The 137,421-nt window shown below is 40.0% G+C and overlaps 21 protein-coding genes and 1 long non-coding RNA gene across 39 annotated transcripts, besides 1 other annotated feature; 11 read left to right on the plus strand and 11 right to left on the minus strand.

Moving 5' to 3' along the window:
* Positions 1–9,413: 9,413 nt before the first annotated feature.
* lncRNA:CR46212 (long non-coding RNA:CR46212) lies at positions 9,414–10,151 on the minus strand. The gene is made up of 2 exons (NR_133214.1): positions 9,851–10,151; positions 9,414–9,792 (listed from the first exon to the last, which is right to left on the minus strand). It is a non-coding gene; the product is annotated as a long non-coding RNA:CR46212 (long non-coding RNA).
* Positions 10,152–28,707: 18,556 nt separating this feature from the next.
* CG42521 (uncharacterized protein) lies at positions 28,708–29,218 on the minus strand. The gene is made up of 2 exons (NM_001169936.1): positions 29,151–29,218; positions 28,708–29,096 (listed from the first exon to the last, which is right to left on the minus strand). The coding sequence occupies exons 1-2, from the start codon at positions 29,203–29,205 to the stop codon at positions 28,780–28,782; spliced, it is 372 nt and encodes a 123-aa protein (NP_001163407.1). The 5' UTR covers positions 29,206–29,218; the 3' UTR covers positions 28,708–28,779.
* Positions 29,219–30,369: 1,151 nt separating this feature from the next.
* On the minus strand, positions 30,370–31,241 carry CG43127 (uncharacterized protein). Of its 2 annotated transcripts, none has more exons than NM_001104105.2 (4): positions 31,037–31,241; positions 30,859–30,977; positions 30,643–30,793; positions 30,370–30,581 (listed from the first exon to the last, which is right to left on the minus strand). In NM_001104105.2, the coding sequence occupies exons 1-4, from the start codon at positions 31,203–31,205 to the stop codon at positions 30,448–30,450; spliced, it is 573 nt and encodes a 190-aa protein (NP_001097575.2). In that variant the 5' UTR covers positions 31,206–31,241; the 3' UTR covers positions 30,370–30,447. The 2 variants fall into 2 exon arrangements, with proteins under 2 accessions (NP_001097575.2, NP_001163410.1); NM_001169939.1 differs by having other exon boundaries at positions 30,848–30,977.
* Positions 31,242–32,140: 899 nt separating this feature from the next.
* Positions 32,141–33,081, plus strand: CG34238 (uncharacterized protein). Its single transcript, NM_001104106.2, has 4 exons — positions 32,141–32,320; positions 32,388–32,471; positions 32,537–32,684; positions 32,740–33,081. The coding sequence occupies exons 1-4, from the start codon at positions 32,210–32,212 to the stop codon at positions 33,015–33,017; spliced, it is 621 nt and encodes a 206-aa protein (NP_001097576.1). The 5' UTR covers positions 32,141–32,209; the 3' UTR covers positions 33,018–33,081.
* Positions 33,082–33,321: 240 nt separating this feature from the next.
* On the minus strand, positions 33,322–34,126 carry CG14151 (uncharacterized protein). The gene is made up of 3 exons (NM_140142.2): positions 33,982–34,126; positions 33,690–33,921; positions 33,322–33,627 (listed from the first exon to the last, which is right to left on the minus strand). Exons 1-3 carry the CDS (start codon positions 34,093–34,095, stop codon positions 33,383–33,385), a joined length of 591 nt encoding a protein of 196 aa, NP_648399.2. The 5' UTR covers positions 34,096–34,126; the 3' UTR covers positions 33,322–33,382.
* Positions 34,127–34,724: 598 nt separating this feature from the next.
* Positions 34,725–35,711, minus strand: CG42536 (uncharacterized protein). Its single transcript, NM_001169940.2, has 5 exons — positions 35,507–35,711; positions 35,360–35,443; positions 35,154–35,301; positions 35,002–35,100; positions 34,725–34,951 (listed from the first exon to the last, which is right to left on the minus strand). The coding sequence occupies exons 1-5, from the start codon at positions 35,636–35,638 to the stop codon at positions 34,860–34,862; spliced, it is 555 nt and encodes a 184-aa protein (NP_001163411.1). The 5' UTR covers positions 35,639–35,711; the 3' UTR covers positions 34,725–34,859.
* CG42535 (uncharacterized protein) lies at positions 35,676–36,577 on the minus strand. Its single transcript, NM_001169941.2, has 5 exons — positions 36,345–36,577; positions 36,200–36,283; positions 35,995–36,142; positions 35,857–35,937; positions 35,676–35,803 (listed from the first exon to the last, which is right to left on the minus strand). The coding sequence occupies exons 1-5, from the start codon at positions 36,531–36,533 to the stop codon at positions 35,742–35,744; spliced, it is 564 nt and encodes a 187-aa protein (NP_001163412.1). The 5' UTR covers positions 36,534–36,577; the 3' UTR covers positions 35,676–35,741.
* Positions 36,578–36,720: 143 nt separating this feature from the next.
* On the plus strand, positions 36,721–39,611 carry hay (haywire). 2 transcript variants are annotated; one of them, NM_079296.4, is made up of 4 exons: positions 36,721–36,837; positions 37,008–37,101; positions 37,162–38,960; positions 39,018–39,611. In NM_079296.4, exons 2-4 carry the CDS (start codon positions 37,050–37,052, stop codon positions 39,561–39,563), a joined length of 2,397 nt encoding a protein of 798 aa, NP_524020.2. In that variant the 5' UTR covers positions 36,721–36,837; positions 37,008–37,049; the 3' UTR covers positions 39,564–39,611. The 2 variants fall into 2 exon arrangements, with proteins under 2 accessions (NP_524020.2, NP_001137931.1); NM_001144459.2 differs by lacking the exon at positions 36,721–36,837 and having other exon boundaries at positions 36,984–37,101.
* Positions 36,721–40,254, plus strand: CG34001 (uncharacterized protein). Of its 2 annotated transcripts, none has more exons than NM_001038910.3 (3): positions 36,721–36,837; positions 39,717–39,840; positions 39,909–40,254. In NM_001038910.3, the coding sequence occupies exons 1-3, from the start codon at positions 36,818–36,820 to the stop codon at positions 40,212–40,214; spliced, it is 450 nt and encodes a 149-aa protein (NP_001033999.2). In that variant the 5' UTR covers positions 36,721–36,817; the 3' UTR covers positions 40,215–40,254. The 2 variants fall into 2 exon arrangements, with proteins under 2 accessions (NP_001033999.2, NP_001261681.1); NM_001274752.1 differs by having other exon boundaries at positions 39,939–40,254.
* Positions 40,217–43,772, minus strand: E(z) (Enhancer of zeste). 3 transcript variants are annotated; one of them, NM_079297.3, is made up of 8 exons: positions 43,684–43,772; positions 43,282–43,618; positions 42,488–43,219; positions 42,266–42,426; positions 41,638–41,735; positions 41,390–41,579; positions 40,758–41,327; positions 40,217–40,689 (listed from the first exon to the last, which is right to left on the minus strand). In NM_079297.3, exons 2-8 carry the CDS (start codon positions 43,401–43,403, stop codon positions 40,280–40,282), a joined length of 2,283 nt encoding a protein of 760 aa, NP_524021.2. In that variant the 5' UTR covers positions 43,404–43,618; positions 43,684–43,772; the 3' UTR covers positions 40,217–40,279. The 3 variants fall into 3 exon arrangements, with proteins under 3 accessions (NP_524021.2, NP_001261682.1, NP_001137932.1); NM_001274753.1 differs by lacking the exon at positions 43,684–43,772 and adding an exon at positions 42,068–42,082 and having other exon boundaries at positions 43,282–43,521; NM_001144460.3 differs by lacking the exon at positions 43,684–43,772 and having other exon boundaries at positions 43,282–43,521.
* A 15-nt stretch (positions 43,773–43,787) lies between these two features.
* Cnep1r2 (CTD nuclear envelope phosphatase 1 regulatory subunit 2) lies at positions 43,788–45,320 on the plus strand. 2 transcript variants are annotated; one of them, NM_140143.3, is made up of 4 exons: positions 43,788–43,967; positions 44,065–44,136; positions 44,196–44,342; positions 44,857–45,320. In NM_140143.3, the coding sequence occupies exons 1-4, from the start codon at positions 43,946–43,948 to the stop codon at positions 45,009–45,011; spliced, it is 396 nt and encodes a 131-aa protein (NP_648400.1). In that variant the 5' UTR covers positions 43,788–43,945; the 3' UTR covers positions 45,012–45,320. The 2 variants fall into 2 exon arrangements, with proteins under 2 accessions (NP_648400.1, NP_729617.1); NM_168415.2 differs by having other exon boundaries at positions 44,208–44,342; positions 44,857–45,273.
* Positions 45,321–45,381: 61 nt separating this feature from the next.
* On the plus strand, positions 45,382–45,778 carry CG18628 (uncharacterized protein). The gene is made up of 2 exons (NM_140144.3): positions 45,382–45,498; positions 45,562–45,778. Exons 1-2 carry the CDS (start codon positions 45,441–45,443, stop codon positions 45,693–45,695), a joined length of 192 nt encoding a protein of 63 aa, NP_648401.1. The 5' UTR covers positions 45,382–45,440; the 3' UTR covers positions 45,696–45,778.
* A 149-nt stretch (positions 45,779–45,927) lies between these two features.
* Positions 45,928–66,655, minus strand: CG32066 (uncharacterized protein). 2 transcript variants are annotated; one of them, NM_168417.2, is made up of 5 exons: positions 66,425–66,655; positions 65,007–65,310; positions 52,505–52,768; positions 47,174–47,436; positions 46,058–47,107 (listed from the first exon to the last, which is right to left on the minus strand). In NM_168417.2, the coding sequence occupies exons 2-5, from the start codon at positions 65,187–65,189 to the stop codon at positions 46,843–46,845; spliced, it is 975 nt and encodes a 324-aa protein (NP_729620.1). In that variant the 5' UTR covers positions 65,190–65,310; positions 66,425–66,655; the 3' UTR covers positions 46,058–46,842. The 2 variants fall into 2 exon arrangements, with proteins under 2 accessions (NP_729619.1, NP_729620.1); NM_168416.2 differs by lacking the exon at positions 66,425–66,655 and having other exon boundaries at positions 45,928–47,107; positions 65,007–65,623.
* Positions 47,531–48,651, plus strand: CG14154 (uncharacterized protein). Of its 2 annotated transcripts, NM_140146.2 has the most exons (3): positions 47,531–47,623; positions 47,691–48,243; positions 48,346–48,651. In NM_140146.2, exons 1-3 carry the CDS (start codon positions 47,616–47,618, stop codon positions 48,517–48,519), a joined length of 735 nt encoding a protein of 244 aa, NP_648403.1. In that variant the 5' UTR covers positions 47,531–47,615; the 3' UTR covers positions 48,520–48,651. The 2 variants fall into 2 exon arrangements, with proteins under 2 accessions (NP_648403.1, NP_729622.1); NM_168418.2 differs by having other exon boundaries at positions 47,531–48,243.
* Positions 49,170–50,257, plus strand: CG14153 (uncharacterized protein). The gene is made up of 2 exons (NM_140147.3): positions 49,170–49,232; positions 49,299–50,257. Exons 1-2 carry the CDS (start codon positions 49,185–49,187, stop codon positions 49,962–49,964), a joined length of 714 nt encoding a protein of 237 aa, NP_648404.1. The 5' UTR covers positions 49,170–49,184; the 3' UTR covers positions 49,965–50,257.
* Positions 66,656–67,116: 461 nt separating the features above from the next.
* CG8003 (uncharacterized protein) lies at positions 67,117–68,799 on the plus strand. 2 transcript variants are annotated; one of them, NM_001274754.1, is made up of 3 exons: positions 67,117–67,423; positions 67,492–68,265; positions 68,326–68,799. In NM_001274754.1, exons 1-3 carry the CDS (start codon positions 67,217–67,219, stop codon positions 68,566–68,568), a joined length of 1,224 nt encoding a protein of 407 aa, NP_001261683.1. In that variant the 5' UTR covers positions 67,117–67,216; the 3' UTR covers positions 68,569–68,799. The 2 variants fall into 2 exon arrangements, with proteins under 2 accessions (NP_001261683.1, NP_648406.1); NM_140149.3 differs by having other exon boundaries at positions 68,326–68,612.
* A 218-nt stretch (positions 68,800–69,017) lies between these two features.
* Adi1 (Acireductone dioxygenase 1) lies at positions 69,018–70,077 on the plus strand. Its single transcript, NM_001104107.2, has 5 exons — positions 69,018–69,210; positions 69,292–69,369; positions 69,432–69,559; positions 69,717–69,810; positions 69,870–70,077. The coding sequence occupies exons 1-5, from the start codon at positions 69,088–69,090 to the stop codon at positions 70,005–70,007; spliced, it is 561 nt and encodes a 186-aa protein (NP_001097577.1). The 5' UTR covers positions 69,018–69,087; the 3' UTR covers positions 70,008–70,077.
* Positions 70,078–70,380: 303 nt separating this feature from the next.
* On the plus strand, positions 70,381–96,376 carry simj (simjang). Of its 5 annotated transcripts, NM_168421.2 has the most exons (10): positions 70,381–70,450; positions 70,692–71,012; positions 90,652–91,536; positions 91,606–91,903; positions 92,718–92,804; positions 92,880–92,981; positions 93,047–93,245; positions 93,307–94,239; positions 94,321–94,422; positions 94,568–94,945. In NM_168421.2, the coding sequence occupies exons 3-10, from the start codon at positions 90,692–90,694 to the stop codon at positions 94,750–94,752; spliced, it is 2,751 nt and encodes a 916-aa protein (NP_729625.1). In that variant the 5' UTR covers positions 70,381–70,450; positions 70,692–71,012; positions 90,652–90,691; the 3' UTR covers positions 94,753–94,945. The 5 variants fall into 5 exon arrangements, with proteins under 5 accessions (NP_729625.1, NP_001261685.1, NP_001261684.1 ...); NM_001274756.1 differs by having other exon boundaries at positions 70,381–71,012; positions 94,321–94,485; positions 94,568–96,376; NM_001274755.1 differs by having other exon boundaries at positions 70,381–71,012; positions 92,694–92,804.
* Positions 74,160–74,194: a mobile genetic element.
* A 289-nt stretch (positions 96,377–96,665) lies between the features above and the next one.
* CG11811 (uncharacterized protein) lies at positions 96,666–98,240 on the plus strand. The gene has a single exon (NM_140151.3). The coding sequence runs from the start codon at positions 96,818–96,820 to the stop codon at positions 97,517–97,519; it is 702 nt and encodes a 233-aa protein (NP_648408.1). The 5' UTR covers positions 96,666–96,817; the 3' UTR covers positions 97,520–98,240.
* On the minus strand, positions 98,172–98,809 carry CG33493 (uncharacterized protein). Of its 2 annotated transcripts, NM_001274757.1 has the most exons (2): positions 98,531–98,809; positions 98,172–98,450 (listed from the first exon to the last, which is right to left on the minus strand). In NM_001274757.1, the coding sequence occupies exons 1-2, from the start codon at positions 98,763–98,765 to the stop codon at positions 98,401–98,403; spliced, it is 285 nt and encodes a 94-aa protein (NP_001261686.1). In that variant the 5' UTR covers positions 98,766–98,809; the 3' UTR covers positions 98,172–98,400. The 2 variants fall into 2 exon arrangements, with proteins under 2 accessions (NP_001261686.1, NP_996038.1); NM_206316.2 differs by having other exon boundaries at positions 98,218–98,809.
* A 16-nt stretch (positions 98,810–98,825) lies between these two features.
* ND-13B (NADH dehydrogenase (ubiquinone) 13 kDa B subunit) lies at positions 98,826–99,750 on the minus strand. The gene is made up of 3 exons (NM_140152.2): positions 99,639–99,750; positions 99,348–99,509; positions 98,826–99,148 (listed from the first exon to the last, which is right to left on the minus strand). Exons 1-3 carry the CDS (start codon positions 99,657–99,659, stop codon positions 98,957–98,959), a joined length of 375 nt encoding a protein of 124 aa, NP_648409.1. The 5' UTR covers positions 99,660–99,750; the 3' UTR covers positions 98,826–98,956.
* Positions 99,751–100,001: 251 nt separating this feature from the next.
* On the minus strand, positions 100,002–102,519 carry NijA (Ninjurin A). Of its 4 annotated transcripts, none has more exons than NM_001274758.2 (4): positions 102,221–102,519; positions 101,271–101,346; positions 100,666–101,009; positions 100,002–100,368 (listed from the first exon to the last, which is right to left on the minus strand). In NM_001274758.2, exons 1-4 carry the CDS (start codon positions 102,284–102,286, stop codon positions 100,177–100,179), a joined length of 678 nt encoding a protein of 225 aa, NP_001261687.1. In that variant the 5' UTR covers positions 102,287–102,519; the 3' UTR covers positions 100,002–100,176. The 4 variants fall into 4 exon arrangements, with proteins under 4 accessions (NP_001261687.1, NP_648410.1, NP_996039.1 ...); NM_140153.5 differs by having other exon boundaries at positions 100,666–101,057; NM_206317.2 differs by having other exon boundaries at positions 102,209–102,519.
* Between the last annotated feature and the right edge of the window lie 34,902 nt (positions 102,520–137,421).

A 137,421-nucleotide genomic window follows, 5' to 3' on the forward strand; every position in this document is an offset into this window, starting at 1 on the left:
CAAAAGTCTGTGGCACTCGGGTCGTAATTAAAGTTGATGGGCGGCCATTTGCATGCAAGTTTATTACAATGCAACCGCAAACATTTAACACCTCAAAGCCCCACACACACACACACACACACATACATATATACATATAAATTTGTATATATAGAAGACCGCGACATGCAAAGGCTATTATCGTGATTAAATCAAATGGCTCCAACACTTGAGGCCAGCAGTCGGCCAGCCTGTAATTATACAAATTTGCGCATTTGATTGAAGAGCCCGACAACCGCCCATCAACATGACATTTTTAACGCAGAACAAACTGATGTATATGTTAGGTGCTGGAAAGAATAAATAAAGTATGTGGATTAACAAAAATAATATAATTTATCTATGGGTTCTTAAGCAGCTTGGTGTACTGCTATTTCTTTTTGTATTATTCATATTAAAATATTGAATATCAGTCTTGTTTCTAAAACATTTTCCATCACTGTATGTTAGAAACCATCAGATGCCGAGCTCTATTTTTAACTGTGCCTTGTCAAACCAGCAACCGCAGAAACTAAACGCCTCTTTGCCTCTGGTTTGATTTGGTCCTGCCGGCAGTTTTAGGTTTGTGGCCAATGCGGCCACTGTGTGACATAATAAATTATGCTGCATGCCAATGATTAATTTTAGATATATGCGACATGACAGTTGCCGGAGTGTGGGGCATCCGGCATCCGCAGCGCACCCAATCGAATGCATACAAAATTAACAGCAGTAACTGTTGGAATTAGCCATGGCCGCCCACACTCTACACTCAGGCAGCAGTAGGAAATCGCAGGACCAAATCTGTGGCAGGCTACCCATGGGCTATTTGCTTTCTTCTCCCTATCTATCTATCTATGCCCAAATTGGACCGGACCGATGGGACTCCCATGAATTATTACGTGCAATTATTTTCTAATTAATTATTTGACGGCCCAGCGAATGGCATACGGCCGAGCTGCGATGGCATGCTATGGTGCGATAATTTTTTTGTGCACAATTGGCCATCGATATGGCGCGTAATGGGCACCATTAAATTGGCCCAGTCTGCTGCTTTCCGATTCTCGCGCATTGGAATGCGGCCAAAAGAGGGACTTTTTGTTGCCAGCTTGATGTAAGAGTTACTTAAATATGTAGGCCACAAATGGAGCCCAGAGTGCCAAAGGAAGGCGGAATAATAGAGAAGTCCAGCGATTCGGGGAGATTTACATAAGTTAGTCCAGCGGCTGTTGGAATATGAGTTATGCCATAATTAGATTGGAATGAAATTAGTTTTGTGTGTTGAGCGCCAAAACATGACATCGTGCTACGGATTATATTGTAGAATCCTCTGAAATTTAAGTACTTGGTAAGTATAATCAAGTTGAAAATGATTTAGGCTACCTTTAATTCCTTAAATATTTTTCCTCTTTGAATACGGTACATTAAATCCCGTAATAAACTGAACAAAGTCAAAAGAAATGTTTAGATTTGATATTCGAATTCATAGCAAACTTTTTAGCACTCATCAAACGAAAAAGTTAAACGGGACGGGAGCGGCTTTAATTATCTGATTGCATACGACAACTACCATTGCAGAGGTGTCAAAACGACTCGCCATCTAATCAAAGCGGTTATCATTACCAAATTCTAATCGAAACAAACAGTTCCAAAACCCACCTTTCTGACAACTCCCATCCGCAAAACAAACTGCTAACGAGGCCCCAAAAACATCGGACAGCAAACTTGTTCGACCATCGCCATGGCCCCAGCAAAAACCCCAAGCCACATCAGCAATCCCCACTCCAGCGAATTGCATCCTGCTCCCGACCGCGGCACAAAAACTAATTACATTATTTCAACTTGATGCAATCAGAGAGTGCGTATGTGTGCCCCTACGACCCTTTTGCATCGGTTTACCCCGGTGACCATTCGCGTTTCGTTTCAATTGAATGCCAGGCAGGGACGCGAAACTAAAATACCAGAAAGCAAAACGAGCAACGTTCTCAACGGGAATATACCCACTACGTATATAAATATATAACATAAACCTGATGCTTAAAATATATTAAGGTTCCTAACTAACTAAATATCTTACATTATTTTTTTAAAAATAAATAAAGTAGCTTATCTTGTGCGGATCTGTTGCTTTAAAATGTAAAATTTTTTGCTCGGTTTTTTTAAATGTTCTTTGCCTGTAACAGCCTTTTGTGCTTTGTTAGTTCCTTTAATGAACATGAAAAATGTTAAACTAGCTTTCAGTGAAAATTAGTTTAAAAAAAAGAGCAAAAAACCTACTATAGCAACTGAAAGTACCATCCACTGAGCAAACAACCGAGATACCCCAAAAGCTCAACGATATGCGGCGCATAAAAACCGAAACAACGAGAAAAACCCCGCGGCCTGCGAGGTCGAAATCCTCGCAGGACATGCCGATGCACGCAAATCACTGCTTGCAACAAAAAAAATGCCCATTGGCCAGGAGCTGAAGCTGATGTCGAACCGTAGATGAAATCGGACTGGCAAGGGGTACCATTGTTGGGCACCATTGTGGGTCCGGTTTACGAGGCGCATCGGTTAGATGTGCCATGGCATGGCACATGGCACACGGAAGCGTCCTGGAAGAGAGCGTGTTGGATTAATGCCGGCAGCTGCGGCATGAACAACCGCCAATAATTCAACTGCAGGCCATCGCCGGGCATAAAAATCGCAGCATCTGCAAACCTGGCTGAATGGCTGGCTGGCAGTTATTTGTTGTTATATTTGTCTGTTAATTGCCGATGCAGCGCAATAAAAACTCCCACTCCTGCACACAAACCAGGGAAATTTATAATTAACAGTGTCGTTGGCGCCTTGTACGTGACTCGTAACGCGTTTCAATTAAATGTTTTTAAAGCCCCCCGGGTACAGATCTCATTTTCGATTATGCAAATTGAGCCCGCTTCGAGGTGGCACTGCTCTTCGTCGTTGTCTTCAATAAAAATTGATTTATTTTTTAAAGATAAAAGAAATTAAATATGTAGAAAACAATTATAATGACTCCCTTTAAGTGAGGTAAATTCCGTAAAATTTTAAGTATGATGCATAATCCACTTTCTTATTCACATTCATTCCTCATTTTCAACAAATTTCCATGCCCTATTACTATTGCATTCAAGCACTTAATCCGAATAAAGAGCGCAGTCCCGCCTTTAAGGTGTAAATATTTAATAGCCTTCAAAGCCGAAGCCAAATGTCTAATTAATCGAACAGCCAAACAACATTTGAGCAGCTTTCACCCTTTGACCTCATTTGCGCGTCTAATGAAAAATCCCCTTTGGCTTCCGGCATACGGATTCCGCCTTTGACTTTGCTTTTGGGCCACATCCAGCTGCCCCCTTAGGACTAACCATCGAAACCAACGGCACCACAAAATCGGGCAGCAACTGAAACGTAAACGAAATTCTCATGGCTGCAACATTGGCCAACACCGCAAAGGAAGCAATGGAAGATGGAAGGTCCATTCGAATTGAATCGATTGGGAAGCAAGCATCTTAACCACAAAATAAATAGCTTGCCTGCCGCAAATCTTGTTTGATTGTCTAAATATTTAGACAGCTAGTGGCGACACAGCAGCTCTTCACTTGTCCGAGGAGTTAACCCTTAACAATACGATCCTTAAGGTAAAGAGAAATAAAACGTGGCTTATTGACAAGGCACACATTCTAGCCTTGTTTATCTCTTGACTTGAATTGCGTGTGTTCACGGAAGAATTTATCGTTAAGCAAAGCAATTCAATTATTTTTTTCCGAAAAGAAAGAAATCCCACATCTTCTTTGACTCAGTATACTTTAAAAAATCAATGGCTCAGCTGACATTTAAAGTGCAAAAATACTTAACATTTAATTGAAATTCCCCTTGACTGCAATGGTGAAATATTATCTGAAGCACAAGTGGACAATGCATCATTTGCAGCCAACCTTTCTACCCACGAAGACAGCCAGGGCTAACCCAATTTTATGTGTAATCATTTTCCTATTTACAATCAATTGCCAGGCACTTGGCAGCCTCTCAGCCCGGATCACTCGCACATCCTTGGCCAACTGTTATTGCCGCATCATTGCACTTGAGTCGAGGCAAATCCTTGAACACCTCGACTTCGACTTCGAGTTCGACTGTCATTTGCCATGCATGGAACTGTCCAGGCTCAATTTTGCCACCCATCACCGACAGCTGCTGCCGGCGTGACCTTACACGACTGTCATAACTCAGCATGCACCTTGCAGTTTTCCCCCGATTTTCACCATTTTCCTTCGCTTGCCCGTGTGTATGCTTTTTCCACGCGTACAACTTTTTGCCACCCCTTGGAGCTGTCTGCACAGGAATTATGCAATGGCTGCTGGGCTGCCTGTGCGGCCATTTCTCAAAAATTCAATTGTATATTCAATTCAATTTTGTGATCAACAACGCCAACATTGATGGCCTCAGGAAAAATTGAGTTGTTGGTTTGAGAAAGATTATAAGTTGAACAAAATAAAAATTCTAATTCTAGAAAACTAAGATTTTTTCGTACAATTACAGTAATAATTATCACAGTTCAATAGATCTAGAAAATATTAAATGCATTATTCGTTTTCATATTCATTTTCTTAAAAAAATTATTACATTTCATTAGTTATTGTTAGGCATATAACATTTTTCTCAGTGAATAGAAAAAGGCAGCCGCGTCGAAAAATAACTTTGAAGTGACAAGCAATTGAGGGATGCGCGCCAGCAGGACGATACGATACCAAGTTCACTTCAGTCAAATTTGAGGGGCTTAAATCGAATCGCTTCTGCCAAATAAATGGCAGAAATAATTGCGTTAATTAAGCATGAGTTTAATAACACACTCAAATGAATAGGAGGACTGACAGGCGAACATCCCGGGACCTCGGGGCCATCAATCAAGGAGATGACAACGGAAATTTTGTTTGGCAAATAAATCATAAAAAAGAGAATAACAAACGAGGCGGTTCCTTGTGGTTGAGGCTGCGCCTAGTTTACTACTTTGTTTCGGCGTCTAATGTCCGTTTGGTGTATTTGTGTGGGTGTTGCTGCTGGTGAGTTAGTGTTGGTGTCTGTGTATGTGTATGTGTTGGCGGTTTTTGCGGTTTGCGTTTTGGCCCCCAGCTTTACCTGGACAAACACCGGAAGTGGGTGTGGCTGCTGGGCGGGAACTGCGCTCCACTACGTCTCCCCCGGTCGCCGTTTCTAGTCTCTTCTCTGTATATAGAACAGGGAAAAAAATAACTTTATAAACTATAAACCCTTTATATCTTTAAAATTATTTTCTTTGATGTCAAAGAAAGCTTTATTTAATAGAACTTTTTACCTTCAAACCAAAGATGGTAGCATTAGAAATAAAATAATAATATCACAATTCATTAATCAAAGATATTTTTCTCCGTGCATAAAGATGTGTATACGTAGGCGCAGGTGTAAGTGGGTGTGTGTTAGTGAGTGAGTGTGTCGTGTTTCATTATAAGCTCAACGGCACTTAGCACACATTTAAGCCGCTTTGGATTTGCTCTCTTTGTTCACACCACTGCTAACCGCTCTCTGAGACCTTTTTCTGTCCATTGGTCCTTTAGTCCCGTGTATCCTGCGAGTCCGCACCTTTTGTCCTACCACGGATCCGCCTTCCAGGCGTTAGTTGTCGACCCTTGGCTTGAATTATGCACACAAGAGTTTCGGAGGCATGCCTCATCCGTTTTGGCCACTTGCCCGAAACGATTTCTGCTGCCAGCCATACAGTCGGCCAGCTCGACTTTGTTGGCACACGCTTTCATTATGCAATTATTGCATTTTTAATTTTTGTGTCGAGTCATTTAAAATAATTGTGCGAACACTTTGTGACAACAGTAGTGGTGGTGGGGTTTGGCGAGTCTTTCTGGCTTTCAGAACCTTGGCGACTGCCAACGGCGAGGAGCAGGCAACAAGTGGCTTAGATTTTATCCTGAACAGTTATTATATCTGAGTGCAATTGGAAGTGGAAAATGTGCAATTTGTAATTCTATTGGACAATTACGAGTATATCTTCTTTGGATCTGTTGAGTTGCCCAAGCCACAATTAGTTTTTTTATACAAATTAAAAAACTACTAAAGCAGCTCATAGCTAAGCTTCTAACTACCTTTTGACTCCTCCACTAAATATCCGTTTCTAATAGATTTTAGACTAGAACATCCACAAATCAAATATGGTTTCCAAAAACTTAAGTCAATGTTCATCTTAAGTTTAAGCCACGAGCCATAAATTCAAAACCAAGTCACCGCTTAGATGTTTATCTTTTCGATTAGTCGATGGACACAAAGCAGTTGGTCAAGTGACTGGCAGCATTTGATTTGCGTGGACATGTTATCTGCCTAATTATATTAGTTGCCTGCCTCCGATTTCCCTGACATGTCGAGACATAAGCGCATTATAACGCTTCACAAACCGCTGAACCGCCAAGTCCGAATTATGCATTGCAATTACACGAAACCAAATGCAATGGTGCGATATCAATTGCAGTCGGACATCGCACATACACACACACATGCACGTACCAATACCAATGCCACAAACACTTTGCCATTTTGCCGCCCCCAAGGAAAATGGCTTAATTGTTGGGCACACAACCACTTTTTCACCCACCGCCCACTCAAACAGGCCAAACGACTGTGCGCCTCAACAAGTTTGCAAAGGTAACAAAAAATCAATAGGCCTCAAAACAGTAAAAAAAAAAGAGAAGAGAAAGTACGAAATTCGGAGTAGGGGAATATTAATTGGCCGTTTCAGCGTTACGCCAAAAATGCTGAAAATACTTTCACGCTCGTTTCAAGGCAGGCAAGGATACATGTGAGTAAATTCGTTGCCACGTGCCCAGGAATCGCAGCTCCCTTCCACGATGTCCTCGTTGCCGATATACTCGTCTAATGGCTGTGCTGCACGCAAGCCCACGTTCAAAGCCCCATCCAATCCGAGTCTCAAGTCGAGCTGGAGCCGGGTCGGAGTTGCTGGCAAAAGACAAGCATCTTGAGGTCCTTACTCGTCGGATTAGCCAATCACAAATTCATGTAATCAAGCATGAGCACTGCAGAAAAATTACAACCTTTTTGAACAATAAAACAAATGCAATAAAAATCAACCTTTTTTGAAAGTCGTAAAAAAAACCTCTATTAAGAAGGAAACTGCAGTTGTAGTTATAATTCAATTAAGTTAAAGCTAAGAATAAAAAAATGTATTTTTGAAAACATTTGAGAGCAAATAAATTAACGTTTAATAATAATAAATTTACTATTAAATACAGAAATCTTAATACAAGAATAAATATCAAATGAAAAGCATTTATTTAGCGTATCAATTAACCAATTCGAATAAATCTAGATTAAATAATTTAATTTAACTATTAAATAGATTAAGTGGCTATTTATTTAAGCATTGCATTGATTAAATGCAATTTGCTCGCTGTTTCCGCAGCACAATCGCCACTTTAGTTTGTATTTCTCCGAGTGCCACGACAAACGCCTTGTGTGTATATTTAACTTTTCAACTTGGAACTGTCCTGAGCCAGCTGGTGGCTTTGCAGTTGAATTTATGCCTGCTACAGATTTCCCGCCCTCTCGCACCGTCGTCCGTTGACTGTCGGTCAAGGCTGACAGACTAACGCACCTGGGGTCTCTGCCAAGAGTGGCGACTGCCTCTACGAGTTTCCCAAGTGCCCAGCGGAGCCTCTCAGAGAACCTATCCAAACCTTACCATACCAAACGATCCCATACCGGTGGCTGCTTGTAAATTTATGCCCATAAAAATGCACAAAAAGGAAGCGGAAAATGTGTTGTGTAAAAAGGACGACGGTGAAAATAAAATCAACAATAAATTTTGCATGCAGCCACATTACGAAACAATGGCCAACGGGAATCCCCTCACTTGTGCACATGGGCAACAGAGGCGTGGGCGTAGCGTGTGGGCGTGGCTGTGGGACGAACACGCTGCAATTGGTATTTTTATTGCGTGTTCAACACGGCGTATGCGTAATACAAGCGCATGCCTTTGCAAGACGCGTTTTTTTATGGCCGCTTTTGACTTATGCCACCCATAAAATGCCATAAAACGAAATTAAATACGCAAAAAGAGATATTTTCCAGAGGCCAGAAGATCCTCAAATTGATTGGCATTTCTATCAAAATTTTTGACATTTATGCCAAGTGGAAAGGCCTATATAGAGTGCACACGAAATGATTCATTGCTTTCGAGGCAAGATTTATGATCAACCCTTTTACTTGTAATCGATTCGAAAACAATGACCATTTCCTGGTACAATTTTTATTAGCGCTCGTATTCGCATTCGTTGGCCCCTTTATAAAATTGGCTACGCTGTCCTTTACAATTTTAAAGCTTGTCTCTTCGGAATTTTTATGCTTACGGCTGAAACAAGCTGCGGTGGTGGGCGGCGATGGGGGCGTAGCCTAGGCGGGTCGGTTACGTGAGGAACATCAAAGTAACCGAGAGCCGCGCCCACTTTTCGGGAGCTGCGAAATAACGTCAAACGCTGATGAGGTGAGGCCCAGAAATTGGGGTTGACATGGGACCGGGATGCTTCTATTCCGTATGCCCAATACCCCATCCCCAGTTTTTCCTCATCTGTCGCATCTGTTGATTAAGCTTTTGCCCAGTTTCCACGTTCCGCTCTGCTTTTCACGGAGCACCCACTTTTGTCATCATTAATCAACTGCCGACAAGGCGCATCGACAAAGCCAAAGGAATGTGAGCAAATTGCTGACTCTGACTAGGAATGGGTATACGACTAGGAATACGAATATAGGGATAGGAATACGTATAGAAATGACTGCCGTTCATCACTCGGATCTCTCTATTTGTGGAGGTTCGCCTCCTGAATTACAAATAACAAAGAGTCAACACATTGACACTTGATTTTGCAGTGCACTGCACATCTGAGTCTGATTAGAGCCCACACTTGGCACTCACTTTGAACTTGAAACTTTATGCCGTGTCTGAAACGGAAGCGGAAACAGAATCTAAAACAAAAACTGAGTTCCGAGCTGAAAACTTGTCAGTCGAGACGGCCTGGGGACAAGTTATCCGAAGATAACGCCTTCGTAAGCTGCCATAAGCCATTCCAAATCAAATGTTCGGTATGGAACAACAATTACATAAACTTAATAACTTGATAGCCCCAAAAGATAAGCACGACAAGGGCACGAGTGCACTGGAAAAAAAAATAGTTCTTAAATAGACTTAAAAAAAAGTGAGTAATAAGTAATACATTACACATATTTAATATCTGTTGAATTAATTATTTAAATATTTAACTGTCAATTTATTACTTTTTGTAGATTGAAATACGATTAAAACTCCATTTACTGCAAAATCGTTAATCAACGCCAGCGTTTTATGCATGAAAAAGTGAAATGAAAATTTCTGTAAGTGTATATAAAAAATGCAAATTAAACGAATTTTAAAAGTATACAATAATGTTTTAAGAGGATTGCCAAGCAAATTGAAGTCCGAAAGATTTAAAACAGCTAAAAGATTTTAACGTGTATCTTGGAGAGCAGAGCCAATCCGAAAGGAGCCAACAAAATGCCGAGCGGCTGAGGGCGATGTCTGTTCGAGCTCATTCCCAATTACAACTTCAGCCCGGGGGTCTTTTTCGGACCTTCGGTTGCACACAATTTTATGGCCGCAAACAATTTTCCAACGTTTCGTAAACTTTGTACCGTTGCACAGGTCCATGGAAACATAAAGAAGGGTGAGGGGCTTACGATGAGAAGCTTTTAAGGACGTGGTCTTGTTGTTGGGTAAATACACTTCACTTATTACAACACTTACAGCTGTAAACGAGCGAACGGCCCAAGGCTCGATTTGACTTTACCGGGAACTCGAGAGCTGCATGAATATTGCAGAACCAGGCCAGTAACTAAATGGAAGGCCACAAGCTGAGGGCATGCGGCCAGGTTTCTTTAAGGGAATTAAGCCGTAGCAGCTAGGAGATGACAGCCATCACAGGCCAACGAACTTCGATGCTCTGCAATTGGATGATAAGGTGAAAGTCGTGTTGAGATCCGATCAATCATCATGTGCGGCGGAGGGAATTCGTGGAATATACCACGAACTCGTAAAAAATGTATGTTTTTTAAAAGTGTGCAAACTGACAGCAAACTGCCAACTTTTCGAAAGCAATGTGTGTATGTGTGTTGTTATATGTGGGTGAGCGCTATGCAAATGAGCTGCAAAGTATGCAATGAAAGCTTGATTAGCATATTGCGTATACGCCACAGTGCGCAGCGTAAAAAAGAGAGAGGCAAATTGTAAATGCTTAAAGTGGGACAACCTTCGATAAATTGAAGAGGCATTCGTACTTGGTCGAACCACTCATCATTCATTTGCCCCACTCCAAAATCACCACGACGAAAGGTTTAAAATAATATTACGCATACGGGCATATGTTACATTGCGGGCGAGTAGCAATCCCTTTGCCGCAAAACATACGTCAAAAACATTTGCAAACTAATTTAGAAACTATTTCGAAATGTTCTACCCATTGCCAGGCCACAAAATGTGCCACTTCAACGCGATGAGCCGGCAGACGACGGCCCAAGATAATCATTTACAACAACAGCAGCAGACAAAGGCTGCTCCGAAACAAGAACACCATATGCGAGCCATTTCCCAGGGTAAAAGCAAAAAAAAAAAAAAAAAAAAGAAGAGGAAAAATACTCACATATAGAAAATAAGTGAGAGGAAAAATCCCCCAACAACTTTTTGCGTGCATGTAAGCCCTTGGTGGCCATAATTTATAGACTATCTGCCAAAATATTCCAGCTGAACCATAAAGATTCAATTTCACAAGCAATTTATATAACTGAAACCCCTTACCAGGCATCCCCCATTTTCACAATCTCCCATACAAATGAGCAACATTCTCGGACCACAAACGGTTATTTATGCCCTGAAAATCACGTGGTTTCCACTCCCGAAAATGTGCCATATCCAAATTAGTTTTGAAATGAAAGCTACTCTATTTGTGTTGGACCCGGCTGGATGTTGAGCATAAATTGAATTAAAATTATTATACATTTCTGAGCAAACACAAACGCAACGGCCACGTGCAAAAGTTTAATTAAATAGTATTTTATTCCTTTGGCGCTGTCTACTGCCGCTTATGCGCATAACTCGTGCATAAGTTGGGGGAGTTTGCCAACTCCAACTGCAGCCCTCAAACCAACTCAAACCATCTCATTTTCCTTGGCTGGGAGTGGAAAAAGTTTTAATTTGTTGACTTAACCGCAGTTACAGTTACTGGGGGGGGGGCACCCAGCATCCCGGATCGGGCATAACTTTGCCCGTCGCAACTTAACATGCATATCTCGTCGGGCTGCGAATCCTTTGGGAATCCCCCTGGGAAAACGGATCCCACGCCAGCGGCCCAGCTACTCTTTCCACATTCTACTTACCATTTGTGCTCCGCTCCAGCTCGCTTATCGTCTGCTGCACACGCAGCTGCAACGTTTTTGCATGTTGCTGGCTTTTTTGCTACCAATTCCGGGTGACCCCTCCGTCCACCGTCCTCCGCCAACCCGATTCCCCTAAAGCTATATAGCTATGTGTATATATAGCTTCAGTTGCAGCTAGTTGTGCTTGTGCCGCTGCAGCGCCCTGCTTAGCCATAAATATGCAGCTTAAAATGGCTTTCGACTGGCGGCTTTCGGCTTGCGGTTTACGTGGCGTATGATTGATGCCCCTTTCGCCACCCTCCCTCAAATGTTAGTGCTGTTGTCTCATGGTTGTCAGGTTGTTGGGCCATTAGCCAGCATTAAGTGCAATGCGAATAAGATGCCTGCAAAGAAGCGTACTCAACTCATCTGTGGCCTGTTGGCTATTGGATGGAAAACTGTCCAATGCAAAAGCAATCAGTTTTCACAACAGCATTCCATCTATGGCAGTTCGTTTGGGCTTGTGTGAACTTTAAGACTCTCAAGAAAATATGAAATGTTGGATCATTAAAAAGCTGCTCATTTACCTAAACGATTGACCTTTTGAAATATATCATTCTCACTGCAAGTAAATATGTAAATATGTAATGTAAAAAATAATAAATATTCATATAAAATAATTTTTAAACACTCACCTAAAATTGCAGAAACGCCTCTCTGGAATAAAACCTTTACCCAACATGAACATAATTTAAATTTTATATATTCATTGCGCATATGGGCAAAGCATAAAATTTTCAATCAGTGTTACTGTTACTGCCGCATGCATAAAGCATAATTATTAAAAATGTATATTTAATGCATACAATTTTTTCCGATACCCATATATTTATCACGCCTATTTGCCAGGCAAGTCTATTAATTATGCAGAGCACTTTTCGAATTAAACGTTAATTAATTATGTACCATTGACAGTCATCAATTGTTGGCTCAGCTGGACCCGTTAAACTCTGTTGGCTGAATGATAAAAACGAAAAAAACCCGCGGAATGCCAACAATTTTCACGCTCTAATCAATCTTCGCGCCCTTGCCCAAAAGCATTTACCAAGAGTCACTCACTCGTCACTTATGCTAAATTAACAAAAAGCGGAATGCAGTGTCGGAAAGGCTAAAAGGATTGCAGCGGATGGGGTGGTGGGTTGGAAATGTGGCGTTGGGTGGCATTCAAGTCGCAGAAACGCCAAAATCAACAAAACTTGATGCTTGACTCGTGGGTTCGCAGCCATTTACCCTTCCACTCCGCACATTGTTTGAACTTTTCGCTACAGTTTTTCGTTGCCGCCGCTGCGCTACTTAGCCGAGTCGGAAAATTTGAATTGGATTGGCTTCACTTCTATGGCAGTGCAATCAACAGAAGGAATCCCTTTGGGCCATGTTAGATATTCATTTTTGTATTTAATACCCAAGATAGTTGATCACCAAGTTTATCTATACATATATAGGGCACACTCAAAATTAGTTGGTGTTTAGTTCTATACTTTATTCTGAAATATATACTCCACATTATTATAAAAAAAAATTGTTTTTTATCTTATTTTAGCTTTCTGATTAGAATATGTCGTTTTACTTTACTATGCTGTCAAATCGTTTTACTACAAACTTCTTATATTGTTTTCAGTAAATTCTGTTCTGTAAATACATTTATCATTTAATTCCAATTAAATTACAGTATTTTTAAATATAGGATTATTTTAAGTAAAGAGCAATTTCTAAAATTCACAAAATTTTCATCTTTGAGTGGAATTGCAAGCTGTCTACTCATTCAAGCTCAAATGCCGAAATGTCAATTTAATTGAAAGAAATTCTCAATGCAAATGCCATTTGATGCAGTCAATGTTTGTTAAAGGCTTTGATGGGCGGCTGTCAAGTGAATACTTGTTTCTTTTTTCCTTTTTTTTTTGGGCCCGCTGGTCCCTTAAAGGCGATAAAAGTCATTTTGAATTTCGGTTGCTGTCGAAACGGTTGCCACATTCATTAGATGGCATCATTGTTGGCTGCCTCGCAACAATGTTGCAGCAAATGAGTGAATGAATGAATGAATGACTAAATGGATGGAGTAGAGTGGAGTGCAGTGAATTCGTGGCAGGAGGAAAGTGGCAGTGAATGTACAGCGACGACAATGTTTTCAATTCGTTACAAAACGTGCACTTGCCATGCAGAGTGAAGCTTCATCTCCGCCATCGCCATTGCCATTGCCATCGGCAGCGGCATCAGCGAATTCCCCAAGCTTTGCTCCGCACTCCTTCCTCCTTTTCGTCCTGCCAGCATTCATTCCTCTATCAAACAGTCACGTGCTCCATTTGCAGCAACGCCATTTCAAACTGGCTAATCAGTCAAATTTCTGCAGGCGAGTTTCTACTATTCAATCTCCAGTGCGGAGTTTACACCTGTACTATTTGAACATCACATTAACTTCTTTTTCAATTCTATTAGTTACAGTTTTATATTATTTTCTATATTTATATATATAAGCATATTTTCTAATTTTATTAACCTAATATCATATATAAGTTTGCTTTATTTTGGCGTATAAACGAAGCTAAAATGCTAGAGTAACATAAATGAAAACAAGAGCTTTTCTCTGCGCTCTCAACTGATGCGAAGTTTTCCATTCATTTAATTGTTGGCCATGCAAATCCCCGGTAGCAAATTTATAGTTGCAGGTGTGATTACAATCGTGTACAACGGGCTTTTGAAAAGTCGTATTCTGGCATCCTGCGATCCTAGCTCCTATTACCATACCCATGGCATACTCCATTCCATACGATGCCAATCCCCCCTGGGATTTTTGCCCGGAGCTTATTGAAGGCAAGCAACATCATTTAATGAGTTTAGTTTCGAACTGAAATTCAGTTAATATGCGTCTCATTCATGCGCTGCAGGAGGAGCCAAGGACATCGCTGATGGTGGAGAGGGAGGGGTGCTCCTGCTTCAGATGAAGATAGAGCCCGATACAATTTGCGCTTGGCACTTTAGCAAAATGAGTCGGGTTTCGCTTCTTATCTAGAGCGAGGAGCTACAATGGTCTGGCTTTCGACTTAGCCCCCTCTCAACTGGGGATCCAAAACACGCATGCCGGCACACGAGGAGCTTATCTTTTATTACCATGTATTCATTAGGTTCCTGTTCTTGTTTATATACCCTTTTTGGGGGGTATATGGTGCTTACTTCTGGATTGCCTAATTAAGATAATCTATTTTGGGGAGAGAAATTCCGACTAATGTTGTGTCATCGATTCTTAAAAAGAGCTATTATATTCTAATGGTCTAGCTTACTTTTTATGTGAATATAAAAATAATATATTTCAAGTTTTTAGTTATACGATTTCTTATCAATTTATTAATATAATTATGTTGATAAAATCAGTGTTCTAATGATTAAAATGTAAATTGTAAATAAATATAGAAATGGTGAGATGAAAAATGTTTCAAATATTTTGTTTTTATATTTCAATTCCTTTTGTTGCAAAACATTGCATTTCACTCTTATTTAACATAGAACATAACAAGATACTGGTGCCATGCACTTATGCTTTGTAGATATATTTTGTAGTTTTATATGAGAATTATGTTTTTATTAATTTAATATTTTACAATTTATAAGAGCATTGGTGTCTTCGGCTTTCCTAATTTTATAGTTGTTTGCTTCTGTTGTCCTGAGTTAAGCTGCACATGCGGTGCTGAGCGCTTTCCACTGGAATAATGCAGATCCATCCTGGCAGATTCCTGGCTCCATGTGGGACTATCCTGGGATAGCACCGGCTGCACAACTAATGAAATAGAGTTATAGGACAGCCACGCACACAGCTGTACATGAGCACAAACACACGAGCACTAATGCCACGTACGAGCGCACTAACTTGGCTATAATTATGCCAATCAACATGCTCGCCTTGGCCAGCCGAAAAGCTCGCCTCGACTCGACTCGATGCCTCAATAAAAGACGCCATCAATGTGCAAATTAGTCGTCTGATGGCTAATCAAGAGCAAGAGGAGGCGGCAGACCACGCCCCCTGCCAACGCCTGCGTGGCGGACGAGCTGCACATAATCTGATTAATAAAGCGATTTGTGCGCAGTGATTAGCAATACTTTCCATAATTAGTAGCCATTAAGTCAGGCATCGGAGCAAGTAAAATCCGGGAAGTTAATCAACGAATCACTGCCGCAGGACTTTTTCGATAAAGTTTCGATAGAACTTTTGGTCAATAAGGTCCACAGTTGTTAGCTTAAAGGAAATTTTCAGGCTTGATAACTTACGATTTCGATTTACGACACTAAAATTAAGACGTCTTACTGCCACAGCAAAAAAGCTGAGTCCTGGAATCAACTTTTTTTGCTTGCAAAAATGTGTAAGTAATTAGTTAATATTTTATTTAAAAATACTTAAGAAATAGTGTGACTTCGAGCAATATATCTTTTGTCATTTTAAAGCTTCAACAATAATTTTAAAAAACATTCTCTCTTACCAAAGCGAAGAGTGAAGTTTACCCAAAATACCTCTCGCCGAATGGCATATTCAAAGTTTTCAGATGGTTTTCAGCTCAGTTTTCAGGGTTTCACCGATAGCGGCCGCAACTTAGAGGCGTTGGCGGCCATTGGCAGCTCCGCGGAGAGTTGTTGGCCTGTTTAATTTAAACTTGCAACGCAACTAACGACAGTTTTTTAATTAAAATACCAAAGACAAAGCGTAAAAAACGAAAATGGAAACAATGGCGCCAAAGCCGAAGCTGTGAGACAGCGTAAAAGTTGCCAAGAAGTTTCAAAAACTTAAGCACCTGAAAGGGTCGGCGGTGGAATTCGAGGGGAGAAAACAAGGACCAAACCAGACCAGCCAGCTCCAGAGACAAGCGTGTTAAAATATTATGAAGCACTTAGGCGAACTACGAAATGGCATCGGTGCAGGTACAGTTGTGCTAAATCAGCTAGCCTTTTCCTTTCCTCACACTCCACGAAAAAGTCCGCACTTCGACATTCGCAACTTTAGTTTATTCATGGCAAACTAAGCGAAATGAAATTGAGCTGTTTGCAAAGGGAAAACAGTGCAAAATACAACGGGAAAACAAGGCAAACGAAAATCAATGGCACAGCTTAAACCCCTTCAATTGGCAAGGTCACGTAGAGACGGCAATCCTGGATGGCAGAATGGGTGGCAATTGGGTGGCAAAAGGAACACCCACTCCCCGTTGGCCTGGCCAATTTGTATGCCCCCAAAACTTGTTTGCATGGGCTTGGGTGGAAAAAGGCGGCCACTCAATGAATATTTAAACAGGACCCCAAAGACTAGGACCCCTTCTCTACTCTCTCTCTCCAACTGGATGATGAGGATAACGATGATGAGCTCGCTGCGCCGGATGCACTGCACTGCCACGATAATGAAAGCAATTAGTTTTGGAAAAAAATATATATCTACTCGAGTGCCAATTTGCCATCGAGCACTTGAAACTGCATTGGCCCTGAATTACTCGATTTCTTTCGATTTTCGTGGGAAGTGACTCTTAATTGAACGCTAAATTGTGCAAAACTTTTAGCCAAGCATAGATGAGAAATTTTCTGTACTTAATTACCTTTCTCAGGGCGGATCTCAATACACAATGTGAATTGTTTTAGAGCAAAACTTTGTGCACACAATGAGCGGAATTGAGTGGTACGTGCAGGAGGATTTTCATCCAATTTCTTAAGATTTTAGAATGCTAACGAAGGAGTATGACTCAAAGGGAAAAGTGAAAAGGAGGCATATTTAAGTTATAGTTCTAAGAATTCATTAACCTCCCATTTATTCTTCATAGAAACAATAAAATATACACATTGAGGTATCATATTTAACTGTGTCACAAACAAAAACTCATTATCGCTCAAATTTACACACGTAATAACTATGCCAGCAATCAAATATATAAATATTTGCTGAACAACAATAAGCAAATGATACATTCTGATTATATTGTTATAATTCAGTAAATAAAAATGAAATATTGAAAAAGAAATATAAGAGAACATACATCACACCTAAGCCGAAAATCAAATGATGGAAAGCGACGACGTGAATCGGCTGAGAGGGATGAAAAATTAGCCAGAATCCGGTGGCTAAGTCCTGTGAAAATCTGTTGAAGTGCATCAGCTGGCAGGGGCTTGTCCTTTGTGGCCCCCACATGTGCAATGTTCACACTTTCAACTGCTCCAGCTCCGCAGCATCCCGCATCCTGGATCCTGGATCCTGAATCCTGCATCCTACCCGTTTCTTCGATGCCGCAAAAGGACATGCCATTCGTCTCCGTGTGTATTTGCCCAAATGACAAATTGCACAAACGTTCTCGCAGTCGTTCGTCGTGTTCGTCGTGCTGAAAGAGGAAGCCAAATGCCATTCCAATTCCTTGCCAAGGAGCCAAGTCAGCAGCGGAAGTCTACTTGAATGCGCTTCAAAATGCTGTTAAATTATTTTAAAACGTTGCACCCCAACCTTTGGCACCCCATCACAATAGGCGCTACTTGAGTGCTTGCAATTATTTGTAAGTGCTGCAAAAAGTTGACAATGCCGCTGGAAATTACTTTTTTCGGCTGCCAGCTGGACAAAAGTAATAGTAGTGCAACGAAAAAAAAAATAAATTAAAAACTTATTCTGATTTTTATTTGATGCTTTTCCGATGGCAATAAATAAAAAACACATTTCGCCGCACGATTGGTATGTCATGTCATGTCAATCTTTCCGGAATATTCTCTTCCCGGCGCCGGGATTCGTGACCCTTTAGGCCAGAGAGCCACGCGTTGGGGATCATAAATAAAGCATGATTTCCATTTGACCCCTTCCTGTCGCGAATGCGTTGGAAATCTGGGTGGGGTGCTATTTTATGCGGTCTTATGTGCATTGTTGTAACCCGATATTCGTTTTTTTTTTTTCTCATTTTTATCGTCAAATCCGTATGCGCCACGGCAGCCACTCAAACCGTCTGTGGTTCACTTAAATCCATGAAGCCTGAATAACCATATTCCCATAAACCAGCATTTCCCACACTCCTCGGCTTTCGGGCAATGTGAAATATTTATATATTGATGTATGTGGGCTACATTGTGCTTTTTATGTTAGTCATTTTGTACTGCCCAGCAGTTTATTGGATTTTTTCAATGGACAAAAAACGCAGCAGCAGCATCGACCACATGGCGTATACGTAATTAGTCGCATTTAGCTGGCTGCCCTAATCAAAGCAGTTGTACGATTTATGCAGTCATGGTTTTGGTATTTGTATATACTTGGACATTTTATAGCATTTAAACTACATGTGCATAGTTCGAGAAAAATACTTTGACTCTGGGGATAATTTGCTGATTTTTGAGTGGCATAATAGGGCAAAATACCACATGGCGTATGCGCAATTAGTAGCTTCCAGTTAACTGCTCAATCAAATAATTTGTTGAAGTCAGGAAATTAGTTACGGATTTTTAATTGCATTTGGTAAGGCAATAACATGGTTAAATTAGGAAAAATTTAATATATGTGTTTTCCGTTTAACTGGACTTTGTCTTGTTAAATAAATGTTTAGGTTGCTTTTCTTTGCATAATCTTGGCAATTATAAAAGAACTTTACATACGTAATTAGCCACATTTGTAGGACTAGCATTCTCAACATATTTATAGGTGAACTGCTCAATTGCCTTTTCTGAACGGATGTGTCCTATTGCACAAATCAATGTTTTGCAATTGTAGATCGAACATAGTTGCTCAATTAAACAAAAGGTAATTTAAATTAAGCCCGCAATCTAATGAATTATGTTCATGTTCCACTTGAGTGGGAGTCTCTGTATGCAAATAAGCCTGGCATTAGCATAAAAAGAGCCATCGAGAATAGATTCAGGTTCAATTCGGATAATTTAATACCTCAAATATAATTGCTACATTGCAATGATTAAATGATAATGTACACACATCCAGGCAATAGCAATAAATAGGCATATGCAAATTTGATTGGTCTAACTGGTCGTAAAAATGTGTTTGCATTTCGTTTTCATATTTCGGTTTGCCACATTAAGGCGATTAACACGTGAAAAGCTTGTGGTTCAATTTCAATTTGTTTGAGAACAAAAGATTTAATTGATTTATATTCGCATGGTGCCTTATGTCCTAAACACAATATGATTTGCGGGCAACCGCAAAAAAAAAAAAAAGTTAGACAAAGTTAATTATTAAATGAAATAGATTTCGTTTAATACAAAAATTGGAAACAAAGAGAAATAATTAAAGCCACATACAGTTACAATTTATAGACTATTAATTTGGCTCGGAAAAAGTTTAATCTTGTTACATAAATTAAAAACTTTTTTGCTAGCCCTTTGCACCTAAATTTTTTATGCATTTCACAGTACAGACAATTTGCATATTTATGCAATCGTTTTGCAAGTGCTATTTTAAGCAAAACCGTAAAAAAAAATGCGCATTAAAATCTGTATTAACACTATTCGCATTATTTTGCGTTAAGCGCTGGGGGTATAATTAAATGCCTCGGGTCATTGTCCAGCTTTTGAAAGCACTTGCTGGTGGGATAAACTGCAGTCCACTTCACGGACGAGTGACTGAAACGCTTAAACGGATTGTCACGGCAAAGGAGCCACGCCAACACACACTTGCACACACTCGGCCAACTTAACATGCACACACTTTGCCAACTTAACACGCACATGCACAAACACACATCAGCGCCGTAACGTATGCAGCATATTCTGTGAGGATGTCGCTGCAAACAATTGAGGGTGAAAATATAAAGTATAAAATAAATAAATAATAAATAAAGTATTTAGATAATTTTTTCAATTAAATTAATTCCACTTTGTATCAACTTGACAAAACAAAAAGAAAAGTTTTCAGTACTCCAACTTGTTTAGTCATTATAAATATGCCTAAGAAAATCGTTTCTGTTTGGATACTTAATAAAAATTGTTTAAATATGAACAGAAAATACCAGAAAATTATTAAAATAATTTTTAATATTTACAATATTTGTAAGTAATATTATAATTTAATATAAATTAGTTATAGTTACCGCATTGGCAACACTGATATGTAATCTATTTTCTTGTTTATTTATAATTATAAAACTTATTACACATTTTTGTATATTTTAGCACAGCTAATATAATTGATTTATGATTATTATTATATTATGCCCTCATATGCTATTTCTGCTGACATTGTTGTTCCAGCTGGCATTGTAGTTGTTGATGATGCTCTGGCCGAAACTGCTGTTGTGTGGCTCCTTTTGACTAACTTCCGACGGACAACGCAGCCATTGGCAACCGTTTCCAATGCATTCCCATAGATTATTGCATAATTTCCATTCAGCCAGGAGGGGCACACGTAGGCGAGGGGGCTGTGCTAAAATGAACATCATTTGCAAGTGCAGATTGGACCGGGGGTTAGATGGTGATGGTGATGGTGAGCTGCTTAGCCGCCAGCCAGCTAATCTTGGCCAGGCAACGATGATAAATCGCTCAGTCCACCAGGCATGTAAATACTCCCAGGGGACTGAGACTGAGCATTTCTGTCCGGCCAGAACCGTCGTTAAATTTAATTTGCAGTTGGCTTTTAATTAAAAGCGAACAAAGCTTTATTAAAAAAATAGTTTGCGCCTGCTAATTTTTAGCATGTGATTTACATAATTCAATTAAAATGAAGTTATGAAACGGGCGCACATTTTGGCCAAATGTTGTCGTTAGAAGGGAAAATTGGACGAGCTGAGGCGGGGCAGGCAATCCTCTTTGACGACTCTGGACGCCACTTGGTTATGCAAATTATGAACGAATTGCGGACAGGCAGTACGCAATGGGTTTTGTTTGTTGAAGCGGCAAAAATAAATAGCGCAAAAAGAGCGGAAATGGCTTACTGACAATAAAGAAGATGATAGGGTATAAAAGAGGTTGCAAAACAGTCGCAAAAATGGTATAGTTTGGTATTATAATATGTAAGAAAAATGTTAATAAATGTAATGGTTAAAAAAAAATAAAGAAAATGCAATGAGTAAAAAGTTTTGAAACTCTTTATATAATTATGCTCTTTTAATATTTACTTACTAGATCCCGATGTATGAATAGGTATAACTTAAAATCTCATTGGTTTCAAGCCTTTTTTTATTCTTTAAAAAAAATCAACAAAAGTGCTTTCGAAAACCCTTTTCAATAAATAAGCTAAAATTCTTTTAGTGTATGCTTGGCACGCAATTGTGAGCGGAGTAAAATGATTCTGTTGGGAGCAGTTACAAAGGATTTAAGCGTGAATAGAATATGATTGCGCAATGCAAAATAAATCAGAATAAGATTTCCTGGTACTTTCTACTAAATTCCTTCTCTGCACCTGAATTAAAGTTTCATTCGCCTACTTGAGCCAAGCAAATGATAATCACAACTTTATTTCCCTCCTTTTTGTCGAACAAATAGCCAGTGTGTAATCTCCATCTTCATCTCCATTGTCCGGTGCCGGCAATTTGACAAGCCGGACACATCGGAGCAGTACTCGACTCGATGCGATGTACAGGAACACGGTAATGGCTTGGGCCTATCTGATGGCCAATCTGCAAACGCCCATCGCAGCCAATTTTCCCTCCTTACAAAGTGTCGAGCCCACAAACATACTATATAGCGACACAATTTACACAACATTGAGGAAACACGTTGTGATGTTGGCGAAGGGAAAAACTTAGTGCGGAGAAGTGTAACATCGTGCTACGCACTCAATTACTTTTATTGTCTTACACACGCTCCGAAAATTCGGGCAGCATTAGTAGCCAGTTGGGCGGGGATAAAAAAAAAAAACGCCCACTGATGCCAATCAATCTGCGGAAAGCTTTCAGTGCAAACTTCATCGACGCAAAGAATACGCTTTAATGGTTTTTCTCCATTCCCATTTTGGTCTTTAGAATTCAACAAATTTCATTACATCAACGGCAAAAGGCAGCGAAATGAGAGAAAAACTTTTTCGCCAAAGAAGAGAGGCAAAAATAGAGAGAGAAAAAGTAAAAATAAGTGACAAACTTTTCAGCAAGGACATAATTTACGTGAATGTTGAAAACGAGGGACCGCATGGCGTATGAGTGTTATTTGACTATTCGCTGCTAATGCACGTCAGGCTGGCATAGAAAATCGGATGCTATACATACTATATGGGTGGAATATGGGAAGGAATCTGTTGCCACAGCTGCAGGTGAAGTGAAAGTTGACAACGCGGCGTCAGCAGAAAATTTCGCTTTGGCCTCACGTAACTAACACGCGACGCCCATGACGCCATGTTTTTCACTACATATGTATATATGCATATGTATCTATGTATCTATATGTCTGTCTCATACATGTTGCTTTAGTTGTTATTGTTGTTGCCGCTAAAAGCAAATGCCAGGGCACATACCTACATCTGCGTATGTGCTAGATATCCCAGCTTGTATGTATAAATAAAATATTGAGCTACATAAATTTAAATTTTGCGCGTTTCGCTCTCCTTGATTTCCAGTCCGTCGGCAAAAGTTAGTCAGCAAAAATCATTGCCAGCAGGGAAAGTAGAAAAGTGTGAGAAAGAGCCAGGATAGTGCGAAGGATCTAGTCATGGGTCGCCATGGAATGCAATTGGTTGCGAAACATCTGGCGTTTTATTTTTTTTTTTCATTTGACAGGTTTCTTCAGACAACTTCCGATTCAAAAGTTTCCGGTGCAAAAAATATTGAAACTGATGTCGAAATGAGCTCTTGAAAAATGGGTTTAGATAATCAAATAATTAGTATGCAATTTTAAATTGTTTCAATGGTTTTAAAATCCACTTTTTATAACCAACTTACTAAAACAATAAAATACTCAAAAACCACGAATATATGATTCATTTTTATTGAAAATGATTAATATGCAAATAGTGGTCTTCTATATTACATTTTTTTTATTATTTTTTGTATGCTAGAGTTTTTGTTCTGGGTTCCTTTGTGGCTGCTGTGCAGAATTAATTAAAGCTACGCCCCGACTTTGTCAAGAACTGAAACTGAAGGAGAGAGTCAAGTTCTTGGGGGTGAAGCAGGTGGTTGGCCTGCTAATTGCGAAATTAATGATCGGACTGCGTGAACTCAAACAATGGCCACAAAGCCAACAGCAATCGAGTCGCTGGATTGCAAGCCACAATGGGAATCATCGGGCAGTTGAAAAGTTTTAGCCAAGACAGGAAAAGTTGTAAATGGCAATTAGCCGCCCAAGGAAGTTGATATGGTAGGTATACATATATATACGATATATATTACGAAATGCGCGATGCAGCCAAGCGCGATTTTGCCTTTAACATTTATGGTATCAAGTTATTGACTGGCCCACTTGAACACCGTCCATTTGGCGGATTAGTTAATAATCAGGGTTAGCCAACTTCATCACTAATCTCAGCCAGCTTTATGGTCGTAATTAACGGAAATTCAATGCCTGGCACATAACGAATTTGTTAACGCGAAAACTACAAGGAGGCAGGGTCAGGATACAGCTACAGAATTAACTCGCAGTCCAAGGCAAAGTAATTGTGAAAGCTTTCTTATTGCCGGGCCAAATTCTTACAACAAAACGTTGGCAGGGCCACACACAGAAAGTGATTACGAATGAAGAGCGGCGTAGCCAGGAACACTGGAAAAATAATCAATTCATTATGGAAAATAATGTGATAAATAAAAGAAAATGATTAAAATTCGTAATTATCAAAACGATTGTTTAGGTATCAGAGATTGCAATGGAAATTGCTTCTTACATGTAAACATATGCACGCATATAGCGATAACAACCATTATATTAACGACAAAATTTATTGACTTATTTTTTTCCAGTATCCCTGGAACAACGGACGTTGGTACAGGAGTTGGGGGGGTGGTTTGGGGTGCTTGGCGGATCGGGATAGAGCTGCTCGTTGGGGGAAATGCGCCCTATGCCACGAGCACTAATTACGCCCGGCGAACAAATGGCAGCGGCAATGGCAACTGTGGCGACAACGGAAGCTGCAGCTGGCGCAGTCTTGACTTGGTTAACAAAGCGCGAGCAAAAATAATAGCACCACCACGGCAGCAACGACAACAACATTATTAACAAAGAAACGGCTAAGGCAGTACGGAAAAAAAGAGCGAAAAAAATGTGGCGGAGAATCTCAAATCCAACTTTAAAAATAAATAAGAAAAAAACAAAAAAAAAACAAGACATGATTTAAGAATCCGCCTTGATGCTACTGCTGCTTGGCAACTTCGTTGTTTGCCAATTTCTGTGCTGCTCTATAAGCCGGAAACCATAAAAAAGCAATTCGTTATTAAAACTGCATAACAGAGAGGCAAAATATCCAATGCGGGTAAAGAAGGTAAAAAGTTGAAGTCCAAATCGAAGTGAAATTGCCCTTACAGTTTGAGGAAATTGAAGAGAAGAAAATGCTATATAAAGTCAACATGGCGGATGAGTGATATGTTATCAAGAGCTTAAATTCTTAAAGAATAAAACGACTTTTTCAATACAATTTAATAAATATAACAATTTAAAAACACAACAAATATTGTTTACTAAAGGAGCCATAAATCGATTTCTCATTAAATGCCCCTAAAGTAATTTACCCTTTTCCCTTATAATTTCTTAAAATGCACACATAAATTTCCGAATAATTAAAATTTCCATATCACACGATTCATTTCGCCGAACATCACGAGCTTTTTGTGTTGTCCAAATGAAAAGTAGAAGAAAAACGCTGGCAAAATATAAAGCGGCAGGGCGAGCCGTACAATGCATATTGATAATGCACATAACAGCCATAAGTAACTGGCATCCAGGCAGACAAACGTGACCCCAGCAAAACCATCATGAAAGGCAATGGAAAAGCAGGAAAGCAGGAAAAGCAGGCTGAAGAAAATGTGCGAGCGGGCGAGAGCGTGCGTGACGAGCGAGCGAGCGAGAGGGGGCGACACAGATGCCGGTCGAAGCAAATGACATGCAAATAAATGAGAACAAAGGGATAAACGAATGGCCCAAGCCAGTTGAAGTTGGCACTGCATTTGCTATTTGCCATTTTGCCATCGCCATCGTCCGTAGTCCGCAGTCCGCAGTCCGTAGTCCATATCCCGTCGCATTTCCAGGCATCGCAAACGAGCCGCATAATTTTTGCCGACTGCACTTTGCGGCCAAGGCGCCGGAAAAGGCCGCACCAGCCCTCATCATCAGCCACCATTCCCTCCACCAGGATCCTCTGATGGTTCCTGCTTTAATGAAGTATAACGCGACCAAATGAATGGCGTATTAAGCGAACGTCGCCTTCAAATGCAGAGACAGAAAATCCTGGCAGATATCAATCTCGTCCTGCTTTAATTGAAGTTACTTTTTTCGTTTAATGAAATACAATCAAATGGAGTTTTTAATTTTAAAAATAATAGTTCATCCTTATAAATTTGTGTAATTAATATCAGAAAGATGAAACATAAATCACATTCAATATAATAGTTATTTTTGCATGTGTAACCTTTAAATACAATTTATTAATCAAAAATATATGTATTTATAATAATATAAAATATATAAAATGAATTACATCCTTAACATATATACAATTATAATATTTGCCTGCAAGCTTTATACATTCATATTTAATATTTAAGTATTATAAAAAATCTTTTCAAAAATATTACACACTTTTGCCAAAGCGTCGTATTCAGTGTCATATCTCCATATGACATCTTTAGTTATAAATTATAGCAGTAAATGCATTAAATTCATTTAATTTCGTTTCGCTCAGTGGCTGCATCGAAATGTGAGGATAAATCAAGGTGGGCTGCGGCAGTGGCTGTAGCTCCTGCTTCAGTTGCCGCCGTAATTTGTAAGTCGAGTGGGAAACAATATTTTTTCATCCGCCCTGGTGACCCGAGACAATAAGCATAAATAACACAGGCGTGGAATATGGCATATGTATGGATGGGATGCCAGCTGTAATAGACAGCGAGTGGACTGGAATTTGCTGACTCTGACTGGCAGGCGAAGACCATGGAGTAGATGCGAATCTGGCCGGGATCCAGGACCTAGTCCCTCCAGACATCAGGACATCGCTTCTTTGCACCGCCGCCCCCGCAATCCTGCCCTGATTAATGCTTGTTTGTTTGCATGGCCGTGTATCACTAATGGAATTCACATGTTGGGACATGACTGATTATGTACACATTAGTCGACTGATTTGCAATTCCAAGTGTGCCCGCGTGTGAGTGAGTGTGTCATGTCCTGTTTCGGGTCCAAGTTTTCCACTATATGGGCCCGAAAAACAATGTTGCAAGCAAGTAGAAGAGCGTGGCGAGACTTCATCGGCGTCAGCGGCAGCTGACTGAATCTACGTGTGAGTGTGGCACGTGTCCTGTCGCCTTGAACAGCCGTCCACCCACAAAGGACCCACCATGACTAAGCGCATTATGGTGGATCCTAGCTCGTCGCTAATTGGCAGCCGCTTTTGTGCTCACCGCCTTCGCCTAAAGCAATTTCGCATGCTCGATAATTTGCTCAAGGCGATGCGACACAAAGTGCAACATTGTGGCCTTCAGTATAGCCGCTTCGCTCAGTGTACTCCACATGCACGCTTAAGTGCAGTGCTCCTTTTTAAATGGTTTAATAAACATGCACCGCAGCGTGGGGTTCGCTGAACAAATTGACTCCTTTGAAAGGCACTTTTGAGTTCCATTTGCCGGAAAACAATCAGTCCTGGCACAGGTGACAAAGGCTCTAAAAATAGAAGTCGCATATTTTAAGGTCACAATGGCTACGAAAATATAAAAAGAAGCCGTTTATCATTTATAAAAAAAAATTATAAAAGATTGGATTATAATTATAATATTAAAATATTGTTTAGAAACTTAAGTAACTAAGAATTTGGAACAAACAAATTGAAATGTTATAGTTTTAGAAACCTATAAATATTTTTAACTTATTACTACATAAATTTTCTGCTTGTTTTATTATTTTAAAATATCATTAGACCAACACAGTTTCTAGCCTGTTTTTTGTTTATTTCTAAAATATTTTTAGTCTCCTGTTTTTTTTTGAAACTCAAATGAATAGAAATCCCTTTCTTCGTCAAGCGGTAGTCGAAATGCAAAACTATATAAACCATGACTTAAACTTCCAGCGGCGTCATTCCAGTTTAATTGAGCATGTAACAAGGATAGCTTTAGCTTTTAACTTGCACAAACACACACATGCTGCGGCAGGATGAAGGATATGCACACAAAGACCCCCAGAACTGTGCCAAAACTCACCGAAGCCCCCAAAAGCATATCGCGTTTCGGTACTCGTGTACTCGACCATGTTTATGTTTGCCACCACAAGGACTTGTGTTCAAAGTCCTGCAGGACCCGCACACACCTACACAAACAGCGGGTAACACACACACACGTGCGTTTAGTGTTGGTGTTTGGTGTGGGAAAATATTCGGCGGAGTGTGTGTTGGTGATACAATGTCACCTTTACCGACCCCTCAGCCAACTAATTGCTCACCTTTCTCCCGCCTGATAAAGTATAATCCCGCCCTTTCCCTATGAACTACACTACAATTGGTAATATTTTTTCCGCTTTTCCTTACCTGTACGTAGCGGAAATCAATCAATTTCCTGCGTAGACTTTTCCATTATGATGCGGTTTTTTTTCTTCACTCGGCGCTCAGTAAATGAAATGTATTGAATACTGAATAGTTGAGCACAGGAATTGATATGCCGTCAGGTGAGTCAAGCGACTGGGCATGGGAATTCTTATATAATTTAATTAAAATTGCTCGCTGCTTTTTATGTCAGATGGAATGTGGCCGGGGCATTCTAGCAAAGAAAACTAATTAGTAGGGAGAAACACAATAAAGAATAAATATTTATGGCTAGCAAGTAATCACAGAATGTTTTTGCATTAACGGTGTGTACAAGGTAAATTAAATCTCAAAAAACAAATGTTTTTTTTTTATGGTAAAAGCAATGCCAATTTGTTAAAATAATTAGTTTTTAAATATTTGGTGTAATAAATTTCCCCATTTGCAAATCGAATTATTAAGTATTACTTTAAAATGCGTTCGTAGTTTTTGTAGTTCGCAAAATCGGTCTACTTTAGCAAAATTTAAATTCCTTGTAAATATTTTAATCGTTTAAAAATTTGTTTTATTTAATTTAAATAGCTGTAGAATTTATTTATTTAATCTAATATTAATCCTTTTTAAATATTCTTTAATTTATTTATAATATGTTACACATTTTTAAGCAACAGTTTCTATACACTTTAAAATTTGATTCAATACAAATAATATTTTGACCTTGGCTCTGGTCGCCTTTGACCCAATGAAATACCTTTCCTCCAATACCCTCCTCTTACTGGTCGTGCGCCAGCCCCACCTGCTCCTCCATCACCTCCACTTCCTCCGGCTCCTCCAGCTCCACCTGATCCTCCTGGACGCCCAGGTCGGCCAGGCATTCCCTGACCAGGTCGTCCTGGTCTTCCGCTGCCAGGTCTACCCGGTTGCCCTGGATTAGCAAAGGAGCTTACATGTCGAAGACTCCTCTGTTTCATAGGCGGACCCACAGCGCCAATCTTCCTTTCGTCAGCTTGGCCTACGAAGAACATTATTCAGTTAATCTTATTAGAAAGTTATTTTTATAAGATACCTTTGTGTAACCAGCCTAGGCAGCAAATTAGCAACAAGATGGGCACCGTTCGCATTTTTCAAGTTGACTGATCCACTTAGTCGGAAAAATGTTTTATATATAGCACTCTGTTCACAATGGAGAGAAAAACTCACCTCGAAAGAGAGGAGAACTACTCACTTTTGTTTGAAACAAACTATATATATTTCACTGATTTCAATGATTGTTTAAAAGGTGTCTTTTCGATACTGGCTTATCGACATGACTATAAATTCTAGACATGAGTTTGAGGAGCACTCCATGCTGTGGAAAATAACTAGATGTTTTTCCGATTTTTCCATCCATCTATTCTGCACCCAAGACCCATTCTCCGTTTGTCAACGGCGCTCTAAAATTTTTGTTTGTTTTATCGAAATATGTTTCATGGCACATCGCAGTCTTAATAAATACTAAAGAGCCATGATGAGCTGCTGCCCGGGCACACAAAAGCCATCAAATCCCGTACCAGTGCCACGCCCCCACCATTCTGCCGTCCCAATCCGAAATTCTGACTATGACTATGACGCTGACGAGCTGAGCAGAGCTGAGATGCTGAAATTCTGCGCTATGCTGTGCATTCCCAATGGATTTGCTCGTGCGTGTCGACAAGAATTTCAATTTGCAAACAATAAATTTGAGCAGCCAGTCGCTCCTTCGAGGACGACCAATGTGAGCGCTTGGAGACCAAAGAAACCCGCAAAAAAAAAAACAGAGAAATATACGTATATAAAAAATAAAAAAGTTTGAAAATAAACGGACTTCCAGCAATGTTTAATAAAGAAGAAATATTTTGCTTTTCACTTTGGCATCGCGTTGCAAGTGACAAGTTGACAATCCACGCACTTTGTTCCAAAGCCCGGACAAATGGAATTAGATGCCGAATTAGGACTAAAACAGCTTGAATTTGATTTCAATACGAGCAGCTGAGATCTGGAAAACTTAAAGCGGCGTAGGAGGAACGAGAGCAGACAAGACCGGAAGCGCAGAGCATGAAACGGAAATGAATCAATTTCCGTGCTGCAGACCATTAAAAACTACAAAAGCCCTCGAAAGAAGCAGATGAAGTACAGGAAAACGAGAAACAAGAGTCGGCACAACAGATACAAAATATGGTTTTCTGTCTGGCGCCGTATGAACGATGACCTATGACCCGGTCAAGACGCATCTGTTGTATAGAAAACTGTAATTAAATCATGTCAATATGGAGATATTAATATAGACGTAATATTTTTGAAACTTTTAAATGAAATTTATGAATATAACACAAACATATTTGAATTTATCTCTTCTGATCTGAAATCATCATAAAATGATATCTAGATTTTTCTGCCACTTTGGTCTCTTCATTTTTCGTGGCATTGGACAAGTTCAAGAAGATGGTGTAGATAACATAGATGAAGCCAAACTCAATTGCTATCAAATAAAAGCCACAAAGATAATAAAGTTAGTAACTAATTTAAGGCAGAAAACGTACCCATGGTCAGCAGGGAGATCAAAATGTTGGTCAGTGCCTCAATAGCGTCGCCCACAAAAAGTTCGTAGACCCACCACAAAATGAGGAAGACATCGAAGACCAAACCACAGGCGCACCATATCAACCATAATGTCATAAGCTCCGGTTTTTGCTGAAAATACGAAGAGAATGAATGGAACGGAGTTGATGAGACTCAACGGGATACTTTTCACCCACAAATGAGATGCCAGCTATCATGAGCAGAGTGACCCCAATCCAAATATTCAGCATCAACAGGTAGCCCCAGAATATCCAAATGTTTTCGCTTTCACTCAGCTTTTTCCTTGTCAAGAGATCTCGAGTACATAAATTGGTTAGAACACTGCATTTGAGTACCTTTATTGAGTGCACTTACTGGGCAATGAATCTCTATGGCACTTCTCTTGTGCTTCAATCGATGCAACTTCTGATTTTTGTGCCAATCGACGACGTCGCATCATATAGAACATTATCATTTCGAAGAACAAAACTCCCGCAATGTCCATCCAGCCGATGGCCATTCCAAAAGCATTCAAAGCATTCATCACCTTCAACTTTTTCTTGTCCAATCACTATGGTTTTAGTTGATACTTAATGGTTTTTAAAAACATTTTATATGACAAATTTAGCAGTGTACCGAAAAATAAATAGGGTCTGAAATAAGATTGCTCAATAGGAAATGCGAACAAACTGGAGTTAAAGAAATACAAATAAAAATCTTAAGCTTGATAGATTTCATTTATTTAAGAACCTTTTTTTTACAATTTTCAAGCTTAAGTTTGATAAATACATTTGTTAAAGTGCCATAATTTATTTTAAAGAAACTGAGCCTCCATTACGGTTCCATCTCTACTCAAGTTTCCTGTTGCTTCTGTTGGAAAAACTTGAACTGGAAGTGAGATGTTTAAAAAGGCTTTGTCGCACCCCGGGGATCAAAATGTGCTCCCACTTTTTCGCCCAAGTTGCAAATGAGCGCGAAAAAAGTAAAATTATATTTGTCAACGGGGATTCCCCTCGTTCTTACTCACACTCACTACCACACACACGCTCACTCACACACAGGGTAAGAGCAGTGGCTATGTGTGTGTGTGTGTTTGCGTGAGCCGACGCCGCACGTATTTCATCAGCGTGGCATTATATGCATGGGTATATGCTTATATACTTACGTACACTATACGGTGGTATGTCTCATTTTTTCCCTGCATAAATAGATGCGACAACCATAGCAGCGGAACTTGGCTGTCATTTCCGTTTCCGTTTTGATACCGTGTGTGGAGTGTGATCGAACAACGTAGTAATTTGTTTAGCTGAGCTAAAAAAACATATTAAAATATACCCTAAATATGAAGAAAGATTTTAAGTAATTGTTAAATATGCTCTATCTATACATTTCAAAATTAATTATTTATAAATGTACTAGCAAATTTGAAGAAAACGGCTTAAAAATATACTTGTATTATCTATTTACACAATCATTAGTTATACACTCATTGAACTGATCATATGTTCCTATCTTCAACTGCCACAAATAATGTTTTCATTTTTCGATATGATCTCCAGCAAGAAATCGCTGTTGATATGGGCCTATGCTATAGGATGCTTTGATCTGATCAGCGCATTGCTTTTTTCCATGGTCAGTTTGAAGACAATTTGCGAACACGTAAGGCTACCCTTTAAATCTTTATATACAGTAGAAAATCTTCAGAAATCTTCTCACATTTTTCCAGCTAAGTTGGCTAACAATTTTTGCCGCTATTTTTGGCCTCTTTTGGATAACAATGATTGTGATGCTGCTGGTTGGCATTCATGGGGTATATTCGTATTTAAAAAGGTGGCTCACGGTGACAGTGTAATGGTATCCTTCGCTTAATTACAGCGCCATCCTAGTTGTGTTCGTGCCTGGATTATCTTCTCCTGCGTGGGAATCATGGTCGAGATGTGCCTGGTGTTGTATGCCGTTTTCAACGAGAGCTCCTTCCAAATGGGTCTGGTCAAAAATGGACTATTACTCATGGTGGGATTGAGTGAGTGCAATATTAGAAGTATCACCTTAAAATTAACTTTATATTTTTCTATCAGTTGTGGAGTGCATTTTTCTATACATCGTTCAACGGTTCTACGTGACTTTGGCCTTTTGCCAAGCCTGTCATAAGGCTATAGCCACAAAAATAGCACAACAGGAAGCTTGTATGGATTATGAAAGAGAACACAGTCACCAAAGGCATCATTTTAATTATGGCGAAACCAAAAGACCTATTCAAAACCAAAATAGCAGGGGAAAAATAGTTAAAAACTCTCCGTCACAACCAATGAAGATGGGTTTTTTCAGACCTTCAGACAGCAGCTCAACAACGTAAAATGAAGGGTTATATATATTTATTTTATAGCTAAAATATTAAAAGACAAGTTTGTAAAAATATTAAAAATATATTATTTATCTACAGGGCATGCAACTCTTCGAATTCGTTTAGCTGCATTTGTATCTCTAGATTTTTTCTTTACTCACTGCTGAGCAAATTATTTTAAAAGGATTTTGTGTTTAACATTGGCGTTCTTGTGTGTGTGTGTGTGAGTGGCTTGTGTAGGTGTGAGTGGTCCGCATCCTGCGTGTGATAAAAGTTAAAGAGCTTGTCTCAGACAAAAAGAAAAGTTCAAATCAATGCATTCAATTTCATGTTTATTTTAAAAATATAAAAATCAATACTTTAAACACTTAATACCTTCACTTTCGCATTTGTTTCTGAAGTTTTTTGAGAACGGCTTTATCTTTTTTCATACGCTCCTTGGCTTGTTTTTCCATCCGTTTCAGATCCTTGCGATCCAGTGGCTTTTCCTCTTCCTCAGCGTATTTCACATCACAGCCACTCCTTTCTCTATACTTCTCATCGGGAGGCGTTTCTGTTGCACTGTAATCAATCATATCCAGATAAAGTAGGTATATGATATAGACAAAAGTCATTTCCACGGCTAAAAGGAAATTCAATTATATATTCAGTAAATTAAATACGCTAATTATTATTTAGACCTACCCAGTCCTACGAAGGGCAGCACTGTGATTTTGACACCTTCCCAGTTCACAGATATGGCCAAGGTCAGGCCGTAGAGCAGTATAAATCCATCTAGAAGTATTCCCAAGCAGGTGAACACCAACCAGAATCGTACCAGTCCCAGTTTTCGCCTATAGATACCCGCCATCAAAACTATGATTATAACCATCCAGAAAATGGTGAAGATCAGTGCAACCAAGGCGGTCCAATGACCCTGCAAATACCAAAATTGAGCCACAATTTCCCTGAAAGGACTGTGGCCTAATTGTCTTACATGCCTGGCAAATACCACTCCTGAGATAATTGCGAATAGCAGGGCGGATATGAAGTCCAGCAAGGCGATGCAATAGGCACAGGGCACTAAATATCCATCAGAATTTGACCCCATCGCCCAGGCTAAGATTCATCACATCACTGGCAATGTTGTCTACTAAATCAAAGCTATAATGATGATAAGCACGTACTTGGCGATTGGAGAAGGGGGTTACTCGGGTCTTGGCGGCCTGTTAATCAAAGCCGTTTGATTGCCAACATTCATGGACACAGCACAGTGGTATTCAAGCGTGGGAATGTAGGGAGACTCAGTGGCCAAAAGTACAATACACTACAGAAGTTTTCAATATATGCCAAGTTCAATGTTCCTGCGAATTATATTTAGTTTCATGAATTTTTTTGTAATTTCCGTTTTAATTTATACATCTAAATTACATGCATTTATAATCTCTTCATTCAAATACTGAGCTCTAAAAATAGCTGCCAAGTGTATTCCCAAAACATTCTAAACCAATGTGAACTGCTTTTTGCTGGCGAACTTCGTTCCTCATTTATGGCATTTGTTTTGTCAGCAGGTCCTGGAGATTGAATTGTCCTTTTTCCTGGTCCCTCGATGGCAACGTGACCACCTATCGTCCTCGCAGGCATCGGAAAATAGATGGAAAACTGTATAAGTCAATTATTATCATTGCTTATGGGGGGTCGGGAATTGATTTCCCGTAAATAGAAATCCAAATAACACATGAAGAAAACCATTTTTAATTTATTTTAGTAACTCCAAAGGGATTTTGAACCGTGTGTGGACATTGAACATAATGAAACGAACATAAATGATCATTATTAATCAAGCTTTTTGCTGTTTTTGTCCAAACTGGCATTTTATCCTTTAGAAGATCTTCCAGAAGTCCTGTATTTTGAACTTGGAGATTGGGTTTGAGTCTCATTATCTCTGTAATCTTCTGTTTTTCTATCTGAAATTTATGTATAGTATATCGTATAAATCTGTGCTTAAGCTATTCACCTTTAGTAGTCGTATCATAATTATCACCCTCCAAAAGGACGTAGGAATATAATCTCCTAAAGTATCTGAATACCAAGTATAAGCAAGTGACCTCGTAAACTGCAAAGATTTATAATTCAATGTCTAAGAATGCTATTAAATTAAAAACATACAGATTCCCAAATATGAAATGGTCCAGCGCTTTAAATGTTCTGCGTCGAAAATAGGAGATGAAGTAACATTCCATATTAAATAAATAATATCCGTAGCAGTTGCAAAGGCAGTGAACAGTAACCAAAATACGAGCAGAGTTGGTCGACTCTAATTAATACGAAACAGTTAAATATGTATATAGTTGGTAAATTTTTTTAATTCTTACTGTCAATAAACCAACAAACAGTCCACCAACGGTCGCAATCCAAGCTATTGTACTTAGAAAGGCCATTATGGTATACCAATTCGTCTAATGCAAAACAATAAATGGCTAAAAATGTTAAAGAACGTTCTTTTCAAATACAATACTTACGTGCAAGACCATGAGTGAAACTGAACTAAATGAAAAATACAATGAACGCACCAGTTCAAAAGCGCCAATAACAAAGCATGTCCTTAGGAGATTATCCGTAGGCAACTTTAGCTCTCCCGATTCAATAGACATTTTGTAAGAAATAAATTTATTCGATACACAAATGTTTGAAACAATCTAATAAATATATATTTTTTTAGTACGGAAATACAAAGCCAACTAAAGTTGAAAGATCTTATTTTTTGCCTTTCTTCTTTTTTGGGCTTTTAGACTTTTTCTTTTCGTTTTTTCCGCCACCTATATAAAATCGATTAGTAGTAAAATGTAATATTAGTTTAAAGCTATCTTACAACATAGGGTCCTCTTCTTTTTCGATTCATCCATAATCTGATAGTACCGATGTATGAAATATATGCAGGCGCTTTCAACAACTAAAATTATACTTAACATTAGAATTGTATTTGATTTTAAATTTAAATATCACTTACATATTCCAAGGAAAATTATTGAAAACTCATTAAGACGGTCCCAGTCCACAGTTATTGAGGTCGCAATGCCCCAAAGTAGAAATAGAATATCGGTTATAAAGCCGACTATGGAAAATATAAGCCAATACCTTACGAAAACTGGCTTGCGCTAATGTGTTTATAATTTTAGGAATTAATACCACTAAATAAATAAATTCAAACTCACCTTATAAAGGCCAACCATCAACAGGATGACCATTATAACCCAAAAAATGACACCCAAAAGCGCCAACATAGCAAACGCGCTGAACTATTATTGGTTTAATTTAATGATTATTAAGAATTTTGTGTTTTAATTAAACAATAGCTACCTGTTTAACCAGAAGAATCATTGCTTGAACTGTAAAATATAACGCATGCAGCAGATCGAAAATTGCTATGACGAAACATATCTTGGGCAGATTGGAATTCAAAGAATTCTGCTTCGACTTGCTATGACCGCTCTTTTTTTTCTCCTGTGACTTCTTTTTTGGCGGGTGTTTTTTCTTTTCGGTGCCCATTGTGAAGGCACAAGGTTAATTTTCCACATCCAATGATCATTAGATCAAGGCAAGTGGGATTGCATAGAGAAATCAGTGGATAAAAATTTTTTGAATTTCAGTTTGAATATCCAGTGATTCTAAAACCGTACACAGCTGACGCCACGCAGGGTGGCAAGGTGGTACTTCATAGTTATCGACCACCGATAAATCAGTGTTGCAAAAGAGACGAAAGCGGCTTTAGGCGCTCGTCTGTGTTTATACGTGATTTACCAACTATTTGCATTTCAAAATACAAAAACAGGATGCCCATTGTAGTAAAAACGTAAGTAGCTTAAAATGCAGTGAAAGTAACGATTTACATAGGGTAAAAACATGTGAAAACAAACAGCATTCTACGAGGCACTCAACTGCCGACGTTGCCATACGTGCTGTGTTACTTTAGTTGACTGAAATTTATCGAATTCCGTCGATATCTTTGTTTAATTTCTTGAGCTCTCGGATTTGTTGTGAAATTTTTGCTTGTGTTTTATTTAAATGGGACCGCCGAAAAAATCGAGAAAGGATCGCAGCGGTGGTGACAAGTTCGGTGAGTGTGGGGCACATGGAAAACCAATGAGCTTCGGTGTAATTTAAGAACTATTCCCAGGCAAAAAGCGGCGTGCCGAGGATGAGGCTTTCACCCAACTGGTGGACGACAATGATAGTTTGGATGCCACAGAATCGGAAGGAATTCCGGGTGCAGCGTCCAAGAATGCGGAGACCAATGACGAGCAAATCAATACGGATGAGTACGGCGCCAAGGATTACCGGTCGCAGATGCAACTGCGTCCGGATCACGGAAATCGACCACTTTGGGTTGCGCCCAATGGTCACGTCTTCCTGGAATCATTCTCGCCCGTCTATAAGCATGCCCACGATTTTCTTATCGCCATTTCGGAGCCCGTCTGCCGACCCGAACACATTCACGAGTACAAACTTACCGCATACAGTTTATATGCCGCCGTTTCGGTGGGACTGCAAACCCATGACATTGTGGAATACTTGAAGAGATTGAGCAAGACCAGCATTCCCGAAGGCATCCTTGAGTTTATACGACTCTGCACCCTATCCTATGGCAAGGTCAAGCTGGTCTTGAAGCATAACAAGTACTTTATCGAGTCACCACATCCTGAGGTGCTGCAAAAGTTACTTAAGGATCCAGTGATCCAGAAATGCCGCCTCATACGCAGCGAGGGAGAGGATTTCATTCAGGGAACCCTGGACGGCAAGGCTATTACTCAATTCGGGACCAAACTGCCGCCAGGAGCCACGGACAAGCCGACACCAGATCCTGCAGCAGCCGCAGGAGCTGATGGAACCACAGCAGTGCCAGAAGATATCACAGACTTCTACGAGAAGATCGACAAAGAGGAGGAGGACGAGGATGAGGCCAATCTGAAGACCGTGTCGTTTGAGGTGGCCCAGGAGAAGATCGAAGTGATTCAGAAACGATGCATCGAGATAGAGCATCCTCTATTGGCGGAGTACGATTTCCGCAACGATACCAACAATCCAGACATTAATATTGACCTCAAACCCGCTGCCGTTCTGCGTCCATATCAGGAGAAGAGTCTGCGCAAGATGTTTGGCAATGGAAGAGCCCGCTCTGGTGTTATTGTGCTTCCTTGTGGTGCAGGAAAATCCCTAGTGGGTGTCACAGCATGCTGCACCGTACGAAAGAGGGCACTAGTTCTGTGCAACAGTGGTGTTTCTGTGGAGCAGTGGAAGCAGCAGTTTAAGATGTGGTCCACAGCTGATGACAGCATGATTTGTAGATTCACCTCTGAAGCAAAAGACAAACCCATGGGCTGTGGAATTCTTGTGACCACATACTCTATGATAACGCACACGCAGAAGAGATCATGGGAAGCAGAGCAGACCATGCGTTGGCTGCAGGAGCAGGAATGGGGCATCATGGTGCTGGACGAGGTGCACACCATCCCAGCCAAAATGTTCCGTCGCGTGCTGACCATCGTTCAATCTCATTGCAAGCTGGGATTGACGGCCACACTACTGCGTGAAGATGACAAGATTGCCGATCTCAACTTCCTCATTGGACCCAAACTGTACGAGGCCAACTGGTTAGAGCTGCAAAAGAAGGGATATATTGCACGCGTGCAGTGCGCCGAGGTGTGGTGTCCCATGTCACCGGAGTTCTATCGCGAGTACCTGACCACCAAGACCTCCAAAAAGATGTTGCTCTATGTGATGAATCCCTCCAAGTTCCGCAGCTGCCAGTTTCTTATTAAATATCACGAGCAACGAGGCGACAAAACAATCGTCTTCTCAGATAATGTGTTTGCGCTAAAACACTATGCGATCAAGATGAACAAGCCTTTCATCTATGGTCCCACCTCGCAGAACGAACGTATCCAGATCCTCCAGAACTTTAAGTTTAACTCCAAGGTGAGTGCCAACTGTTCAAGAATTTTGGGAACATTTATTTAACAATACCTATTTCAGGTTAATACAATCTTCGTGTCCAAAGTGGCAGACACCAGTTTCGATTTGCCCGAGGCTAATGTGCTTATCCAGATCTCTTCGCATGGCGGCTCTCGTCGTCAGGAGGCCCAGCGTCTGGGTCGTATTCTGCGTGCTAAGAAGGGTGCCATTGCCGAGGAATACAACGCCTTCTTCTATACACTCGTCTCGCAGGATACCATGGAGATGAGCTACTCCCGCAAGCGACAGCGGTTCTTGGTCAACCAGGGCTATAGCTACAAGGTTATCACGCATCTCAAGGGCATGGACACGGACTCGGATTTGATGTACGGCACACAGGAGGAGCAGGGACAACTGCTGCAGTTGGTCCTATCCGCTTCCGATTTGGACTGCGAGGATGAGAAGCTGCCGGGCGAGCCGGGCTACCGTCCCAGTGGCTCGGGCGGCGCCGTCAGACGTGTCGGCGGACTGAGCTCCATGTCTGGCGGAGATGATGCCATCTACTACGAACATCGTAAAAAGAACATTGGCAGCGTGCATCCGCTCTTCAAAAAATTCAGAGGATAGACCTAAGAAAAGCACAAACCACTGTGAAGCATGAATAAAATTCTGAACAAACTTTAGAAACTTTCCGTGGAAACTGGGCTTACAATATTGTATTATTCACTTTTAAGTGCACCTTTACCACTGAAGTAACCCAAACCCATGATTTTATTTTAGACAAAACGCTGGCAAAGGCGATTGGGCCATTATAGAGCTGCAAGGCGACCTGGAGGTGCGGAGCAACCAGGATATGCACGGCCAGTTTATTGGCGATCTCTACTACAATAAATATGGCCAACCTGTGAGTTGTAATTGTAAAGTTATAATTTAACCAGCTCTTAAACAATCTGATTTTACTTATATCATAAGATTCTCATCATTGGACATCACATTCTTCAGGGACGTGAACAAAAGTTGGATAAACCATTTGCGGTGCTGGAAAAGTCCAAGACCAATGAGGGAGAACGACTCCTAGAAACGAGCATGGCCTCGCAGGATGTCAGTATGCTGAACGCCACCACGGGAGCGGAGCGCACAGTGCTGGATCATACGATCGCCCAGGAGCACAAGAGTCGCCAAAGAACGGAGTACACTGTGCGCGCCGTTTGCACCAAAAAATTAATCTTCAAATCGCGACCCAAACCAATTATAGCCAATGTAGCTAAATCCGTTTAGGTGTGTTTTCAAAAATATAGTTTTATTCAATTTGTATGATACGATTTTCATAAGTAGACTCGTTATCAAACAATTTCCATTTCACGCTCTATGCCCACGAACTTCAGCTGCTCCGTGGGTCCGTATCTGTAGTCAAAGAATAGCTCTTCGCCGGGCTGAATGGCCCGCTTGGCAAAGATGCCGATGCGATGATCGCCGGTGACCATCATAACCTTGGCATAGCAATTGGGATTAATGGAATGATTGGCAAACCGAATCTTGTTGCCCTTCCGAGTGGCATCCACAACAAAATCGTTGTTCAGATTGAAAAGAAATGAGCACATGTACTTGTCGTAAACCTTGCCACGGCGATCGGCTTCATCTTGGGATATGATCTCGCCACAATATTCCGAAATGAACTCATTCTTTTGCGCACCCTCCTTAAGAAAGATGCCCCAGCCGGCGATGTCAGACGGAGCCATGAGCAGGTGCTTGTCTGCAATTGAAGATTAAATTAGTTGACAGTGGCGAAGACCAATATGGATATATAAGAAGGTTTCTTACGCAGTCCTCGCTGCACGCACACGTTCTTGCACGTGATCTTGGTCAGCTTAAACTGATCCGCTCCGCAGGCCTGGCACAGATCGGGATCACACTCGCGCACTGCCAGATAGCAAGGACACTGCTTCGTATTGCACTGAGCCTTGCAGCGACAGCCGGGGAAACGATTCTGGCAATCGCTGCTGCAGTTGCAGAACTTTTCGCAGAAGTTTTGTGTCTGAATGCAGGAGCAGTTCATGTCGCATGGATGTCCGGGATGGTCGCAGGGCGTGTAGTTGTACACGTGATTCGAGGATGAGTCCTTCTTTAGCTGAATCTTACGACAGTGCAGCGACCACAGACGTTGCTTCTTCTTCTTCTTGCGCGGAGGTGTGAAGTCCTGTCGCAAATCCTCGAAGCTAAACTCAGCATCCTCCTTCTGGGCAAACTCGTACACCTGACGACAGGTCTTGGTCAGCATGTTGTGCGCAATCGCGCAGTAGTTCTTTAAATACACTTTATGCAAGACCCGATAAAGTGCTTGGTCAGCGCCTGTCCAAACGCACTGCGTACTGGTGATGTTCATCATGCCAGCTGGTGAGAAAAAGTGAAATATTTAACACATGGTCCAACCAATCTGCTAACTTAAAACTGACCCATAATGGAGTTGATCTCAGCCACAGCGGCGCTATTTACAGTCAGGCCATTATCCTTGCTATTCTCATGATTAAAGTCCTTGTTGCTAAACTGACTGTTGCTGTCATTACTGTCCTCGGAGCTGGCCTCATTGCAGGAATCAATGGGAGGTGTCTTGCTATCGGCCGCCAGCTTTTCCTTCATGCCATCCTGCAGCATATAACAGAATTAAAATACCATTTAAATTTATAAAGTGCATCCAACTTACGATCAACATGTAGCAGGAGTTGCTGCAAGGTTCGGCGAAAGGCTTCAGTTCCGGATAGCGACGCTTCTGGAGATTGGGACCCGCATGTCCTTGCAAGCCTGTGAACACAGAGCAGCGGGATTAGAATAACTCAATCGGGCGAAAATCACTTGATGTCTATGAAACGCTTTTGGATTAGCATGAGGGTAATCGGTTACATTTGAAGAGATAGAGAGAAATGGTCCAGCCAAAGCCACACGAAAATGAGGTGAGCAACACCGAGGGGTCAATTTAGACACATGACAAACATAGCCAAATTATCCACCGATATGGGTTATTATAAAAATTATATTCATAGACAGCGAGATGAGGATGCGGAGGCGTTGACGGGCAAACGGCATGAGAGTGTGTGCGTGTGGTTATCGAAACAACAACTACAACAACGACTCACCCTGCACATGGTGACCTAAATTGCAATTAATTCAATACATTTTGGAATTTCGTTTTTTTTTTTGGGGGTTTAAGAAATGGTACAGATTTGTGTTTTTTGGTAAGATAATATTGTTTCCAAACAAGAAAAGAAAAGCAAAAACAAAACGTAAAGTCATTAGGTAACCCAGCTGGCAGCAGTTCCCATCGTTTAACTTACGGTGCAGGAAGCAGTCGTATTTGAAGCAACGACGACAGAAGAGCGTGTGAAAGGAGTGCATAGTCCTTTCCCGGGAAACGCTCTCGGCCTTGATGCCGTCAATGTTGGGTGTGCACTCCTGTGGGCGCTCCGGATCCTGGTGCTCCGTAAGCTCAATGTACCTAGCAAAAAGAAAAAGCCGTAAGAAGGGATATTTACTAACCTGGTTATCAAATTACATACTTTTCTTTGAGCTCTTGCGCGGTGCCCTTGTCTGGAAAGTTAGCGCTGATGGCCTGAAAAATAATGGGCGCAGGGAAGGGCAGCTTGTCCTTGACTTCTTCCACATCGGGCTTAACATCCGCATCTTCAGTCTCCAGCGGTTCTTCAGTTTCCTTCTTCTCAACTTCAGTCAGATCCCCTTTGCTGTCGGTTTTCTCAAGCTTCATGGGAGATTCACCATCTGCGTCAACATCAACTACCCCATCATCTTCGCCCTGTTTTGATTTCGCCAACGTCTCTGTTTTAATGGCAGTCGCTGTACCCGGAGCGGCTTCCTCCAGTTCCTTGCTGTAGGAGCGCATAAGGGCGTGCACCAGTTCTACGAAGATGGCATCGTCCATGAACGAGGGATCCTTGTCGCCGTGAACCTTGCCATCGTAGTTTTTGATCAGTTCCTCTATGAACTTGCCATCCTTATCGAGGACCTCGTCGCCCATATAGGGTATATTGTGCAGCACCGTCTCATCCTCCACCATGAAGTTCTGCTGTGTTGGTGCCCACGTGTACATGGTGGGTATGGGAGTGACCGCGTTGATCACGCAAATGGGCACCTTTTGCGGACCGCTGGGAATGCCATTGTAGCTAGTCACCTCCGCCCGCTTCACACAGTCCACATGCGGCGGATCGTAGGGTTTAGCCTGCCAAACCTTCGACTCGCAGTACAGATCCTGTACATTGTGGTTGTGCTCGTCCCTGGAGGATATGTGTACATAGATTTTCGATTCCCAGACATCCACCATCTCTCCCGCGCTTACCAGTTTCTTATCCACGCCTCCTTGATCTCGTCGGCACGTTTGTAGCGCTTCTGCTGCCTGATTTTGATGTACTCCGACTTGACACGCCTCTTCCACTCGGGCGGCACTTTAGTGCTATTCATAATGCCTTCGAGGGACTTTATATTTGTTGATTTTACGTATAAAAAACACTGATTTTGCTACAAATATTATCCGCCTTTTTTTGCAACAGCTGCCGCAGTGTGACCGTTGTACTGCAGGAAGAATAACTTAGACACATGGGTGTATGTAGAAGACCATTTAGTGGGTACTTAATTTGTCCGGTAAGCCATTAATTATATTTATATTATAATAAAAACTATGATATTTTTGTATTAAAATAATATAAATATAATATAAATAATACATAAATATAATACTCACTTTAAATTAGCTATACAACCATTTTGTACTGAAAGTAGGAAATAAACAAAGAGCCCCTCTTTGGTACGACCCTGCTTTGTGTAGTGTTGAGAAACGCAGCCCGTTATCAGTGCTCTCAAACGTGGAATGTCATCAAAAACATAAAAAGAGGAAAAGAAAGCTATGAGAACCTCATCAAATAATAATAATAAATACAATAATATTTAAACTGGACAAATTTAATCGCATTAAGACGGCCACGAGCTTTGAGGAAATAGCTGCAATGGAACCGTCAGCCTGCGAAGGTATGTAACTCGCCGGCAAAAGAGAGCCGGAAAACGCGCAAGCCACTGACTATGTTTACCAACCATAACTGGGTTTGTTTTCCTCGCTCCTCTGCAGATCTCAAGGCCTTCGAGCGGCGCCTCACCGAAGTGGTTTCATCGTACCGTCCCTCGACGTTCCGCTGGCGCAGTAAGTTGCATCCGTATAATGAGAACACCAGGGAGCATTACAATCCGTAATAACCATAGAGCTTCTTGCAGTTGTCCTTTCCGCCATGTCCATGTGCACCGCCATCAGCGCCTGGTACTGGCTACGCGATCCGCGCACCACCGTTGTACCGCTAACGGAGTCCCTCTGGATTCATCCCGTCTTCACAGTCGCCACCCTAACATTGGGTAAGAATCGGTGTAGCCACTACTGTACTCCGTACATAGGTCACTTTTTGTAGTCAACAGCGGCGGTCATTGAACCTCGGATATTCTACCTAGTATGGAGAATAATTTTAATACCAAGCCATACCATGCTATTTAAATCCATATAATCATATCGTAGAGCAAGTCGATACTATATATCAGGTTATCTCAGGCTACTCGGTAAAAAGAAAGGATCAAAATCAAGAATTTCAAATTTTTAGGTATTTCTACTGTTATTTTGAGTAGAATACACTCCTTATATCTATCACATCTATGCAAACTACATAAGTACATTCTCCAAATTTTAGCAACATTAGGTTGCCTTTAATCTTGTCAAAGCTCTTCGCTTTATCAAATTCGATTTGTATATATCAATATTGATAGTCCAACTGATTAAGAATTTTCAGCTAACAAACACTTCCATTTAATCTAATCTAATTTTTTTGGTTTGAAACTGACTTACTGATTTTGTAAACCTTATCATTTCTCTCCGCAGTCGTCCTGTTCATCCTGGGCATACAGAAACTAGTCATAGCTCCGCAAATAATTACATCGAGAACGCGAATGGTACTGGGAGACTTTAATATGAGCTGTGACGACACGGGGAAGCTGATACTCAAGCCGCGGCAAAGTAACAACAACAGTACATGAGCACCGGCCAGCTTCCAGGACGTTTATTTAGTTAATTGCTAGTTCCCTTACCCTTTTCTTTTTTCCTACATGTTGATTCGGACACCCTCGCTTTGTAAGCGTATTTTTAAAGTACCTCTTATTTCTCCCCTACACATTTTGTTTAATTATAGAAGCTCCTTTGTACAAAAAAACAAAAAGAAAAGAAATCAATTGTTAAGCTTTATGTGTTTCGTTAATGGCGTTACCCATCGCTGCCAAATACACCAAGCGACATTTCAATATCAATTCATCTATAACTAACGAGTTGCTCGCAAATTGTGCAACGACAAGTGTTTTTGTATATTTGGAGCGGTTTTTATCGAGCCGCATTCTGTATAAATAGGGAGTCTGTGCAGTTCCAAGGCATCAGAAGCAAGCAAGCCATCTGTACAACAAACCAGCTTTACCATGAAGTTCCTACTCGTGTGCACTCTCATCCTGGGCCTCGCCTTCTTCATGGCCTCTGGCAAGGATTGCAATGGGTTACGCTCGACAACAGCTCTACTTAACTGCTTCCCATACATTCTAGCCCTTCCCCAACTGAACAACGAGGCCCCCATGGTTGGCGATGACCATCACCACCACCCGGTGGTCCGCAGCGTTCACTTCGCCGAGGACGTTCAGGCTCAGCACAAGCACGATGACGTCGCCTGCTGCGGCTAGACATCTCCATTTGGAGCAAGGCGTGACGGCAACTTCATCGATCTTAAACCGCCTTTAACTTTTAATAAAGAGCAATATTGAACAAAGAACATAAATGTTTTGGTTTTCTAAAATGTTCGGTTTTGAACGAGTTCAAATCTATTTTACAGAAGAAATTGAACTAAAATTCAATAAATTTTAGAACGTTACAAGATTTAAAAACATGCACCAAAAACAAACATTAATGTGGTTGATTTTGCGTGATATTTATTTTGATTCAGCATTCTCTATAGTTTTTTCTTCTCATTCTTCTTGCTTTTATCGCATATATAAATCTTTATTTAGTTTGTGTGAATTTTCATTATTCTTTCATTTTTTTTTTTGGTACAAATTGTATGCGTTAAGTTTTGCCATTTTATTAATCCTTTATTTCTATTTGTAAATCTTAAAAATTATTATTATTGCGCAGCTCAAGTTTATTCTGTTGTAGATTTGTTTAAATACGTTTATCAAAGTTGACGGCGTGAAAATATATAAATGCATCCGCTTTTTAGCTTGTGGTTCAGTTGTGTGTAGGCATTTTAGGTCGTACAATTCGTTTGTTATAGTAATCAATTAGTTTATGCATTCTTTAGATCTTTACACCACGTTCTAAACACATTGTCATGTACAAAAAAATACTTTAGATTTGATTTAAAAATGTTTTTTTTTTTTTGTTTTATATTTATAATCTCTGCATTAGTGGAATTTAGGATTTATCTCATACATCTCGTATACCCAAACATCAGTTTAAACTTTGCGCTAATTTGTTTTTAGGTTAATTGGGTTCCTTGCATTACTTAAAATTAGGGCTAGATTAACAACTAAATATTGTTGCTGCTGATATATGCGTCCCACTTTTTGTCCGACTTCTTTGCTACGTTACGCGGAGGCTGGAGTCTAAAACAGTACGAAACAAATGCTGGAAATGCACACAGGGTAAAAATAAAACTAGAGGTTGCCTCCTGCTAGCACAACACTCGCTCACAATTTTTTACAAATAATACAGAAGCCTACTAATTACATAAATAAAGGTAAAAAACCATTTAAATCGATACGCATACACATAGAAATTAACGTTAATGAACTCTCCGCCCACACCGGCCGCGCCCACCGATCCCCTCCAATATTATGCGGCCAACAAACGCTGTATATTCTTCGGCGTGTTCTCCCCATTCAAATGCTTCGTCGTGTATCGCAGGGCATTCAGCAGCGGCTCCGCCTTGATGGCCGGTTGCGCCTGCAGCAGTCGGACGCACCCCTTCACATCCACATGGGCGCCACGCACGAAGGCTCCCTCCGGATGCACATGGTCGTAGAGGATCACCAGGCCGACCATTACGCGCAGCACCAGCATTTTCGTGTCCTCACGCTCGATCTGTTGCAGGAGTTTTCTAAAAGCAATATTGTCCATCGATTAGAATACTTATTATCATTGATAGTGATTCATTTAAACTCACGGATTTTCCAGCATCCTCAGGCACACCTTGGCCATGGTGCCCAGCGTTTCCGTCGTGTTCTGGACATCATCGGCATTGTCATTGACAAACTTTGAGGTCGCCTCGCTCAGCACCTTGAGCATGGGCGTGGCGTGGGCGTAGAACAGGGACATCCGGTTGGCCAGTTCCGTGCTGACCAGCATATTCTCCGTGGAATCCACACGCTGTCGGCTGACGATGCGTCTGTAGTAGCTAAAATCATTCTGTATGGCGGGGGTTTTCATCTGAAAAATAGAAATATACAATACAACTTAATAAGTTTATCACTTTGAACATGATTTTAGGTATGCAATATGCCTAGCAATGAAATATTATCTGGCATCATTTCGAAACATCCGTCAAAATGAGCAAGCAAAACAGTACGGGATTTAGGAACATATTCAAAAATATTTACAAACGAGACATGAAAGGGTAAATTGAAAATTATTTAGTTAGTTTTCTAATCAACTTTTGGGATGTTGATTCGCACCGCTCGCAGAAACAGACAGAAGACCTTCGTCGTGGAGGATTCCGAATCGCAGAAGCCCGAAAAGAATCCGAGTCCCGAGCGCAAGGAGGATCGCAAGGAGCGCAGGAGGGAGGAGGAAATGGAACGCAAGCGGGAACTGGAGCGGCGAAAGGAACTCGCGAGGGAAAAGGAACGAGAGAAAAAGCAGCATCAGCAGGAGTGGCGCAAGGAACTGGAGAAGGAACGTCAGCGTGAAAAGGAATTGCAGCGTGAACATCTGAGGAAGGAGCCATCCACTTCCTCCAAAAGGGTAAATCCAGAAATCACCAAATTCGACGAGGAATTCGAGCAGGATATTCAGAAGTTGGAGCAAAGCATTTGCCAGCTGGACTTTCGCTCCAAAACGATGGCCACCATGTGGATGGACAAGCTGCGCCAACCACCACAAAATGCAGACGAGGCCAGATCTAGGAACATAATAACATCCCATCTGCTCAAGTGCTGTGGCGATAACATATTCAATAAGGAGCCATTCAATCATCCTCCGCCACCACAAAATTTGACAACCATAAGGGAGATGATGGTGCGTTTAAAGCAAGTCGTTCTTGAAATATTAAGCTATAGTCATATTTAGACAATTTTTTCTTTTCACTGAAATCTAATTATTTTGTATTCTTTTTTCTAGTTCTTAACGCGCGATAGTACGTGCCACGGAATGCCCATTTCCAAGCAGATGGAACCCAACGCCAATCTAACCCAATTATTTAGCGATTCATACGATGGTGGCGAGTTCCTGAGAAAGCTTCCAGTGCCACGTGATGGGGCATTCTTTATCTATTACATGCAACCAAATTTGTAGAAGTGAATTGGATTTTAAAGTAACGCCAGCTAAATTTCAAACATAAGTCTTCAATTTGTATTTTTTATACAAAATGTTAGTAAGAAAACGTTGATACCCTTTACTATAATAAAGCAAGCTCGAATTGTTTCTAATTTTGAAGTTCAGTCATATTTTTAGATAAGATACATATGTAGGGAAACGGACTTGTAAGTTTTTCTTCTAGCAAGCAGCTTTATCAACAAGATCATAAGGTATGCAACTATCGGTTGCTTTCAACACTCGCTCTTGTTAACCTCTAATTACAGTTGACTTGAAAATCTAATTACTAATTACGCGGTACGTGACACCGCAATTTGCCTGCCGCCCGTGTTGCCAATGCTTCCAAATGGTTTTCCACTACGGGCCAGGCCCAAAACAACGATGCCGCACTTAAGCTGTCAGGGCTGCAAAAAAACGTGCGTGAGAAAAAATACAAACATTACAGAAATGCCGCCTGCTAAATTTTTGAGTCAGGTAAAGTGGGGTTTGCTCATCCAATCACCTTGACAGAGGCGCTGCTGCAAACGAACATCATGCACTACTATACATTACTATACTATATATACTATATGGCTTTCCAGAGAGACTGTTGTGAAACCTCATATAAATACGTTATTAGCATAAATCGTTCTGAACAGTCAGAAATGAAGCCGCAAACAGGACGGATCGTGAAGAGCAGCTCGTCGAGCTGGGTGAGTGTTTCACTAGATTTCCATTCGGACACCCGAGATGATTAATCTATTAATGATTATTCCAAGCTATGTGCACTTATGCCCCTGATGATCGATGCAGTTTGTGGGAGAGCTCAGTATGCATCACCTTATGGCAGTGCTTATGCAATTACCACATCCAACTACGCTCAATCCAACTATGCCAATCCAGATGTACAATCGATATGGTCGGGTCCGCCTATCATAGTGAATGATAATCAGTACAGTGCCCAGGAACAGCAGCAGTATCCAAAAAGTAATGGTTATTATGTTGCGGAACCTGCGTATAGACAAGCATATCCAAATTGGAGAAGGGAAGACCCAACACATGCTCCCAATCACAACTATAACAATGTGCCCGGCTACTTTTACTATCAACAACAGGAGACTACGCCATCAACACCTCTGCGCTATCCTCAATCTCAAATTCCACCTCAACTTCAGCCATATCCACAAAGGAATCCGGAATTGGAGACCAGCGATTCGGGTCGCGATGAGGAGCAAGTGGTCCAAATTGGCGGCAGTCGCTCATTGGCCACAAATAACTATCTAAATACGTACAATAATAAGGAGAATTTCTATGAACCCGCTCAGCCCTGGAGGCGTCGTGATTACCAGGCCAAATATGCCCAACATTTTGCCGAATATTTGCGTAAATATCCAAGACGCCTGCAGCCAGTTTACAACACCAACGAGGATTTTGTTGAAAAGTAGGGGAATACTCTGCATTTGACTTTGCATCAAAAAACATATTGAATAAATCCCCTCAAGAGCCATTAGCAATTTTCGTTGAAAGCGTGCCAAGAAAACTATTTCTGTCTGTACTCGGAACAGATCAATTGCATCCGATAAAGATACAGATTGCAGCTGCTGTAGAGTCAACATGCCAACACAGTAAATATTGGTTTATCCCTTTAAAAGGCAAGAATAATAATAATTGTATGTAACAAAACTATGCTTAGTTAGTTCCGTAAGAGATACACAACAATAAAAGTTATTTTCAGAAGATTTTAATTAATTTAAAAAACTTCACTAAAAGGGAAATACCCATTTTTTGAAGCATGTTCTTTGTATTCTGTGGCATGCGTTGAACTTTGAATATCAGTGGTTAACTTACATAAAGGAGCACTAAAGCCAAGTTTATTGTACTCTATACAAGTGCCTTCTCGATGCCCCAAGATTTTTCGCAATAAACGCGACATTAAAACGAAGCAAGTTACAAGCAAAGTCAATAAATTGTACAGCATACTTTGGGGCGCACTGAAAACTGGTGGCAACAAAGGCGCAGAAACAATGCTCCTCCTCTTCGAGAAACGGAAGTGGCAGTTAGTTGGGAAGCACGTTTGGGCTATATAGTATGTACATACATACATATATATATATCGGTGTATACATATATGCAACTTTTTACACGGGAAAATCTGTGAGCGCCCGGCGGCTGACACTTTGAGCACACAATGAACGTGCAGTTTGCAGCGTTTAACATCATCATCATCATCATCGCCATTATCATTACCATTATCGTCGGGAGCACAAAGTTGCAGACACACTAGACATCAGAGACTAGAAACCGACGATGGCGATGACTTCGCCATTCCCTACCTCCACCATTATTTACCCGATTGTCCTAGATCCCAGCTTTCAGCTATACATATAGTGCTCCACAATCGATTTGAATGAAAGTTTCGCCAAACGGAAGCGAACCATGGGAAATGCGCCATTCACAGGGATTTGCCATTAAACAAATCGATTTTATTTGACTCCAGACAATCAACCGGCATATCCTCCAACTGCCGCAGAAACTGATGTGGCTCTGTGTAATGTGTTTTAACCCAGTGCGGGGATACGTTTGTGTTTGCATAGTTCACAGGCCTTTGTTATGGCCAAACACTTCAGGTTAGCCAACATAATTGAGTGTTTGAATTTCATTAAAAACCTATTGATTTTGTGGGCATTTTTTAAAGAGTTTATGCTAGGAAAATAGTGTGGTTATTGTGCGTTAGTTGCAATGAGTAATATATAATCAAACAAGAACGGAAAAGGTAATTTAAAATAAAATTAGGAAAATGAAAAAATACTGAACAACGTTCCTTTTATAATAATCACAAAAAAAAAAAACGCTGTATAGTTTTTACACACGCACTTAATAAACATTTGTTAGCTCTCATAAATAACCTCTTGTTTACTTTTTGAATTGTACCCTTGTAAATCTTTCTCAATCTAATTTTTCCGTCTTGTACATACATTTTTATAATTTTCTTATATAAGTGAGATATTCTACTTTAATGACCCGCACTGTCAGGCCACCGAAGCCGACATAATACACTTTACATCTTCATCCGGCCATCGGTCGTTTGTCGTGGGCCATTTGGCTTGCGTGCGCGTAAGTGCCAGCGATGCTCCACTGTGGCCCCCCAACGAATGTGCACGAGTGGCCCGAAAGATTTTTCATCAATGGGCCGCAGCACGCGCTCGTCTTGGCCATTCAGCCAACCAGTCAGTCAGCCAATCAGTCAGTCAGCCATTCAGTCAGTTAGCCAAGCAAAAACAGGCAGTAGTCGGTGGGCAAAAAAAAAGTCAGTCAATTAAAAATGCAACCACGCGCACCATGAGTTGGCAGTGGAACTCGGTTTGGCTTCATTTGACTCGGCTTTTAGATACATATTGCTTTGCTTTGGCTCGACTGTCGACAGCGCCCACATAAGGTAAACAAACAGTGAAGAAGACTGAATTTAACCCACTAACATTTTTGCAAACAGACGGAGATTAAATTGAATTAAGCCTTCATAAGACGTTGTCAACATTTGCATCTCTTTGCTGTTTGTGGCATCTGCAAAGTTACAGGAATTACCAGTTCGTTTGCAGTGATTACTAGTCTCTCGTTTAGATTTATTAAGATTTATGTAAAAATCCATTTAAGTTTTTATGCCATTTTTAGTGCTTTGTTATTGAAAATTTAAGTATTATTGACATAAAATGTATCTGCAAAGGTTTTTGTTTCACTGTAAAATGTTTACTTATAATTAAAGAGCCCTCTCAATCACTTTGTTTTATTAATTTAATAACCCACCCATTTCCCACTAATGTTGCCCTGTCAAACACAAGCAATGTCTTGTTGTCAGTGCCTGGTTTTCCCACCTCCAGCCATTAATGGGTTAACGTCGTGGGCGTCGTTACATCCAAATATGGACTACAGAGCTTGTAACACCCAGCTGTCAAAGTGAGCAAACTTAAACTAAACTCAACTCACTCACCTTGTACTCATCGAACTTCAGCACGAACTCCAAGATCTCGGCCAGCTGCTTGACCAGCGCCTGCTGCGTCTCCAGATGCTGTGTCGGATTCAGTTTTCCGCCCACCAGCTGGCCCAGCAGCTTGGGCACAATCTTGTCCAGCTCCATGGAATGCTCGTAGCAGCGCTTCAGCTTGTTCACCAACGGCAGCACCGCCGCCCAGGCTTTGGCGGTCACCTCCGGCGATGGATCGGCGATGGCTTCTCGGATTTCCTTGCCGGCACCCTGTAAATATTCGCAGGAACGAAGGCGGAAAAGCGTAAGTCAATACATTTGGCTCTAAGAAGGATTAAATGCTAGCTTGGCATGCGAACCTTAGACTTGGAACATTTTTACACTCGAAACCTTTTGCAATTTAAAAAAAAAATGTTAATTGTATCTATAGATACAGACTACAGATACAGATAGACTTTCCTATATATAGTTATAGTTTAACCTCTGATAGATAAACTAGGTCTTACGTATGTAATACACTAATCTAAAATATCCATAATTTTTTCTTACAGTGCACTCTTTTAGGGGTTCTAGTTTTTACGGTACCCTGGAGAAAAACTACGCCTGCTGACCACATTTCATGCATTTGTTTTATAACAATCAGCAAACTGCGTGCCAAGCCATTGTGGCCGGCGAGTTTTCATCGAGAAAAACTCTGCGTCTTTATTTCTGTGGCACATGCAACAATAACGATGTGGCAAGCCGCGTCCATTGACCGGCAGCGCAGCGATTTTTATCGATGCTTTATGATCTACAAAAAAATAATAATGAAATAACATAAAATAGTCGAATGAAAACCCACACGGCAGCGGAACAACTAAACTGGAGCTAACGAACGGTCATTGCATGTTGTGAAGAGTTCACTTCGTACAGTCGTACAATCAGCAAATGGCGTTGATTATTTCAATTGAGGTCTTTTGGCATTTTTCAAATGCATTTTAAGTGGCTAATAATACTGTAAATATTTTATTTTCTTTAGACGGCCAGCTAAATTGTCAGCGAAATTAGTGTTAAAGATATAATTTATGGAATGAAAATAATGAGTGCAACCGTTTTCGACTCTGTTAATAGTAGATTTTCATGATTGTTAGTCTGATATACTTTTTCCGCTTTTAAAATTTGAAATAGTTTCAAAAGTCATATTTCCGTTGAGTGAATAATTTTTCAAGAATTGACTGCCCTGTGCGATTAATAAATTTAATCGTAAATATTCGCTGTTGGAATACAGTATATTTCTACTACTAATGTATATGATGCTCCTAAACAAAGTTAGTTAACTTAATTATAGGCCTTCGATTCAGTTTCTTTTGGTCAAACAACGCACATAATTGGATAATTATATATATATGCCCCCATCTGATGGGTTCGCGTGTTTAAGCGATTATAGCATATTATGGCATACATTATGTAGAATTAAATATAGCCAAACCCCGCCTTCGATTCGACCCAAAACTCCAGTTTGGATGGCTTAGATAACATGCGAATTACACACGGCTCAGTGGCCTGCAAAGTTCAAGCTCATGGATATGTCGGAGTGGTGGGTTAACTCTATTAAAAAGTAAACGCATGTTATTTTTGGTTTGCACACCTCTTTGTACTGTAATGGACTAGCACGTGTTGTGTGTTTATAATTAAATCGCTGCGCATATCAACAAACAGTCTGAGTGGATGGCAAAATGCAGCGCTGCACTGAAAGATTAAGAACTTGCCAAGAACTGAAACAGTCCAGTACTTAGAGTATATTACTTAAAGTATCAAAAGACTTGTCATCTTAACAGGAGTTCTGTATTTTCTAAAATATATTATAGTTTAAGACATACATTTTTCTTTCAGTGTAATACAGCTGCCGAGTTCTTTGGCATAATCATAATAATACGAATGCAACTGTCTGCAGCTCGTCGCCGAGCAAAAACACACAACATCTGTGATGTTTGGTCTCTTGTTTTTCCTTCTCGGACTCTATGTGTTGGCATTTCTTTTCACTCTACATAATTTACACCTGTCTGTAAGTCAAGATCCCACGTCCTTGGCCGCTGCTCTTCAAGCGGCCCAGAATGTTTAACGCGCGCAAACAAGTAAACAAAATGTGCGGGGGAGTTACAAAAAAAAGTAGATGTATATATATACAAGTTAGAAGGATGAGGACTTCTGTCGTTGACTTGGACTCAATGGACCATTATACACAGCTAGGAATAAGAATAGAATAATGCTTGAACATTTTTTTAATATATTCCTATATAGTCCTTTAAGAGAATGGAAATAGCTTCATATAATTCTTGATATATTATATTCTTGGGTATATTCAAAGTACCCTCATCTTGCTCACAAGTATTTCTCCCAGTGTTCATCCCACTTTATTCACCGGCATTGTCTCATTTACGCCAGTGACTCTCTAAGGACTCTTGATGCCACCAACCAAGCGCACGGTCATGCAACGGAAATGGTTTTGGTTTTGGTTCTGGTTCTGGCCAGGTCTTTTCTGCTCGCTTCTCCTTTGAGTTGGTGGCAAAAATTGTGTCTGGTTTTGAAATAAACGTGGCCTGTGTGGGCGGACTGTTCTCGGCTGTGCATTCCATTCCAGAGATTGCTGGCTGAGATTGTCGGAGCAAAGGAGGACTTCTTGGGGTTGCCTACATGTACATATGGCCAAGTGTCATTAGGCAGCTCACTTTTGTTTATTACCCTTGCGGGGGGCATATTATGATTAGGGGTGGTAGCAAGTTCATTCGTTTCTTGGGGGAATAATAATTGTTGGTGTATGTAGAAAATATTGAGCACTGCTGGAGAAAAATTGTAATTGTAATTCGAATCGGGCAGACGCAACTAACTCACTTGCTCGGAAAAATCATAAAAATACGGTAGATGCTTGAAAAAATGAGCACATTTGCAATTTAAACAATTTTTTTTTTACTAAAAATTGTTTAAAATTCTTGTAAAAATGTAAGTTTACTTTCCCCAACTACTTTGGCATGTCGCCTGCATTTTATCCTGCGTCATGTGCATTTCAGTTTCAAAACAAAAGGCGTAGGTGTTTGTTGTGGGGCAGAACTGCAACTCAAGGAAACGGGATCGAGATGCCGCATTGCATCTTCTGTCCAGTGACCAATTGTGTTGATTCATCACTGCAAAACATCTTGAGTTCACAGCAAAACACCGATGCGCTCCATTTGGATAAGCACGTGCTGTCTGTTTGCCAAGAAAATGTGGGGAGGGAAATCGTTGGGGGAAATCACCCACAAGACCACAACAAACTTGAACTTGTAAGACTTTTATAGTCGAGCGCTTGTTCGGTTGAAAAGTAATCATAATAAGCCAAGAACCGTTTGCCTCGTTTTGTAACTGTTTCTGTTTCTAGTTTGGGGCTTAATTAAAACACTTGCGCCCATCTTGCTCATCAGCTGCGAGCAGCAGCATAGCAGCGCAATCAGTCAGCGTTTCATTTGCTCCATCATGCAGCAAACGGATGAAAGATGAAAAAACCAAACCCCAAAGCACTCACAATGCCAACCACACATAAGCACCACATGCTACACACACACACACACACTTAGATGAATAGTTAATTAACTTTAGGCGAGTGTTGCATCTGCCGCAGAATGGCAGTGTTTTTTTTTTAATTGAAATCGAAATCGGAGGCAGCAATGCGGAAATGCAGAAATTGTGAATTGTGCAGAGAATGGTCGTTGTGCCCCAGATAATTGCCATTGACACTTGGCAAGTGTTGTTTAGCATTAGCGAACATGATCGTGTTTTAATCGCAGCCCCCCAACTCACTCACTCACTAACTAAACTTCGAACCTGCTACACAGCGATGGCTTTATCTTGCAGCTACAGCATTAAAAAAAAAAAGGGGGAGATCTTGCAGAGCTACAATTCTGAGTAAGAGTATGACTTATTTTTAGAGGAGATGTAATTTTGAAAGAAATTATTAGATCAGAACACAAATGTAATCATGCAAATGCATGTTAACTTACAAAGAGTACACCTACTTTTAAATTTTATCTATAAAATAATGTTAATGTTCTGTTTTTAACAATTTATAGGATGTTTAATACTATAATGTCTTGAATAAATGAATTGTTCAAAAAACCACTCCACTTTTTATTATGTTTTTCAAAAACTCGTTCATTTCCGTTATAAACTTTAAGTTATACACCCTGCTATAGTTAAACCCACAATTAAAGGCCTAATGCAAATCCTTGTTATGAGTAAGATGTTTATTTTAGTATAATTATAAAGTTTTTTAGTAGAATTTTCGCACTGTGCACGTGTTTATCCCAAGTGGCGCTAAAGTGCAACTCCGACTTGCCATTGGACTTTCGCCCACAATGGAAACGCGTGACGCTATAAAACAGTTGATGTCATGCGTTTGGGCTACACGGAAAGGGGGGGGGGGGGGTGTTCGCCGGAAAAGTGTGGGTGGTGTTGCAGCAGCAGGCGAATTGCGTATGTTTTCGTGAATGCCACAGAAGTTGTTTACACCCCTTTTGCAGTGTGTTAAACAACAAAATACAGTGCTCTTGGGAAGACAAACAGACAGACATGCCAAACATGCCGCACATTTTTCGCTGGCTTCTGCTGACATTTTCATTTTCATAAAATAAATAAAAAATAACGCATATGACTGCGCTTTTCTAATTTTCGCCATGCTTTGCTTGCATCATCAAAACACCGCATTCGAATTCCCAGCACGTTAAAGTGAATGAATCAATGAATGAACCGCAGACAAACTAAAAAGGACAAAATATTCATTCTTGCTTGTGATAAAATTGGCGAGCCACAAATCAATGCAAATGAATTCCGGGAATTTCGAAAAACAAAAACCATTTCCCAGAGGGGCGAATCTCTTTGATGACCGATAATTTCTCATAATTTTTTTTTTAATAAGAAAAACTCAAATGAAAAGCAGAAAACGAAACAAATGAAGCTGATTCTACAGACATTCGGTCGCCGTTCATGACAACCATGAATTACGAAAGGGTATAAATAAAATACACAATAAAATAATAAAAAAAAAAAACAAGTGCAAGTGCAATGATGACGATGAAGATTATGGCGACAACGACGACGACATATTGAATATACAATTTTCTTATAGAGCCACTCAGATGACTAACCTAATCGTAAATGTTTCATAATTTTCAACAAATTCTGCTGCTTGAATCTGCGCCTTCCGGTGACGAAAATCTTTTAATAATTCAATGTTGAACATGGAAAATAAAAGTTCTTCTATATTTTGCTCCAGTTTTAAACTGGAATCTCAGCACGAACATATAAATAAGTGGGGAAAAAATGTGTAGTTTAAAACTATAAATAAGTTACCTAATGCATATTTATTCATAAACTTTGTAGCTTATGTTGAATACATTTGGCTTTGTTTATAGTTAATGCTGTCAAAAAGATAAGTTTTAAATTTTGAAATACGCGCAACAAATTATTTTCATATGAGCTGTTTTCAGTCATTTGATTCAAAATATTATTAAGTCATTAAGTTATTAAAAATCAAGTCATAACAATTTTTATACATATTTATTTATGAATAAACAAGCATCAAATTGTGAAATAACAAAGTTTACATGAATGATTTTTGATCAAAGTATTCTAAAAAATATTTTAAATTATTAATTTTCGTTCAAGCAGATATATTAAGCAAATATTTGCTTAATTTAAGGATAATTTATCAGGATTATTGCACAATTTTTTTCCCTGTGTAGGCCTTGCAAAATTCTTTGTTATTGTTGATGTTGCGTTACACTTGTAAAACTGCTGACTCGGACAAGAACTCGCAACTATGGCTTTTGTGAGTCATTTTTTGAATCTGAACGATCGTTGACTGCTGCTTTTGTTGCGGAAGCGAGACGGGGAAGTGAGAGAGAGAGAGGGTGCTATAGAGATAGAAAACCAGAGGTGCAAGTTTAACTTTTCATTTTCACAAGAATGCAACGATGCTGTGCATCATTAAAAGTCATTTGCTAAACAATAGCATTTGACAATTAAAACGATCACTTTAAGTTGATGCATCGCTTTATAAATAGAGATTTGCTAGTCTAACCAATATTGCGTAAATTCCAAATGTGATTATGATTTCCAATGAAAACAATCTTCTCGACATATTCGGGCATTACACAGAAACGGGAGGAAATCAGCTCTGTGTGAATCATTAGGGTCTTTGAGAATCATATAATGAACCGAAAACAATAAAACTAAACTCATTCAAATTCTTCTGGTGCGTGAGTCGTAAATTCAATTACCATTTACATTTAAATAAAACATAATAGCTTTATTTCCTCGACGGCCAATGGCGATTTTGTTTGTCACGAGCACGGACATAATTTATCAAGATAATCGAAGCGAAAGCAGAAAAAAAAGAGTCGAAAAACAGCAGCAATTACAACAGTACGCTGCGATTGCAATAAAGATAAGATAAACCCGGGCATTATCAATGTCAGGTGTGAACGCGAGGGGATAATGTGCGGTTTTTCGCTGGAAAACACGGAAAATTCATGGGAATATGAAATACCAATCCAAGGGATTACTTTCATTGCTTTCAATAAAGAAAAACTTTAACGATCTTAAGCTTTAAGAGGATTTTTAAGGAATATAATACCATATGTCCTTTTAACAATCTCTTCGATTGTGATCCTTCAATAAAGTTGACATTAATTAATCTCTAGCCTGGAGTACGTAAAACAAACGCAACGATATGCAAAATAATAGCAATTAATTATCGACAAAAGTTCGCTTATCGGTAACCCGAGTTTGACGCACTTCATCGGTGCAGCCAAACAAATGTCAATGTCCCCCCATGGGAAAAATGCTGTGGAAATGAGCCGAAGGAGTGGGCAAAAACCATGTGGAAATTGGCAGAAGGAGTGGGAAAATATCTGTCACATACCCATACAACATGTGTCACTGCCTCGTTCTCAATTAACTCGTGTAAATCACATTTCTTTTTCACAAGGTTTTTATGTTATCGATTCTCACAACTATACCCAATGGCTGAAAACTCATAAACAGCTGTTGAAAATTGGGTTACCAGCGGCGTAAAAAAAATGAAAAACCTTCTGTGTTGCTGAATGGTTGAAAAGAAAAAAAAAAAAACAAGATAAATAAATCAAAGAAATTCCTGAAAAAAACAGCACATTTCTCCGGTCCGAAAGGCGTATTTATTTTGTGCAAATTACACGCATAAACGGAGATGCCAAACAGTTGCTCGTAAAAAAGATATAAAATAATGTAAATACATTTCTGCAGCACAGACGCCGCGCAGTAAAAAGAAAAAAAAAGCTGCTGAAAACTTTGCGCCATTGCACTTTGTGCATGCAATGCACTGGGTTTCTAAGCTGCTTAGAGGGATTCACCCAGACCTGGACGTACATACATACGTTCCTGCCCAGAAGTCGTAAATGGCTCACTTGGCAACTTTAAGGCCATTTCAACGAGGCGAGTATTTAAAATAATTGACCATCCTGTCCAGACGGCCGTGGAAACTCAATTTCGAGGCCATGTTCTAGTCTGACGTTTAAGCTAGTATAGCATAACCCTTGTTCAAAGCCATCAAAACAAAGTAAAATACAATAAACCACGATTGTCCGGGGCGTTATTCAATTAAATTAAATTCGGTTAAATGAAATCAGCTCAGTGCCATTTTAATAAATCACAAAAATGTGTCACACAAACGCACAGTGCGTTTCAGTACTGTAAAATGCATCGATGAAAATCAAAATAAATTTATTTCATTTCACACGTGCACCTTGCAATTTCATTTATTTTTCATTATGCATGCAATATTTATTTAATTAGCCTATAATTTTTAAACGCACTTCAAGTGTGTGTGTGTGTGGGCGCACTGAAATGCTACATTTGTGATTTAATTTTCAGGCTACACGAAATTATTTTAAGTGCACTCAAAAACTCGAGAAAATGATACTTGATGCATAGCTGTTAAAACAAATTCCTCGTTGAGCTTTACACTCTAAAAGTGTATACACTTTAATTTACTTCCATTTGTTTACGTTTTTAAACTTGTCTATTTTTGGCGCAAATTGATTTGCGGCTGATGACGTCGGAAATTCGAAAATAAATATGTTAACGTGTGCTATAAACAATTTGGCAGTGGCCAACCATCAAAAACGGACTTGAAAAAGTGAAATGCAATGAACGATGAATTTCAATTTAAATTGCGGCTAATTTGGACAATAAAGGTTAGGCATTACAAAATCAAATTCAACTGTTTTGGAAAGCATTTATGATGTTGGTTGTAGAAATTAAACCTTGCGGGGATTTCCATTTGCGGATTAACCCACTTTTTTTTGGGAAGTTTTGTAAATGTTTCAAATGCGGAAGTTGATTTGTAAGGAAATTTGTTGAAGCTAATAGATTGATTAAACTGCTGACCTTAAAAAGGCGGTTTATGTATTTGTTTACACTTCGATTTGTTTATGTCGGCGGTTTTTTCTATTTTCGTCGAAATTAATTTGTGGTTTATGACGTGGAAGAAAAGAGAAAACATTTATGCAGTGAAAAGCTATACAAATTTTACGAATAACGTCATTAAAAATTGTTTAGTTAAGCTAAATGCAATTGTGATTATCTATTATTACACCTTTTTTAATGAATATATTGAGCATTAAAGTTTGAAACTTAGTTTTTTAATCAATAATACCTATAATAAGGTAACATAAAATATCTGCATATGGTCTGAGATAATTAATAAATACTTTTAAACTGCAAATTTGATAACATTCCCTTTGAACACAACCGTTTTCGAGTTCTTGCCGTATCATAATTTTATAATATTCAAATGCCGATCTCTGGCACGCACATTATAGCGATTATATCGACTGACCAAACTGAATGACCAACCGGAAGTTGGCTTTTATTTCCCGCTTGTGCTTTTGCATTCGCGCACATCATTCAAGTTATTCGTGGAATGGGAACTGGAAACTGGAAGAGGTGGGAGTGCCGAGATGAGAGGTATTCTATATGGTAGGGTGGTATTGGGAGGGGGGGGGGGGTCTATCTAATGACTGCTCATTCCGATTCTGTGATTATTCTGATTGCCGCTGGCTGTCTGTCTGTCTGTCTGCCTTTCGCCCTCGAGTGTATAACTCTCATTAAATACTTAAATGTGCATATATTTTTATTCATACGATGCCAAATCGTTCTTTTTTTTATTTGTATGTGGTGCAATCTTTCGAAATGGGTCGCCAATTTGAAATGGGGCTTTTCCCCTTTTTTTCGAGTGAAAGCAGCTGTGACTGAGTTTTGAGTTTGTGGGAAAATTTGGAAGTATATGACAAATCATTATGCTATTCGATAGGCAAGTTTCAGTTGCTTTAGGCTAGAAATTGAAATGAAGCTATATGAGTTATGTTTTGGAATAGTTTCCTAGTACAGAATAAAATATACATTTTTTTCTTAAAATTGATAAATATGTAATCTTAAGTTTGCGTAACGCAAAAAGGGCGGATATCATTTTAATGACTCAAAAACTGTTGGATACATATTCTTTAAATTATAAAAAAGCATTCGCAGAATGACTCAATTGTGGTCAAACTCATTTCGACTGAGAGTAAGTATATACATATGTATTATACATCAAATCTAAAGCCATATCGTGCGTAATATGGCCATCCAAACCACAATAAACCTAGCTGATATGGAGCACTTTGCACTTGTTTCTCATGTGGGTTTGGCCATCCAAGGTTGTGTATTGGATTACTCCATGTGTTTGACATATGTTTGTCTGGCCATATGTAATCGTTATCTAGCCCAGACTGTCAGCGGTATGGAAAACCACAAAACTAATGGCTTAATTCACATAGTCTATATATGTACATATATATCAAAGCATTTTATTGGATTTCAATGACTTTGGCCCACAAAACCGACAAACTTTTATTACATGTGCAGCACCCACACGTTGTTGCTTGTTAATATAATATAGTCATTTCACATTTATTGTTATTTTTCTCATTTTCCTCCAGGTGAGTGCGTAAGCATTATCATCATGATTATCATCTGTTGCACCGAAATGGGACTTTTTCTGTTACTCTTATTATTTGCGGCCCCTTGTTGACCCTGTTGTTTACTGTTTATTACGCACACACAATGGGCGCCTTGTATGCCATATCTAGTCTAGGCCAATATTTAACAAAAGCGTCACTAACAAGTGCTGATAAATCAGATAGAAAAGCCTATTACCGCTGGGAAAAAGTCGCACAATGTTTGCGACGAATGAAAAGAATGCCATTGTAGATGATTTTTTGGATTGATCTAATTTTTGTACCCTAATCCTAACAAATCACTAATATTTTATAAAGGCGTGAAATGTTAAATATTTATAAGCAGAAATCGCAATAAACGATTTCTTTTAAAGCCATGTCAATTACCAACTTAAAGAAACAAGAAATGCCGGGGTGCAAAAAATAAAAAGAAAAGCTTTGATTTTTCCTCTTTGCACTTTTCTTTCTATTTATAGCAACCGACTTGCAGGAATAAGTGCAACAAAAACAACCAAACAGAACATGAAGTTTTTGCCATTTTGCCAGCTTTTGGCGCCTGGCCAACTATTTTTGTTTGGATGGTGAGGGGGATGAGGGGGTGAGTGGAGAATCACCTACTCCACAACCAGTTTGTTTGCCTTGACAACCAGTTGTGCCAACCCAAAAGCCACCCACTCATTCTTTTTTGGGGCTAACAAAATGAACGCGCACAGAGCAGTCCAATAAAAATTGCAATGAAAATAAAATGCAGCCCGCAAATTAAGCGGGCATTTTAAATACCTCTGGTGTAGAACCAAAAAGAAACAAATGCGAACGGGAATCGCTGCACCAAAGGGTTAAATGCCCCACGAGGTCGTCTTTGTTGCTTTCGGTCCCATTTAAGTGGGTCAACACAAAGGAAATGAGCTCATTGGTATACATTTTCCAGTTCATTTGCGTTGATTAAAGCTTTTCGGCCTGACATTTGTTTGTCTGCCGCCCCTCATTTCCACCTACCCCCACCCTTTACCCCCCCCCCCTTTAACTACCCTTTTTTCCGCTTTGACCGTCTTCTTTTTATTTTTGCGTCTGAAACCCAATTAATAATTTGCACACACCAATGTGAGTTAGAATTTGTCGCCAAAAGGTCAAATGCACACAGAAAAAAAATATATGCTCCAATAATTTTGTATTCAATTTAAATCGTTATAAATTGCATATATTGTAGTAGTTATTTTTAGGGTTCTCAGTTAAGGACTTTTAGCTTTACACATCGCAAATATCTTTATCAGATTCACATAAGTTTATCATATCTTATCATTATCAAATCAAAGATGTCCAAACTATTTAATGACAGCATTATTAGGTCAGCTTTTTTTGACAGAAAAGAAAACTATGCTAATCAGTTTTTAAAAGGCGTAAGTTATTGTTGATAAAAGAGTAGTTACAAAACCCATCATAGACATTTTTTTTTTCTGTGTGAGTAACGAAGAATGGGGTGACTAATTCTTCCCGCCGCGAGACGGAGAAGGAGAATTATGGGAGTGCGAAGAGCGGCGGCAAAAGTTGGTTAATGACGTCAGTGGAGCGACGATAATGAAAGAAGTCCGCTCACCGGATCGGATCATGTGGGCACGTGCGTGAGTCAGGCAATCAAAGAGATCCATGTTTGGGGGGGCATTTCACATTGGAGGAGCCACATTGGATACATCGTAAAATGCTCTTCTTCTTAGGGCCAGTTTAACTAATTAGTCTACTCAAATCTATTACTCTGAGGGATATTTAATAAATGGATTCTAAGTATAGGCGCCTAAAGCCTAGTGATCTATAGTTAACAAAATATTTACGCTTACTTACAGTCTTGACATGCTAATTTTAATGCGGCCATAAAATGCTAGGTTTTATTACCAAAATAGCGTGTACATAATGACAATCATTTGTTTATTATTTTAATAATAGTATTACATTTATTTTTAGTAGTTTCAGAGGGCGTTGGAGTAACAGCATTTAAAGAGAGCAAAAGATAGCGCTCTGCTCAGTGCCGCTCTTTTCTCACCCTGGCAAAAGGTTAAATACTCAATTTGTTGCTCGTTTATGGTTGCTCTTATTTGTTGCTTTCAATTTCCCGGCGATTGTTGTTATTTTTAGCAAGTTGTTGAAATTATCAGTCTTATACAGTACCTCCCTTTTCGGGGAAGCCCAGGCATAATCAAACTACCTAAAATAGTTTTTAAACTAGCTTGATAATGCATAAATGCCTTGAAAATATATCATTTAAAATTTTATAATGCTTATAATCCTTTTAAAAGTACTTTTTACATTTATGTTATATATAAAGTACTGATATTTTCTTTAAAAAATCGTTTTGATCACCATTTAGTGACTCGAACTATAGGAATCATCGGACAAATGCCCAATAACCGGTTGGCAGGGGTTGCGGTTTAGCCCGTGGCTAATGACGCATATGACCAGTTGAGACTCACCCGATAGATCTGTATCTCGTCGAGCACCACCTCCGATTCCCGGAGTACCCGCTCCACCTCGTCGTAGACGGCACGCTCCGTTTCCGTGGGCGCGGCGTTCTCGAAATCCAGGAAGACATCGTAGGATTTGGCGGCGCAACAATTGGAGTCGTCGCGTGACAGCAGGCTCAGCAGCTTTCCCATTTTCTTTGATTAACTAATACTTGTAGTTTTGGGGGATTTCGTAGTATTGGTGTTTGCTTCTATTTCGTTGCGTTATTAATTAGCACTTTTTTGGAATTTGTTGTTTTATTTATTTGGAGCACTGAAAGGGAGTGGGAACACAAAGAATACAGAAGATATAGCAGCTGTTGCACCTGTTGTCACGAAAAAAGGGCCTAATAAATGGGCTGGTTACCCAAAAGGCAGCTGCAAAAGTTGCTAGGGATAGTGGATAGTGGATTGTGGAGGTTGATGGTGGGGGAAGCTGCATTCAATTCAGGAACTTGTTTCATCTTTCGGAGGACAATGGAAAAGGGCAGTTTCAAGGGTGGGAAAAGGCGGTGACAACAAAACCCCGCGTTTTCTATGTTTTCAGCCCCCTTCGAAGATGGGAAAAAATAACACAGATGGTTGGGGTTCAAGGAAGTTCTTGAATGTTGATTTTGAACTAACAATGGTTTTGATTTTTACGAATGAAAATACATAATAATATATCTTCATCTAAGATTAAATTTAAATTATTTTTTCAAGAAAAATATTTTCCTGATATTTTCATTTGATTTAAATATATTTAACTAACTTTAATATACTCAAATTATACTTTTAAAAAATCCCCTTAAAAAACATTTTTATATATTGAAATCAAAGGAATGTCGACGATTTTCCGCTTTGTTTCATCTCTAACCAATGTTTACTGTATTTTTTCGACCTCACAAATTGCACTGCGGGGGGTGAAGAGGAGAACGAGGGAGAGAGGATTATGAAAAGACCATACTCTCTCTCTCTCTCTCTCTATCTCTTTTCTTGGCAATGTGCGTTTCGCAGGAAATACTGCGAAATCGAAACAGATCGAAATCGGTAAACAAAAAAGGAAAAGGAAAATCGGCAAGGCCAATTTTCACACATTGCGCTAAGTGGGAAAAGGCCATTTTCCTGCTCGAGCAGCAGCACATGTAAACACATATTGCGAAAAAAGAGGAGCAACAAAACGGGCTTGTTTTTGTTAAAGAATTGTGGCCATGTGTGCGTGTGTGTGTACGGCTTTTGTTTATCTGGCTTTTCCTTATCTCGCTCTCTCGCCGTCCCTTTTCCACTTGCTTCGCTATTTTGCGCGCTTATCTTCACTTTTATATTATTTATACATTTCCCCATGCAAAAGGGTTTCGTCTGCATTGGAATTTCTTCCTTTCATCATTTTTCTGCACCACGCTTATCACCTTTTTTCCACACTGCGGTACTTTTTAAATTATTTTTTTTTAATTAATTGCCTAGTAGCGCAAGGGCGCCTTCAACATTATGGGCAGCTCGCGGGGCTCAAATGCTTGTATCAGTTTTTTCAAAAACACAAAACACACGATTTCAGTTCAAGCCAATCCAATCAAATTCAATTCGATGCGATGCGAATGCGATACACACGCCGCCGACAAAAAACACAACAACAAAACAGCAGAGTGACCGTAGCGGGGCTAGTCGAATAAAGCCCAACCAAAACGGGCCTCCACATATAAAATACTAATGCTAACAACACCTTAGTGATGGGAATTGAGAAACACACAATTTCATGATAAATAAAAAATTATTCAATAACGTAACAACTTATTTAACCTATATATATTTATGTATAAGCAAATTTATGGCTCATAAAGAAACAAATTTTGCAAAGAGAGATTAACTGAAACCTACCAACATATCTTAAGAAAATTTTATTATATAATATAATATAATATAACAATACAAAAATATATAAGATTATAATACTTATACTTAGTAATTTTTCCATATATGCCAATTTCCATATTTTCTGATTTTATAAAACTCAAGATATATATGATATTGTTTTAGTTTCTTATTGTACCATATCGTAACGATATATCGCACGCCAACCGCCGGACAGTGTTGTGAAACTGTGACAGTATCGCTGTAAGCACGCCGAAAACAGTGGAGTTTCTTGATTTCCATATTCCGAAGAGCACTTGAAAAATCCAACAAAAACAAACAATCGAATCACAATGACCGAGGAAAGCAAGAAGATCGTACAGCTGGACGACGTGCAGCGCCAGTTGCTGGATCATCTGGCCAAGAATGACACCAGTGGATTCAAGCAGCTGCTGAGCGGAGTGAGGAATGTTAATTTCGTGGACGACACCGGGATGTCGTGTTTGGCCCACGCCAGCTTCAAGGGAAACCGCGAGGCGGTGCAGCTGCTCCTGGACATGGTGGGTACATCTGCCAGGCAACCACCGCTTGGGCTCTAAACATGAAATAACCGCCTTTTCTTCCACAGGGTGCCGACATAAACCTCAATCAGCATGGAGCTGATTATACGCCACTGCATTTCGCCGCTCTATCGGGCAATACACATGTGTGCCGGCTTCTTTTGGATGCTGGCATCAAGCCGGGTAGCATCAATAGTGTCAACAGGACCGCCGCCCAAATGGCCGCCTTTGTGGGCAACCACGCCTGCGTGGAGACCATCAACAACTATGTGACCCAGTCGAGTTTGGAGTACTACACCCAAGTGCATGGCCAGCAGACGGAGCCGCATATACCACCCAGCTTACTCAAATCGTTCCACGCCTTTGTCACCGAAATCAACCTGCATCCCGTGAGGATTGCCCTGAATGTGCAGTCCTTGGGATTGCTTAGGATCCTGTCCAGTCTGCGCAAGACGCTGGCTTTGATGTGCGAAAAGGAGATGCAGAAGTCGCATGACCTCAACGAGCTGCTGGCCTTCAAGTTCCATTATCAGGGCTGGATTTTGGCCGAACTAATACGCTGCGAGGAGCAATTCAAGGCGCAGCACAAGGAGAAAAGTGGCGAGGAGGCGGGCGATGCGAACAAGAACGATTTCATCGAGATGTTTGTGAAGCGGGTGCTCAAGGAGAACAAGCTGGGCCAGCTGGACTATGTGGAATACACGTTGCGCGAATGTGCCAGGGAGTTTCCCGTGAGAGAGTGCACCATCTTCCGGCAAATCGCAACGCAATTTGGCGCCAAGGATGCCCCACCAGCACTGACTGTCCTGCGAAATGCCATCAATGGGATGAGGTGGATTACGGTGGGTATCATGATCTCATAATCAAATGATTCTTTTCTAATCTGGAAAACTAATTTTCAGGACGAGGGCAACTACTGCAGCACCTGCGGCGCCGAGAAACCGGACAAGAAGTGCTCCAAGTGCAAGGCGGTGCAGTATTGCGATCGCGAATGCCAGCGGCTGCATTGGTTCATGCACAAGAAGAACTGTGCCCGCCTCCTGGCCCAATCCCAAGCCCAAGCCCAAGCCCAGCCGCAATCGCAAGCGAAGGGAGCCATTGACACGGCCGAGCTGCGCGAGGAACTGTCCAAACTGACTGCGTAATCCTGTGCTCCTTTGTAACGCCAATAAATGTAACATAAAACCAGAAACCTAGCATTTTCGCGTACTAAAAGATTGTTAGTACCAAACTGTCAGATGTCTACACAAATTAAACTAGATAATAGTAACGAAAGGCAAAATTGCACGCTACAAATTCAATTAAAGTCAAAACATACAACAAACTGCCCAAAAATCGTATATCTATCGTAAAATAATAAAGAGTAATAATGGAACAAAAAAAAAATAGAAAAATAACTCCTTTTGAAGGTTATTAAAATTATGGTTATTTTACGTTTTAAATCGAACATTTCAAAAATGAAGTTTTTAAAATAGCAGTATTTCGAACACAAAACTAACAGCATTCATTTTCGAATGTTAAGTTAACAGCACTAGCGGCATTCGCCTGAGTGTCTGTTATCGATTTCGAAAATTCGAAAACGAACAGCTGATGCCAGTTGAATTTTTCTTGTTTAATCTATTTGTTGCTCGTTGCTCGTGAAAACCCGTTTAAAACAGTCCAAAATGGTGCAGGTTTGGTATATGGATACGGAGGAAACCGATCAGCGCCTGGAGCACCACCGCAATCCGCCTGCCTACTTGGAACTGGATGATCTGTACCAGAAGACCGGCGTGGAATACTTTAAGGCAAGTGAAAAGCGAAATTGCGACTTTAAAAACCTTAAGTGACCTTGGGGGCGAGCTTATCTTGATCATTCACATTTGCAGATCAATGCGGACGAGTACCAGAGCGATAATACCCTCACGGAACTGAGGGCAAAACGTGGCTACACCTACGATGATGAGGCAAGATCGATGTTTTCTTGAAAAACATCTACCGAACTTTGGTAAACTTCGAATTATTACAGATCACATGCTCGGAAAAGTGCCTTCCAGACTATGCCAACAAGTTGAAAGCCTTTTTCACCGAACACCTGCACACGGATGAGGAAATTCGCCTGATATTGGAGGGATCCGGTTACTTTGATGTTCGCGAGTAAGTTTTGTTTATTTACACCGCATTTTATAGTATCCCAGCCACATTTTCCCAATTAAATAGTTCAAGCATTCATATTCTTACTGATATTGTTTTTGCTCACACTAATAACATTTTTGGAATTGTTTTAAAACGGAAAACTATTTATTCTTTATAGCAATGAGGACAACTGGTTGCGCATTAAGGTTGTCAAGGGAGATCTGATCATTATACCAGCTGGCATATATCACCGCTTTACTTTGGATACCAATGTAAGTTATTTTGACAATCTTATATACAAACTTAAACTATTTGTATTGTTTTTTCTTAGAACTTTATCAGAACTCGTCGCTATTTTGTGGGCGAACCTGTCTGGGCTCCACACAATCGTCCTGCTGATGAAATGGACTGTCGCAAATCGTACATCAAGCATCAGTCGGAAAACTTTGTGCAATTCAATAAGGTTTAAAAACCTTAAATCTTATCTTTTACCATCAAGTTTGATATTTTGAAATATAAAATCGCTGTGTATAATCAATAGTTTCAATAGTTTTTTGTTTAACTTACAATTTTCGCTGATTAACGTAGTTTTGATATAGAATTCGAAGTCTATTTTCTATATCAATAAACCCCGCCAAAAACTTGATTTCGAATTTTATCTCTTAGTTGGTTGCTGCATATGCTAAACGTACTTTCGAACTCGAATCTCAGAGAGTACAATTCGCGGTATGACCGTACCAGCGCCGAAGAGAAAAAACAGCGCAAGTATATAATCCCAAGCGCCAGCGAAAGTATCGAGCCAACATCGATGCGCGTGCCATCGCTAGGAAGGAAAACAAAACAAACACTTTTTTACTTTTTCATCTCTCGGATCGTTCGGACGTGCTACGCGGTCTCGTCTGTGTGTGTGAGGTAGTGTGCGTGAGCGGAGCGGCGAAAAAGCACAATTGAAATTAAATCGAGTCGTTATCTGTGGATTCGGCGGATACAATACAATATCGTATCGTTATCTATTTACAAACAAATCGACGTGGATTAATAAAATGCCGCACACGAATGCTTAAAGCGGCCTATCTGTGTGTGTGTACGTGTGTGTCTATGTCTTTGTGTGTTTCACTCTCTCTTTGAAATAGTAAACAAATTGCGTATAAAGTTTACAGCAAAGTAAAAGACAAACAAAAATATTTATATAAAACAAAGTATATTCTGCAGTGCGTGTAAAATATTTCGAAAAGTAGCCGCAAAAAGGCAGCGGCGTCGACGTCAGCAGAGCGCGGGCTGCAAGTGTGTTGGTGAGGCGTATATACATACATACCAACGCATAAGTGCATATATAAGGTGGTACATAAGCAGTGTAATTAATTAAGTGAAATCCAAATAGTTTTGTGCATGCGAAATTGGAAAAATCGAGAGGAGTTCCGCAGCAGCAGCGCAGCGGCAGAGGCGCCACCGACTAACGGATTTTCACACGCGGGTAAGTTTTCTTGTTTTTTTCCCCCGTTTTCTTGCCCCAAAACAGTGCTAAAATTTTCATTACGCCAAAGAGGAAAAATTCAATATGTATATGTATGCTCCATCTCCAATCGCTCTCTCTCGTTCGCCCCGCTCTCTCTCTCACTGCCACTATCCAATTTAACCTCAACCGGTCTGCTGCTGCGGCGTCTCGTATGCATGTCGCCCATCTGTGCGCCTCCTTGTGTGCGTGTGGTTGTGTGTTTGAACAATCGAGGTCAATGCAATAGTGGCAATTAAGAAAAGTCATAAAACCCAAAAGTTGGTTGTTAAAACTGTCTTACAAAACAAACTATAAAATGTACAATAGCTTAATGATTGGCACTAGAATTAAATACTTATATGTATTGTTATCAAAACAATGAAAGTAATATGAATTACTACTAAACGCCAAACACTTCAATAGTTTTTTAAGGTAATATTTAACACACATTTTTAATTTGAATTTATTAATTTTCTCAATGTTTACGCTCTGATCTTACTGCTATGGTTTCGCCCTCGACTGTATGCATCTGCATAAGTGCCGTTGTGTGTGTTGGTGTTTCTGTTTGTGTGCGCTTGTCATTCGGCTCGTTAAAAATGCTCTGCCGACGTCGCAGTTGGCGTTGGCGGCTTCTTCTTTAACTCTCGCGCATTATTTCGCAAAGCTCCAAAGCCTGCTGCTTCTTCTTCTGCCCCCCCCCTCCTGTTATTGTTGTTGCTGCTGCTAGCCAGCCTGCCTTTCTTTCTTCTATATTGACAATTTTTACAGCTTTTATCTGTTGTTGTTGGGACGCCATGCTTAGGAGCTTGTCTCAGCTGCTACTTTTTTTCCTGTGTCGCTCGACTGGGTTGCCGCGGTTTTTCCTTTTTGTATTCGGAAGGGGTTGTCGCCGCTGTTCGTTTTTCTTTCCGTTCCCGTTATCTATACACACATTTCTCGCTTATGAATGAGATTTGTTGGCGGTCTTTTATGTTAACTGTGTTAATGAACTTTTTCCCATTCGTTTTGTATTTGATTCTGTTTTACATATTTATACTTGCTAATTACCCGCACGCACTTTTTGAGCTTTGCAACACTTGTTAATTTCTCGAAAATTACCCCCCGCACACATACACTCATGCAGAAATGCACTTGTTTCGCAAACTCTCTCTCCCATTCGGTTCTCTCATTTTTGGGGTTCCCCCCTCTCTCTTTCTCAACCATCCCGCAGCGCACGCATTTTTCGGCAATGTTGCATGCTCCAAAATACAAATACACAGCCATACAAAAAACCACCTTGCTGGCTGTCTCGCTCCCACACACAAACACACTCGCATACAGACGCACGCACTAAAACCCGGTTCGTCGTTAGTTTTAAACTTATTTTGGCATTCTTTATGTGCACTGCATTCTCGACGTCTCGTCGAGTCTCCCCATCCTCCTCTGCCACCGCTTTGCACTTCTCTTCGCCTTTCCTCCTCTCTCCGCTCCTTTGCTCTCTGCTTTTGGTCTCGATTTTACGACCCAGACCCGCATTTCTAGTAGTTTTTGTTGTTCTTGCTTGTTGCAATAGTTTAGTTGGTGTTGCTGTAATTGCAATTGTTGTTGTTTTGGTTTCTCTGTGGGTGGGGGAGGGGTGGCTATATCTGAACTAGTTCACAGCGGATCAGGTGAAATCCGAAAGTTAAGAGGAGTTAAAAGTTCGCTGAACCTATTTCCAAACTATTAAACCATCGGTAATTCAATTTGTAATAAGATTTATTTCAAGAAAATGAGTTTTTAGCTATGCGAATTCTTATCTTTGCCAAGTATTATCGTAAAATCAATGATTGATAAGAATTTTGAACTTCTATAAATTTCAATGAGGCAAAATCAAATAGAATGCAAATAATAAGTCTTACACATTTGTAGAACAAAATAAAATATACATATCTATAAAATGCGAATGTAATTAATTGATAATTAGTAGCTCCAACCAATTAGCCATGGAAAAAGTGAATCGAAAGAGTTAAAATATATCTGGTAGGTTGGGAACTAGAATGCCCGGTTTCTAGATTTATCGCTGTAGATTTTAGCGTTACCTTTGTTTGTTGCCGTGTCAGCTCCACACAGGTACCACTCACCCGCGCACACACACACACACACGCGTGTCGATTTACCTGAGTTTGCAGGTGAGTTTGCCAGTGTCTGTGTTTGTGTGTGTGAGTTTAGGGGAGCTTGCTCGATAGCCGAAATTCTCTTTTCGTCTTTTCGTGCGTTTTTGTTTGTGCAAGTGGAGCAACAAAAGTCGACGGCTTTGCAGTATCGCTGCGCTCTTCCTCTTCCTCGTTTCTCCTTCCCCTTTTCACTTCATTTCCCTCTCCCCACCCCCCCTGGCACTTGTTATCGATATCTGAAATTTTCATCTAATTTCGCTTAAAGAGGTCAAAAGTTCAGGAAGTACTTCTTATGCTTAAGAGCACACACAAAAAGGGAGCTAATGATAAATATAAAATATTATACCAAAACGGTATAACTTTAACATGGTTTCTTTTCAATGTACATCATTGTAAAGTTATGATAGTTAGGATAGGTTAGTTTGTGGCAAATGCTAGAATAGCATAAAGTTAACTATTTGTTTAAGTCCCACATAAATTTAAGAACTGCCCGTTTTCTAATCGATTTCTTCTGGTTGTTCCATGCTCATGGAAACTTTTGATTCAAGCCAGTCCCATTTCAAAGTTGTTACCACCCAATGCTTATAGATAGGCTTCTGTAAAAGTTGCAATTTTTAGATGACAACTGCAATTGGTTGGCGATTGGGCATGTTTCGGGTGTAATATCTGTTTTTTGGGCTCAATCTGCCGAATGCATTGCAAGTGGAGCTGTGTTTCTGGCTATTCCATTCCTGCATTCCGGGGAAGCAAACATATTGCAGTTGTTTTCTATTTCGTTTGCTGCACAAGTAACACAGCCCACCGCCACACCCCCCTGTCGCCACTCATGCAATGCTCTATGTACAGCTTGCAACAACAAGGCATCGCAAGCCGAAATGCAGTTTAAAGCGCAACTAAAACTAAACAGAGCTTTCCACTCCAAGTGGGTGTCTCTAAAAGTGGGCGGTGGGTGGTGGGCGGTAGGTGATGGGGAGTATTTTCGGTGCTATATACATACATACGTACACATCTGAACTGTATGTGTGTTTGGTTTGGTTTGGTTTTCCATGTATGGAGAGTGTTGAGTGTGGAGTATAGTGGATTTTATATCAAAAGTACAGTCGCTTATTGCTGCTGTTGTTGTATTTCATAGTTCGTAGGTATATACATACATATACGCACATACAGAGGTACATAAATTGCATGTTCATGCCTCAATAGTTGCATGCAGCGTCCGCAGCATTGTTGTTTTTGTTTGGATGGGCAGAGGGTGGGCAAGGGCTCGAGGGTGATTGCTGCCAGGGCGGCGAAGGGGTTGGGGTTTCTGCAGTACCTAAGCCAAAGCCGATGCACCAAACTAAACTCTCTGTTGACAAGTAAAACAAAAGCCCAGCTGCAACAGCAACAGCAACAACAAACACCGAGAACAATGAATCAAAGTTCGCAAGCGATTCAAGAGCGATTGTGATGGCGATTACGATAACAGCTAAAGCCAGGGAAGATTCGGTCACCTATCGATGCCAAGAACATCATACTCTTTGTCTTTCTAAGTAAACTCAAAGATATTGCTACTAAAATGTACAAATGTGCTATGTACAAAGAATTTATGCCTTTGCCAATAACTTAAACAATAAATCATGGAATTCTTGTAAATACTTTAGCAATAAGTCTAAGAATTTTAATAAAAATCCCCCAGCGGAGTGAAAAGGTCAGATGGTGGGCGAGTCAAAGGAATTCGTTTATTTGGATTTTCCATACTTTCAACCTTAGCCCAACCTTTGGCAAAACCGAATTTTCCACACCTCCCACTTATTTTCGGGGAGTTGTTTTCCTGTCTCTTCGGTTGTGTTTTTTACTTCACTTATACATATATTCTTTATGGTATCCCCTTTCTGCTTTCTTGTTGGGGCTGAGTGGGTGGTTTTAACTTTGGCGCTGCTGCTGCTGAAAAAATCGATTATTCGCGACCAAGAAGGCCGAGCGCAACTTAAATTTAAAGCACGCTGTGTTATTAACTAGTGGTATTTCTCTTTTTTTTTTAACAACTTTATTTAAGATCTAATTGGTGGAAAACCGAAAAGTCATTGAAAACGCTGCACCAACTTTGTTCACCAAAGTATTATTGATTTAATATGCAGGAAGTTTGTCATAAAAATGTCACGTAAATAGTGCACGCTGAAGTAAAAAAAGAGAAAATTAAAAGTAAAATTAACTTATTGATTTTGTAATGAGTTCTGTTTTTCTGGCGTTTCAAGGGGGTTTCCCTGTTTTTTTTCAGCCGCCGGGTGGGGGATTTTCGTAAGCTTCCGCTTATATATAAAACTTTTTCGGCAGTCCCAGCAGGAACAACAACAAGAACAACAACAACAATAAGAAGAAGAATACAACAACTATGGCAATATGAGATGGCTGCTGCTGCAGTGGATGGGTAGAGGGGGGGAGGGAGAGAGAGGGTGTTGAGTGGGTGGGTGGCTTGGATTGTTGGTTTTTTCGAGGGGGTGGTCGCAAAAGGGAGGGGCTGTGCGGAGCCCTTTCCCCTCGACGTTTGTTTGTGTATCGGGTGGCGTTAGTTGAAATGCAGACGTTTTGCATTGTTGTTGTGGGTGGTCCTGTGCGGGGTTGGCTGTGGGTGGTGCTTGGGTGGTGGTCGGGTTGTCTGTGGCGGCGGCTCTGTGGCTGTAAAATGCCCCGAAACGGTACAGCTGTGCATGCACATGTATATAAACACAAACACACACACACATAAGGCAGAGAGCGAGCAAGAGCGAGAGGAGCATGCAAAAACAGATACATATACAAAACAGGATAAGGGGGGCGTGGTGGGGCTGGTCTAGGGGGCCATTGGGAATGGCACGACAGAAGGGGTCCTCCTGCTCCTGCTCCTGCTGCTGTTGCTGCTGGTCTGGTCGCCTGACTTCCTTCCTCGCATAGTTCAAGTATGCATATAATATCCGGGCTCGTCGCTACCCGAAAACGAAGGCAACAACAAGAACAACAGCCAGCAGCATCATCCGATGAACCACCACCACCCCCTGTATTGCCACCCAACGAAGGCCTACGCACAGCTGAGGTCGAGATTATAGCAAATGTCATCGCTCAAATGACAGAAATCTTTAAGGATTGGGAAATAACTTGAAAATTATAAATTTTTGCTTATTTAATATACATAGGTACTTATGTTATGTACATAATATTGTATCTTGTTCTCATTTGATTTATAATATGTACAATTCATACGAAATTTCCCTTTCCAAAATCGCGTTTCTTAACAGAATTCTATTGAATTTCTTAGAGTTTTGCTTGCTTTAAGAAACTAGCATATACTTAAAGCTGATAAGAGCTAATAATATATATATGGAAAATAGTAAATGAAGCGAAAGCAAACTTTGCCGATTTAAATGGAAGATAACCTGACTTTCCTAATTTATGGGCCGGGTTTTCCGTGTTATTATTTTGATACCAGCTGTACAGTGGCGTAGTTGGGTGAAGCACAAAAATAAGGGGGGGGGGGTGGTGGTCGGATGGCTATGTGCGGTTGCATGGTGGTGAATGGGTAGTCCAATGTTCGCTGTGCTTGAGTGGATTTCCTACCGTTTTTGGGTGGCCAGCGTGGAGTCGAGTGGCACAAATGTGTCGCCGCGAATGTGTGAAGCCGCCATCATCTCCATTCCCTACCCCTCATCCCTCTTGCCCCAACACCCCCCTCCCACCCCACACCCTATCCTGTAGCTCCTGGCGATATCCTGGGAATAGTTGCGTAATCTATGCGATATGCCTACACCATTGTATATCAGTGAACTTGCCTGCTGCTGCAGGTCGAAGCGAATATGGTTTATTCGTTTCTCGTTGATTCGGGTGATTCGGGGTCACAGCACCCTCAAAATATGCAAATTTCCACAAATTGTAATGCCGAAAATCCGAATATGTTGATGCTGCTATGCTCTGCTCTATGTTTCGTTTTGTGTGTGAACATGAAACCTTGGACGGGAAATTAGTTTTAGCCACATATGAGAGTGAGTGACCCAGGCCAGGAAACTAACTACTCGCTGCATATGAGCGACCATTAATATTACGCAATTTTAATGAAAATACCAACGACGACGGCAATGGCAATTAGCGCAAATATCATTGGCAGATGGGGAAATTGTTTTGGCCTGGGCTTTGGGCACCTCAAAATTCAATATTCGGCAATTATTTATGAAACTGGCTTAGTAGTCAGACCCAGGCCACCGAAAATCCAACTATAAATTGAAAGCGCAACTGTACCACCCACCTGCAAATGCAGACTGGTGAGGAATCCTAAGCCGAGGGGTTGGGCGCTGGATGGTTTTGGGTGGCTTGGGTGGTTTGGGTGGCTTGGGTTGCTTCGTTGGGCATTTGTGGGCGGTTGGGGGTGGCGAATTTTCGGGTGGAGTGGGCCGGTCGCCACTTCGATTTTGCGCGTTTGGCAATTATGTGGACATGTGTCTTGATGTGCCGTCTATGTGTATCAATATATATGTATATATTTATATATATACAACTTCACTTCTGTAGCTCCAACCACTAGCATCTGCACTTTCATATCAGTACGATTTGGATTACATACATGGGGGAATTCTTCTTTAAATTGGTAAGCTTAACCCCACGCTTATGAAGTAGTTTTGACATAGTTCAGTTGGTCAGCAAGTGGTTCTTTAATTGTTTAGCACGTTGCGTAAACTATTATGTAATACTTCTTTTACTAGGCATTTACATTCTTAAGAATGTGCATATTTACTTTATTGAGATGTGTCTTTTTTCGAAGCTTTAAATTACAAAAGTTTTTAAGTTATGATGACAGATTTGATTGAATTTTACTGCAAAGTTGTTTAGACACGTCGCAGTTATGGGAGTTCGACTGTATGTCTCGTGAAAAGATTTATATGTGTGCTGAGGTAGCGACATTCCCGCCCCACCGAACCACCTCCAACCCGGATTTTCGTTCATAGTTTTGTGCCACCAGAAACACGCCCAAAACCAAAACCCAAAACCAAAGGCAATAACACCAACAACTGAAACCAGAGCAGCGACCATTGTTGGGCGGCGGGGGTTGAGGGGGGTTGAACCATCACCAACCCCACCCACTTCGCCTATCTGCCACCCCCTCCAAATGCCCCACACCCCCTCGCTGAAGAGTTGCCTGCATAAAATATTTCTAGATACACATTTTTGTGTTAGGGCAAAAGGCAAAAGAAGAAGCAGGCAAAATAAAAAAAAAAAAAGTTACCCAACATACAGACAGGTCAAAAAGGGGGGGAGGGGGTGGAGGGTTTTTTAGGGGGTGGCACGTGGGTGGCGCCATCGGGCTGTGTTGCTATGTGGGCGTAACCTCAGGGGAAGTGGGGACTTCGTAACCGGCGAATAAGGGAGCCCAGACGTAAAGGCTTTCCACGCTCTTTCCCTTCCTCGTTTTTTAAAGCCCATTTTAAAGGTTCGCGAAAAGTTTCTAGAACAGCAGCCGCCCACTTGGGGTTTTTCCCCACCCCCTTTTGCGGCGCATTTTTCCCTCCAACTTGGCGGGGGAACCGCATTAAGTGAAGTAACTTGTCGAATCTGTTTTTCTTCTTGTTTCCTAATGGCACTTTTTTACTCGAGGGTTGCATTATTATCATGAAAACTTAAGAACAACTTGGAAGCCTTTTCCAATGTTTTTTTTTAAGGAGAGTTTCTTGTAACTAGTAGCCTATCAGGTAATACCCATTTAATTAGTTAATATAATATAATTTAAAAATGTGCGAGTTTGTCTAAGATCTCTATAATATTCCATGCTTTTTATCCAAATTTTCCCATGTTATTTCATAATTCATGAACCTTATTTAAAACGAAATATCATATGGGAATGTATTTAGAATCAGTTCATCCCTGCGAAAGTATTTAATATTTTTCACTAATCCGTTTTAATAGGCTATAATAGATGATTTAAATTGGTTCTTAGCATTAATGGAAATGCATTCATAAAAGAACTATGTACATATCCACCAAAAAGTAGAAATGAATAAATTTGTTGCTGTAAGGATTGCTTTGGTGAAATTCCCACGAGGATTAGTTATTATAATCACTTGCTGTTTGTATTTGTTAATATGTGCGTGGTGATTTAACATTTTTTTTTATATGTGAAGCGTTGAAGAACAACAAATAACCGGTATCATTTAGTCGTGCAGCTTAACTAACAAATATGTGTTATTCTTGCTGCTTTTTGCGCTGTTTTCGGTGGTTGAAATACGTGGAAAGTGCGTGGCATTTGCAGGTTAAGGCAACGGGTGGGTGTTTGAACTCGAAAAAGGGGCGGGGCAGTAGAAAATACCACCCACTGTCTGCGTGTGACAACCCAGCTTGTTTGTTGAGAATCGTTGGGATTTTCATAATTTTGCAACCATTATGTAAACAACAAAGCAGTTTCTTTCCATCGACGGTTCTTGCAACATGGAAATGAACATTATAACTACTGGGTGATGCTAAAGTTTTTTCCGGTGCTGCTGGCACATTTGATTGTCGATTCCCACCTCAGTTTTCAAATTGGTTCTCTTTCTTGTGGTTTTTTGTTTGAGACCATTTGTTGTTGCTTGGGCTATTTGGTGGCTCTTTAATTGCCTGATTAGCTGTCCCGATGCTTGCACACACAGCTGTACATAGCGGTGTCCACTGTACATGGTATATGGTGTATATATATATATATACACGAAAGTAGAACCCAAACGGCGGAATCTATGTGTGTTTGTTTGGGTGTGTGTGTGTGTGTGTTGCGTGTGCACACAGGCAAACATTCCATGCCCGTGTATATAAGGCTGCTCGCTCTCTCCCTCGCTTCCTCTCTCACTCACTCTCTCTCGCTTTTTGTATCGGTCTGTCGCCTTCTCTACCCGATTCCACCTATACGTCAACCTCCCGTCCGCTCTTCTTCTTCCGCCGATTCGACATCTTGGGGCTGCTGCGCTTCGGTAAATTATAATTTATGCACATCCCGATGTGGTTAACATTTTTTAATGGCCGATTTTGAAGCACATTTGAAGAGTTTTGAAAGGCATCAAACTACTCAGCTGCTAAATATTCATCATAATTCAAAAGTTGTGATTGTTGTTGTTGCTTTGGCATAGCTTAGATACTTATCCCGAATATCTCTTATATCTTATGGGAAAGTATCTATTCACTTGTCTCTGGATTACATGTTTCAATGGCCTATATTCCACGCATTTGATGTTTTTTTTTTTTGTATTTGTCTGTTTTTAAAAAACCATAAATCTTTGTTGGGAAATATATCAGATACTCCAATTACAATGAATTTCTTTCATTCAAAAAATATTCTTCATTCATATTGAAATCAATAGCATAGTCATATAGTTTATTATTTAGATATGAAAATAATTCGTTGGCTTGTGCTTTTTGTTAAGAGATGGTTAAGAGATGTTAGGATATCTGTTATTAAATACATCCTGTTGGCGGTAAAATATATTTTCATTGTCCTCGACCTGCAGTTTTTTCGCTGCTATTTAAATGGGCAGCTGTCAGCTGCTGCGCCCCTCTCTATCCCTCTCTGTCTCTCCCTTTCGCACAATGTCCGCCCTCTCTTTTTCGCACATTATGCATTGCCTCTCAATTTCATTTAGTTTTGTGTGTTTGGTTTTTGTGTTTTTCTGCTATCGCCCTCTCGTTCGGACATTTGCTTTTGGCCGCTTGAGGCAATTGACCGTTTAAATGACTTTTCTGTCGATTGTTGTTTTTTTGAAAATGCTTCTTATTTATCTTTGAAAGCTAAAACAGAGTTGCCATCTTCGATTATGAATAATTTGTAATTTATGGCCTTATTTACGATTGTCATGGTCGTAAAGTTAAAGTTGTATGGAAAATGAAGTACAGTTGCGAAATTTCCGAAGTAATAGTATTATTTACCATATTTGATTGCTAGCGATTTATGCACTGCTATAATAACCGCTGTAACCGTTAAACAAATACAATGGTAATGAAACATGGTAGTAATTATCAATTAGCACCACAGTTCTAATAGTACTGAAAATTGTTAGTGATTAATTTCAATACACGTACTTGCGGTGTACGCTATGTATTGTTTACTTTACGATAGATAAAGCGCTGCTGTAAACAGTTTGCAAAAGCCTACGTTGATTTCCTCACTTTGTGCTGATTTTTCATGGTCAGCTCTTGCTGACTAATTATTTAAAAGGTATCGGCGATAATTATTGTTGGCCAACACAAACAAGAAGAAGAAAAACCGCCAGGCCAATTTGGTTGTTTGCTGACGATCATTTCACTCAAGAAAAAAATTATAAAACAAAAAAACGAGAAAAAAACAAAAGGCAGGCGGCTAAAAAAAGTGGCAAAGCTACTTTTTGTTGTTATTTCTTTTGGCTTACCTTTTTTTACCTGTTTATATTCAAAGAGCGCCATCTCCCTCGCACGCACAACCCAGCCACTAGTACATATGTTTGTGTGTATGCTGGCCATCTATATGGTGTACATATGTATATACATACCAACCCATATATATATATATATATAAAGAGAGCGAGAGAGAGCGCAAAACACGCGCGCGAGCTCGTTACACGTCATTAAGTGCAAAAATAAGAACAAGCGCATAAAAAAAAAAGAATTGTGCCGCACATAGAAGGCAGCACAACTAATACTAGTTTTAGTGGCAGCCACTAGTGCTTGGACTAGTGGCTGTAGTTGCAGCATCACTTAGCTCGTTACCGTTATTTGGTTGCATACAGCGATTTCTCTTTTTATGCGGAGTTCACCGACCTTGAATACTATTTTATTCGCCAAGATCAGATAAAGATACACGCGATACCACAAGATGGTGCTGTAGATACTTTATAGATACTTTCAACTCGAATTAAATGTTGATTAAGTTGGATGATCAAGAGTTTTTTTTTATAGAATGCCCAACATTTCACAAACATACGAATATGTAGGTTATTTTTAGATACTATTTGAATGTACTGATAACAAGTCCCTAAATAAATTTGAATGAACATGTGCATATATAAAATCCAACTTATATAAGCACATACAATACATATATGTATTGTTTTTGAGAAATACCTCAAATCTGTCATAAACCTTATGTTTAGTTTCACTTTAGTAGTAGCTGCGTAAAAACGAATCTGCCCAGATTAAGATGAAAATTGTGAATCAGCCCTCCTAACAACAGTCAAATTGAAAGTATTACGTACTCTTCAGACCTTAAGCACACGCATACTTATGTACTTGGTCCGTTTGTGTGCATGTATATGTGTTGTACATACAAATTTGTAAGTGTCGCCCTGCTTATCAGCTAGAGAGCTAGAAAAAATGTTTTCTCTTTTTCCATTTTTTTTTCGCTGACATTTATTTTTATACGCCATGCATATTCACAGACAAATGTACAAGTACTTGGACTAGACTGCATATATTGTATATATTCAATCGCACATGGTCAAGCGAACCTTTCAGATCCAAAAGGGTTCGATTTGTCAAATACCCAATCTTGAGATTGGTGGGGATACTTATCGTTATAGCGACCCTATGCAGGAAGTGACGTGGATCAGATGTAATTATGTATGCCGCTTGGCTTGAGTAAATAATCTCAACAGTGGTCGGTCGATAAATGGAAAGGGGGTTGGTTGCTTAGATGGGTCTTTATAAAATATATGAATCATATGTACGTATAATCTTAAAACATGTATGGAATGTTTCGCTGTTTAATATTAAGATTCATTATTAAAATGTAATTTTCTCATTTTGTGTTACTAAACCTTCTTTATCGCATGTTCTTAGTGCCTTCCCGCTATATCAACTTCGTGGTAAATGAAGTAGATACGTAGATATTTTAGAATATACTTAATGTGTATTATTCGTATGATATAAAGTTACGATACTTTTAGCAGATGTTATGTGAGCAGGTAGAAAGTATCTCATAAATTCCTGAAAATTTGTATCTCGAAGGTTGCTCGCCCCACTGTTTCCGCATATATGTATGTACATACCTTTATGAGAACGTACTCTATACACACCTTATGCGGATTGATAGGCGGCTTGTATATATACCTAGTATATGTATATGTACATACTATATACCCCTAGACTACACAATTAAAGACTTTGGGACCTGTCCCACTGAGCATGCAGCTTGCAGGCGAAAAACGCGTGCTAAGATACAATTACACGCTAATACGTCTGTGTACATAGGCGAATAAAATATAAAAAAAACTACATTTGCATACTTTATTAGGTCCCCCTTTTTTTTATACATATAATCGTATTGTATATTGGTATGTTTTCATTTGTGGTGGTTAGTTCAAGGCTAAAGTTTAGTGTTATTGCAATGCCATGACTTTGATAAGCTTATTTATAGACTGATATATTCGCTTAATTTACTAATGGCAAACGAAACTGAAATCTCTCCGTAAAATTGAATGAAATTCACGAATATTTTCCGCTTTTTTTTCGCACTTATCATCGTAGTATGTCATAAAAAAAGGTTAACTTTGCGCACGTGTGTGCATGTGTGTGTGTGAGTGTGTCTGTCCGCGCGAGAGAAAAGTATCGGCTAACTGGTTTTTGTTATTTCTTTTTGGGCGCTGCTTTTACGCGTTACTTTTCGGGGTTATTCTTAACGCTTCTTAACGTTTCTCTCTCATTTCCATTTTCATTCCCATCGTGCAGCATGCCATCTTTGTTTTGCCAACCCGAAAAACCAAATAACCAAAAACCGAAATAAGGTAAAAAAGCACAAAGCCTAAAAATAGAGCCAAAAACAAAAAACATGAGAAAAGCATAGCAACGCGTTGGTAATTTGCTTGATTAAGTGGAATTTTTCCAAAGCATTCGAAGTGCAGGCGTCAATTGCTTGGCGAGCAAAATAACAAAAAAAAGAAGGCAACAAAAAAAAAAGCGCCAGCAAAATAAAACCAGGAAGCCAGCAAGAATTAAGCACGCTGAAATTTTAAATGTGCCAAATGCAAATGCGTAATGATGTACACGCTGCACAGGGTGAATTGTGAATTCTGAATTGTAATAAATAGATCGGTTGCCTTTTTGCCTTGCCGTTTCTCAGCCAAACAGTCAACGGCCACCGAATGCCATAAAATACATGCTGCACACCCGTGGACAAACAATTAGGATAGGCTTTTACAATTTATAGAGGACGACAAAAATGATAAAACCGTTAAATGTTTTAAGTGCTTAAAGTAAATGTGTATAATTGCTTAGATTATTTTTTACCCATTCTATTGTTGAAACTAATTGATAATACTTTGAAAAATCCAAATTTAAGATGAGTAAATGGTTTAGCGATAGAAGATTAACTTTAAGAAAAATAAATACCTTACCTTAATGACTAATTTAATTAGTCCATTGCTTATTCCCAATCTATTGACCCCAGGTGTAGTAGCACTCACTCACACACACACGTACACAAAGAATGGCAGAGGGGTGGAGGGGCGCATGGTTGGATAGACAAAAGCAGAGACGGTGACGTTGGCAGCGACGTCGGCAGAGTCGGTCGGTCGTTTGGTTTCATATACAAGTTGAACCCATTGCCTATGTGAAATTCGGGAGTGTGAGTGGAAAACATACACATTCATGGATCGGACTGCTTATGTACAACAAAAGCAACAACAACAGTAAACACAGCAAAGACGCAGCGTGAACAAGAAGAAGAGTGGAGAGGTGGGCAATTGCATATTTCGCCATATATGTATATGCAATCAAATATTTATATGTATATAACATCGTATATATGAATGTATATAACCCCTACCTGCGCAATTGGGCAAAATTGCAAATTGACTTGATATGTAAATTGTTAAAGTTTGGTTAGTTTATAAAACTGAAATATTGAATGTGGTAACCAGCCTTTTTTTTTTTGTAAATTGATTAAGGTTTAGTCTGCTCTTATCTGAAATGGTTATCAAGTTAAAGGCTTACCGTTTTTGAGAAAAATAAAAAACATTCAGAGAGGTAAATATTAGGTTTATTTGGTTATTGCAGGGTTACCATCAATAAAGTTACTTAAACAGCTGCTGCTCAGATTGACAATTGTCATTGTAGTTTTGATACACTTTCTCCATCTGTTTCCCGCGTGCAAAGCTTATCTCTGGTGAACAACAAAATACATGTTGTATGTTGAATTATAAATAAAGTAGAAACAGCTTTTCTTACAGACGGAGGCGAACAAAGCATTAAATGATGCTTTGGCATCGACTACCTTGCTTCTTCTTCGTCGCTCAATTTTTTCTTCTCATTTCACAACAACAACAGAAACAAAACCAGTTTGAAAGTCATTAATTTTTAGCTTGTCTTTGCATTGTTGCTATTGCTCCTTATGTATTGTATTTACTGTTTATTTAGTTGGCAACACTGGTCAAGAGCACGAAGAAAAACAGCTGTTAAACACCCCCCACAAAAGTTTTTTTTTTAACTTGCCAATTACTCAGCAGACATTTTCATTTTGTGTATACTTAACTGATAAGCTAGGAAAATAAAACCAAATCAGAATGTAAAGAATCTGTTTCAGTTTATTTTGTTCTGTCTAGTTTGTCATACAGTGCATACAATTAATTTGTACCCTATGTTCAGTTAACCCATTTAGAACTTTTGGTTTTTATGTACATAGTCGTTTGTTTCGCTGTTTTCAGTGCTTGCGAATTGCTCAATTCTGCTTATCGGTTGTTATAAATAAACGCAACGAGAAAAACGACGAGGTACAGTGGGCTTTTTTTTAGGGAGCTATCATAGAGCACTTAAGTTAATTACATCAAATGGGAAATATTTAGCAAAGCCCCTTTTTAATAGCTTCATTGAAAGAATATAAGCCAGATATTTCGATTAGATTAGTTTAGTATGACACATTTTCCAAACTACTTTGGTTGTATAGATTTTTAGGCATTATTTTGTGAGAGATAAGCAATATGATTTCGGAGCAATGGGAAATAGACAGTTAAGTTCATTAGTTATCTTGGAATATTCTAGATTACAGTTATATAGCTAGCATTATATGTCTATTATAGCTAATATATATATGAAACTTTGATTAACTTTTCTTGATATTATTGACCCATTCTCATCCGCAAGTATCGTACATGTAATTCTTTTTGGATTATTTTTATGAGTAACTTGATTTGTTAGTTAGGGATTGCGAATGAAAATGAAGGCATTGCTTTCTAGAATCAGTGAATATTTCGCATTTTGGTGCAACAGCAAGTGCATGGAACTCTCTTTAAATGCAATTCGATAGTTCTCCATAGTTTTCGATGACATCACTTGACTGCAGTTGTCGAATGGCCTACGTATGGTTTTGGGTTTGGGATTGTGTTTTGAGCACCCGATGCACCACCACCCTCCCAATTCCGATTCCAAATCCCAGCATGGATGAGTAAATATGTACGAAGGTCGGTCGCCAGTGCCGCCGCCCCCCGCCCCCTTCACTTCACCCCCATCCCACTCCACACGAGCCCACTCCACCCCAAACCATGTACAACAAGTCGTGCTCTTTCGCCTGCTCTCTCGCTTTTTCTCTCAGCAGCCAAGCAGAGACCTACCCCTCCTCCTCCCTACTCCTAGCGGTCCACTCAACTAAACCTCGTACACCCGTGCACTCCAACCCCCCACCACTCCCCGCCTATGTACAATGGCATAAGATATAAGATATGCGCATTTCTTATAATGTCGAACCGAAACGTGGCGAAATAAATGTTTGTTTGCTAAGCTGCGTCTTGCTTGCCTTTTGATAATTTAAAACGTTTTTATTCTGTCCCAAATGACTTTTAGGTGTATTAAAGCCTATAGGCGGTTTTTTAATAAACATTCAGACTTTCTTGGGCTTTCATTAAGATTGTGCAAGAGTTATTGACAAAGACCTTGGGCACTATTGATAATATTGCAGAGCAACAACTTTTTACTACTATTCCATGACTGCATGAAAATAAATATACAAATCTAAGTGGGCTGCCAGAAGAAAAGGTGGGTAGATTAAGGTTTTAAAGTGCTTATAAATCTTTTCTTCTCAAATGAGTTTAGATATGTGTAAATATGTATATACTATGTATGTATGTACGTATGAAATCAGCTAACGGTGTGCGCGATGAGTCTTGAAAGTTATAATTCTAATAGAATCATAGATTAAAGATATTTATGATTCTTTAATGTAATCAAAGTATGACTGGTTTGTAATGCGCAATATAAAGAAAGTATTTAGTTAAGTCTTTATCTGCAAGGCTGATAACAAACTAATATGCAAATCGATGGGTGGGGAGATTGGGTGGGTGTAACCGTGGTGATTGTGGGTGGTATGGATGGTGGGGAGGGGGTGGTGTTGGTGCTTTTGGGTGGCCAGACCCCAAAATCCGCCGCCCGCTCTCCTCTTACTCTCATTTCTCGTGTGTGCGACGTGCGCTCTCTTCTTCCATCTTACTCTGGCTCTCTCCCGCTTCCTCCTCTCGCTCTCGCCGCTAGCGCTCTCTCTGTCGCTCTCACCGCAGCCACACTCAAACACATTTCGCTTGCTTTGCTGTTGCTCTTCGCTTTTGTTTGTGTTGTTGTTGCTGTTGCTGTTGCCGTTGTTGTTGCTTTTGTTGGTGCTGCTGCTGGCCGCGCTATGTACACAACTGTACTTTTGATTTAACCTTATTTCTTTTGCTTGTTTGCGTCGTCGTCGCTTGTCATTCGCCTCTAAGTTCGTTTCCCCCATCCGCTTTTTATCTCCTTTGGTCACTTTGATATAACCCCCCAATATCGCCTTTGGCCACTTTGATATGGATATCTTGGGTGTAATCCCCGTGAAATCCCATCGAATTTGCATTGGAAAATCGGTATATTACCACTTCTGCGCTGACAACGACCCTTAAACTTGAACTTGAGCATTGAGTACACCTGTTCCCAACAGACCGCCCAAGATCATCCAATATTCGCATATCCCACAACCCATTGTGAACCCAAACAGAGCAACTCACAAACGCTAATTAAGCACATTTAGCGCGCTATTAAGCACAATAATAGTCACACAAATGCCAAACGTCGCAACAAATCGATAAAGTCGCTTTTTTCGCCCTCGAATTCTGACAGGGGTTAAAGGGTAAGGGGTGCAGTAAGCATATCCATGTCCAAGGGGGGTGGAGTGGCACTCATCACGCTTAATGGTCGCCAGCATTAAAAAGCATCTATAAAAATTTAAAAATGTTTGCATTAATTTAATAAGGAAAGCTGACGATCATCAAAGCACACAAGCTCACACACTGTGACAAGCAAACATACACAATCTCGGGCTGTGGAATTAACTCGCACACACAGGCCAACAAATTCAAGGCACAGTGGGACTTGGCTAACAGCAATTGCAGTGAAATAAATAAAATATTTGTTTTGAATGAATATTTTAAAAAGGTTGCTTAATAATAAAAATAGTTAAAAAATAGTTTTTAAATACATACTTTCAGCAATATTATTAAATATAATTATTAGGACTATAATAAATTCGCACAAGAAAACTATCTGCATGAATTAGGCACTTAAAATTGCCAGTTAATTATGATAAATAAATCCGAAGATGGAAGAATAAGGAATTACTGTTTTGTTCGCTGTACCTGTTGACCACTGTAGCCCCTCCGCTCGACGTTATCGTCGCCCACTATCGCACAGCACGCTTTGCCACCTATTATCTGGTACACCCCGCGAATGCGACCCACTGTGCACTGATAGCGGGCAGCGCAATCTGATGACGACACAAGTGTCGAAAGTAACGAGACTCTGCCGACAGCCGCCGGTTCCACCGTTGATGGCTTGTTGAGCAGGGGGCAAGAGAAAAAGCGGAGGAATGAAAAAAGTAATGAAAAACGAACGAGTAAGCGTGCGTGTTTGTTTGTGTGCTAGCTTTCAAAGCGAGTTAATTTATAGCACATTGGGGACAACAATGCCAAGTTGTTTAATATTTTGTTATTCACTTTTTTCTTTGCCCCAGCTCGGTGTAATTATGTATGCCATTTGATTCGCTCTTCTTCGGCTGAAATCTGCAAAAGTGTAGATCCTCATCTTGAAGCTCAGCTTTGCCAGGGTTGCCACCTGCTCCAATGAATTATGTATTTATTTTACGATGCTACGTTTATGTATATTTCATTTTAATTGTGACGCTTATTGCTCCTTTATCGCTGATGGAGTCTTGTTAAAATGATTTTATTGACATTTTGATATTGTTTGTGTGCGCTTTTCGAAATCGGCAGCGGCGGCAGGTGAATGTTTGTCGTATTTGCTGGGCTTTGTTGTTTGTGCTTTGATGCAGCTCAAGTTGCTTGAAAGGTTTATTCACCTCTCGCTCTCACGTGTCGGTTAGCTGTTGTTGTTTTTGTTGTGGTTCGGCTGCGATTGTGTGCGCCCGTTTTTGCTGGTTTGGATCTCAGCTAGTTATTCTGCTACTATGTACAGTGGAGCTTCGCTAAAACAGGATTGCGTTTTTGGAAAAGCGAATTTGTTGCAAAAACCCGTTAACCACCAAATGGCCTTGAATTTCTGTTGTCTTTCGAACCGCCTTCTATGCAAATTTTGTAACCATTATCACTTGAAAGAGTAAACACTCAAGTGTGTGAACTTGAAGAGAAGTTGGATTGATTTTGTTGTTTTTGAAATTAAAAGATTTCACAAATTAAAAAAAAAAAAGATTTTAAAAACTGAAGTAACTTTGAGTGTATGAGCTAATTGAAATCAAGCTAGATTTGTTTTAGTGCCTTAACGTTCAGGTTCCACTTAGCGATCGGCGACTGCTACACGTTTCTCCGCCCACCGACTAGCTCAGTTTTCATGTAAATTTTCTTGCAGCCACAAAACCAGCGGCTTTGTATGCGAAAATTTTTTAAATCGAAAACGTGACTTGTTTGTGGAAGATAAAATGTTCGAATCGAAAGAAATTTTTCGCTTTACTGCTCTCACACTCACACACAAGCGCCCCAAATCCACTTACACTTGAGATATCTGCGATCAAATCCGATTCGATTTGTGATTTAGTGCAGCTTTCTCCCCTCTTTTCATTTTTCATTATCTTTGGCTCGAGAATGGATGGTTGTATCGGTTTCCCCAACAAGGTCGTCGCGTTAATAAATTGAAATCAGGATATCTTTATTATTTACCAGCACGGAAAAGGGAGAAAAGGTGATACAGATACACATTTAGGGGTTAGACAGTCGTACTTCCGCTTTGAAAGTGTCGTTATGGCGAAAGGAAAACAAAACGGGAATAAAAACACTGAAAAAGAAACCCGAATTCAACCCTTGGCAAAACACGAAGACCGGCCACAAAATTCCCTTTTCCGGGCCACGCCCCCTTAACCCCTATTTAAACACAGCTCCCTTCTGCTTGTTACTAGAAAGGGGGAACATTTTTTTTTTTTTGCATACCCTTCCCTTTTTTCATTTTTTAAACACACAAAACCAAATTAAATTTTTCAAGAAAAAATGTTTACACATCTGAACCTAACTAATAAGTTTTTATTTCCTGGCTCCTTGCAGTTGATCAACATACAGAATCACGACGACGCGACGAGCGAAAATGGCCAAAATGGAGGTCGACGATGTGGTCGACTTGAGTTTGGGGTCCGGTCGTGACCCGGCGTTGACCATAACGCCGGCTCCGCCGCCGGCGGCGCTCAGTAATCGGGATCTGCGTGCGCTGACAGCCAACAATGCTGGCCTGACCATCACTCCGTCAGCATCGCCGGCGACCAATAATGGCACCACCTCCAATAGCAGTAACACAAACTCCAACAGCAGCAGCACCACCACCACCACCAACAACAACAACAACAGTAGCAGTAACACCAATAGCTCCAGCGCAAACAACAATAACAACAACAACAGCATTAACGCCAGTGATGGTGTCACAGGTGCGACAAGTGGATCCATAGGCGGCGGTCAGGATGAGAACAAGGTTCAGCGGAGAGTACTGCGACCACGAACCGAACCCAAATCCTATGCCGAGGCCCCAGACATTGTGTTACTACCCGCTCGCACAAATGGCCGTCAGCAGAATGGAAACATCGATTCGGAGACGGATGACGAGGAGATGCCCCCGTATGTGCCCATCAAGGAGCTGAGCCATGCAGAGCTCAAGGAGCGCGAGAAGAGTCTGAGGAAGCTGCGGCAGGATCTGCGCAATGAGGAGACCAAACTGATGCTGCTCAAGAAACTCAAGCAGTCGCAGCAGGTGATGAAGGAGAATCTGGTGGTGACGCCGACCAGCGTATCGCCCAACAATCCGCTATCGGCGATACCCGCCGCTCTCACCTCGAAGGGATCGCTGAGTGTGACGCCCACGTCGGCGGTACCCCTGCCCGCCCACAGCAAGGGCAGCAGGAGCAGTTTGAGCGGCAGCGGCGGACCGGCAGTGAGCATAAGGTGCGTATATAATTTGCAGCAAGTTCCTCATTTTATAACTAATAACATGATATCCAATCCAATCCGCAGCGCCACCAACAGTCGAACGGGCAGCTCGAGTTCAGCGGCGGCGGCTGCTTCGGCAATTGCAGCGGCCGCCATGAGCGGCCAACATCGCAGCGGTAGCAACTCCATACTGCCGCCGCCACGATCATCGCTGCCCGCTGGTGCCACCTTGGCCGCCGGCACTACCATCACGCCCGCCACCTCCTCATCGCACCGCTCGAGCAATTTGCCGCCGCGCACCAACCTGCCGAATCTCACCATCACGCCATCGGTGACCATCACGCCCACATCGGCACCGCCCTCCAGTCTGAAACCACGCAATGTGAGTTATTGTAATGTAATCGTTGCCGTAAGCGCCGAGTTTTTCTCTCACCTTTTGCCCAAAAGCACCAAAGACACTGTAAACTCACTATACACCAAAGCAAACAAACATTTTATACAACCAAACATGTATTCCAAACACTTGAAGAACACAAAAACTCACGCTTACCAATACAATACACATTTAAAACTAACATACTAACAATACTAAACAAATTAAAGCAGCACTAACTATTTGTATTTCGATATATAGTTTACTTAAAAAGGGTACTAGTCAAATTCATATTCGATTATTGCATTGGTGTGACATTCGATTTTAAATTATTACAGAAAGATTAGTATATAAACATGTCTTATTTATCAAATATACGTACATATATTCAGAAGATAATAAAATTGTAGCTAGTCATTTCATAACATCAGAAATTTTATAAAATTTGACAACTTTGTAAAGAATTCCTTTCCTTTTTGTATATTAAAATGTAACTTCTAATTGAAAAAAAATATTCGATAAATCCAGCTGCCTAACACTATGCAACACAAACAATTTTACAACACTTCAAACATTGCTACCCAACACTACTCACCTGTCAAAATACGCCGAAGTCGGCCTCTGTATGAGGATTTATCAAAAACCGAGGTGACTTCGTGCAAGTGGCACTTAATATTCTTTCATTTCTCGCGTTGAACTAATCACCCGACTACTAAAAACTCAACTTTGCTCTGTATTCGTATTTGCTATCCTGTTAAAAAATAAAAACCACACCCAACCAAATCGTTGAAACATGCAGCCTAATATTTCGGATAATTCGAAGGTACCTGGGACCATAAGCAATTCTGTTTCCATCACGCCGGCGCTACCACTGTCCCAATCGCATCAGAATCAGCACAACGATCAGAAGGTTAGTCCTTCTGACAACAACAACAAAAAATTAAATTCCATTCACGGATAGATTAATAAACTTATTTCTTGGCAGAATGATCGCTCCACGCCAAGAGAAGATGCCCAGACACCAGCTCAAAGACAGGCGGCGGCTAAAATGGCGCTACGCAAGCAGCTGGAAAAGACGCTGCTTCAGGTGAGTGGAAAAGGGGCTTAGGAAAATTGAGATATTTTGGTTTTATACTGGAGTATTTGTTACAGATTCCGCCACCAAAGCCACCACCGCCAGAGATGCACTTCATTCCCAATCCCAGCAACACGGATTTTGTGTATCTTCTTGGTTTGGAAACCGTTGTGGATTATCTGACCGTCAACAAGAAGGCCAATGCTGTGGCAGCACCATTCCGTTGTGCCCAGTGCAAGATTGATTTTACACCCGTGTGGAAGTGGGAGAAACAGAGTAAGTGTGCAAATATTTAAATAATTGTGATAAGCAATCTAACAAACCCATTTACTTTCAGCCAACAAAGATCCCAAAGTGATTTGCGAGCAGTGCGTCACCTCGAATGTGAAGAAGGCACTCAAGGCGGAGCACACCAACCGACTGAAACAGGCATTCGTTAAGGCGCTGCAGCAGGAGCAGGAGATCGAACAGCGTTTGGCCAGCCAGAGCAGTCCATCGCCGGTGGACAACCATGGATCGAGTGGCGGCGGCAATTCGCTGTCTGTCTCCGCGGTGTCTAGCAATTCCTCATCGTCGCATATGCAGCGGGAACGGGAACAGCTGCAGGCGTCGCATGCATCGGCGGCTGCTGCACTTGTCAATCTGCCGCCGTCGGTGACAGTGATACCCACCAAATGCCAGACGCCGACGCCAGCGACACCGCGTCCAACGCCACCGCCACCACAAAGTCAAGCCACACCACCGCCGTCATCTGGAGGATCGCGATCCTCGCGAGCGGCGGCCACCGCCGCTGCAGCAGCTATTGCCGCTCAGCAGGCGGGTATCCTTAGTCCTGGGCCGTCGCCAGCGCATCACCATGAGCCGACTACATCCTCGAGATCCTCCCGCAACGATCGACTCGATCATCACCATCAGTCGCAGCAGCAACAGCAGCGCGATCAGCGGGAAAGAGATCAGCAGCAGCGGGATCAGCAGTCGCAACAGCAGGCCCAAAACTACGACAAATACTCGGCGGCCACCCTGGCGGCGGCTGCTCATCTGAGTGCTCTTGGCGGCATGGGCGGATTGAATATCAATAGCTTGGCCAGTCTAGGCAACCTTGGCAATTTGGGCAACCTCAGCCAGCTGGGCAATCTGGCTGCGCTGGGAGGATTGGGTAATTTTGGCGGAGCATCGACGGGTTCGGCTAATCCGGCGGCAGGACTGAGCGGTTCCTCGCCAGCTGCTACGGCGGCAGCCATGCAGGCGTTCCAGCAGCAGCTCTTTAGAGGTGGGTTTTGGTCCTGCCTTTGGGCAACATTCAACTTATCTGTATAAACTGTATAAACTTATAAATAAATCTGTATTTCAGCTTTGGGACAAGGACTTGGTGGCAATCCGCAGCATATGATGCAGTTCGCACCGCTTTTGTACTCTTACCAAATGGCCATGGCGCAGGCGGCACAAGTGGCAGGTGAGATGACAATGGCCTTAACTGGGAAATTCATAACTGGCTACCAGGAATGCGACTCAGTCAGTCGGTGGATCTCCAATAATTTTCAAGTAATTATGGCGGATTCCATACTAATGAAATGTTCTCTCCACTCTTTTTTCGCTAGCCTTCAACAATAACAACAAGAAGAGCAGCTCGTCCTCCGGATCGGCGAAGAATTCCAGCAGCTCGAACAGCATGGCGGAAGTTCAGCGGGCGGCGGAGCTGCAGCGCCAATATCTACTGGAGATGATACCGCCCCAGCAGCAAAGTGGGGCCAGTGGCAGTCGGCAGAACAACTGGAAGGCCTAAAAGGCATCCACCTAACGTAGATAACAATTGACAGACAGAAACGTAAAACAAACAGAACAGAGCAGCAGTAACAACTATTATTATGATGGTTTTCTTGATTAGGTAATTTTATAATTTTAACAAAACGCAAGCAACAACAAAAAAAAAACAAACAATTTATAAGAAACCAACATCAAATATACACGTAACTATTAATTATGCTACTTGTAAACAATAATTATACATAATTATACAAAACGGATGAAAGCAAAACAGAGCCGATCTAAACATAATTGTTAGTAGTTTCCCTTTTTGTTACACCACTGCATTACATATTTTAATTAATTTGCCAGCCAGAATATAGCAGCCGATAAATGAATGCAAACTTTTAAGCTCCTAGTAATTGAATATTAAATATGAATAATATTGAATCCTAGCCAGTAAGAAGATTGCCCCGTTTTTCTAGGGGCGCACACCACACACACACAAACACACACAAACCATTCAACCAACAAATCCCCACCCCGCCCTAAAAACCTTTTTTGTAATTGTTAACCTTTTTTGGGAGTCCCAATTGGGATTGCTGAACTGCATGGCTCCCTTTTTTGGTCTTATTCAACAATTTTGTCGTACAATTCGTTTAGTTCTTAGCATCGTGAATAAATCTATAAATATAAATATTATATTTTTTAATCAATTTTAAGCATATGCATAGTATTAGTTGTAAACAAATTTTTAGGGTACAATAAATTACAGAAAACAATTAAACCAATTCTTGCATTGCCGGAGAGCCAGCCACAAACTTAACACATAATTCACATTTCATTACTCATTTCCGATATCAAATCCTCCACATGCCTTATCCATGTTACAGCTCCGATACGAAGTTAGTACTGTTATTTAGTTGAGACCGCGAGGGATCCAGCAACCTTATATACCATATACCATAAATCATAATACCATATGATACCATGATCGTCGCCTAGGACTGTTTCTTTCATTTTGTTCCACTTTAAATGCAAAAATAACAGAGAAACATCGAAAACTTAAAGCTAAAAAGATATGATAATTTGTACATATATTTGACAGATGAGGTATTCATCTTCGGTAAACCGAAATCTATATACTCTTCCCATTAGAACCGAACAGAACAGAGCAGAACTTCAGGTTTTCGATCCTCCATTGAAGATATGAATATAATATTGACTGAATATTAGCATATACACAGATTAGTAGGAATCTAGCAGAAGCAGAGGCTTGCATAAATCCCTAAACATACGAGGTAAAATAATATATATATATATACATATATATATTTTTGATTTATCGGACGGCAGTAAAGTAGGTTTACATTCAGGCGAATCATTCGGAACACAAACCAAATTCACTTTGGGCATGCGAAATCAAAATGTGATCAAAAAAATATGAAATTACAAAAACGTAAGAAAACGAGAATAATGAGAAAACAATTAAACGGAAACAAGCAGATGAGAAATTCACAATTATTGTAAGCTAAATACAAATAAAAATAAAAAAATAACTACAAATGCATTGTAATTCAGTCGGCATCAGTTTCAGTGTGTATGTGTGTTTGAAATTCTATGCTAAATGTAAAACAGTATAAGAATATAACAGTTTTTAAACCAAAATCGACTGGTGTTTGATTGTTTATTTGGGAGGCTTGAATCGCCAAATTAATAAATTGATTTTTAAGTCAGTTCCAGCAATTTTAAACTTATTTGTTATGTAAATGCAAATAATACATTATTAACATTTCGGCCAATTAATATTTTGTATAGATTATACAGCTTTTAAATAACTTAATTTTAAATATTCAATTAGATATTCAACTTATTTGTTCAAATTCAAAAGAACCATTTTTTCAATACAAATTTTGAACATTTATCGCACTGCTTGGCCTATCGATATGTATCGACTTTCGCCCACCGCTGGCGCACACACACATGCACAAGCACGCCCACTTCTCTTAATTTAGCCAAAGCCAAATAGCAAAAAGAACTAAACCAGCTTTTTTGGCCCCCATTTGTGTTGTTGGTGCTGTTCTGTGCGAATAAAAGGCCACGCGATGATAAGCTTTCTGTTCATTGTAAATCGGGCGCTCAGCAGCAGCAGCAGCAGTAGCAGTGCAGCGGCATCCTTAACGAGCAAGAAGATGACCGCCCCCGGGCCACGCCCCCTTGTCCTATGCGGTCCCTCGGGATCCGGAAAGAGTACGCTGCTGAAAAGGCTATTCGCCGAATTCCCCAGCACCTTTGGCTTCAGCATATCGCACACCACGCGGAAGCCGCGTGAGGGCGAGGAGCATGGCGTGCACTACTATTTTGTGGAACGTCCGGAAATGGAGGCAGCCATCGCTGGCGACGAGTTCATCGAGACGGCCGAGTTTACGGGCAATCTTTATGGAACGAGCAAGGCGGCGGTTAGAGAGATCCAGGCACAGGGACGGGTCTGCATACTGGACATCGAACAGAAGGGAGTGGAGCAGATCAAGCGTACGGATCTCAATCCCATACTGATATTCAACAATCCACCGAGCATCAAGGAGCTGGAGCGACGACTTCGCAAACGTGGCTCCGAAACGGAGGAGTCGCTGAGCAAGCGCCTCAATGCCGCTCAGGTGGAGCTCGATTATGGTTTGACGCCCGGCAACTTCCACAAGATCATCAATAACGTGGACATCGATGTGGCCTACGAGGAATTCCGCAACTTTGTCGTCCAGGAACTCAAGGAGCAGCAGAAGCAGGGAGTATCAGTTAACTTGAATTAAGGCGAAGCATTTTGCGGACGAATGTAGAATGATATTAACCTCAATGGGGTGGGGGTAGAAATTGTTTGTGAACTGATCGACGACAGGAAAAGTAAATTATAGAAAACTTATCATTGGAAACGGCAGGAAGCTATAGGAAAACCAGGTACTCTTTATGCATATTGTAAAGAATTTAGCTTATAAGAGAAACTTAAAAACTTTCCGAAGATACAGAATATCAAACTTCATATTTTAACTAATAGTTTTCTTAAATAAAATAGAAATAATACTCTCCATTCAATAATCGCATATATAAGAGCAATATCAAGATTTTAGTTTTATGTAGAAGCAGACTATTTTTGAATTCTAGGACAAACTTTGCTTATATTGTGAAAAATACTTTGTCAGCAGCAGAATATTGTTAGTAAACAATTGCTTAGCCAGCGAACTTGACCCAATGTTTCCAATGAAAGTAGACCATAGATTACTTTTCGTGACCCCGATGCCTGGAGCCCCCACCCTGCAAACCACTTTGACTAATGGCATTTATACTTAAGAAATGGCTTGTATTTATTATATACTCTCCTCCTGTCCACCTCATCATTGTTGTGCAAATTCGTTGTTCTAGTTGTAATTTTAAGCTGAAATTTGTTGCGCGCCGCTTCACGGTCGAGAAAACCGGAGAGGGCGATTAAAATGGAATCAATAAAGCGAACATTATGCGGGTATATTGTATTTTCACAAACGTTCTATATATATTTCCAACAAAGCCAAGCCCGAGAAGGTCAAAATGTTATCTATCGTCAGTGGGATTGTTTATACAGTGGCCGTCTGTCTCCTCACGCAATCGCTCGATTTTGTCCCCGGCCGCCCGCCTGCTGATGTCTGGAATTCTCACGGCTCTATTTGTCGAATGTAATACGCACGCCCACGCGAAAGTCCTGCTCCGAACCTTGGATTACGAGGGATACGCATTGGTCTTATAGTCATGGTGTAGATGCAGTTTGGCCTGGTATCTGGTGCTGCCCGTACCCGATTGTGTTCCATGTGTTCGATGCACCAGGCTGGCAGAGCCATCGATCTTCGTCCGACTGTCCGCACTGCTCCATAGCCCGGCGATGGCCTCCAGAGCCAGTTCCGTCTCCTCATCGTTGTCGTCGTGCTCCGCCGAAACCGTGAGATCGATCTGACGACGCTGGCGAGGCACCGATGCCGCCAAGCCGATGGAGATGACGAGCAGTAGCAGAAGGTACTGAAGCGCACGCATGTTGAAAACGAACTGAGATCGTCAGTGGATCGATTGCTTGAATGTGGCTGATCTTGTGGTGCTGTTCCAGGTTTATTCATTTGATTAAAGCTCAATTATTTTTTAGCTGATAAAGCCACTGGCTTATCAACGGATTTATTGCTCTCTTCTCATTTCGATTTGCTGTAGATTAATTAGTACTAAGTGTGAATCTAAACCTTGGGCTCCATGATCTGGGCTGGTGGCCAGTCCCACTGCTTGGCAGGCGCGGCTTGGACCAACTTCTCCCAGGGCTTCCAGCCGAGCATTTTGCGCGCAAGGATCAGCTCGTTCTCGGCCTGGACAATTAGCTCCTCCACTTGACCGCAACCGACGGCCTTTTCCAGGGCAGTGATGTCCTTGTGCTGCGGGTGAGAAAGTTAGAGATTGTATTAAAAAAAAGGAAATTGGAGGATGATCAAGAAAATAACAGTCTTTAATACAAATAACAAGTGTAAGGATCTGTATCTTGGTTGCACGGTCTATATAGGTGCTACATATGCTTTGATGAAGGTACCATCCACTTGGTAAACCCAAATTAGCAAAGTTTCCAAATAATCTTACTTGGGCCACAGAATCGGCGCGCTGCTTGACCAGTTGCTCCGTGTACTTGCGGTAGCTGGCGTCCTGTGGCATCTTGGACACCGCCCGCAGAATCTTGCCATACAGAGCACTCAGCGTGTGGTGTGGATTGGTGGACACGGCGAGTCCAGTCAAACCTGTGGACTGCAGAAGGAAGCGATGACATAACAATAACAATTGAAGAAACGCCGCGAAACTCAAGCGGGGATTAGTCGGTCATTTCTCTTTTGTAGGTTCTCGAGCAGGTGCTTCACTTGAGTTCCTTGAACTTACCGCCTTAATGATCTTGGCCATGTTTGCAATAGACTTTTAGCCGAAAATGCTTAATTTTCCGCACGACTTTATTTTGTAACAGCTGTTGCCCAGTGCTGTGAAGTGTCGAGGCTATAACACAGTGCTGTGAAATGCCACTACGTAAACTATCGCAACTAAACGATAGTTTGGCGCCAAAAATTGATTTAAATAGTATAAATAGAATTGCATTTGAGTTATTAGAATTTAATATTAATAACAAAGAATATCCAAAGAACAACTGGTTTATAAGTATTTAATATTAATGTGAACGTATCTTATAACATTTAAGAAAGTTTATTCATTTCTTACTTAAAACGCCCAAAAGTAAGAAAAACAGCATTTCAGTTATTTAAATAAGCGAGAAATGCTCGTGGGATTTTATTTATCACAATTCATTGTTGCGTTTAGAAAAATGAGTCGCTGAGTGAAATTTAACAAGGTTTGAACAATGTGAGTATTATCTAAAGATGCATCTGTGTGTTCATAATACTAAAGTCTATTTAAAATACAAGTTAAACTATGTTGTATTGGCGGGTAAAGCAGGCACAGTATCTCTGTCCACAGTAAAGGCTGATATTAGAACATTGACCACAGTGACTATAAAAATGCCGCTAACTGTATAATTATTGATCCTGTTCGCCCGGCAGATATCGTGACCGTTTTTGATGTTATACTGGCCATTCAATATAAGGCCCACGCCCACAGCAATCTGAAATGACAAAGAAATTATGAGTGTGTGTCATCAAAAATATGGTTATTAAGCAAAACAGTGAAATCTGGTTAAGATAAACTACTTTGTTTTTATACTACAATAAATGGGCTAAAACCTTTGATTACTTTGTATATATTTGTTTTTAATGAATTTTCTTATCATCTTAAGAATATTCTGATAGTTTAGAAATGTAAGTTATACATGTGTGGAATTTACTTATCAAATCTTGCGTTCATTGGATATTTAAGCTTGATTTTACAAATATATGCATTATTTGCACCTATAGAAATTTACCTGGAATATAATGCTGAGTGAGATGAACAGCAGACTGGGATAAAAGTAAGGATGTTGTGAGCTCGTCTCCAGAACATAACGCAATTGATTTGCATTCGCGGAGAGAAGTGCCAGGTCCATCATTCCCTGAGCCAGGGTCTTCTTGTGCTGATATGCATTCACATCGGGTATGGGTGTCTCCACGCCGTTGATCGTCACAAAACCGGGTCCATTGTATCCCGGAAAGGAGAAACTGGGTCGTCTTCCTCCATTGGGAACGTTTACATTCACATTGCCGCCGTTGCCTCCGTTGCCTCCAACAGTTGAAAAAAGACCGTCATCCACGCCGGGATTATCATTGCCATCTTTAACAAAGGGACGATCGTCGTTGTCATCATCATCGGTTTCGGGAACTACAAATGAAGCAAATTATTAAGTCACTTAAAATCGATTACCACCAGCTTAAGCTACTTACACCATCAATTGTGATTTACCCAAATAGTTTAAAGAGCGCGGTTTTAAGCAGCATTAGTCACAAGCACAATTAAAAAACATAGACAAGCACAGAAAAATGTTCTAACTTTTTGTTTCTTTTTGAAGATAAACGAATAAGTTGGCATACGAACCTGCTCTGGGCACTCGAAGAGTATTACGTGTCCGTCCGTCGATTGCACCGCCATAGCTGTGTTTGCTGATATTTTCCTGTAAAATTTCAATAAAATCATTTCCGGAATATTAACAACTTTGCTTGCAAATCCATTGTTGTCTCAAAATGCAAATTCATTTAGCCAAACGGCGCACAGCTTCTGTTCTGTGCAAGTTTTGATTAATGCAATTATATGCTAAGTAGTTTTTATCTGTAGGATTATGTACTTGCAATATGTTTTACAACTGTTCAGTAACTTCGAACACAAAAAAAACGATAAGCTTCAGGGACACAAATGCTTTGAAAATTGCGACAAACGTGATTTTTTTCATAAATAAAATAGTATTTCAAACGATAAGAAAGTAGTAATATTAAGTAACTGGGCTAAATTCTATGATCATGCTCTATTTGCAAGAAAATGTTGCAATTGAAAAATATTTTTTAAGTCTGCCAGTTGCTATGAGTCACAGAAATAGATTTTCCCTGCAGCAAAACGACAGATTTATGAGATTTCTCTTTTATTTAGCTAAAAAATTAGACAAATGATACATACAGCAAACATTAAGCTACTCTAGCTATGATTGTTTGCTTAAAAACTTAGTAAAAATACTCATAGTTCAGCAATTTAATATGAATTTTTAAAATCGTATATCTTAAAAAATGCAGAACTATGAATTTATTTCTAAAATTAAGTGACGGGTTTTTTCCGCCTGAGCTATTAATTTTCACGAAAAATTGTATGAAATTCTCCGCAGTTTACACAAAAATTAACAAGCAGTGCGAAACTATATACATATATAAGTTTTTTGTACAGGTAAATAGACATTTTAACGATCTATCCGTAAAGTAAATAAATCACCGGTTTTTTTAAATTTGTTTACCTTCCCCCAGTTTAATGATAATGAAACTTTAACTCACTGTATTTCTCACCAAAGTTTTATTATCTCCTAGTGGCACTTTATCCATTTCCAGCGTAATATGCTCTAGGTTACTCATTTTACGATTGAATTAATTAATTAATTAATTGCAATTAATATGTCTTTGGGCAATTACAAATGAGCAATTCAATGCCAAGATTCCTTAAGAATTTCTTTGTATCTCTTTATCTAGACCTTCTCGGGCAAATCACTCTGTTGCTTATTTATTATTTTGTTTTTTTTTTGGCTTTTGTTTAAAAACTCGTGCGCAATTTGCGACCGCTCGGCACGCTATTTCTCGGACAACTGACCAGAGAAACCATTGATATTGCGAATATTCTCTCGGCTCCACTTGTTTGGCCGGTTGTTTCTCCAAACAAATCAGCCATTGGGGATTTCACGTTCTCATTCTACAGAGTTACAACAAGTTTTTTGTTGATGTAATATGAAGATATACTGGGAACACAATGGGAGTTGATATATGTACACAGAAAAGATGCAGAATGTTTTTTAATTTGATATGGTTTATACATTCAAATAACAAAAATTGGGTTTTATTATTTAAAAGTTTATAATTTTAGTAAATGGTAAAGTGGTGTATACAGTTTTGCTAAAAATCGATATAAATATTTGATTAATATTTATTTAAATTTTAATCATATTAAAATTATCAAATAAAACATAAATTATAAGAAGATATACCATATATATAATAAAAAATATTTATAAATTTGTAGTATTTTTCGAACTGTATGAACAAGGTGTTTGAAGCTTAAGCCTCTCCATCTCTTTTTCTCCTTCAGCTTTCTCTCTCTCTCTCTGTCTAATGTAATATGCCCCTCTCTTTCTGCTAGTGAATTATTTCCGCAGTCTAGCACGCTAAGTTCCTCGTTCGCATTAAAATGCATTCGGCTCAGAATTAATGCGTATACGTCATTGCACTCAGCGCGATAACCCAGAGCACTAATATATGTTTATAGTATATAGTATATACATACATAGACTAGATGGGCTGCTCTTTTTTTTTTTGCTACCGTTTTGAAAAACGCGAGTTCTTGGAAAATGCCCAAATGTGCTAGCAGACAAATGTCACGGGGAATATTTACGTTTCCCTCGATTCAAATTAGTCATCAAGTGAGAGAAGGCATATCAATGAGGACTTTCACAACTGAAGAACAATCGCAATCAAGTTTTTTTTTTGGCCTTATCAAGCATAAGAAAAAAATTGAGAATAAGAAAACCGGTTGAGGAGAGATGGCTACCATATACACATATGTACATATTTACATACATTTCAAGAGTTTTTACTCTGAGCATCTGTATGACTTTGGATATTCCCGATGGGAATCTGTTGGGAGCAACACCAAATGGCTTTAAATATTTCTTGTATTTATTTTTGGCAAATGGTATTTTTGACTTTGTTTAAATGGTCATTCGATTTTGGGTGTCATGGTAGAATTTTTATATCAATAATAAGTAAAGATTATTTATTATATTAAAGCATTTTTCATTTAAATTTAGAGTTTAAATCACATAAAATATTCAATGTAATGATTAAATGATTAAACTGAGTTAATAATTAATTATTATTATTAATAGTTACATCAAACTAAGTAAATAGAAAAGCGGATTCATTATTATGTTGTAGTATGATTTCAAATTATGGCGGGCTTGTTGTTTGCACACTTTACAGCACTATCTCTCAAATTTGCGTCCTTGCAGGCAATTGAGTTACATTGTTGAATACAACATATACATCTGTTAAATCAACATACACGTTCATTTATTGTTTATTTTCTCAAATATTTATTTGTTAAATTAAACTATATTAAACTACATATTTTATTAAATAATTTACACAAACGATTTTTGCGCAGTTCAAAGGCGGTGGTGACTTTTATCGCAGACTCAAACCATAAAATACATTGTTGAACACCAATTGATTTTACCGCCAAAGTTGAGTGGTGAAATCAATAAGTTCAAACGAGCAATGTTAAAAGTGAACATAAATGCAGCTTATAAATGAAAGCGTAATCCGCACCGCAAGTTAACATTTTCTGACTTAAAATCCCCTTTAAAAGACATTTATTTGAGGCTTCAATTCAGGCTTTCGAGTCATACACAACTTTAGTTAATTAGTCGTTTCGGTTAATATGGTAATTGAATGTGCATACGGAAGTTCGCAACTATACATCAGCGTACAAGTGCAGAATGCATGGCTATAATCCGGCAACTGTTATGTCATTGCGCTTGCATAAATTATGATTGTGGGTTGGCGGGGTGTGCGTGTGTGTGTGTGTGTGTGTGTGATAAGCGTAATGTCAGGTGGGTGTGCATCAAGTCCTTTGGCCCAAATCGATACAAATATGTAAGCAAAACAGCGAAGACCGCATTTTTGCCATCAAACAAGTTACATATCAGAAATTTATATATATATATTTTTAAATTATGTGGGTTTACTTGCACTCACTATGTTAATATTGCGTCTATATAAAGTCGTGCTAGAGAAGTGTATTATTCTTTAATATAGTTTTGGCTGAGAGCAGAAATGCCCAATTATTGTTACTAGTAAGCCCCCATTTACATGCATTAATCGAAATTCCAATATTCCGCAACCCATTATTGCGGACCCTGCTGTGCTCGTCTATCTACAAGGACAAACAATCATGTCCTACACTTGTTCCCATACTCCCAGCATCCGTATGCATGCATAATCGGACAGCACCAAACCGAAATGGCGAGCACGTAAACGGAAATCCAACGACAATCGCACATTTCCCAATAATTATATTTCAATGCATCAGAATTTCAGCACGACAGTTGTCTGGTTTCCGCAGGACAACAACAAATGGTGAATAATAACAACACCAGCACCAGCATCATCAGCATCATCAGCATCATCAGCATCATCATCATCATCATCATCAACATCATTGCTTTATCGTCGTTGGCAGGAAGAGCAGCAGCTGGAGCAGCAGCAGGAGCAGAGACGGAGCAGCAGCAGGAGCAGGAGCATCATCGTCATCGTCAACGCCATTGATACAGTTATGAAAGCCGGGGAGCATAACAAAAGCCTCCTGGTCAGCTCACGTCCACATGCCACACCAGCCACCCACTGAGCTACGCCCCACGAAAGTCCTTGCTGTTCTGCGGTCGGTCAGTTCAGTGGGTTGGGGGGTTTGGGGTTTGAGCTTGGTGCTCAGAATGGGTGGTGCTGGGCCTTTGTGGGCCATCCACCGGTGTGGTGTGGTTGGTCATTATCTGTTTAACAGTTCCACATTTAACGATGAAACGTCCGCTGGCACTGCCAGCTCGTCATGATATGGCCACATTTGAGTGGGCGGCTCAAACAGAATGGCTCGTATGCCTCCCACTTTCAGTAATTCCCTTACGCCAATCCGACTGCTAGAGATGGTCAAATTGAGCAAAGTTTTAATGGAATGGTAAGTTAGGTTTCGGGTTTAATGGGTTCATATCAAGCACAATTGGCTTAAGCCAAAAGTAAATTTCGGAGTAGAAAGCTCTGCGAAATCTAAGGGTTACGAAAATTTCAAAACTAAATGTGTGCCTTCGATGGAAATGTAAATTATGTTGGTTATTTCGCAATCTATTGAAAAACACTGCTAAAAAGTTTGAAACCTTAAAAGAATATATTAATCTTAATATAAGTGTTTGTAATTATTCATTACTTATTATAAGAATCCTGAACTTCTAACGTTTAAGAACTGATAAGTCAAAAATACAGTTTAGTTTAATTCAACAAAGAAACTATTTTTTTCAAGGAATGAGATTAAACTAATTTTCGCTAACTTACAAACTAGTTTCTAATAATATAATGCAATGCAATAAGTCGAAGTGAAAGCACTTTAACTAGATTATTCCATAAATGAGTAGCCAATACGCTGGGCCATCCCTGATATTTGCCGCCCCATGTGGCACATCCTGGCATATTGTGTATTACAAACGGACAATCAATGGACAGGCATGGGGCCAATAAGTTTATTACTTACCTCGGCGCATTGCCCAACCAACCATGCTCGGATCGGGATTGTTGGAACCGGAGTAGGTGGTTCAGGATAGCACATGGACGAGTCCTTGAACAGGAAATGGACATACTCACAGACGCACACACACACACACGCAGATGTTCGACATCGCAACGCATCATCTTGCCGTGTATAATTCATGAAATGCACATCATTGCCTCAATAATGATTGCCGTTACACACACTCAGCCACACACGCACACACACGCACACGCACACAGTAGCACGCCCCAATGGCTCTGTATACAAAATGTATTTGCCTGCGATGGCAGGAGGAATCCCAGAATTTATCTGTTCATGTGTGTGTGTGTGTGTGTGGGCGGATGACTTGGTATTTGTGGGTATCCCGTTGCTTTGTTGATTGTTGAATTAGATGGCAGATACGAACTAAATTTTATATCAGTGATTCATACATTTCCAATGCCCTTTTTTTGTTGCATAACCAAATGGAGCTAACATCTTGAATGAGAAATATTGGTTTTAGCTTTACGCATCGAATTTTACTTAGCCACACTATAAGCTTTAAATAATTTGTGTTTCCAAAATAGTCAGCCGATAGTCAGTCTGCTTAAAATGGATTGTCACAATTTCTATTATCAATTGAACCTAATGTGCAAAAGATTATTAATCGAATTTTAGTCAGCACTCAACATTTCAGCTTAAATTGCATGAAATATAAATCAAACACAAATTCAATTGTATAATTTGAATTGAATTATAAACTTATCCTTTGCCTTTCTTTATCGATTTTCCCTTTCGCCGCCAATTTATTTGCAATCACAAATATTTAATTTTCCCACCTGCCCATGTAAAACAACATTTCTTTGGGGTCATCAACAAATTTAGCATCTTAACTTGATTGGAAATGAAATAAATTGATAGTTGCTTGATAACAAACATTTAAGTTGAGTTTTCCGATGTGGCTCTGGCGTGAGAAGATACCTGCCAAAACAATGTGTGGTTAGGCGGGCAAAAGGAGTTGCTTTTCCACATTCACAAGGCTTAAAGTATTGACGAGTGCAACTGATTGATACTTGTCCTCAACTCCATCATTCACTCCATCAACGAAACACTTCGATTGCGGCTAGCATCCTTGCTGTGGAAACATTTGAAGCACAACACTTGAAAATATTTTGTATATTTTGTATATTTAAAAAAAATTATTGAAATGTGCACATGAACTTATAGATGAACTCATGCTATATTAGAAATAATATTTTAAGCTATAGAAAAAAAGATTAATGCACACTTCTGCATTTTTTTTCATTTTAATTATCAGAGCTTTGATTTTAATTTAAAAGGATGCTTGCTTTTTATATGTATTGTATTTAAATGTTGTATATGGTCAATTATAAAAGTGATTTATGTAAAATTGTTAATCATCTGGCATTTTTATGGAAATATATGCTTGTGATTTGAGGTTCATAAATATTTAAAAAAAAAATATGGGAAACTATATGAAATATAGTTGGTTATACATAATTATTATTTATTGAATGGTAATAATTTGTTGCAGTGAAAACACAAGCAACCTAAAACAAGTTCACTCACACACACACACACGCACTTAAAGCGTCATTATTAGCACAACAGAGGGGATGAGCAAGTGGAATGAGAGGCGGACGGGTGGGCCATTATGCCCACTTGTGAGGCTCAACATTCACATACACATCCACATGCCCACCTGCCCACCTGCCGCCTGTCACGCCCACTTGCATGCCCAGTTCCACGCCCCCAAAAACGGACATGGAGGCCGAGCCATCTTGTTGACACACTTCTGCCAACAGTTGATCTTGTGGCCGACCGCAGGCATGCGGATTAAATCCATAAAGGATACGCACACATGTTCATTTGATATGCAGACGTGTGTGTGTGGGTATGTGTGTGTGCGTCTATGAAATTTTAAGCACGTCCGTTTCATGCCTAACGAGCCCCATTTCCAGGCCCCGAGCGAGATGGCAAGAAGTGGGACAGGCGAATAGAGAGTGAGAGAGCAAGTTGCAAGGATATGGAGAGCCCGAAAGTAGGCAACAAATTGTAGCTGCTTGTGCGTAGAGTGCAATAACTTGGCCAAAAGCTAATCGAAATGTTTCAGAATACATTTAGACTTTATTTAAGTTCTTAACGTAACAATGGAATTTAGTATTGAAAGCTTACACAGCAAGGAAAAAAATTAATTTATTAGTGAATATTTTTTCCCCTTGAATAAACATACAATTAACATAACTCAAGTTCATTAAGATACCAACAAGCTTATATATTTCCATTAATGAATTTTATAAGCTCTGAAAGCGTATGAAGCACTTCAAAAGGCTTATGCAACCCTTTGAAAGGATATATGCATTAAGTACTGCCCCCAAATACACACAAACAAGCACACACACACACACACACACACATGTGCACATTGAAGTTGTATTGTGTGCTGTATGTATTATGTTTACAAATCACACCTAATAACAATTGAGCAAGGATTTAGCACGTCCCTTTCGCCCTTTCGATGCTTGGAAAATTGTTGAGAGTTTTGTGTGGCTTTTTGGGTTAATTAAAATATGCAAGCAAATAAAATGAAATTGTTGCAATGCTAACCAATTGCCCCTTGCCCCATGCCATTCCCTACCGTTCCCAATTAGATGTGGCATAAATTGTGGTCGGGTTTTTGTTTACTTGTTGGCTTAAACGCAGCCTAACAGTAAGCGGTGTGGCAAGGTATGAAAATGCATTTTTAATTTCATTTAATTTGCTTCGCTTTCTGCTCGCCAGAGTGAAAATGAAATTGATTAACGCTGTAAAACTCTTGTACATTTTCATAATAACCCGGCCGAACAGAAAAAAGGGCCAAACGACTGAAACCAAAATGAATAAAACCCCAAAATACAACAACAACAAAAAAAAATGGTTAAATAAATAAATTAAAATCAATAAAAACCACAAAAGCACACACACACACATACGCTTGTCTGTGTGCCAGAGAGCCATTTTAACATGCACATTATTACAATTAAAATTAATTTAATAATAAATTCCAAAATAATTACATTTCACTTGTTTAAATAAACGTTTCTCGACCATGGAATGGACTCGGCATGAAGGACCAACAAATAAAAATGATACCGGTAAATGCCTGTGCGTGTGAATATCTGTGTTTACAATGTGTTATTGTGTGTAGTGTGTCACTGGCCAATTGGCAATGTGCTGCACAACTTTATGACAAAAAGCAAAAAAAAAAAAATGTGCAGAATTTAAATAATTTGTATGCCCTTTGATGTGCCAGGGTATGTGGACTCTTTGATTGTTTATTAGAATAAATTTTCAAATGCTGAATTTGCTTAAAAAATAAATCGATTCGCTGTGATTTTCATAATCTAGTCTTTGTAAAAAACAAAAGCTTTTCTTATTTCAATTTTTTAATATTATTTGTTCTTTAAACATTTTGAATTCCATTGATGTCAATTTCATTAAATTACCTTCTATCTAATAATTATTCGCCATAAAATCCCTTAAAACGTTGTTATCTCGAGATACAAACGTATCTAAGATACAAATGCGTTCCACCCGAATAAATCTCTCGCATAGATCGTCGGGTAAGAGAAATACGATTTTCTGCTTTATATTTGCATTAAAAATTCAACATTTATTCCTGAATCTTTTGCACAGGCATCGCATAAATAAAATGCCACACACCATACATACAAAAGAAGTACATATATGTGTGTACATATGTGTAATATGAATATATATTTGTCAGTCATGTGTGTCATGTGTATGTGTCTCTGTATAAGTAAGTGGAGTGTCCTGCGAATGTTTCCGTGCTGTTTGCTCCTTTTTTGCGTATGCTTTTATTTGTTAATTTGTATGGAAAATCACTTTTTGCCAGGGAGCTGGCGTGGTATAAAAAGCAGCGTACATTTTGGGTGTGGGTTCGAGTGTAAATAAAACCCATTTAAAAAATTACGCTGTTTTTATAAGGTAACAATGCATACAACAATTTACACACGTGTGTGCGGATGATGCAAATTTGCATAACATTTTTGCCAGGGACCACAGGGCGGGGGCAACGACCACGCCCCCGCATTTCACACACACAAACAGAAAAATAGCACATTGATTATGGAAAATTTAACAAAAAAAAAATCGGAAGGAAGTTGTTTAGTTCTATTTAGTGTCTTTAATGTTTGTTGTATTACTTATTGTTTAGTTTCTAATGTAATTAATAGAAATGTAATCATGTTTAATAATTAATTAACGACATATATTATTTTGAGCATGACTGTGCTTACATATAGGTTTGCTCGGGCATATAAATTCACATAATAAGTACTTCGTCCTGGCGCCCGTGTCGGGTTTCCTGTGGTTTGCGGATGCTTGTGTTGTTGCTGCTCTTTCGACAGTTGTTGCTGTTGTTGCTGTTCAGGTTGCTGTTGTTAACGTTGATTCGCGACAAAAACAACAACAATCAAAAGCAAAAACGACAACCGGAAAAGCGTATGACAGGGATATCATCCAGGGATATACAATTTGGTGGGTCATTATCCCTGCAACTCCTGTTTTGACTGCGGTTTCAAGTATGGCAAATAATTGTGAAATATTTCTGAATTTTAGGCTCTTCGCTTTCTATATTATCATCATTTGCATTATTATGGCCATACGCCATCTGGCGGCTGTTTTTGTTGATCCTTCTAGCCATTTTTGTGTCGCTGCTTCTTATTGTTTATTGGTTTATTGTAAATTACTCGGCTATAAATTAAAATAACATACTGTTTAAATGTGTAATCACAGTTGGTTAGCCAAAATGCTGACAGTTGTGATATGAGTAAAGCAAATGTGTATCCTATTTGTGTTTTTAACAAATGTTTTTGATTTCTTTTGAAATTATAAAGGTAATACTATTTATAAAACATTTAAAATTGTTTCTTTATGCAGAAACAGCAACTTATTAATTTTCCAGACACTTATATGTATGTAAACTTATTGTTAGCCACCTGAAAGCAGACAATAGTATCGCAATAACAATTACAGTAGCAGCGAAAGCATACTGCAATAAACTACAACACAAACACCGCAGGACTTGCCACTTGCTGTTGCAGACGGATCTAACCCATTCTACGAATGTTGCTGCCGCTTTCCACTTTCTTTCAGCCAGCTTCTTGTATTGGCAGCGAAATTGCGTTGAATGTTACCTGCCATTTGGCAGGACACACATACACGCTGGGTCCAGGATCCCTTTTAACCCGGGATTCTGCACCACCATCTTCCTTCCATCCTCTCCTCTCCACCAGTCGAGTATTAAGTAAATGTTTGGGGCCTGTAGGACCTGGATCCTATATGGGAGTGTTTTTGCGCATGTTGGTGGAGTGGCAGTGGGTGCGGGACTATATACAAAGGAGTTGTCTACAGCATGCATATGCAACATGAAGGACTCGTGCTACTCTGCTACTCCTACTCGATTTCCTTACAGTCCCTTTCGTTATTGCGTTTTCGTTCTATGTGGCAGACAACAGACAGGACACCGGTGAAAGGATGGTAGGATTGTTGGGATGGTGGGATGGCTGGCTAAAGGTGCTCAACGATGCTCGCATGGCGTTTATTTGTTGCCCCCCCTTTGTGCTTCGGTTTTTTGGTTCGGTTTGGTTGTTTGTTGCTTGCCACGCCAGTCAGCCAACATTCTGGCCCACAGAGTACAACAGCCGGAGCTGCAACTTTTCCATTAAATCTTCCTTGCCACTCCTTGCGGCTTAGAGATGAGCCGTGATCATCAGGTAAAAACGGGTAAAGTGCTTAAAATATCCAGAAGCACAACGCGAAAGAAAACCAGATTGGTATCCATTATGTCAATAGCTTTTAATTTGATTTTCTTTGTAAACGTATTAATTTGAATAAAAACTAATTTACTTAATATAAAATATTATTGAACATTTAATTTAAATTATTTTTGTTTCACTTTGAATACTTTGTTTCAAGATTATGAGATCAGTGCTAATACTTTGTCTATATAAATTTAATAAGTCATGTGTATATAATGTTAAATTACAAGGTTCTTTCATTATAGAAGTTAAATCTAAAAATATTAAACCTTTTGAAAACCTAAAATTTACATTCTGTATAAGTTATGCTAATCCATAGACTGTAATCTATATTTTCACGATCACATCTCTACAGCATATCTAAATGTATGCCCGCCCACTCTTTTTAATTTTGTTTAAGCGGTCCTTTTCTAGTCGCCGCCATTGTCATTGTCTAGACTTCTGTCTATTGGGTTGATAGCCTGGCTGCGCCCAAACTGAAAATTTAATCCAGACCCTCCATGTCGCATACTTAATATTTGTCTGCTGTAAACTTAAATTAATCATACGCATCGTTGTGCAGCATAAAATTTGGCAAAACTTTTGTGCCTTTCGATCGCCAATGATGTTCAAAAAGGGCAGCAAATGTTCGAATTGAGCCATTGAATGGCTGCCCCAAACTTCAGTTATCCATGCAGTTCCACCTTGCGAAGCAAACAAATAAGTGTGTCCTGTCCGTACGTGCGTGTCCTTTGCTGTCCCTGCTACCTCTGTGCAGTATATTTGTTGACATGTAATTGTAACTAAATATTTTAAATTGCTTTAAAATAAAGAGAAAAGCTTAACGCCCGTTCCGCTCTCGTTTCCAAAAAAGGTTATGCAAATGACAAAGTTTGCAGGATGCACACACACACACACTCGTGTGCATTAAGAGCGAGATGGAATGAGGAGCAGGGGAGCAGAGAGTGGATGCGAGAGATATATGCGGCAGGTGAGGATGCAACGTTTGTGTAAATAACATAAAATTCGTATTTATACACAGCATGCAAGTAAACAGTAGAGTGGGCACATAAGGGGGCGTTGTGGAAATGGAGGCGTGGCACAGGGGGACGGCAGGTTGCAACAGCAGCTGAGGAGAATCATGAAATTTCTGTTTGCATTTTACATTTGACTGCGTGTCGGTGTCAGGATAACTACGTGTCCGTGTCCTTGTGTGGGTGTGTTTGGATATGCGAGCACATATATGTATGTGTTTTTCGGTTTGTGTGTGCCTGAGTATATTTATAGTGGAATGAGAGTACATCACTCGTGGTGTTTGCGTGTGTGTGTGTGTGTGTGGGTGTGCCGGGGCCTGATATGTGGAAATGCTTTTATCAGTGGCAGACGTAAAACAAGTGAGAAATACTTCAGTATTAACACTGATTGTACTTTGGAAATATCCTGTTTAATATTTAAATAAATAATCAGTATATGTACCTTTAAGTATTACATATAACATAGGAAAATCAATTAGATACGTCTTAAAATACAATAAAAACAAAAATGGGCTTAAAACGTCCCACGTTGGGCGCGTAACCTCATTAGTTGTATAACATATCACATTACTTTTGATTTCAATTGAATGTCTTCACTAATATACCCAAAAGACCACCCTCTACAAACATTGAGATAGCATTTTACAGCCATGAAATTTGCAGTTTATTGCCTTCGTTTTTATGTGGGCGGTAGACGAGATAGAGAGGGAGTTAAACCGCACACAGGCGGGAATGGGTGTGAAAGAGACACAGTATTGTTGCCGTTACAAATTAATTGCATTTCGGCAAAGAGCTAAAACATCGATTTGCATTTGTATTTTGTAATTTCTGATGTTGCGTTTTGTGCATAATAAATGTCAATGCTGGAGGCGGTGGGCGTGGACGTGTAATTAACACCACAAAGGAAACTCCCATCGCACTTGTCAGCGAGTCACTTAAGAGACTCCGCGACCTTCAATCATCAATCAGTCCAGCAACCCAATCATTCAATGGTGAGCACAGCGAACAAAAAACAAGTTTCTTAACCGCATTCTTCAACGCAAGCGGAGACAATTTAGAGTCGTAAATAGTTACAGTCGTCGACAGTTATGTGAAAATATGATCGAGAGTTATCGATAGCCATCCCGTCAATAGATCGCGAAAAAGAGAGATATCATTCGAAAGCTACAGAAAAAAAAGACTATTGAGCGATGAAGAGTAGTTAATTAGGCGCCCGTGCTAATTGTCACAGTGTCTTCTCTTTTTCTCCACCTGTTCTCCCAGTTACTTCAATTAGTTTTACATGCACTTTGGCGCCTGCTACTAAAAAACTGGTTACCCAATCGCCGCTTCTCTCTTTCTTTCTTGTCGAAGAAATGAGCAAAGGAAAAGAGATAGTAACATATGTTCAAAGAGAGCAGGACAGCGTTGTAACTATCGCTGACATTTAAGCCCAGCTTATTGGTAATATTAATTAACAGAATTAATAAAACATTTGTGCGAGTATCTGGAGCCAGCGAGAAATATTAATTAACTCGAACCGCTTTGAGTAACTTGCTTCCGTTGGCACTGCAGCAGGTGGGCCAGGATTGGTTCGATGGAGGGGTGGTGGCTACGGCGGTGGCGCGTCGTCGTTGTGTGTTATACAATAATTAAGTTTTCAGCACCTGCGTGAGTCCAAGTTGGAGCCGCTACCGCTGCAGCTGCTCGTTTGCAGCTCTTAAGCTTGTCCAGACAACCAGCCCGATGAGCCAATGAGCGGCTCCAAAGATTTACCAGCGTCGGGCGCTGTGAGTGAAAGGGCTATAAAAATTTTAATTATTTTAATGAAAATGTTTATATTTTCCATATTTTAAATTAATTTTGTTCACAGAAATAATGTTGGTCAAGATTATTAACATGAATTATTATAAAATCTGAGAAGAGTAAAATAGGCCCCACGTTGGGCGCCATTTATTATCCTTTTGCCTAAGTTAATTTATAAAATTCAAAAACCCGATGTGGGGCGCCAATTATGAACCTCAATTCCGCACCTGCTTACCAAAATCGAAAAATTTCTTTACAAAACTGTCGCCCGATTGCCTCGACCGACTGTCGCTTTTTGGTGGCCAGTGTGGCGCATGTTTGGGCCGCTTTACATGGCTTGGCCAGTTTCAAATTTCAGTCCTGTTTGGCACCACGGCTCCCTCATCGTCGCTTCTCGTTTAGCAACTGTTTCTTGATCGTTTCCTTGCTCCTGTTTCGGGTTATGCGTGAGCGGCGCTGTTGACGTGTTTGTTGCACATGCGCATTAACCTGGCCGCAAATTGTAATTACCACAACGCATTACAACATAATTTCCAATTGCCCCGCCCACCCTCTCCGGCACCCTTGGGTGTGAATTTAATGATACGAGAAAAAAGGTCTGACCGGGAGGATCAGACAGATGCCGAAAGAAAGTTCGCCCCAATTGCCGTGTCTAAGTGGCAGTGAGTCGAAGTGAAGGGCAGTCTTTCTGGTAATAACATAATAAGCCAAAATATTGTTGGCATTGGAATTCAATTAGTCAAAATGCGGCAGTAAAAAAGGTAGGTATGTGAAAGGAAGCTGGAAGGTAGATGATGTCGTCCACCACCAACAGACCGCTTCTCACCCAGTTTGAGGTCAATTGTCGAGAATCTCGGTGTCTGCAGCTGAGGGCCAACGCGAAGACCAACTTCAGGTTCGATCCCAAGCACGTGCACTCGACCAGTTTTCTGTGGGCTGCCCTCTAGACAAATTGACCAGGCTTCGGATTCGGTTGCGGCTTACCAGTGGCCAACTCCTCTTACCTGTTCCTGTTTGCTCTCCACATGTGCACCACATGTGCATGTGTGTGTGTGGATGCCATCAGGTGTCGTGTATTTTGTCAGATATATTTGCGTTTCGATTTTTCCGCCTCACTGCAGACAGAAGTTGTTCGACCGGCCATGTCGTGATCGGCTGGCAGAGAATGCTGGGATTTCTTTCTACGACCATGAGCTGTTAGGGGGAGGATCACATATCTGGCCAGTATCAGGGGTTTTTGCTTTGATTTCCTGTGAACAAAGATGGTCCATTATCTATAATGCAAGCTAAGGTTGTTGGCTAGGACTTTACACGTAAATAAATGTATGGTAAAATATGTTAAATAAGTTTTGACTTAATTTTGTGTTGCAAAACAAATTCTATTGAGCTATGCAAAATCTTAAAAAAAATGTATTGCAAAATGTAAATTCCTAATGTGAAAAAGAAGTTAGGATAACTTATGATTGTATTGTATGAGTTATCGATACCAAGATTCTAGAAAAACAAAGAGATACTTGAGTTTTAATATCATGAATTTTTAAAGGTGTCTTCGAACTTCCTCCCAATTTTTCGATGTTGGCAATTCGGGGCTATTGGAGATTCTTTTCTACTGGCCGAAAAAAACTTGACCCAGGTCTAGACAACCGAATTGCATTGAAATAGAGGCGACTGGAGTGAGTTGGAGTGGAGTGAAGCGGATTGCAGTGCTCTGGGTTGGATGTTTGGCCGTGGCTGCGGAGCCGCTGCTCAAACTCGTTTCAATTAAAATTCTTGGCCAAGAAGCGACAACAACAGAAGTTGGCAGCAAACAAACAAACCAAGCGACCGACCAAGGAGAAACCAACAAAAAAAAAAAATGGAAAAAGCGGCCAAAGGCAGCAAAAAGACAAATTAAAGGGGATTATGAGAGGAGCAGACAAGCGGAGGATATATCTTATATATAAATATATATATATATATATATATATATACATATGTATATATGCATGGGAATGCAACTGGCAAGAGGCTGCTCTTTTCTCTTCTGTCGTATGCGTGTAAGTAAATTTTGCAGAAATTGGTGCAGAAGACAAAGGAAAAGCACATAAAATAATATAATAACAGACGCAATCCAAAAGGAGACCGAGACGATGATGACGACGGGCCAATGACTAAATGACTGACTAAGTGCCAAAATGGTGAAGAGGGGGGATAAGAGGGATACACCGAAAGAAAATGTGTGGCATACCCAAAATGCAAAGTATATATCCGAAGATGCTGGCACTCTGCAATTTATTATTATACTAACTTGCATAAAAATCTTATTTATTTTGCTCATATATGCTATATAGTATTTGTCTTTCAAACGGATAATTTTGTCTTATCCTTGCAAATTAATATTTATTTTCTGTGCAGGATACAGGAACTTTTGGGACTAAATGCGAAATCGAAACGAGATATCAAAAGGCAGGGCATATGTATACGCATATATATATATATATAAATATACATATATAAGATACGAGTGCCGCCTTCAACGTCTGTCCTCCCTCTACCACTTTTTCCTCTCGATAACCCCCCCCCCCCCCCCCTTTGAGATCCCAGATCCCATCCCTCGATCTTCTCATCTTCGATCCATTGCCAGTCGTCGCCGTCGTCGCTCATTATAAATTTTTTTAATCGGCTGCGCTGCTGCACACAGGAAAACATCAAAGATCCGTCTGCCAGAAGCGACCATATCCTCTGGCCGTTCCCCACCATTTCAGCAGCAGCAGATCCTGCTGCAAGTTTAAATATTTAAAACAAAGTCTCCTTCATCCTCCCGTGACTCTCCTGCATCTGCAACATTCCTGCCGATCGCTCGCCCCCACCACCACTTGCGACTCCTTCATCTTTTCCTTTTTTCTGACCGCATCCTCGAAGACGCGGCCAAGACCCAAAACACACTCTGCACATGGTTAATATTTTCCTTGGGTTCTGTCTTTTATTTTTTATTTTTCATTTTTTTCGTTTTTTTTTTTTTATATTTGGACTGACCTGTCGTCGTCGTCGTCGTCCGTCTGGAACTTCGACTTTGGCTCCGTTTCGGTTTCGGTTTTGAATTGGCAACTGTTGGTGTATTTCACCTGGCATTGGTCATTAAATGCCCTCAAAATGCATTCAACAAAAGAGCTCAACAAGTTAAAAGGGTATATAACAACAGCCACAATGCTTGGGTCTCATGCATATTTTTATTCATTTAATATTGTTTATGTACAAAACAAATTGTTCAGGTGCAATGGGCAGCTGATCAACGCGGGGTTATAATCAGATGAATGACTTGGAATTTAAGATAAGGGATTATAAAAAAAGAAACTTTTACAGTAAAAATGGTTCAACATAACTTGAAATATAATGAAGCTATTTAAATATTATATAATTATACCCGTTTTACAAGTTGCAAACAATTAATAACATGTAAACTGAATTTAACTATCTCACTTCATTACACGACATTTATCTGCAATATTATGTTATTTATTTATCTGATAAAAATTTCTATCTAGTTACCTTTCAATTTTTGTTTATTCATATACATATTTTCCTTTAGATTACTCTGCATAATTTTCATATCTGCTTAATGGATTATAATTGAATTTGATTAAATCATTCAGATCATCACTCAATTAAATACACAATCGTCAATGCAAAAAAATTATCATACGAATTCCTTTCATTCACAAACTCTATTAATTTTTGGCTTTATCATCTTTATTGCTGCGTCATGTTAATTTTTTTTGCGTTCTTTTTTTTTTTTTGTTGGGACACATTGCATTTCATATCTTTGCTTTTGTTTTGTATCTTTTGAGTGGCCTTTTGTATCTTTTGTGGCAAATTTTACATGCTGCAGAAATGGAAGTGAGGATGAGGAAGAAGAATGTGCGTGTGTCGAGTGGCCAAAAAAAAAGCCAACAACACAAAGGAGACAAGAAACAACAGGAAGCAGCTGCTAAAAAATTCTTGGAAATATCACATTGCTGTTTAAAAAATGAAATACATGTGCACCATGTAGCTTTCATTCACTGTCTCGAACTCGACTTGCATATAATTTAATAAATTCGAAATGAGACAGAGATAAGAACGGCGAAAAACAACTTCATTATTAGAGTGGAGTAAATCGTACGACTTTGGGGTCAATAGTATCCCAAGGAATTCAATGGGTTCTTTGCATTTGTTGTGGCTCAGGCCCGAAAGAGCTAAGGCCAAGGCAAGTTGGTCCAAAGCAGAAGCTGAAAGAACGTACCACCCCTCTTGCAAAGCCTCCCATCGATACACCGCAAGAAAATATTTGCGTTACATATTTGAAATAAAAGATATTTTTTTTTGTAAAATGAAATTAACTTTAATAAACATTTTCAGCTGGCTATATATGGTTAAATTGATTGATTTGTATTTATATTTGTAATTCCGAAATGGGGAAATATTAGTATGATGTTATTTTTTCGAACTGACTGATTTTTAAGCTTTACTTATGGCATTAATCTGCCTCATTTCTTATAGAAACCATATGCCTCTACTTTGCCTAAAGTGATCCTAATTTTCCAAGTGCACCTCTCACAAGGAAGCGCATTTTTAAATGCCAAAACAAATGGAAAAATTAAAGCCAACGAACGAGGAAGCAAGGGCCAGAAGGGGGAAAGAGATGGCAGCCAAACCTGCCCGCCGCAGAAAGAGTGAGATGGAGCGACTGTAAAAATGCATCTAAGCCGCTTTTTTTTTGCTTTTCTTTCCTCGTTTTTTTTTTATTATTTTTTTTTCTTGCTGAATAGCTTCTTTTGCTTTTTCAACTTTTACCAACTGGTTTGCGACCACTCTCCTAAGCCAGGCTCACCCACCAACACCTAACCCCTCCCCCCCCCCATCACCAACACCAAGCAACCATCCAAGGCTGACACAGCAGCCGCAACACTTTTATTATATGCCTTCATCTAATAAGCCAACTCCAAAGACCAAGGCGAGCTTCTGCTGAATCTGCGGCTGCAGCAACGGCTATTGAGCTATCCGTGTCCAATTGCCAACTGCAAACTGCAACTCCAACTCCAGATACATAGATACATACATACATAGATACATACATACAACATAGCCGTACTAGCATCCATGCTCCACAGTTGCAGTTCTATCGCCCGACGATGATCACCAAACATGATTGTTCAGCTTTGCTGTTTTAACGCCAAATAAAATAAATCAAATTCCTTAGCGGTCGTCGACTAGACGTATGAGTTTTTTTCGCCCAAGGATGAATAGAGTGCTGCCACAAAAGCTAACCTGTAAATATTGTTTACTATTTATTCATAAAGATTTTATAACTACTAAAATCAATCAATCAATATGCTTAAATAATGCTCTGTAATGCGTTTGAGATTCTTTTATCACTTAATGTTAAATAGAAACATTTCCAAAGTGAATTAAAACATCACTTTTGGGATTAATACTCTATAAATGTAAAAGAGAGGAATAAAAACCAAATCCCCACTGGCTCATCAGAGTGCTGTTAAAACGGGGATACTAACTTGACTAGACTAGATCCCTCTAAAAAAAAAGGCCCCCTGGCTTTTCAGCTTGACCCCACTCAGCAGAACCACCTCCTTGGACCCTCCTGTTCCGCCCCCCGTGATCCCACCTACTGGCCAATGGCACCAAGTGTCGATCGATGTGAATGTGAATGTGTTGGATGTCGATGTCCTAGGCCATATAATAAACTTGAGGAATGCCGCATGAAGATCGGCAGCAAAACGAGCGCAGCAGTCGAAACCAAATGCAAACGGCTACCAAGACGGCGAATGAAGACTCCCAGTTTGGCGGCACCCAGCTCCATGTCCATGTCCAGCCACAGTTTCAGCTCCAGTTGGAGACCCGAAACATGTTAAAGGCAGAGATTAAATTCAAATAAATCGACATGGTCGCCTGGAAATGAAAACATTCACAGAACACACGAGACAATAACAACAGCAACTACAAAGGTTGGGGGCATGCATCGCATAGGGGAGCAGAAGGTGGGGCCATAGTGGAGTCACAACAACGATAAGCAGGAACGATCGGTTTAGAGGGAAGTGATTTCAATAAAATCGACTGGAGGAATACCCAGGGTAATGCAGGAGAACACGGTAAGCTCTAAAATTTATTCGGTTGTTAAAATCAAAGCATTCCAAAACTAAGAATACTCTCTATGACATTTTAACAATATTAATATTGCATGCTATGCATTATCAAACATGTTTATTATTATTTTTTATTTTTTTATTTTTATATTATTTTTTTTTTATAAAATTTAAGCCATAATGGATAATACATATTTTTAAAGTATTTTCCGTACAATATTAAACTTAATTTGTGTTTAAACCTTTTATTATATTTTCGCTTTATTCGTATTGAACACCCAACTTATATGCCTTGTGATACCCTCTGTTTTAGCCAACGATCCATGAAAATTTTGCCTGCTGCCTGACGATTTGCGTGGCTCAAACACAAACTGAACGGCTAAAAGAGAGATCCCAAAGGAAGGCAGAATGAAGAGAACGGATTTGTGGCAATGAAGGGCTTTAGGGGGGATGAGGCTTGAGGAGGGGGGGAGGTGCCTCATCAGAGGAGGGGGCGCAGCCAATTTGCGAATATTTTCATTTCAATTGCGCGACGGCTCCCAGGATTGAGCCTCCTCGCCATTCCACTCCAATGCCCCTTCCGTCCATGGCTCCATGTCCATGTCCATTTCTGATGCCCAGTCTTCTGCGGGCATTGACACACAACAAACACACACACATACACTGTGAAGACTGGGATCCCGAAGACCCAGACCCAGGGCCAGAACCAGAACACAGAAGACAGCTCGGAGCGCTCTCGGGTTCCTCTCGGGTCACACGTTCCGGGCAAGGCCAACCCGTCAATAGCAGGGGGAGGGTGGAAGGTATACGGATCTCTGATCTGATCCCCATGCAGGCAGGCAGGTACACAAAACGTCACTTGGCGGGATGATCTATGTATGCAAAGAGTTTTCGGCCAACAGTCACCTGTGCTCTCTCCACACACACACACACACACATACATATTTGTGATCCCCTTTGGTTGGTTGTCCTCTGGTTCGAGGCCTTTCAAACTAAGATCTGCGGATCGAGACCCCTGAGAAACCCCATCAAGGCTATCATTAGTCCATAAGCCTCGGGCCGAAACTGTTTCGGCTTTTTATTTCGTCTGCTGATCATAAGGAAACCAAATACCCTGCAAAGGATAACATGAGAATCCATACTCAGTGATATTTCAGAATACCTTTATAAGAATAAAAGTATGAGGTACTTGCTGTTTATCAACATAATGAAAGTAATTTCACCTTCATAATTTGTTCGATTTTAAGTATGGCAGTACCAAAAAAAATATTACAAAACAAACAACTTGTATAAATAATTTATTTTATCATTTTCCCAAAATTCATTATTTACAACGTATTTCTTAGTCGGCACTTGACTTTTACCCAAATTGTTCTAGTCGCTTATTTCCTTATGCATCATCGCCTTTTGTTTGTGCAAAACTTTCTTAAAAAATTCATTTTTGCAGCGGCTTCTGCTGTTCGCTGTCGACGCCGGCAGCGCTGCCCGGGCAGACTAGTTTGGTATCTTCAAGTTGAAATAAAAATTATTTACGATCGTTTTGTCAGCGGCCAAGAACTGGACGCCAGAACTCAGAGCTCAGACCGCAGAGCGGACCACTGACCACTGACCACCGACCACCGACCACCGACCACCGACCAGTGACCACCGGCCAATGGCGACCGTTGTCCATGTGTCCCGGTGTTCGATGTTCGTGGCTTGGTGGCTTTTGGTCACCTTCGGACCAACTGTCGCCGCCCGTTCCGCCCCCTTGACGCCCCCCGTGCCACGCCCTCTTTACCACTTGTTGCTGCTCTTGACTTTGTTGTGTTTCACGCCCATCAAAAGCATTGGGCATTCGAGCAGCGACAACTGTTGAATCTGTCTAGAGATGGCAAAGTACGAATGCTAGACATAAAATATTTTTGAATTAATTAATACTTCAGCAGACTCCCATTACTGTAGAATATAATTCTAAAAAATTTATTAAATTACCTTTTAAATAAGGAATTTACGTTTTATATACAAGTACATTTTAAATTAAATCAAGATTAATACGTTTTGATTATTCTTGGAAAGTTGCCTTACATAAAATATTACACCGCCTTGGTATAATTTTTAGCAAATCCTTTTTAAACATTCGCTTATCTTAAGTAAAAACTGATGGGATTAAGTGCCAATCGAAAGTAAACATTGAGACATATCTCGATAATGCCCATCACCTGTCAGCACAAATTCTTGATTCCCATACTTGTCTCTGAGTTTTCTCAAAGATCTCGCAGTTCTCGACGAGTAAATCTCATGGCGTTCAGGTTCGTTCGGCGTGTTGCGTGCCGCTTTGGTTAATCGGCTATGAACAGTTATCGGACTGGTTTTAATATTGCTTAGCATTTGTTATATGTAGCCAGGCCAGGTCTAGAGATACATCCATCCATCATTGGGTATGTTAATAGTGCTCATTAGTTTTCTAGTTTTATAAATTATGATGCGACTGGGAAAGGAAAACGAAATGGAACTAGGAAATGAACTAACTTAACTTTAATCCAATTAATGTAGATATACCATGCGAACTCGATGTAAGCCATTAAATTAACTGATCTTTTAAGGCTCTTCAAAAGCTGAAACTAAGTTCTAACTTATGCACACGTATTTGTAGGGTATAAGCTTAAGGTACATTCTTAATATTCTCAATTCATTCTTAATATATTATACCAATCCTTAGTTGGCTGTCGGAAAAGTTTTACAAGAGTTAGGTTGGTAATTTCGCTGCCCGTTCTTTAATATGGACAGCCCAATAAAATGTTATTTCGCAGCTCCCCCTGGCAAATGGACTTTTGTATATGAATAGTAAATCCCGCACACATTCACGGCGGCAGGCACACAGACGGTTGCAAGTTTATCGTATTTATGGGTCGAGGCTACTCGGAGACCGTTAAAAAGAGAGCGAAGGTTGCCACCGGCGGGCGAAGGCGTTTAATGGTTGGCCCAGCTAGGTGGGCGAGGTCGTTTCACTCTAACGTTTCTCGTCGTGCTGTGGGTGGCTTGTTATTGCCCCATGTTGGGTGTACTATGTATATCTGTCCTCTGTTTCAGTCAGCGCACACACATATTTTCCTTATGAATCCACCACGCTTCTAACACAGCCAGAGAAAAGGATCCGCGGAAGGGGGAGGGGCTGTGTTGAAAGGGGGGGGAGGGCGGTGGATTGTAGGTCGCAGGTCGCGGGTTTTGTGAGGCGCCTCCAAAGGGGGTGGCTAACTGACGAAGGTTAACAATAAGCTGGCGCGCCATCCTTGCGGCAGTTGAAGGTTAATAAATATACGTGACAAAAACAAACACACAGCAAAGGCAAAATTTGTTTTCCATTTTCTTTCTAAGCTTCTATTAATATATTAAAAATGTTATACCTAATGACGTCATCGTTTTGGGTACAATGACGTAACGACTACCTACTTCTTTTTCATAACGCTGAAATTGGTTGCCAATGGCATTTCTTCTCACTCACCCACACAAATTGTCTTTGAATTTAAACACGGTTGCCTGGAAATGAAAGCATTTGAAGATATTTATAAATTTAAAACATTTTTACACGTCTTTGAACATTCAAAAGGTAATGGAGATGACTTTAGCATAATTTAATGCCCAAAAAAATAAAGAAAAACATCTTTAATGCATGCTGTAATTTTTTATTGTAAGGCCAAACTTTGCAAATCTTTAGTTTAAAATCAAAACAAAATTCTTAGATAACTGTATGACATTTTAACTAAGAACTATTTTATAAAACGTGTTTAATTTATTAAACTAATGCTTAGCAGTTTTGTTAAACAGTAAAGTATTAGTAACTCCTAGGAAAATAATCTTATTTTAGCACAAATATATTATCAAAAATTGTGCTCCATTAAAAAGTTCCACCAATTTGCATTCGAAACCGAGTTCCAGTTGCACACCCCGTTGGGAATGTTGAAGATTGCTCAATTGACATTTTCGCATTTTCCGTGGAAAAAGGCAGCAGGTGGCGGCTTTTAAATTAAAATTTCTATCGCTCTGCGTTTGGATAATTAGCAAACCGGCAAAGCGAGACGAACTTGAGCCGTATTGTTTATCAAGGGTTCGTGGGTGGGTGGTGCCATTTAACGAAGTTAGCTTTTTATAGCATACTTTCTGGCGTATCGGAGATCAACCCCCGCATATATGGAATTTTTACGCCTGCCGGCGATGTCAACACATGCAGCACCTGTCGCCAATTTTGCGCTACCCCAAAACCACCGAATGCCAGTACCCCTTCCCTTACCCCCTTCCGCACCTGGAAAATCTGCAACCCTTCCGGACCCTGCTTTGCCGAGCAATAAAAGTCGCACGCAGTTCACCTTTGTTAGCCTTCGGGGCTCTATTGCCTTTTACATTAAAGGACGGCCCCCAACCAATGCCAGCAGTTCACAATGCACAAGGACACCCCTTTAAAGGATCCCTATACACAACCGTTCTGATTCCCGCACACAGGGGAAAAGTATGGAACACATCGAAATCCTTTTGCTTATATTAAAATTAGTCCTACTTTGAGTAAGTCTTAAATTAATGTATAATTTTTCATTGCGTAAAACATGTTTCATTGCAAAATCTCATTAATCGTAAAAGATTTTTTATTCTTTTTTAGACAAATTCAAATTATAATAATTGAAGAAATTGAATGCAATTGCATAAAAGATCTTAAACACATTGAAATGGTTTTTAACACTTAAGCATTAAGCAAATACTAGCATTAAGCTATTTGATAAGAATCGTAGTATCCATTTTTGTTCAGTGTATAAGCATCACCTACCTCCACTCCAGTCGCACTTGCCGCTTTTTCTTCTTGGCGCGACACAAATTGCCAACGTTTTTGCATCCTTTTTCCATATTTCTGGTGAGCAACCCACCATCTGTGTTTGTGTGTATGTATGCATGTACTCGAGTGGCTATGTGTGTGTCTGTGTGTGTGCGCGCGTTTGAGTCGGGAACATAATTACATATTGTGCGCTGTCACTTTTGGCGCTCCCGCTGCCTCGAACAATGACAAAAAACCCAGGACACAATTCTCCACCTCTTGTGCCCCCGTTTCATTTATAGCACTGCATATACATACATACATATAAATATATTTCAACACATATATATTCAAGTGGGATTTTCTCTGGAAATGAACCCCAACCCCTTGAAAACGTTCCCCATTTGCCATCTTTGTTTCGCTTCTGCCACCGTTGTTGTTATTTATGTAATTATTAATATTTTCGCTGTTATGTTCGCTGTTGGCATTGTCACTCCGTCGACATTATCGTCCTTGCCACACCCCCACTTTCCCATCGCCGCCCACCTCTGGCAATCCAGTCGTACCCTCCACTTAGTTGTTATTGCAATTGTTGTCATCGTCCTTTTGCCAACGCCTCACTTTTCCATTGCTGTTTTCATTTAAATAATAATTTCATTGCAAAACGCCTTTGCTGATGGCCGTGGGGCCCGTCAAGGGGTTAATGTAGTGCCCGTGGGTGGTGGGCGATGGGCGGTGGGTAGTGGGTGTGGCAGCACAAAAGAGCAGAAAAAGGGCTAATGAGTGAAATGTTGTTTGCTCTTTGAGCAATGGCAAAATGTATTTAAATTCGTCGTTATATGCGTATACGTAATAATTTTGGGAAGCGACGAGTTGTGCCAGAAGTTGAAACAATTTATTAATTAGAAAGGTTTTGGTGTTGCAAATTTCTAGCAGTATCGTTACATTTTAAAAGCTTTACATAAAAACTTGACTTAAGTTTTGGCTTTAAACAAGAAAGTTAAAATTAATTTTGATTAATAACTTATTTATATAAGTTCAATAAATATAAACAATATTATGGATAAAAACAATTAACTTAAGCAAATATATTACATATTAAGTTAAATAATTAAATTATTATTAAATTTCAAACAACTTTCCATTCCATTTAATAATTGCACAGTAATTTATTCTTATCCGCCGTTCAGTCACACACACACACACGCACATCGACCACCTTTCACCCATACAAGTACATATGTACTCATCGTTTTTGTTGTGGCATGCAAAATCTGCTCAACTAATGAATTCAAGCGTATTAATTATTACGCATACGCCACATTGTACGAAGGCCGTTGCGCACACACAGGCAGCCCAACGCCCCATTTTCCGACCCCCTCGTCACACACCACTACCCATACACACACATATACACAAACACATACTTGGAAAGGCGCAAATTGTGCCAGGCTTTTTTGGAGTTCCCTTGCTTCTATTTTTCTCTGTTTGTTTTTATTTCCTTTGTTTTCCCTCTTTTTTTTTTTAGGTGGTAAATGGTGTTGGTGGTGCTGCTGCTGCTGGTGATGCTTCCTGCGCTGCCGTTTAGAGAGGCTGCCAAAAAACATTTATACAAAATTTCGCACGGAAATACACACTCACTCAGCCACGCAAACATATACATATGCACACACACACACACATACACACTCATACGAAAGGAGCGCATAAAAGTTTAAGCAGAGCGGCAAAAATGCCAAAAAGTTTCGCACAGGCAAAAACGAAGACAAAGAGGGAAAACGACAAGCGGAGCAAAAACCCCGAGCAACAAGAAAAATCTATGAAAATGAAAATTAAAGCAAAACCGTTATTTTTTTTGGGGGGGATGGAGAATTGGGGTCTTGGTCTGTATTTGGGCTGTGATGCAGATGTTGCTCTGAGTTAGGGTATGGTAAATGTAGTTATATTTGGCGTAGAACAATGGAAAATAAAGTTTCTTAAGTCTATATTTATTATATCTCTTTTCTGTTTTAAAAATGGGATTGTCTTCAAAGAATTTCCATGATAAATGTATAATAATATTATAATAGAATGTATAAGTATAAAATGTATTAAAGAATATTTTTGGTTTTAAATCTCTCATTTAAATATACCACATTATATATAAAAAATATCTTCATTAAATTAAGATAACTCAGCGTAATGAGCTTGATTACTTTTGCAATTAAAAAATTGTAGGGATTGTATAAAAATTCTTTCCATATATATTCCTTTCGATTTCTACAGTCTTAAGGACATCCTATCTTCGTTGTGATAGTTTTATATGTTATCGTTGAAGGCTGCAAAAGTTTTAGTGGCTCGACTGAAGGAGAAGGACTCTGAATTGGATGCGAATATTATGCATGCGTGTGTATGTGTGTGTGTGTGTGTTTGCGAGGCCGGGCAACTTTTTGGTGACAACCTTGTTTGTGTGAGAGTGTGACTGTATTGTTGTTGTTGTTGCTGTCATTTTGCCTGCCACATGGCACAATGCAGAGAAGAAGAAGCAGAAGCCGAAGGAGCTCCGTAGCTGGCTTTTGCTGGTTTGACTGTGGCTGGATCTCCGTTTCAGTTGCTCCAGCGTTATCATTCAGTGCGCAAGCTGTTTGCTCATTGTCTATTTATGCAAACCCATACAGCTGCAAGTGGGGAGCAAGGGATATGGAGAGAGAGAGAGAGCGAGAGAGTGAGAGGGAGAGGGAGTAAGAGTGACGTGGGGGAAATATGGAGAAAGAGAAAGCTGGAGAAAGCAGGGGAAGCTAGCAGAGATATGGGCACGTAAGGCAGCACACATTGTCTGGCTCAAAACTTTTTTGCAGGTTGATGGCTTTTCCCAGAAAATAAAGAGAGAATGGGGACGAGTAGATAGGGATACCATGAGCAGATAGGGACACACACACACACATATGCGGCGTACAGAACAGTTACAATTTGCTCGTATCCCTGTGTGCGCATAGTCGCTTTCGCAATATCCTTTGCTCCCTTTTTCGGGCAAGTGTCGAGTGTTGTCTATATAAATGTTGATCTCAGAACCCCCCCTCCCTTTTATCCTCATGTGCACATACTATGTAAAACAGACATTGACAATGCATTTGCTGAAAATCCCCCCCCCCCTTTCCCCGTGCAGCAGGCACGTCCCTGTAAACATTTGCCATGCAAATGCAGACAATCGAGAGAAGGCTTACTTGATACCAATTGCTGTTGTCTTTATTAATTTCTATGGAATAGCGCCCAGCAGAAAAAAACCTATACAATCATTCTTTAAATCCGTCAAAATCGGGGCCATAACCTTAGGCATTAATAAAATCATATTTATTATTTATTTGTTGTATATATTAGAATTTAAACTATTTTTTCTCTTCCAATATTCGTTGACATTTGACAGAGATTCGTTTGCATCTCTGCATTTGCCAGTTTCTACAAGAGAATTCCATTTCGTATTTTTCCTCTTTCACTTCTCATCGAATGAAACGCTAGCACACAAAATTCTCTGGGGTTAAAGTGAATGAGAAGTGGGGAATGTGGACAAAATGGGGGGCATCGGAATCGAGTGTTGGCTCGTGGATGATACATATGTACATCAGTCTGACCTGTTTGATAGTCCTTCATGTGTCCTCACTTCTCTTGTCCACAGTTTTGAGTTTGCTTGCCTCGTTTGCTGTTCGCCTGGCAGTTTGTAAGCAAAAATTTTTAACTTTTTCTTTTCTCGGAAAAATTTGTACTTGTATGTGCGTGTGTGTGTGTGCGTGCTTGTGCGTGTGCGGCTGCTAGTGTGTGTGTGTGTGTGTGTGGCACATTTGTTTGTGTTGTCATGTCGAATGGCTGGGGAATATGAGGGGCCCAACAAGGATATTATTTCATTCTCTTGGGCCAACTCCCAATGAGATGTTTACGTTTTGTTGGTGATTATGAAATGGGTATAATGTGGGCAAAGATCTGGTGAGTGGCTGGATTCATGTGTTAAGCCATTGGTTGGGCATATCCATGATGAAATGATTAGGTGAATGAGTTTCGGCTTTGTTTTATTACAGATGCTTTGGAAAACCAACTTGATATTGGTTTGTGTAATGAATAATACGTTTCACAAACGTTTTTTTATAGGTCAAAAGTGTTTTGTAACATATATATATAATTAGAAATCTATATCCATCTATGCTACTTTAATTGAATATGTGATATTCTAAGAAACCGAAAACTTCGCTTGAGGCTATATGGTTATGTTCAATCTCTCTTAACTTCTTCAACATTGGCTTTATGCCACGTGGCAATACATAGATATTTTTTTGGCGTATGTGTGTATATCTGCATTATTAAGTATTGCCCACCCACACCCATTTTCTTTTGCATACATGACAGGTGCCACAGCGACTTTTAGAACCTGCCATTTTCCCCACTTTCCCCGCGCGCTTACCACCTGAAAACTCAAACCCAACTCATCCCAATGCCATTTCCGTTCTCGTGGAAAAGTTGCACCACTTAGCGTTTAAGTGGGCGGCATTCTCATCTTGTGGCGCCACCCCCTCTGACATTTTGGGCAAATCTTCTTTAACAAGAGCCACCGACAACACAAAAAGCATAAAATGCTATGAAAAAGCAAACGAAGCCGCCGACAAACGCACGCACACATAGTGAAACTCAAACATAAGTCGCACAAGCACACACACAGACACACACACACAGGCACACAAGAGATAGGAGGCAAACATTCTGTGGGCGGCCGGTGGGTTGAGGGTTGTGGGTGGTGGTTGGGTGCTGTTGCTGTGGTAGCTAAAGCCACAAGGAGTCAGGAGGCGGCAAGGACGTTGTGTTATAAATTTTATGAGCTTGCCACTGGCAGCGATGCTGTGTCTGTGTTAGGGTATGTGTGTGTGTGTGTGGCTCATAAAAATAAGTTGCACTCGTGCCACGATTCTCACCACCACCCACATTTACCGCCCGTTTTTGCTATAAAAATAAGAGAACTTTTCTCGCTTTGCTTGTGTGCGTTTGGGTTTTCCAACTGTATATGTGTGTGTGGGTGTCTCTTGGCAGTCAGTCAGTCAGCCATTGTTGCTGCTGCCCCCTCGGCCCCACAATTTCACCACCCACATTATCCGACCCCCCCCCCAACTTTTCCCTTGGTTCGTGTCATCGCTTGGGCTTGACTGGCAAGCGGAAACATAACCAGAAGGATAACGTTATAATGCCCCAGTGTGGCACAATATATACAAAAATGAATACAACAAAAAAAAAAAAGAAGAAAATCAACATTTCTTGCCAGTTTTCCTCGCCCGCCCACTTTTTCGCCCCTTCGCTCTGCTCTTGGCTTTGGCTTCTCCGCTTTTCCTTGCTCCTTTTATTTTTTGCAACTTTTGCTGCTGTTGCTTCTTTTTTTTTTCTTTTTAGCCAGCAAACGAGATCCTTTATTCCTTCAGCTTCTTTTGCCTTTCGTTTTGAAAGGCTGCAAATGGCTAAAGGATGGAGCGGGGATAGTTGAAGGTGGCATTGTAGGTATGTAAACTATTTTTTTGAAAATAGAAGGAAAAATGAGAAATGACTTTTACTAGAGCATTGGAAAGGAGCTGATGTAAAAAAAATTGATCGAAAGTATGAAATGGAACTAGATATTTATTTATTCACTTGAATGACATGTAATCATAATCGATGGAAATTTCGAAATACATATATATTCTTTGTATATAAAGTTGGAAGTTATATTAATTTTGATAATCTAAAATTTAATTTATAAAGCACATTTTCTAAAAGAGCATTCTTATGGCCGATCAAAAAAGACCTTCCAGCTAACTTATTAAATGACTTTTCTCGACATCTTTTGCATACTCTGTTTGTGCTTTTTACTTGCTTTCTTTTGCTTATAGCTGCGTTGATTGCGTTTTCTGTCGCTGTCTTTCGGTTGCCTCTCCACCCCTTCTCCTCTTGCCACATTTTCTTTTTTTTTTTCTTTCTTGCTATCTATAGCCTCTGTCCGCATGCTTGTGAGTGGGTGTGTTTGTTACAGCATTTTTGCTTTGTTTTTCCACTCTTTGTTTGCGTTGTTCCTTACACCCGCTGATTGTGTGCTGCTTTTATTTTTTGCCTTGTTTTTTATTTGCGTATGTTCTACTTGGATTTAATATTTTTTTTTTGCTTTAATTTTGTTGCTTCATTCTTTGTGGGTTAAATATTGCGGAGAGCTGGAGGGAAGAAGCCTGATCTGGTGAAGATAAAGTGAAATTCTCTTGTTTGTTTTTCTCTTGCTGCTTGCCCATAAAAGTATGCTACAAAAACGAGTTCTCCTCTTTTGGGAGGCGTTTTGGTGCACACGGACACACACACACACATACAGTTGCACACAATAGGGGGCTGCAGTTTTGCTGGTGAAAATGATTTTCGGGTTTTCTCTCTTTATTCTACTGTTTTCCCCCTCACCCATTTATACCCTATTCCCTCGCCCCACCGCATTCTCCGTTCTTCTACTTCGATGACGATGACGCTGCCATTTCGCTCACTTTTGTTTTCCACAGGCGGTGAATAGGTTGGGGTAGGTGGGTCGGAAGAAAAGAGGCAGGGCAGAAGAGTTGGTGTGTAGAGGGTGGGGGAAGAGAGTGGCTGTGACAACGGGAACGCAATGTGCGCGAAAATGAAATAAACTTTATGGGTAGATGAGGATGCGAAATGCACCGAAAAAAATTAACAAGAACAATAACTATATTTAAACTCTATATTCTTTCCAAGCAAGTTTTCCAACCTAAATATTTAAAATGTAATAAGAAATGTATTAATTTATATAGAATTATTTTGTAAGACATTTTATTAGTTATTGAGATATGAAAGAAGAGAAATTATTATGATACAAAGTATTGTTATTTAACTAAAAAATTATCCTTTATAAATATATAATTTTAAGCTAGGAAATAAATTTGTTGATCAGTGGACAGGACGTGGGGTTATTTGGAGAGCTCCTACCGTTGGGACGGGCAATCGTCGACATCGACGCCGTGGCGGAGGCCAAGTTGAACAGGCGAGAAGCGTGTGCAGCAAGTGGCAATTTCACGCGGCAAGCTTCCACACTCTAAACGGGATGAAAAGCGGAACTGAGGAGGGGCGGTGAAATGTAGGAGAGCCGCAGAAAACCCATTTTGTATTAAGAGCTCGTAAAGTAGAGAGCGTGGAGCGGAAGGAGCGGCGGGCGGATGAGGAGGAGGAGGAACAGGAGCACCGCCGGGTTTGTTCAGGCAATCCCCAAGTGAGTGGGTGAAAGGGGGGCGAGGTGGGGGCGCTGTGGTGATGGGGGAGGTAACTGATGTTTTATGCTGTGGGTTTTCGAAAATCCTGCGTTGCGTGTTGTTGCTATTGTGGTTTCACCGCCCACTCCCACCCAACCACTTGCTCCGTTCTTCTTCACCCTGCTCACCTGGCAAACGCATAAAACCAAGCCAAAAGGCAGCAGGAACAACAGCAAGAACAACAATGGCAGCGTGCAAAATAAAGGAAAATTGGTAAAAGCAAACTAGAAAATGGCGAAATGTTCGAAAATTGCCAGCAGTTAAATTTTTTCGGCCCCCCACCTCAGAGAACCTCAACCGAAAAAAGAGAAAGAAACGCCATAAATGAGAAATGAAATTTGTCTCTGGTGAACGAAATCTCGGAAAAACCCAGCCCAATAGCTCATGAAATCTGGTGAAATTCAAGTGAATAGATTCAGTTACTTCAAATAAGGGCGCTATCCGCTTGATGGCAGCATAAAGTGAAGTTTATCACACGAAAGAAAGCTCTAAATAAACGTTGAATATTTTTATAACCTTTATTTAGTACTTCATGAAAGCTTGGATGGTTAAGACTCATAAAAAGTTATAATCATGAACTCTAAACTTGGTGAAGACTAACGTCTATGGCATTAATTTTATATTTCGATGTAACCAAAGTTTGTGATTTTAATACAGTTTTTATAGTAATATTTCAAGCATTTAATTCGGTTTTTAGTGCATTTAATGATATTTTAGCAATCGATTCATAACTGCGCTTTAATTATAGTTACATTTCGCGAACTTAACTTCTTAGTTGTTATTAAAACAAAAGCAGAACTCCAATTTAGTTATATAGTAAGTCATTAAATGTTGACGCGGTTTCCAGAAAATTCTTAACAAGTCACAATTTTTGCAATCAGATTCTCGGAAAAATATGTAGACAGTGAACTAACACCAAGTTTTTTTTTTTTAGAAAAGTATGCACTTCGTAATATTCCACTGCGCTTTCATGCATTTTTAAGCCGTACATTATATAGCCATAGCATAACTAAGTATATATGCTCTTGTGCATGTGTGTGTGATGGGAAGAAAACACATATTTGCCCACACGACGTATACGTAATTTGCGCATATTGCGTATTCGCTGCATTTCGCTATTTAGCCGGCAAGTTGGCAGCGCAGCAAGAAATGCAGCAGGCAAACACTCCTGGCTTATGTAACCCACAAGTGTGCAAAAAGGGGGCGTGGCTGGGCGTGTGGGTGGCCGGGGGTTAAGGCAGTGTCAACAGTGTGCAAGGCGGAAAAAGCGAGCTTAAAAAAAAAACGAGTTGTATAAAAAATGAGTGTGTGTGTGTGGGGAGAGTAAAGAAAGGAAAACAGTTCAACTAAGTGAGCAGACCAGTGGTGGGAGGTTGGGTTATTTTTTTGTTGAATGGGGTGAGCAGGTGGGAGGCGGGGGGCGGTGAGGGTATCAAGCCAGCGCAAGGAAGTTGAGTTACAAAATTAAATTGATAATTTTTTTCCGTTTTTGTTCCCTCAACTGCTTCTACTGCAGCACGGGAAAAAGCAATAAAATTATTTGCCCATTGGCAATTCAACTTTTTTTTTTTGTTAAATTATTATATTTACATAAATCAGTGTTTATTGTTAATATAACATAAAAATCAGAGTTAATGTGCATGTTACCTAGGAATAATTAATAATTGTTAGATGCCAATATTGATTTTATTATTTCATTTATATATTAATAAATGAATTTTTTAATATACTGTTGTAGCTTTATGGTATAGCCTAATGATTAAGCCTAAATATAACGATCTAAATACTTTTTTCTCGTATTATTTTGTTAATAAATTATTTTATTTATGTATAGCCATGATCTGTTAAATTTAGAGTTTATATATGCCAGATTATATATACAACTATAAATAAGAACAGCATTTACCTTTACTAGATTTATTGTAGAATTTCTTTCAGTACACTATGAAATAAAGCGAGGAAAGCGCAGAAAAAGTTGACTCTTCTAGGATGGGGAAATAGAACGGGTGGGGTAGGGGGTGTGGATGGTGGCAGTGGGTGGTATGTGCCAACAATGGGCGATGTTGTCGTCGTCGTTCCGAGCCGTTCTTTACTGTAATGTGCACCGGAAATGCTTCAAGTACATTCACATGCCAGAAAGCGGCAACAAGGAGGAAAAAATGAGGAAAAAAAAACGTATATATGGCGGAGAAATCTTCGGAGTGCAAGAAAATGCGTGAAGGAAGCCAAAAGGAAGCTGCCAATGCACTCCCTGCAAAAACTGGATATGCGTATGTGTGCGAAAATCTTATTTCACTGTGCGTGTCAGTTTGTATGTGTGTGAGTGTGTGTGCTGGCAAGGACAACAGACGCCAATGCACTCAGGCAAGGATGTAGCAAGACGGACTGAAGATGTGACAGGGAAACTAAGTCACTGATTGGGAAATACTCTGCTTAAATTTCAGTGAAAGCAACTTAAGAAAGCAATATCAATGCTATTTCCAGTCAAAATGATAAGTTTAATCTATATTCTTGTGTAAATAAATACTTATGGGAAAAATATTTAATATTTTAAGTTGGAAAAGAGTGTAAAATGGTATGTAGACTGAATTTCTTTTTCTTAGAAATATAATTTAAATAAAAGTATTTTCTAAAGAACTTTGTTAGAATAAAATGAATTCGCAAGTATAACAAATTCAACTTAACTGTGTGATGCAAAGATTCTTCTCTAAAAGTTGCTTGCCATTTGGAATATTTATTCAATGTGGTCTGCAAAACACTTCAATTATTTTATATTTAAAAGCAAAAAGAAACACTGTCAGCATTATTTTATTAAGAAATTGATTTAATTTATGCTAAATAAGTTTTTGCAGCTGGCTGCATTGCACACCATTTAAGAAAGTGTATCTTTTAGAGCAGAGGTCAACCGCTCGGCATTTTGAATCGCTGGGAATGTTTCATTCTTTCATCCCCTTTTTGATTGCTGAGCGATTTCTTTTCGATTCCTGTGGTTGTGGCTTCCCTACATACAAAGCTGTATGTATGTACAGATTTTAACATATTATATATGTCTATAGAAAGTTAAAGTGACCAAAGATTGCGTTGCCAATGATGACGACGATAATGATGATGAAGTCAGGTCAGTGGTCAGGGAAACTGTTGGGTGGAAAACTTCAGAAAACTCGTAGCAAGAAATTATTTTTAGCAGTCGCCATTCTGTGTCTGATAACCATCTCTCTTGCCCCTCCTGCCCCACCTCCTGCTATGGTTCCTAGGATTTTCTGCTGTTAATATGACAAAAAGCAAAGGCAAAAGTTTTTCGTTCTTGCAAGAAGGAGCCAAAAATGCAGACAAAGTTTTTCCACCCAAAAGCGAGATTGCAATACTGAAAGTGGAAAAGGTTGGGGAAGAAAGAAAAGCCAGACAAATTTAAGGGCTGCAAAAAAGTTTTCGAAAACCTCTTTCTTCCTTCTCCAACTAAAAAAAAAAGAAACTAAACTAAATGAAATTTTCAGTGGCGGAAAAAAAAGGAAAGGATCTGCTGAAGATATAATGCCCATGTTCATTTGTGGCATGCAATTGCCCCGCTCTCACCGATCAACTGCAAATCGGCTTTGATTTACCCAGAATGATATTTTCCACTCGTTTCGTGGGATGAAAATGTTTGGCTGTGTTTTCGTGTATAACTTTTCATGGGGTTTCATGGCTGACTTGCGTTCAGCCTCTTTACGCTTTTCCTCGGCCATAAGTTGGCTGTTAAATGCTACTTACGACTGGCACAGGAAAATTCCCTTACCCACCCAAAAGACTCAAACTCCAAACGTCTTTGCCTATTACTTTTGGGCTCCATAAAAGTTTGTCCTCCTCTTCAGCCATTGACTTTCCTTTCTTCTACTTTTCTGCTCTCTTTATTTTCCCAGCTTGCTTCTTTTTTTTTTGTTTTTTTTTCTGCTGTTGCGCCAACTTTTTCCAGACATTAAAACATCCGAGTCCTGCTCAAGTATATAAAATATCGAAACTGGGGGGGTAAAACTTGGGTGTGGCACCTTTTGGCGTTTTAATTACAACGGAAAAGTTACGCTGCCTCGGAAGCTGCGAAGGGAAATGCAAATTAATCGATATCATTAGAGTTTATGAAACCACGCCCCCCGCCTTTTCTCAAACCATTTGCGGCTTTCTCAGATGTGCCAAAGAAAATGTGTAAATGGAAATGAAACATTAAATTTGTTGGAGACACAAATAGATCATCGGATTGTTTAGTTATGCAAATTAATTGCCTCGATTGGCATTCGAGAAGTGAAGGGAATCAAATGAGCGGAACCCCCAACTTTGCCATTCCTCAACAGCCATAAATGTTAAATGTTAATTTCTTAATGATTCAATGCCCTGATCAGCCTTCAAA

Source organism: Drosophila melanogaster, chromosome 3L (assembly GCF_000001215.4).
Source record: "Drosophila melanogaster chromosome 3L".
In the NCBI taxonomy this organism is placed as follows: domain Eukaryota; kingdom Metazoa; phylum Arthropoda; class Insecta; order Diptera; family Drosophilidae; genus Drosophila; species Drosophila melanogaster.

Bases quoted from the DNA above. Each gene is read 5' to 3' on its own strand.
- CG42521 (NM_001169936.1), bottom strand. From the start codon at position 29,205: ATGCGAACGGTGCCCATCTTGTTGCTAATTTGCTGCCTAGGCTGGTTA. The intron at 29,097-29,150 runs GTATCTTATAAA...TGTTCTTCGTAG, and splicing joins CCTAGGCTGGTTACACAAAG to GCCAAGCTGACGAAAGGAAG.
- CG42535 (NM_001169941.2), bottom strand. From the start codon at position 36,533: ATGGGCACCGAAAAGAAAAAACACCCGCCAAAAAAGAAGTCACAGGAG. The intron at 36,284-36,344 runs GTAGCTATTGTT...AACCAATAATAG, and splicing joins TGATTCTTCTGGTTAAACAG to TTCAGCGCGTTTGCTATGTT. The intron at 35,804-35,856 runs GTAAGATAGCTT...GATTTTATATAG, and splicing joins AAAGAAGAGGACCCTATGTT to GTGGCGGAAAAAACGAAAAG.
- CG18628 (NM_140144.3), top strand. From the start codon at position 45,441: ATGAAGTTCCTACTCGTGTGCACTCTCATCCTGGGCCTCGCCTTCTTC. The intron at 45,499-45,561 runs GCAAGGATTGCA...CATACATTCTAG, and splicing joins CGCCTTCTTCATGGCCTCTG to CCCTTCCCCAACTGAACAAC.
- CG14153 (NM_140147.3), top strand. From the start codon at position 49,185: ATGAAGCCGCAAACAGGACGGATCGTGAAGAGCAGCTCGTCGAGCTGG. The intron at 49,233-49,298 runs GTGAGTGTTTCA...GATTATTCCAAG, and splicing joins AGAGCAGCTCGTCGAGCTGG to CTATGTGCACTTATGCCCCT.
- hay (NM_079296.4), top strand. From the start codon at position 37,050: ATGGGACCGCCGAAAAAATCGAGAAAGGATCGCAGCGGTGGTGACAAG. The intron at 37,102-37,161 runs GTGAGTGTGGGG...AACTATTCCCAG, and splicing joins CAGCGGTGGTGACAAGTTCG to GCAAAAAGCGGCGTGCCGAG. The intron at 38,961-39,017 runs GTGAGTGCCAAC...TACCTATTTCAG, and splicing joins ACTTTAAGTTTAACTCCAAG to GTTAATACAATCTTCGTGTC.
- simj (NM_001274756.1), top strand. From the start codon at position 90,692: ATGGCCAAAATGGAGGTCGACGATGTGGTCGACTTGAGTTTGGGGTCC. The intron at 93,246-93,306 runs GTAAGTGTGCAA...ATTTACTTTCAG, and splicing joins GTGGAAGTGGGAGAAACAGA to CCAACAAAGATCCCAAAGTG. The intron at 94,240-94,320 runs GTGGGTTTTGGT...TCTGTATTTCAG, and splicing joins CCAGCAGCAGCTCTTTAGAG to CTTTGGGACAAGGACTTGGT.
- CG34238 (NM_001104106.2), top strand. From the start codon at position 32,210: ATGATCTCCAGCAAGAAATCGCTGTTGATATGGGCCTATGCTATAGGA. The intron at 32,321-32,387 runs GTAAGGCTACCC...ACATTTTTCCAG, and splicing joins TGAAGACAATTTGCGAACAC to CTAAGTTGGCTAACAATTTT. The intron at 32,472-32,536 runs GTATATTCGTAT...GCTTAATTACAG, and splicing joins TGCTGGTTGGCATTCATGGG to CGCCATCCTAGTTGTGTTCG.
- CG33493 (NM_206316.2), bottom strand. From the start codon at position 98,765: ATGCGTGCGCTTCAGTACCTTCTGCTACTGCTCGTCATCTCCATCGGC.
- ND-13B (NM_140152.2), bottom strand. From the start codon at position 99,659: ATGGCCAAGATCATTAAGGCG. The intron at 99,510-99,638 runs GTAAGTTCAAGG...TTCCTTCTGCAG, and splicing joins TGGCCAAGATCATTAAGGCG to TCCACAGGTTTGACTGGACT. The intron at 99,149-99,347 runs GTAAGATTATTT...TCTCACCCGCAG, and splicing joins GCGCCGATTCTGTGGCCCAA to CACAAGGACATCACTGCCCT.
- Adi1 (NM_001104107.2), top strand. From the start codon at position 69,088: ATGGTGCAGGTTTGGTATATGGATACGGAGGAAACCGATCAGCGCCTG. The intron at 69,211-69,291 runs GCAAGTGAAAAG...TCACATTTGCAG, and splicing joins CCGGCGTGGAATACTTTAAG to ATCAATGCGGACGAGTACCA. The intron at 69,370-69,431 runs GCAAGATCGATG...GAATTATTACAG, and splicing joins GCTACACCTACGATGATGAG to ATCACATGCTCGGAAAAGTG.
- CG8003 (NM_001274754.1), top strand. From the start codon at position 67,217: ATGACCGAGGAAAGCAAGAAGATCGTACAGCTGGACGACGTGCAGCGC. The intron at 67,424-67,491 runs GTGGGTACATCT...TTTCTTCCACAG, and splicing joins TGCAGCTGCTCCTGGACATG to GGTGCCGACATAAACCTCAA. The intron at 68,266-68,325 runs GTGGGTATCATG...ACTAATTTTCAG, and splicing joins ATGGGATGAGGTGGATTACG to GACGAGGGCAACTACTGCAG.
- CG32066 (NM_168416.2), bottom strand. From the start codon at position 65,189: ATGGGAAAGCTGCTGAGCCTGCTGTCACGCGACGACTCCAATTGTTGC. The intron at 52,769-65,006 runs GTGAGTCTCAAC...GAATATTTACAG, and splicing joins ACGAGATACAGATCTATCGG to GGTGCCGGCAAGGAAATCCG. The intron at 47,108-47,173 runs GTGAGTTTAAAT...TATTGCTTTTAG, and splicing joins CTGAGGATGCTGGAAAATCC to AAAACTCCTGCAACAGATCG.
- CG42536 (NM_001169940.2), bottom strand. From the start codon at position 35,638: ATGTCTATTGAATCGGGAGAGCTAAAGTTGCCTACGGATAATCTCCTA. The intron at 35,444-35,506 runs GTAAGTATTGTA...GTTTTGCATTAG, and splicing joins TTTCACTCATGGTCTTGCAC to ACGAATTGGTATACCATAAT. The intron at 35,101-35,153 runs GTATGTTTTTAA...AAATCTTTGCAG, and splicing joins CATTTCATATTTGGGAATCT to TTTACGAGGTCACTTGCTTA.
- NijA (NM_206318.2), bottom strand. From the start codon at position 102,286: ATGAGTAACCTAGAGCATATTACGCTGGAAATGGATAAAGTGCCACTA. The intron at 101,347-102,208 runs GTGAGTTAAAGT...GAAATTTTACAG, and splicing joins AAACTTTGGTGAGAAATACA to GAAAATATCAGCAAACACAG. The intron at 101,058-101,270 runs GTTCGTATGCCA...CTTCATTTGTAG, and splicing joins TCTTCGAGTGCCCAGAGCAG to TTCCCGAAACCGATGATGAT.
- CG11811 (NM_140151.3), top strand. From the start codon at position 96,818: ATGATAAGCTTTCTGTTCATTGTAAATCGGGCGCTCAGCAGCAGCAGC.
- CG14151 (NM_140142.2), bottom strand. From the start codon at position 34,095: ATGGGGTCAAATTCTGATGGATATTTAGTGCCCTGTGCCTATTGCATC. The intron at 33,922-33,981 runs GTAAGACAATTA...TGGTATTTGCAG, and splicing joins GAGTGGTATTTGCCAGGCAT to GGTCATTGGACCGCCTTGGT. The intron at 33,628-33,689 runs GTAGGTCTAAAT...ATTTCCTTTTAG, and splicing joins GCTGCCCTTCGTAGGACTGG to CCGTGGAAATGACTTTTGTC.
- CG34001 (NM_001038910.3), top strand. From the start codon at position 36,818: ATGCCCATTGTAGTAAAAAC. The intron at 36,838-39,716 runs GTAAGTAGCTTA...ATTTTATTTTAG, and splicing joins ATGCCCATTGTAGTAAAAAC to ACAAAACGCTGGCAAAGGCG. The intron at 39,841-39,908 runs GTGAGTTGTAAT...TTATATCATAAG, and splicing joins ACAATAAATATGGCCAACCT to ATTCTCATCATTGGACATCA.
- Cnep1r2 (NM_140143.3), top strand. From the start codon at position 43,946: ATGGAACCGTCAGCCTGCGAAG. The intron at 43,968-44,064 runs GTATGTAACTCG...GCTCCTCTGCAG, and splicing joins GGAACCGTCAGCCTGCGAAG to ATCTCAAGGCCTTCGAGCGG. The intron at 44,343-44,856 runs GTAAGAATCGGT...TTCTCTCCGCAG, and splicing joins AGTCGCCACCCTAACATTGG to TCGTCCTGTTCATCCTGGGC.
- CG14154 (NM_168418.2), top strand. From the start codon at position 47,668: ATGTTGATTCGCACCGCTCGCAGAAACAGACAGAAGACCTTCGTCGTG. The intron at 48,244-48,345 runs GTGCGTTTAAAG...TCTTTTTTCTAG, and splicing joins CAACCATAAGGGAGATGATG to TTCTTAACGCGCGATAGTAC.